This window comes from Rattus rattus, chromosome 4, assembly GCF_011064425.1.
Source record: "Rattus rattus isolate New Zealand chromosome 4, Rrattus_CSIRO_v1, whole genome shotgun sequence".
NCBI lineage: Eukaryota > Metazoa > Chordata > Mammalia > Rodentia > Muridae > Rattus > Rattus rattus.
Genome location: NC_046157.1, coordinates 102,021,558 through 102,165,736, shown reverse-complemented (window position 1 = coordinate 102,165,736; position 144,179 = coordinate 102,021,558). Strand labels below are relative to the sequence as shown.

The 144,179-nt window shown below is 41.0% G+C and overlaps 1 protein-coding gene across 1 annotated transcript; it reads right to left on the bottom strand.

Moving 5' to 3' along the window:
* Positions 1-52,688: 52,688 nt before the first annotated feature.
* On the bottom strand, positions 52,689-135,404 carry Lmbrd1 (LMBR1 domain containing 1). The gene is made up of 16 exons (XM_032900876.1): positions 135,199-135,404; positions 129,013-129,189; positions 123,004-123,064; positions 108,678-108,775; positions 107,586-107,653; positions 102,401-102,489; positions 100,015-100,088; positions 89,421-89,546; positions 86,585-86,737; positions 73,546-73,610; positions 73,148-73,250; positions 72,546-72,650; positions 70,456-70,605; positions 66,259-66,337; positions 53,988-54,079; positions 52,689-53,648 (listed from the first exon to the last, which is right to left on the bottom strand). Exons 1-16 carry the CDS (start codon positions 135,256-135,258, stop codon positions 53,535-53,537), a joined length of 1,614 nt encoding a protein of 537 aa, XP_032756767.1. The 5' UTR covers positions 135,259-135,404; the 3' UTR covers positions 52,689-53,534.
* Between the last annotated feature and the right edge of the window lie 8,775 nt (positions 135,405-144,179).

Genomic DNA, 144,179 nt, shown 5'->3' with positions numbered 1-144,179 from the left:
ATCATAATACTTTGGTGTTGTAGAAATGTAGTTCTTTGAGGCTTGAAGAATATTAAAACTCGGGTGTCAAACATCTCATTAAATCGGGACAGTTTTACTTGTTTCCAGACAACAGAATAACTTAAAATTGGAAACTGGTAGTTTTATTACCCAGCCACAGTCCTGTATTTTTAAATCAAAAGTAATAAGTGTGTTTTGTTTTATGTGTTCTGTACCGAAAAAAAATTTTTACAGTATTTCATGCACTGTAATTATATAGAATTATATGTACTTACTGTTTGCATAATTGTAAAGTTTGCAAAGAAATAAGAGTCAAATTGCAGGCTGACATTTTAAAATATGCATTAGATACAAATTGCAAGTCAAGTAACATAGACTTTTGCATTTACTGAGCTGAGAACTTTTGTATTCAGACTGGAAATATATATCTGTATCATTAAAGAGAATCCCAAGTTCATTGGCAGCTCTTTATTATCATAAATATGATATATATATTTATATTAACATTTTCTATTTCTAGTTAAGATTTCCTATTCTATTCCTCTTAAGATAAGCTTAATTCCTTGAGTAGATTAACAACCATCCTACTCCTTCAGAAACAAGGCACTTCAGCTTTTGATAGTTGCCCTCACTCATGGGTCACAAACTATCTTTGGTTTTGCTCTCTCTGACTCCATGACTGTTTTAGTTCGTTTCCTTCGTCTGACCTTCTGTTGCCAGTTCATGTGTCCACCTCAGGATAATGAGCACATGGTTGTTGGTTTTTGTTGTAGGGTGGTTTGAATGAAAATGGCCCAGGGTGGGCAGGCTCCTGTGTTTGCATGCTTAGTCCCCAGTTGATAAACTGTTGGGTGTTGTGGTTAATAATAAAAAAATGAAGCGGGCACAAATCACCATGCCACGCTACCTCCTTTTACTCTCTGTCTCCGGTGGTCTCTCTGCCTCCATGACTTGCCAGATCAGCCGCCATCCATCTGGTTCCCAAGGTGAACCACTGCCACGCCAGTCCCATACGGAGACCGCCTATCTCTCGGCTCTCTTGCTTCAGACTCTGCTCACATCCCCACCAACCTGGTAGAATCAAAACTCAATATGCTTCTAATTTATCAATCAGATTTATATCAGTAAATTCTCACCCCACAAAATGTCCACACAATAAACTCTGAACCAATTAATATTGATATAAGCTGCCCACCTAGATAAGACAAATTGTCCTATAAAAATCCATCCCTTATGAAATATTCATAACTACCTGTGGTCCCTTAAGGCCACACAGATCTGGGTCGTCCTTCTCTGCCACCATCTTGGTTCTTCTCCTCCCCTCCTCCTCTCTCTCTCTCTTCTCTCTAAAACTCTGTGCCCACCTAGCTTTTTCACTGCTCAATCACAGACCTTGCCTTATCCTGTGCCTGCCCTCACCTGCATATAGCATCAATTCACAGTTGGAAAAGATTAGGAGGTGTGTCCTTGTAGAAGTAGGTGTGTCCCTGTGGAAGAAGGTGTATCACTGGGGTGGGCTCTGAGATTTCAAAAGGTCATGTCAGGCTCAGTGTCTATGCCTCTGTCTCTCTACCCCCTCATCTCCCTTCCTCTTTCTCTCTGTGTCTCTGTCTCTGTCTCTGTCTCTGTCTCTGTCTCTGTCTCTGTCTCTCTCTCTCTCTCTCTCTCTCTCTCTCTCTCTTTCTGTCTCTCCCTGCCTGCTGCCTGAGGATCAGGATACAGAGTTCTCAGTTATTACTCTAGAGCCAAGCCTGTCGGCTTCCAACCACGACCATCATGGACTAACCCTCTGAAATTATACGCAATCCCCAATTAAATGTTTTCTTTTATAACAGTTGCCCTTTTCAGTTTCTCTACTTAAGAGCAATAGAACAATAAATAAGTCATGCTGTTCTGTCAGTAGTGAGAGACAAAGAGCCATATATATACTGTCATCTTTGGCAGCCTGAGGAGGTCCCCAAGTCTTTTGGGACTTTGACTCAAATTCAACCAGGACTCATGGCATTGATACAGAAAAAGAACAACAGACATAGCCAGTTGGATGCAAAGTTAGGGGTTTGATTAAAGATGTTGATTAAAGATACTTTCATGTAGACTTTAAGTGAGGGAATGGAGATGAAGAGGCAAGCAAACAGAAACCAGGACACACGCAAGTGAGCATTCCAAGGGAAAATAGGGGGAAAGTAGGGAATATCTAGGTGTGAGTATGGGCTCCTCCAAAGAAAGTCACTATTGATCATATTACTATTTTCCACATACACCATTTTGGGTAACTCACACATTACATTTCTAAAGGTTGCTCTGATTGCTAATCTTGGTTGTCCACTTATCTACATCAGGAATTAACTAAAATACAAAAATGGAGGGGAACGCTGGTGAGAGACTTTTGCTTAATATAAAGTAGGAGAATCCCCTTCTAATTTGGATCTCAGAGGTAAGAAGACACTCCTCTAATCCAGATCTTCTGAGGTGGGAAGACCCACCTCAAATCTGGGCCACACCTTCTGATGCAAGCCTATGTAGGAACACTGGACGTGTGAGCTTTTGCTCTCTCTGCCTTCTTGCTCCCACCTTTCTAAGAAATCCATTCCTTCTCTAGCACTAGAGCCTGCTTCTTTAGGATCCCAGTGTCTACTGAAGACCAGCTGAGACACCCAGCCTCATGGACTGAGCAACCACTGAATTCTTGGAATTTCCACTTACCACAGCCACAGCCACATAGACACACACACACACAGCCACACAGCCACACAGACACACACACACACACACACACACACACACAGACACACACGACACATAGACACACACACAGACACACACACACACACACACACAGACACACACACACACACACACAGACACACACACACACAGACACACACAGACACACACAGACACACACACACACACACACACACACACACACACAGACACACACACACACACACACACACACACACAGACACACACAGACACACAGACACGCACAGACACACACACACACACACACACACACACAGACATACACACATACAGACACACACACACACACACACACACACACACACATGCACATAGACACACACACACACACACAGACACACACACACGATGTTTCTGCAGATGCTTTGGATAGAATTATAATTTGATAAAAACCAGTAGACACAAGGTTTACATGTTCTTTCTCTGCAAATGGGATTTCTGGTGAGATTACTAAAATCTCTCAGGTTTAGAGCTGGAAGGGACATAATGGGTATTAGTTGTTCTGGAATTCTTGGCTCTATGCTGGTGAGAGGCTTCCGTTGGGTCCTGGGTGAGAGGCTCTGCCTCATTCCCTGTGTTCTCATCACGCCATCTGCTTCACATGAACATCCATCAGTTATGAAAGGGGGCTTAAGTTTGGCCAGTGGAAATATGGTAACCCTAATCCCTAAAGGCATATATAAAAACTCTTGGATTAGAAGACAGAGTAGTCCGGTGTTTGGCCAGACTCCGGGGCCAGCGGATCCCTGACCTCAGCAGCTCTCTGCTCCCAGGCTCCCTGGAGGGGAGTTCTCCCGCCTGGTCGGGCGGGCACTCCTGAGGCAGCAGAGTGGAGGAGACCACCAACGCTGCCCACCCCTGCCCACATCCCTGGCCCAGGAGGAAACTGTTAACGGCCTCTGGGTACCCGTAGAGGAGGGCCCAGGAGCAGCAGGTCCACCGCGTCTGAGACACCGCACCTGAAGGGACCGACCGGATAAACAGTTCTCTGCACCCAAATCCTGTGGGAGGGAGAGCTAAACCTTCAGAGAGGCGGACACGCCTGGGAAACCAGAAGAGACTGCACGCTGCACACAGTACTGATCCCAGAGGAAAACACCAAAAGATATCTGGAAACTTGGTGCACGGAAACTCCCGGAAGGGGCGGCGCAGATCTTCCTGGTTGCTGCTGCCGCAGAGAGCCTGTGGGCAGCACCCCGAGAGCGAACTTGAGCCTCGGGTCCACAGGTAAGACCAACTTTTCTGCTGCAAATGACTTGCCTGGTGAACTCAAGACACAGGTCCACAGGAACAGCTGAAGACCTGTAGAGAGGAAAAACTACACGCCCGAAAGCAGAACACTCTGTCCCCATAACTGGCAGAAAGAAAACAGGAAAACAGGTCTACAGCACTCCTGACACACAGGCTTATAGGACAGTTTAGCCACTGTCAGAAATAGCAGAACAAAGTAACACTAGAGATAATCTGATGGCGAGAGGCAAGCGCAGGAACCCAAGCAACAGAAACCAAGACTACCTGGCACCATCGGAGCCCAATTCTCCCATCAAAACAAACATGGAATATCCAAACACACCAGAAAAGCAAGATCTAGATTCAAAATCATATTTGACCATGATGCTGGAGGACTTCAAGAAAGACGTGAAGAACTCCCTTAGAAAACAAGTAGAAGCCTACAGAGAGGAATAGCAAAAATCACTGAAAGAATTCCAGGAAAACATAAATAAACAAGTAGAAGCCCATAGAGAGGAGACACAAAAATCCCTGAAAGAATTCCAGGAAAACACAATCAAACAGTTGAAGGAATTAAAAATGGAAATAGAAGCAATCAAGAAAGAACACATGGAAACAACCCTGGATATAGAAAACCAAAAGAAGAGACAAGGAGCTGTAGATACAAGCTTCACCAACAGAATACAAGAGATGGAAGAGAGAATCTCAGGAGCAGAAGATTCCATAGAAATCATTGACTCAACTGTCAAAGATAATGTAAAAAGCAGAAAAGCTACTGGTCCAAAACATACAGGAAATCCAGGACTCAATGAGAAGATCAAACCTAAGGATAATAGGTATAGAAGAGAGTGAAGACTCCCAGCTCAAAGGACCAGTAAATATCTTCAACAAAATCATAGAAGAAAACTTCCTAACCTAAAAAAGAGATACCCATAGGCATACAAGAAGCCTACAGAACTCCAAATAGATTGGACCAGAAAAGAAACACCTCCCGTCACATAATAGTCAAAACACCAAACGCACAAAATAAAGAAAGAATATTAAAAGCAGTAAGGAAAAAGGCCAAGTAACATATAAAGGCAGACCTATCAGAATCACACCAGACTTTTCGCCAGAAACTATGAAGGCCAGAAGATCCTGGACTGATGTCATACAGACCCTAAGAGAACACAAATGCCAGCCCAGGTTACTGTATCCTGCAAAACTCTCAATCAACATAGATGGAGAAACCAAGATATTCCATGACAAAACCAAATTTACACAATATCTTTCTACAAATCCAGCACTACAAAGGATAATAAATGGTAAAGCCCAACATAAGGAGGCAAGCTATACCCTAGAAGAAGCAAGAAACTAATCGTCTTGGCAACAAAACAAAGAGAAGAACAGCACACAAACATAACCTCACATCCAAATATGAATACAACCGGAAGCAATAATCACTATTCCTTAATATCTCTCAACATCAATGGCCTCAACTCTCCAATAAAAAGACATAGATTAACAAACTGGATACGCAACGAGGACCCTGCATTCTGCTGCCTACAGGAAACACACCTCAGAGACAAAGACAGACACTACCTCAGAGTGAAAGGCTGGAAAACAACTTTCCAAGCAAATGGTCAGGAGAAGCAAGCTGGAGTAGCCATTCTAATATCAGATAAAATCAATTTTCAACTAAAAGTCATCAAAAAAGATAAGGAAGGACACTTCATATTCATCAAAGGAAAAATCCACCAAGATGAACTCTCAATCCTAAATATCTATGCCCCAAATACAAGGGCACCTACATACGTAAAAGAAACCTTACTAAAGCTCAAAACACACATTGCACCTCACACAATAATAGTGGGAGATTTCAACACCCCACTCTCATCAATGGACAGATCATGGAAACAGAAATTAAACAGAGATGTAGACAGACTAAGAGAAGTCATGAGCCAAATGGACTTAACGGATATTTATAGAACATTCTATCCTAAAGTAAAAGGATATACCTTCTTCTCAGCTCCTCATGGCACTTTCTCCAAAATTGACCATATAATTGGTCAAAAAACGGGCCTCAACAGGTACAGAAAGATAGAAATAATCCCATGCGTGCTATCAGACCACCACGGCCTAAAACTGGTCTTCAATAACAATAGGGGAAGAATGCCCACATATACGTGGAAATTGAACAATGCTCTACTCAATGATAACCTGGTCAAGGAAGAAATAAAGAAAGAAATTAAAAACTTTTTAGAATTTAATGAAAATGAAGGTACAACATACCCAAACTTATGGGACACAATGAAAGCTGTGCTAAGAGGAAAACTCATAGCGCTGAGTGCCTGTAGAAAGAAACAGGAAAGAGCATATGTCAGCAGCTTGACAGCACACCTAAAAGCTCTAGAACAAAAAGAAGCAAATACACCCAGGAGGAGTAGAAGGCAGGAAATAATCAAACTCAGAGCCGAAATCAACCAAGTAGAAACAAAAAGGACCATAGAAAGAATCAACAGAACCAAAAGTTGGTTCTTTGAGAAAATCAACAAGATAGATAAACCCTTAGCCAGACTAACGAGAGGACACAGAGAGTGTGTCCAAATTAACAAAATCAGAAATGAAAAGGGAGACATAACTACAGATTCAGAGGAAATTCAAAAAATCATCAGATCTTACTATAAAAGCCTATATTCAACAAAACTTGAAAATCTGCAGGAAATGGACAATTTCCTAGACAGATACCAGGTACCGAAGTTAAATCAGGAACAGATAAACCAGTTAAACAACCCCATAACTCCTAAGGAAATAGAAGAAGTCATTAAAGGTCTCCCAACCAAAAAGAGCCCAGGAAAGACAGGTTTAGTGCAGAATTCTATCAGACCTTCATAGAAGACCTCATACCAATATTATCCAAACTATTCCACAAAATTGAAACAGATGGAGCACTACCAATTCCTTCTTTGAAGCCACAATTACTCTTATACCTAAACCACACAAAGACCCAACAAAGAAAGAGAACTTCAGACCAATTTCCCTTATGAATATCGATGCAAAAATACTCAATAAAATTCTGGCAAACCGAATCCAAGAACACTTCAAAACAATCATCCACCATGATCAAGTAGGCTTCATCCCAGGCATGCAGGGATGGTTTAATATACGGAAAACCATCAACGTGATCCATTATATAAACAAACTGAAAGAACAAAACCACATGATCATTTCATTAGATGCTGAGAAAGCATTTGACAAAATTCAACACCCCTTCATGATAAAAGTCCTGGAAAGAATAGGAATTCAAGGCCCATACCTAAACATAGTAAAAGCCATATACAGCAAACCAGTGGCTAACATTAAACTAAATGGAGAGAAACTTGAAGCAATCCCACTAAAATCAGGGACTAGACAAGGCTGCCCACTCTCTCCCTACTTATTCAATATAGTTCTTGAAGTTCTAGCCAGAGCAATCAGACAACAAAAAAGGAGGTCAAGGGGATACAGATCGAAAAAGAAGAAGTCAAAATATCACTATTTGCAGATGATATGATAGTATATTTAAGTGATCCCAAAAGTTCCACCAGAGAACTACTAAAGCTGATAAACAACTTCAGCAAAGTGGCTGGGTATAAAATTAACTCAAATAAATCAGTAGCCTTCCTCTACACAAAAGAGAAACAGGCCGAGAAAGAAATTAGGGAAATGACACCCTTCATAATAGATCCAAATAATATAAAGTACCTCGGTGTGACTTTAACCAAGCAAGGGAAAGATCTGTACAATAAGAACTTCAAGACTCTGAAGAAAGAAATTGAAGAAGATCTCAGAAGATGGAAAGATCTCCCATGCTCATGGATTGGCAGGATTAATATAGTAAAAATGGCCATTCTACCAAAAGTGATCTACAGATTCAATGCAATCCCCATCAAAATACCAATCCAATTCTTCAAAGAGTTAGACAGAACAATTTGCAAATTCATCTGGAATAACAAGAAACCCAGGATAGCTAAAACTATCCTCAACAATAAAAGGACTTCAGGGGGAATCACTATCCCAGAACTCAAGCAGTATTACAGAGCAATAGTGATAAAAACTGCATGGTATTGGTACAGAGACAGACAGATAGACCAATGGAACAGAATTGAAGACCCAGAAATGAACCCACACACCTATGGGCACTTGATTTTTGACAAAGGAGCCAAAACCATCCAATGGAAAAAGATAGCATTTTCAGCAAATGGTGCTGGTTCAACTGGAGGTCAACATGTAGAAGAATGCAGATCGATCCATGCTTATCACCCTGTACAAAGCTTAAGTCCAAGTGGATAAAGGACCTCCACATCAAACCAGATACACTCAAACTAATAGAAGAAAAACTAGGGAAGCATTTGGAACACATGGGCACTGGAAAAAATTTCCTGAACAAAACACCAATGGCTTATGCTCTACGATCAAGAATCGACAAATGGGATCTCATAAAACTGCAAAGCTTCTGTAAGGCAAAGGACACTGTGGTTAGGACAAAACGACAACCAACAGATTGGGAAAAGATCTTTACCAATCCTACAACAGATAGAGGGCTTATATCCAAAATATACAAAGAACTCAAGAAGTTAGACCGCAGGGAGACAAATAACCCTATTAAAAAATGGGGTTCAGAGCTAAACAAAGAATTCACAGCTGAGGAATACCGAATGGCCGAGAAACACCTAAAGAAATGTTCAACATCGTTAGTCATAAGGGAAATGCAAATCAAAACAACCCTGAGATTTCACCTCACACCAGTGAGAATGGCTAAGATCAAAAACTCAGGTGACAGCAAATGCTGGCGAGGATGTGGAGAAAGGGGAACACTCCTCCATTGTTGGTGGGGTTGCAGACTGCTACAACCATTCTGGAAATCAGTCTGGAGGTTCCTCAGAAAATTGGACATTGAACTGCCTGAGGATCCAGCTATACCTCTCCTGGGCATATACCCAAAAGATGCCCCAACATATAAAAAAGACACGTGCTCCACTATGTTCATCGCAGCCTTATTTATAATAGCCAGAAGCTGGAAAGAACCCAGATGCCCTTCAATAGAGGAATGGATACAGAAAATGTGGTACATCTACACAATGGAATATTACTCAGCTATCAAAAACAATGACTTTATGAAATTCGTAGGCAAATGGTTGGAACTGGAAAATATCATCCTGAGTGAGCTAACCCAATCACAGAAAGACATACATGGTATGTCCTCATTGATAAGTGGCTCTTAGCCCAAATGCTTGAATTACCCTAGATGCCTAGAACAAATGAAACTCAAGACGGATGATCAAAATGTGAGTGCATATTGCTCCTGAGAGACACAGCCAGAATACAGCAAATACAGAGGCGTATGCCAGCAGGAAACCACTGAACTGAGAACAGGACCCCCGTTGAAGGAATCAGAGAAAGAACTGGAAGAGCTTGAAGGAGCTTGAGACCCCATATGTACAGCAATGCCAACCAAACAGAGCTTCCAGGGACTAAGCCACTACCCAAAGACTATACATGGACTGACCCTGACCTCATAGGTAGCAATGAATATCCTAGTAAGAGCACCAGTGGAAGGGGAAGCCCTGGGTCCTGCTAAGTCTGAACCCCCAGTGAACTAGACTGTTGGGGAGAGGGAAGCAAGGGGGGAGGGTTGGGAGGGGAACACCCATAAGGAAGGGGAGGGGGGGAGGGGGATGTTTGCCCGGAAACCGGGAAAGGGAATAACACTTGAAATGTATATAAGAAATACTCAAGTTAATAATAAAAAAAAAATAAAAAAAGAAAAAAAAGAAGACAGAGTAGTCATTATAATTCATATGTAAATATTTTTGTTACCCAAATAAGCAAAAAAGATCCTTGACACATGCTGATAATAGTTCTATATAACTGATATCTAATTTATCATCCATCATTGGACTTAAATCTTCTGTTCTTTGAGGTCACTGGTTGCTGCTTCAAAGTGTACACATATCTATATTTCATCAGAAGCAATTCTCTGTAGTCACCTTTAATTGATATTCACGGGGGATTTTATTTTATAATTACATTATTGATCTCCGGAACAGCATTATACAATGTTCCTAGATCAAGAGGAAGCTAATGACTTTAGTGCTAGACCTGACTGTAGAAGGCATTAGCAAACCAGAAGTAAAGAGAAAAGGCAAAGTAACTTCCATCTGCTTGTGGGCATGGAGAGGAACATTTGGAAGGATCGTTGAGGTCCCTGCTACTTCTTAATTATCGATAAAAAAAATTTTTGAAGATGAATTTTGTAGGACTATTTATTAATAGAAGTGATACCGTTTTTCCATGTAGATTATTGTGGATAGCCTTCTGGTACTCTAAACCCACACCCCAAACACACGCCAATTCTCATTGCTTTTGAAATTGGATTAAAAAGTCATCCTAGTCAAGATGAGGCCTAGCATGAGAACTAATACTTGCTGAGGATTCAGTATCTGCCAGGTAGGTACACTGCTTAGTATTTTACACATGTGAATCTACTTTAGAACTTTAAATCCCCAGAACAAATCTTTCTGATCTCATTTCACCTGTGAAGAAATTGATACAGTGAGCTATGCAGCTGAGTATATAAAGGAATCAACATTTAACAGCTTCAGTGCCTAGGCTGTCAACCAGAACACTGTGCTTCTCTGGATTTGTCCAGAAAAACACACATACACGCACACACACGTGCATGGCACATACATATGCACACATACATACACACACACACATATACCACAAATAAATATACACCCACACTCACATACATATCACACCCATGACACACACAATCACATGCATACACCACACTCACATATACGTACATGTTACAGACATTCACATATACACACACTCACATACACACATACACAAATCACACACTTACACACACATGCCACACACATTCACATGCATACACAGATAAACGCACATGCTACACACACACACACACACACACACACACACACACACACACACACACACACACACCCCTGAAGCCAGGTTCCCACTTACGACATCCAAAGTCATCGCTCTCATCTGACAATATGAATGGGGGATACTGAACTCAATCTTCCATTAGCTCCTCCAGATCTCTTTTATCCTGCTTTATGTCTCAAGAGCCTCCTCTGCTCCCCTGGGAAAGGAAGCAGGAAGAAGAACCAGTAAGTGACTCTCCTACCTGCTTTACCAAAGGCCTCAGGTGCAGTGACTATGTTTCCTTTGTAACTTCCTACCTCACTGTAATTCCTCATGTGCTTGTTCGTCTCAAAGGCACTGTCATGGTTGCTTCTCCTCCAGACTTCTCCTGCCTTGTGATGGTTGACATGGATCTCCTACTTGACAGGATCTAAAATCGCCTAGGAGACAAACCCTAGTTACATCTGTGAGCTGGTTTTTAGATGGAGTCAACTGGGTGTCTCTCTTCAGTGAGCTGGAGTTCAGGATTGAGTAAAAGAAGACTGACCTGAGCACCAGCATTCATCTCTCTCTGCTTCCTGACTGTGGATGCAATGTGCTTAGCCACCTCACATGCCTGATGCTATGTCTTCCCTGCTATAATGGGTTGTACCCTCTAAATTGTAAGTTTGTATACTCCCACTCAGTCTTAAATTGCTTCTGGTTGAGAATTTAACTTAAGCAATGAGAAAAGTAGCTAATACAAGTCCCTTGGTTAACCACCACCACTAGTTATTCAGATAAAACATGGATGGGCAAGTTTTGGTAAAGGGACTGTTAGATGTCCTTGCCTGCTCCTCTAACCTCTTGAGTATCCCCAAGATATCAGGGTCACTAAGATATGTGAAAGTGACTTTTGTTTGCCAGCTGCCTTGTCATCTCAGCAGCTTGCTGCTGAATAAGCTCAGTCTTTCTAGTTCTTTCTGAACTCTGGCTGGCTGGTTCAATTCAGCTGCTGTGCTTCAAAACCCCTCTCCAAGCTGATTGATTCGAACTTGCTTCTCTTGGCTTCTCATTGAATTGCTCTGCTTGAAAAAAAAAAAAACTGCCTCTGAATTCCATGAACTCAATTTCACTGACAGCACTGACTGCATAGACTGAATGGAACTGAATGGAACTATAAGAACTAAACAGAACAGAATTTAACTCACCCCCACCACATTGGATGAACTCAACTAAATTGCACTCACCTGAACTCCCCTCCCCCTGACTCACTCTGTGTTCCCGCCAGTAGCCTTTCTTTCTTATCTGTTCTCCTGAGAGTTGGGTGTATCCTATCTCTGGCTCATTCTGTCAAATCTTTCTCTGATTCAGCACTTTGTCTGCTCCTCAGTTAGATGTCATTTTCTTTTCTCTTTTTTATTTTTTCATTTTTTCTTAAGATTTATTTACTTATGTATATGAATACACTGAGCTGTTGTCAGACACCAGAAGAGGGTATTGGATCCTCATTACAGATGGTTGTGAGCTACCATGTGGTTGCTGGGAATTGAACTCAGGACCTCTGGAAGAGCAGTCAGTGCTCTTAACCACTGAGCCATCTCTCCAGTCCCCTAGATGTCACTTTCAAACATGGCACCTTCTTTCTACAAACTAAGTTTACCTTCATTTTGAGGGGGGGGCAGACATTAAAGGTGTGCGCTAAGGGTGTGTCTGTATTCCAGCCAGATCACACACAGTCTTTGGATGTGATCTCTTGTTAGAGCAGCCATGTTGCTGGACTAAAATTCCTCTACACTGATATGTGTCAATATATAAGGTATAATGTGAGACATAGCAGGAAGACCCCCATTATTTTCACTTGCTTATTCTGAGCATTTATGACTAATTAGGCACCATACCATGTGCTGGAGAGACAGCCATAATTATGACAGAATAGAGCCTTACTAGCATGCAGCTTATATTTCAGTGTATGGAGCAATAAGATAAATTCAACGAACTGTATAATTTGGTAACTGCTATGAAGGAAATAATTATACTAGCAACACAGAAAGTAGTTGGAGGCTGAAGGTATGCTGTTTCCCGCATGATCGTTCCTTTGAAAGCTGTCTTCTGAGTCTCAGATAAAGGAAAGCAGCTGGTGATGTGGAGAACTGAAAATGCAGAATATTCCATGCTAAAGCAATGGCTACCAAGGCCACGAAGAACAGCAGCACTTTTGATGAAAGGAAAGAAAGTGAATGTGGTCCAAGCATGACAAGGAACGAGGCAAGAGAGGTAGATAGGGTAAAAAAAAAATCATTCTAATTCTTTAGAAACTGTCAATTCTTTGGCTCCTAGCAAAATGTAACATTCTGTACAGTACTCCTTTTAGTCAGGGTGAATATCAAGAAATCTGGGTGAACGGAGTCCAGGGTCGGGGTTTACCTTATAAAAGTGAAGGCGAGCCATCATGGGTTGAAAGGCCTGTGAGGATTGTTCACCTGAAATGATCCTTTTTCATTTGCTGACATTTTTTAGAGGTTGAGAGGACTTGTCCCAATGGTCAATGCCCATGTCTCTGAGCAGTGAGCAAATCTTCAGAGGAGTAGAGTACGTTCAGACATTTGGAGATGTTTTATTTCTCAAGGGTCCTCTCCAAATCACATAGGCAGGTAGTTCACCTGTCTCTGCAAACATCCTAGAAGCACTGATAAATGTTCTTCCAGCTCTATGATAATTCAGCATTCCTCAACTGGCTGGAACCTTCTGATAGGATGTGGGATTTCTTTAGGCTCTCTGCCATTTGCTCTACTTCAATTTCTTATTTGCACATTTTTAATTTTCTATTTTTATGTATCCCCAAACAGGGGTGCAGGGATGAACAGCGTCCAGGAGTGCTAACTAACACAGACAGACAGACAGACAGACACACACACACACACACACACACATTTATGTATGTATGTATATAATACATAATTCCTTTCCCTCTCCTCCCCTCCCCTTCCCCCTCCCCCCTCTCCCACTCTCTCTCTATATAAAATTTCCTGAAGCACAAGCTGCAAAGTTGCCAGTCCTGGAATTCTACATAAGGAAACTTCACTTCTATGGGCAAGGTAGGCTTTAGCTTCATACCAAGGTTACACTTAAATCTCCTGAGACAAATCTTGTTTCCCGTTAACTGCAAATCTAAGACCTCCTCAGTTCCATATAGGAGCCCTATCCTGATTCTGCCATTCAGACCCTGGAGCTTTTCTGAGCCTCTCCAATGCCTGTCTTTGCTGTGATGCTCATCAGTTTCTGTGAGGCCCCATGCAGTTGGGCCTCTGCCATGATCCACACGCTGAGCTCAGCTGAGGCTGAGATAGAAACAGCCTCTGGCAGACACCCTTCTTAATGAGCAATCCATCACTCCCTTCGTCCCCATTCTGAGACATGTCTCTCTTTATCTCTCAGCTCTTCCTAGCTCCTTTTCTTCTTGGCTTTTGCTTTTTCCTCATCCCATCCTTAACTGATCTACGGAGAATCCTTTTACACTCCTCACATTGCTGACATTTCTAGGTGATCTGCTTCCTACGTCTAGCAGTCCATGCTGCTTGACAGACTCGGTGAATCTATATTCTACTGTAGGAGCACATCTCCAGATAAAGGAAGAAGGAGTGTAAACTGGATCTTCCGTTTAACATTACATGAATGAAGTGTTTGAAGGCGCAAAGGTCTTGAGAAAGTTAGAATTACTTGGTTTAAAAATCGTGTCTAAATTTACTTGCTTACATCATCAGTGAATTACACCTGTCATAACTATGAACGATGAAGTTTACGGAGGTTAAGGGGATGGCTCCGTGTGTAAAAGGGTCGCTGTGTGAGCAGGAGGACCTGAGTTTGTATCCCCAGCATCCATGTAAACGTTAGGCTTGGAGGCATATGCCTGTAACCCTTGCTCTGGAAATGTAGAGTCCTCAAAGTTTGCTGTTCATCCAGTCTGGTCAAAATAGGAAGTTACAGGGTCAATGAGAGACCTTGTCTCAAAAAGTGAAAATAATAAAATGTGGCAGAGGAGCCGAGATAGCACAGTGGGGGAAAAAAGAAAAGAAAAAGAAAAAGAAAAAGAAAGAGAGAAAGAAAAGAAAAGGAAAGAAAAGAAAAGAAAAGCTAGCCAAGCAACTATGAGTTCAGATCCCTGAAACCTGTATAAAAAGCCAGACGTGGTAGTATACATCTGTAATCCCAGCACTCCCAGAGCCAAGATGGCGGACAAAGACAGGCAACTCCTCTGGAAACTAGCTGGCTAGCCTAGAGTGCCAAGCACCGTGACAGAAACAAGAGTGGCTTTCCTTCAATCAAGTAGAAGGCAAGAACTGACTCCCCTGATTAATAAACTCACACCATGGCGTGCATTCACACACAGTTGTTATAATTACTCTAAATTATTTTTAGTCGTGACAGTTTGTCAGCAGAATAAACAGGGACCAAACAAAACATAAAAACCAACTGGGTTTCAGAAGAAGAGAAATGTTTTCCTTTTCTCGTTTCTTTAGCTAAACTGAATGTTTGTATGGAAGAACTGCCCGTGCAACCTCAGAGAGGACAACAATATCATTTAATGAAATGAATGAGGTCTCGGGGTAAGCGCATACAAGTCTGGGTGTGGTGGCTTAAATAGGTATGGCCCCCATAGACATGTGTGTGTTTGAGTGCTTGACCCACAGGGAGTGGCACTATTAAGAGGTGTGGCCTTGTTGGGGGGGAAGTGTGTCCTGGTGGGAATGTGTTTTGAGGTCTCCTATGCTAACCCAGTGTGACACAGTCTCCTTCCGCTGCCTATGTATCGAGATGTAGAATTCTTAGCTCCTTCCTCAGTCTGTAGGCACCCTCCCATGCTTTCTGCCATAACGATAACGGACTGAACCTCTGAAACTGTAAGCCAGCTGTAGGGAGGGGTATGTGCCCTTTTAGTACCTTGAATGGCTGACTATCTCTAGGAGTCCGACTGATTCTATAATTGGTTAGGGCTTTGGAGACTTTCCAGGATGCTTGCTTACTCTTTCTAGCTACCTATTCTTGTTTCAGGTCAGATGACAAGGTGTCCTCGGATTGGCTGCCTGAGGCTGTTGTGGGCTGACTACAGGTTCCTCTGGTTAAATGTTTTCTTTGTGAGAATACTGTGGTTGAAATGTCTCTTCACAGTGTTAGAAACCCTAACTAAGACACTGGGTAACTTATCTGTTTTGTCTCCTTCTCTAAGCTCAACACTTCAAAAAGCAAAGTGGTTTAAACAGGCAAATGGAATATTTCTCTGATGTTACCAGACACGTCTAATAAAATAAGCCCATATCCATTTTGAAGAGATGTCAATCACTGACTATTTTTTCAAGGAGAGCAGTATTTCACTTATGGAAACTTGAGAACATTTGCTGAGAAGAAGCTGATCTTCTAAACAAGTCAACCTCCATCATTTGAAGGGGATCTGTCAGTGTTTGGTTTATAACAACAACAACAACAACAAACTCTTCGGAAATCACAGGGTGTTTGCTGTCCCATGGAGAGTGTAAGTCACTGGAGCTTGCCGGTCTGAAAATGGTGGAACAAAAAGATTGTTGCTGTCAGGATCAGTCTCCTCAAAAACATATATATTATTCAGATATTATTAGATATCAGTCACAGCAGATTTCTCAGAAGCATATTGATAAGCAAGAAACAGAAATTGTAGAGTTAAATTTTATTACCTTCTTAAATGAATTTACATGACCTTGGATAGCTGACACAAACACTGTCTTCAACAGAAACCCAAAACTCTATAGGTTAAATTCAAGGGAAGCCGAAGAAACAGAAAACAGTAATCTGGGTCATGGAAACACCTTTCTCTCACTATCGTTTTTTTTTCCCCCTACACTAAAGTAGAACAAGACTGCGGGAGCCCAGAGATAAACACTACCCCAAAAATACATTTGCTGAAAAACGATTTTAGGAAGAAAATAAAAGCTGTCCTTAAGGAGGCAGAAAAGTAGACAAGGTCACTGTTAAATAAGATAAATAAGACAAATCCAGGGTAAAATAAAAACAAAATGAAATCCATAGCAGACTAAGGGAAGTCACTGGTGGCACCTGAGAACTGGTTACACTGAAAAGATGCCCAAGAGTGCGGTGGACAGAGTCAGGCAGCCAAAGCTAAGTGGTTTTGATAGAAATTGGTTTCGTTACTTATATAGTAGTGAGAAGCATCCCACAACTGCTTGATTTCTTCATATGTTAAAGGAACTGATGAGAAGTATGGCCCTGTACCACTTTGAGGGGTCTGAGGCACAATGCGTCATAAAGTATGGTAGCATCGGCAGGTGAAGTCCTACTTTGAGAAAGGAATCTGCCATCCTGCCTATTTCTTTCTTTTTTTTTTTTTTTTTTTTTTTTTTTTTTTCTTTTTTTTTTTCCGGGCTGGGGACCGAACCCAGGGTCTGCCTTCCTAGGCAAGCGCCTACCACTGAGCTAAATCCCCAACCCCATGGTGCCTATTTCTAAGCACACAGCAAACACTTTCACACATGCTAATTATAGCTGAAACCATAAAAACTCAGGCATCCTGGCAAAACGCTGGATCTGCAGAGATGAGGAAAGTAACCACCGTGCTCTGGCTACTGAAGTATAAACATACATACTTAAAATCTCTTGAAAACATGATGATCAAGACGAGGAAGTCCAGACATTTTTAAATGGAGACTTTCCCAAAGCACACGGACAAAGCGCATGTTAGCAGCACCACGACCGCTGGTCTTGACTGTCAGCTTACAAGATATGCAGTCACCAGGAAAACGAACCCCTGTGTGTGCCTTTAGATCTAATTAATTGAGGGGCGAAGATGAACCCCAAATGTGAGCGGAGAATCCGTGAGCTGGGATCCATGACTGAATGACGGAGAAAGCGAGGTGAGCCTTGGTTTCGGTGTGACCAGCGGCCTCGTGTTGCTCTGGCTCCTGTGCCTTCCCTCCTTCGAGCACTGTATCCTGGAACTCAGAGTCCAGGCGAGGTCTCCGCTCCTTGTCAGGTATTTTGCCACTGGAATGAAACAAGCGACTCTCTCTCACTATTAACAATTTAAACTAAGAAAACGCTCCAAACATAGTGACATAACAATTAGGAATTAATTTGACCAAGAGTGAGGCCCAACTAAATTCTCCACTTCTCCACTTCTCCATCTGACCCTAACAGTGTTTTCCGCTGCAGTTTTTGAACGGAAAAATGGTATGGGAATAGATGTGTGCTCTGCCCTCTTTCTCCTTGGAGGCTGTCGGCCTGGGAGAACAAAGGAAGTGGATGTGGGGATCTGGGTTGCCAAGTACGATGGAAGTTTGCTGCAGTGAGGCAAGTCTACTTGATTCTTTCAGGGATAGGGTGTGTACGGGTGGTTTTAGGGGCACGGGTATAAAGGGCTAATTGGTCACAGCAGCCCTGCTAGAGTAGGTGTGATTTTGTTGGAGGAAGTGTATTTCTGTGGGCGTGGTCTTTAAGATGCTCATCCTAGCTCCCTGGAAACCAGTCTTCGCCTGTTTGCCTTCAGAACAAGATGTAGAACTCTCAGCTCCTTCAGCCTCACATCTGCCTGAATGCTGCCATGCTCCTGCCTTGGTGACAATGGACTGAACCGCTGAACCTGTCCGCCAGCCCCAGTTAAATGTTGTCTTTAGAAGAGTTGCCTTGGTCATGGCGTCTGTTCACAGCAGTAAAACCCTAACGAAGACACCAACTGACCCCAGAGCATCACTTAACACCACAAAGAGATGTTATCAGCCTGTGTCCGCATGCTGAGAGCAACATTTATAGGACATGTGTTTTAAGGTTGGTTTAAACAGCAAATGCTTACATTCACATACAGTATTGTGGGTCAGGGGCATGAAAGAATGCATAACTTAAGTTTCAAGCTATTCATTTAGTTATGTTCCAAAGGCTGATTGCATGGGATATCCAAAGCCTAGTAAGGTTCACTGCACTGTTTTGTTAGAGGGAGGTTAAACTTAAATAAACTGAGTAGATAGAAAGATAATCAGGCTAAGTACATAATCTTAAGTGATCCTTAAGGCATCTTACTAACTTGGCTGCAAAGTCCAGCAGACAGTCAGTCTCTTTGGGAAGAGATGGTTTCATAAAAATTTATCCCCACAATATCACAGAACATTTACATAATAACTTTTGAGATGAAAATGACATCTGCAAAAACACTCAGGAATATACATATATAATATACATATATACTATACACATATATAACATATAATTTATAGCATGTAACATATGTATCATATGATATAGTCCATATATTATATATGTTATATATTATATATTCATATATATATATATATATAAATTAAAAATAAAAAAGTTTAACTATTTGAAAGAAATATTTTAGATCCTGGACTCTGGGTGGGATTCGCAGAGAGTGAGACCATGAAAGTATCTTCTTTATGGATTAGAGTTCGGGTTACCCTTACTGTGTCCAGTAAAAACCCTGGACCTCGTCTCTTACACTAGTCCTGAATGTGCGCTGAGGTACTGCATATATAGATGGTGCAGTGTACAAATATATATATCAGAATGAGAATGCATAACCATACATAGAAATTTATTGATAGTGAACATATGGTCACTGAATGTTTCTTTTTATGTTGTCCTGCATTTTAATGACCCCCCTTTCACCCAATATAGTTCAGGGTATATCAAGTCTCTCTATTTAAAATCTTTTTATTCCCAACAATGATTCATTTAATTGATTGTAAAAATAAAAATTTCTTATTACGAGTGTTATTCCCTTTCCCGGCAAACATCCCTGCCTTCCCCTGGGTGTTCCCCTCTTTAGATCCCCATTGCCGCCCCCCCGACAGTCCTGAGTTCACTGGGGGTTCAGTCTTGCAGGACCCAGGGCGTGTTCCCCTTCCACTGGTGCTTCCCTTTAGGATATTCATTGGAACTGAGGTCAGGGAGTCCAGGGTCAGTCCATGTATATAGTCTTAGGTAGTGGCAATTTAAACCCTTCTGGTTTGCATAACAATTGTTGACATATGGGGTCTCAAGCTCCCTTCAAGCTCTTCCAGTTCTTTTTTCTGATTCCTTCAACGGGGGTCCCGTTCTCAGTTCAGTGGTTTGCTGCTGGCATTCGCCTCTGTATTTGCTGTATTCTGGCTGTGTCCTCAGGATGATCACATCCAGTCCTGTTGGTCTGCTTGATTCTCTTTTGTTTCATCCATCTTGTCTAATTGGGTGGCCCTGTATATGTATGGTCCCATGTGGGGCAGTGCTCTGAATGGGTGTTCCTTCAGTCTCTGTTTTAACTTTGCCTCTTCCCTGCCAAGCCTGTATTCTGTTCCCCTTTAAATGGAAGAAGCTGAACCTTCAGCATTTTGAAGATTGCTTAGTTTCATTTGTTCTAGCATCTAAAATTCAACAAGCATTTGGGCTAATAGCACTTACCAGTGAGTGCATACCATGTATGTCTTTCTGTGATTGGGTTAGCTCACTCAGGGATGATATTTTCCAGTTCCATCCATTTGCATATGAATTTCATAAAGTCATTGTTTTTGATAGCTGAGTAATATTCCTCTGTGGAAGGGCTTCTGCATTCTTTCCAGCTTCTGGCTATTATAAATAAGGCTGCTATGAACATAGTGGTGCATGTGTCCTTGTTATATGTTGGGGCATCTTTTGTTATGTCCCAAGAGGTATAGCTGGATCCTCAGGCAGTTCAATGTCCAATTTTCTGAGGAACTCCAGACTGATTTCCAGAATGGTTGTACCAGTCTGCAATCCCACCAACAATGGAGGAGTGTTCCTTTCTCCACATCCTCACCAGCATGCTTTGAGTTATTCTCACTGGGTGTTCAGGGTTGTTTTGATTTGCATTTCCTTATGATTAACGAGAGTTGAACATTTCTTTAGGTGTTTCTCAGCCATTCGGCATTCCTCAGCTGTGAATTCTTTGTTTAGCTCTGAACCCCATTTTTTAATAGGGTTATTTGTCTCCCTGCGGTCTAACTTTTTGAGTTCTTTGTATATTTTGGATATAAGGCCTCTATCTGTTGTGGGATTTATCTTTTCCCAATAAAGCTTTGTCCTACTGACAATGTCCTTTACAAGCATTTTGCAGTTTTATGAGATCCCATTTGTCGCATTCTTGATCTTAGAGCATAAGCCATTGGTGTTTTTGTTCAGGAAATTTTTTCCAGTGCCCATGTGTTCCAGATGCTTTTTTTTTTCCTAGTTAGAATGGCAACCGAGGGGCTATTTATTCTACTCCATTCAAGTATGAATGAAGTCAGGGTTTTTACAATCAAGTTAAAAGCAAGAATTCTTTAAAGTACGAAATGATTTATGTAAACATCATCAAAGGCTTAGAAAATATTAACACTGGGCTTTGACTTACGATGTTAAGACTTAGAAAACAAATATTTACAGGCGGTAAGTAGATTGATTCATAGTTAGAAGCACACTTGAAGAAATTATCCACTGCTCTTCAGGGACTGTGTCCTGCTTCCTTGTGTTCCTTAAGTCCCTAAGGCAATCCGAACACTCGCGGTTTCTAGTTTATAAATAATGTTTAAAAACGAATCGAAGCTGCTTTTCAAAGGAGCCCCTTTATCTAAACGTCCAATCCTATATTTCCATTTTTAGTAGGATCTGAAGTCAATATGTTTAAAAGGAAAGTATCTCTGGTTATAAAGTTAAAAGAAGCAGTGGAGAAATATGCCTTCTTTTCCAGAAAGCTGCTATGGGAAAAAAAAATCTTCTTAAAAGTTTATTTTAAGCTGTTCAGAGAGATAGATCGGAGATACACGTTAACATCAAGTTCAAGCGCTGCCAAAGCCGTGGACCTGCCAGCCTGCACGGAACTTTCAAGTCAAACTTCTTACGACTGTACTCAGTTCGGTTGATACGGTGAAGTTTGATATTTCCGTGGCATTTCTCGCTTTAAATGTCTTCAACCTTTTTAAACTTTCATACATGGAGATCTGGGCGGCGGGGGGGAGGTTTTGTTATTAAAAGCTAAAGCAAAAGAGAAGATTTTTGATAGTCTGCCTTCGGTAGCCTTGTGGCTCTCGGCATCTAGGTCTGAAACCCGCTACCTAAGGGGAAGGGGAAACGGAAGGGGAAGACTTGTTATCCAATGGGCTCTCTGAAAGGCCCAAGTTTCCGGTTTTCAGACTCCCTCCCTCCCTCTTTTAGGTTTTTTAAAAGTCTTTAGTTTTGCTCTTTTTTGGCCTGTTTTTGTTTTCCAGACTAGCAAAAATTATTCTCTTTTGTAACTGTCTTCTCTTTTAATTTGTCTATTGAATTTTTTGGTTGGTTGGTTTTTGAGACAGATTTTTTCTGTGTAGCTATGGCTGTCCCTGGAACTCACCGTGTAAACTAGGCGGTCCTTGAACTCAAAAGATCCGCCTGCCTCAACCTTCCAATTTCTGGTGGTGTTCATGGGACACCACCACCCAGATGCCTATTGAATTTTTGAGACACTGTCTCATGTAGGTCAGGCTTCTCTCAAACCAGGAATTCTGAGGACAAGTTTGAATTTTTGATTACCTCCCTGCTGAGGGCGGGGATTCGAGGCATATGCCACCACATCTGTTTTTTTTGTGGTGTTGGGGCTTGGTTCCAGGGCCCTGTGCATGGTAGGCAAGCACTCTAGCAACCGAGTTTACAAACCCAGTTTCTATCTAAATTTCAAAGTACTTATTATGCATATATAATCATTCATCCCATTTAACGCTTATTATAGTAGTCAGTTTAGTTAAACAATTACATGATAAATACATTAAAATCACTTGAATTTATTTACATTTTTAAAAGAAGGCCTATTTTGTGCCCTAAAACATTTCTGAGGTTTATTTTAATGTATTCCTGTTCCCACTTCTTTTTTTTTTTTTTTTTTTTGTTTTTTTTTTTTTCGGAGTTGGGGACCGAACCCAGGGCCTTGCTTCCTAGGTAAGCGCTCTCCCACTGAGCTAAATCCCCACCCCCCACACTTCTTTATCAAAGGGAATTCATTATTCTTCATGAGCAATTTCACCCTCCTTGCTTTTTTGAATTGGGAGTTTTGAAGCCCGAAGAGTGGGAGAGAATCTTTACCAACTCCACACTGGATAGGAGATTACTAGCCAGAATATTTAAAGAACTCAAAAACAAAACAAAACAAAACAAAACAAAAAAACACAAAAAAAACCACAAACAAACAAAAAAGCAAAGCAAAGGAGTCAAGAAAACAAGAGATCCAATTTAAAAACAGGCTCTCAGGCGCTAAACTAAAATGTGTTCAACAGCCTTAGTGGTGGGAAATGCAAACTGAAAGTACTTTGAGATCCATCCTGCCCTAGTCAGAATGCCTCAGATCAAGAAAATGTGAAGCACAATTACTGCTGGGGCTGCGGGGAAAGGGATCCGTCATTCGCTTCTGGTAAGATTGTAGACTAGTGCAGCCACTGTAGAAGCTGGAACGTAGAACACTCAAAAGACTTCTATTTTTCAAATGTTTCTTAAACCATTTTCTAGTTTTGCTGCACCTCCTCAAGCAACTGTGTTCCGAGTGTCTTGGAGTCTCTGTCACCGTCTACAGACGATCTATTCTTGCGTGCCAGGGGTGGGTGAACCAGCACGTCTGTGGGAGGGAGCGTCATAGTCATCGAACCGTGGAGAGAACTTCTCATGTTTGCTTTTTGATGGATTTTCATGTGTTCTGAATACAAGTCTTGTTAGGAGTTTTCAAAAAAAATCTCCATTCAGATCTCTGGACTTGCCATTTTATCTACAATGGTAGAACGTCTCAAATTTGATGAAACATAATTGACAAATCTGTTCCCTTATGTTTTGTGTGTTTGTATCTATTAAAGAGTTGTCCAAGTAGTTTCCCTAAATATTCTTTTAAATTTATTAGAAGTTTGAGATTTGTTGCTGTTTTACTTTGCTTGTTGTGTGGACTCTTTTCTTTTTTTCTTTTTTTCTTGCTTAGTTGAGACAGTTTCTCTCATAGCCCAGGTTGTCCTCAACCTCTTTATGTAGCTGAAGATGGTTTTGAACTCTTGATCCTTTGTCTTCCAAAGTGCTGGTGTTACAGGCATACACCACACCCTGCTCAAAGATTAAGTCCATCTATGATCTATCTCATATTAAATGTTGTGTGTGCTACTCCAGTACCATTGGACGGAAAGAACATCCTTTAACCAACACTGCATGACCACGTTGTCCACCGATGCTTGGATATGTTTCTCTTCATTTCCTTTCTTCAACACTACCGTTTTGTCTCTATGCCAATATGACGTGCATTGAGTTATCTGATCTTGAAGAAAGGTACAGTGAGTTGGAAAGGTTCTATCTCCTTATTTGTCTTGGTGGAGGGTGGAGTAGAGCCAAGGTTTTAACAGTGTTGACCCAGTGGGTCTTGAATCTGGCCCAAGCTCAAGTGATCTTTGCAGATCAGCCTTTGAGAGCTGGGACTACGGTTGAGCATCACTGTGCTCATTTCTGTGACCATTGTGAAAATAGACTAGAAGTATCATGCCTTTAGTCCCAGCACTTGGAAGGCTAAGGCAGACAGATCTCTGAGTTTGAGACTAGCCTGGTCTAGATGGCAACTTTCAGACTAGCTAGAGTCAAATGGTAAGACTCTGTCCAAAAAAGAAAAAGTACTGAGATTTTGATAAAGTTTTCTTAAATCTGCACATTAATTTGGGGGATAATTTGCATCTTAAAATGCAGAGCCTTTAAACCCATGACTGTATTTCCATTTATTCATTAGTTTTTCTCAGCAATGTTTTACAGTTTTCTAAGTCTTGTCTATATCCGTCACTCTAAATCTTAAGTACTTTTATGTTTTAATGCTAATGAAAATGATATCATTTAAATTCAGTATACAAGTATGCTACTTGTATATAAAAGTACAACTGGTGTTTCTTATTGCCCTTCAACTGTTCAACCTTATTTAATCCACTTTTTTTTTGAGAATTTTTTCATAGATTTTCCTATAAAGCCAGTTTTTCTTCTCTATTTCAATATGCATGTCTTTAATTCCTTCTGATTGTTTTTGAAGCCTTCTCTTTGAAGTGTGTTGTCCAGATCACAAATGTTTGAAAGGGAGGGAAATTTTCCCCCTACGAGTTTGGGCATTTTCCTTAAGAGAGCCCCCTCCTGTGGAACGTTTTCCTCTATTTCTAGACACTCTGGTAGCCCTAAACTCTGCCCTTTGATACCCCAGTAAGACATTCCTTGCTTGATTTTTAATGGTCATGTTCCCTGCAGGCTAAAGGGGGGCCTTTGAGAAATAGTTGTCGGAAAATGGTCTTACTCAATGTACATCTTTCCTTTCAAAGCTGCAATTCTGAAATTCCTTCAGATTTCTGCTTGCTTTTGATCATCCTCCAATGCCGTTCTTATTCTTTTCTTTAAAAAGGAAAAAAAAAGCTTTATTTAGAATTTATCATTGTCATACTCAGGAGGGGGGACGGCCAATTCTCTATGATCTTCCTAAACATTTAATGACATATTTCTTCTCAAAAAAAATCGTCACGAGAGTGTTTGAAAAGAGTCCTGAAATATACAGTTTCCTGCTCCAATGCATCGTGAACAATAAGATCTTTTATTTTGACCCCAGAGTCTCTATTTTGGTAGCATGGCAAGCTAACTTGTTATCTCAAAAGTCCGGTAAAGCTCAGACCTTCCATGATCTTGACAATGAGCTACTCTGTCTCCTGTTCTTTCACTGTTCCGACCAAAAGTCTGAACCAGTTTCATTTTTTTCTTTTTTGTACTAAATATAATATCCCGTGGTGCGATGCTATGTTAACACATTTCACACAACATTTCCATATTAATGGACATTCTGTTTGTCTTAGATTTTCCTGCTAGCTCCCTCTGCCTCTTCGAATAACATCGCAGTACATACATCGCTCGTCAAAATCCCGCTCTGTTTTGGCATGTGTACTTGTCAGCTGCTTAGATTGCCGGGAACTTGACTTCTCTTTTTATGCTGTATCTGTGTTTATTATCTCTTCACCACAAGGATATTTTAATGTTTGTGAAGTCAAATACATTTGTGCATGTTCAAAAGTCAGTATTTTTTGCCATAACAACCAAAGGGACTCTAAGTGCCACGGCTGATACGAGTCATCCTTGCCCTTCAGCTTCTTGGACATGAGGTGAAGACCAGCAGGTTCACCAAGCACTGAGCTTCAGAGCGTTTCAGAGACTTCTCTCTGCTCTCCCAGACCTGGTGATGGGTAATGGTAAAGGATGTGGTAATAGAAGTCTGCCTTACCCAATTCGGAATCTTTGGGTATCTTCAGTATTGCGTTTGCCCTTTGACCCCCCAACACCATGCAACCAACCTTCTACATCAAACGTTCTGCGGCAAGATAAATAGTATATGTCTTGCTTTCCTAAGTGGACCCTCCTATACAATTATTTAACATTTTAGAGTCCGGTGGTTGAAAAAGAATTAGGCCCCATAGGTTCATATATTTGAATGCTTAGTCTTTAGGGAGTGACACTACTTAAAAGGATTAAGAAGTGAGGGTTTGGTTTCAGGTGTCAGCTGGCTGAAGGCTAGTTCCAGGCCTGGTAGCTGAACGGCCGTGGCTCAGAATCTCTCAGCTAGCTTCAGGGAGAGGTAAAGCACGGAGCCAACTGGAGGAGCAACCGAAGAACAGAAGCGCTGCAAATCATGGACACCGCCAGAACCTGAAAAGACCTACCAGATAAACAGTTCTCTGCACGCAAATCCCGTGGGAGGGAGAGCTAAACCTTCAGAGAGGCAGACACACCTGGGAAACCAGAAGAGACTACACCCTATCCACATTACTGATTCCAGAGGAAAACACCAAGCGCCATCTGGAACTCTGGTGCACGGAAGCTCCCGGAAAGGGCACCACAGGTCCTCCTCGTTGCTGCCCTCATGGAGAGCTCATAAGCAACACCCCAAGAACAAACTTGAGCCTCGGGACCACAGGTAAAACCAACCTTCCTGCACCAAGCGACCTGCCTGGTGAACTCAGGACACAGGCCCACAGGAACAGCTGAAGACCTGTAGATAGGAAAACTACATGCCCAAAGCAGAAACACTCTGTTCCCCATAACTGGCTGAAAAAGAAACAGGAAAACAGATCTACAGCATTCCTGACACACAGGCTTATAGGACAGTCTAGCCACTGTCAGAAATAGCAGAACAAAGTAACACTAGAGATAATCTGATGGCGAGAGGCAAGCGCAGGAACCCAAGCAACAGAAACCAAGATTACATGGCATCATCGGAGCCCAATTCTCCCACCAAAGCAAACACAGAATATCCAAACACACCAGAAAAGCAAGATCTAGTTTCAAAATCATATTTGATCATGATGCTGGAGGAATTCAAGAAAGACATGAAGAACTCCCTTAGAGAAACGCAGGAAAACATAAATAAACAAGTAGAAGCCTACAGAGAGGAATCACAAAAAATCCCTGAAAGAATTCCAGGAAAACACAATCAAACAGTTGAAGGAATTAAAATGGAAATAGAAGCAATCAAGAAAGAACACATGGAAACAACCCTGGATATAGAAAACCAAAGGAAGAGACAAGGGAGTAGATACAAAGCATCACCAACAGAATACAGGAGATAGAAGAGAGAATCTCAGGAGCAGAAGATTCCATAGAAATCATCGACTCAACTGTCAAAGATAATGTAAAGCAGAAAAAGCTACTGGTCCAAAACATACAGGAAATCCAGGACTCAATGAGAAGATCAAACCTAAGGATAATAGGTATAGAAGAGAGTGAAGACTCCCAGCACAAAGGACCAGTAAATATCTTCAACAAAATCATAGAAGAAAACTTCCCTAACCTAAAGAAAGAGATACCCATAAGCATACAAGAAGCCTACAGAACTCCAAATAGATTGGACCAGAAAAGAAACTCCTCCCGTCACATAATAGTCAAAACACCAAAAGCACAAAATAAAGAAAGAATATTAAAAGCAGTAAGGGGAAAAAGGTCAAGTAACATATAAAGGCAGACCTATCAGAATCACACCAGACTTTTCTCCAGAGACTGTGAAAGCCAGAAGATCCTGGACAGATGTCATACAGACCCTAAGAGAACACAAATGCCAGCCCAGGTTACTGTATCCTGCAAAACTCTCAATTAACATAGATGGAGAAACCAAGGTATTCCATGACAAAATCAAATTTACACAATATCTTTCTACAAATCCAGCCCTACAAAGGATAATAAATGGTAAAGCCCAACATAAGGAGGCAAGCTACACCCTAGAAAAAGCAAGAAACTAATCGTCTTGGCAACAAAACAAAGAGAAGAAAAGCACACAAACATAATCTCACATCCAAATATGAATATAACAGGAAGCAACAATCACACGTCCTTAATATCTCTCAACATCAATGATCTCAACTCCCCAATAAAAAGACATAGATTAACAAACTGGATAAGCAATGAGGACCCTGCATTCTGCTGCCTACAGGAAACACACTTCAGAGACAAAGACAGACACTACCTCAGAGTGAAAGGCTGGAAAACAACTTTCCCAGCAAATGGTCGGAAGAAGCAAGCGGGAGTAGCCATTCTAATATCAAATAAAATCAATTTTCAACTAAAAGTCATCAAAAAAGATAAGGAAGGACACTTCATATTCATCAAAGGAAAAATCCACCAAGATGAACTCTCAATCCTAAATATCTATGCCCCAAATACAACGGCACCTACATACGTAAAAGAAACCTTACTTAATTTCAAAGCACACATTGCACCTCACACAATAATAGTAGGAGATTTCAACACCCCACTCTCATTAATGGACAGATCATGGAAACAGAAATTAAACAGAGACGTAGACAGACTAAGAGAAGTCATGAGCCAAATGGACTTAACGGATATTTATAGAACGTTCTACCCTAAAGCAAAAAGGATATACCTTCTTCTCAGCTCCTCATGGTACTTTCTCCAAAATTGACCATATAATTGGTCAAAAAACGGGCCTCAACAGGTACAGAAAGATAGAAATAATCCCATGCATGCTATCAGACCACCACGGCCTAAAGCTGGTCTTCAATAACAATAAGGAAAAGAACGCCCACATATCGTGGAAGTTGAACAATGCTCTACTCAACGATAACCTGGTCAAGGAAGAAATAAAGAAAGAAATTAAAGACTTCTTAGAATTTAATGAAAATGAAGGTACAACATACCCAAACTTATGGGACACAATGAAAGCTGTGCTAAGAGGAAAACTCATAGCTCTGAGTGCCTGCAGAAAGAAACAGGAGAGAGCATATGTCAGCAGCTTGACAGCACACCTAAAAGCTCTAGAACAAAAAGAAGCAAATACACCCAGGAGGAGTAGAAGGCAGGAAATAATCAAACTCAGAGCTGAAATCAACCAAGTAGAAACAAAAGGACCATAAAGAATCAACAGAACCTAAAGCTGGTTCTTTGAGAAAATCAACAAGATAGATAAACTAACGAGAGGACACAGAGAGTGTGTCCGAATTAACAAAATCAGAAAGGAAAAGGGAGGCATAACAACAGAATCAGAGGAAATTCTTGTATGCTTATGGGTATCTCTTTCTTTAGGTTAGGGAAGTTTTCTTCTATGATTTTGTTGAAGATATTTACTGGTCCTTTGTGCTGGGAGTCTTCACTCTCTTCTATACCTATTATCCTTAGTTTGATCTTCTCATTGAGTCCTGGATTTCCTGTATGTTTTGGACCAGTAGCTTTTTCCGCTTTACATTATCTTTGACAGTTGAGTCGTTGATTTCTATGGAATCTTCTGCTCCTGAGATTCTCTCTTCCATCTCTTGTATTCTGTTGGTGAAGCTCGTATCTACAGCTCTTTGTCTCTTCTTTTGGTTTTCTATATCCAGGGTTGTTTCCATGTGTTCTTTCTTGATTGCTTCTATTTCCATTTTTAATTCCTTCAACTGTTTGATTGTGTTTTCCTGGAATTCTTTCAGGGATTTTTGTGACTCCTCTCTATGGGCTTCTACTTGTTTATTTATGTTTTCCTGGAATTCTTTTAGGGATTTTTGCGATTCCTCTCTTTAGGCTTCTACTTGTTCTCTAAGGGAGTTCTTCACGTCTTTCTTGAAGTCCTCCAGCATCATGATCAAATATGATTTTGAAACTAGATCTTGCTTTTCTGGTGTGTTTGGATATTCTGTGTTTGCTTGATGCCATGTAGTCTTGGTTTCTGTTGCTTGGGTTCCTGCGCTTGCCTCTCGCCATCAGATTATCTCTAGTGTTACTTTGTTCTGCTATTTCTGACAGTGGCTAGACTGTCCTATAAGCCTGTGTGTCAGGAATGCTGTAGATCTGTTTTCCTGTTTTCTTTCAGCCAGTTATGGGAACAGAGTGTTCTGCTTTCGGGCATGTAGTTTTTCCTATCTACAGGTCTTCAGCTGTTCCTGTGGGCCTGTGTCCTGAGTTCACCAGGCAGGTCGCTTGGTGCAGGAAGGTTGGTTTTACCTGTGGTCCCGAGGCTCAAGTTTGTTCTTGGGGTGTTGCTTATGAGCTCTCCATGAGGGCAGCAACGAGGAGGACCTGTGGTGCCCTTTCCGGGAGCTTCCGTGCTCCAGGGTTCCAGATGGCGTTTGGTGTTTTCCTCTAGAATCCCCAGGGGGATGTTGGCCTGGAAACCGGGAAAGGGAATAACATTCGAAATGTAAATAAGAAATACTCAAGTTAATAAAAAAAAAATTTAAGAGAAAAAAAGAGAAGTGAGGGTTTTTTTGGGGGAAGTATGTCAGTAGGGGTGGGCTTTGAGGTTTCAGAAGCCCTATCTAGGCCCAGTGGTTCTTGGTGTCTGTGGATCCGAATGTGGAACTCTCAGCTACCTCTCTAAAACTATGTCTACCCCTCATGTCACCATTAAGTCCTCCCATGATGATAATGAGCTAAAGCTCTGAAATTGTAAGCAAGCCCCAATTAAATGCTTAAAAAAAAAAAATTGCTGTGGTCACGGTGTCTCTTCACAGCAATAGAAAACTGACTAAGACATACAGTTAAGTTTTAAAGTTAGTAATAGTTTATGTTAATAAATTCTTAGGTTTTTCTATAGTATTTAATTTTCTACACATTGGAATCTTTTTATATATCTGAAATTAAGTTAGGATCGTGGTGTAAGGGAACATTTTATTCAGAATGACTATTAATTTAGTATTTCGAGCCCTTCTTACCCAATTCAGCCGATTGTCACTGAGTCGGAAAGTTGTACTGTCAATTACCATATACTAGCATGTGTGGGATTAACTTCTGAAGCCGGAACAATTTTTTGATTTCTTCTGGTCTCCCCACCATGGGAAGACCAATAGACATAGTGTTTAACATGTTGAATAATCTTCGTATATACCAATGATAGGTTATGGCTTGTTTGGTTTTTTATAAATGTAAGGACTTAATTTGGGGGCTTGCTTACAGTTTCAGAGAGTTAGTCCATGAACATCATGGTAGGGAGCATGGCAGCAAGTAGGTAGGCCATGGTAGTGGAGAGGCAGCTGAGAACTTACATATGATCCACAGACATGATGGAGAGAGAGAGAGAAAGAGAGAGAGAGAGAGAGAGAGAGAGAGAGAGAGAGAGAGAGAATGAGAGAGTTAATTGAAAAGGACAAATGCATAATTTTAGAACTCATGTTACATTTTTCTTTATGTCTATATTATTACAATGTTGAGTTTATCATTAATAACTTTCTAATGTAACCTCTACTGAAAGCATTCAGGAGCCTGTCTTCTAACTTTTCAGAACCATACAGCACATTATCACTGTCTTTTGCCACCCACTGTTACTGTAGAAACAGTAGAACAGTTTCTCTCTTGCATCAATATGGTTCATTTTTCCTTTTATGGGACTATGGTGAACGTTTTGTTGATGTAGCACTTCATATCTTTCAGGTAAACACTCGGGAACAAGATCACTAGGTCATAGGACAATTGTACTTTTAATTTTTGAGGAAGCTGCACACTGTTTCCCACAGCAACTGGGCTGATTTTTTATTCTCCAACAGTGGACAAGGCTTCTGGTTTCACATCTTCACCAGCATGTGCTGCCTCTTACCTTGTTTCTTCCTGAACAGCTAGGACAACAGGTGTTACCCTAATGATGGCGTTGTTTGCGTCATTATGACATGGAGTAAAATCACATTTAAAGGAGGAGAAGTTTCCTTTGGTTCCCAATTCTGAAGTTTTCAGCTCCTGTTCCACTCGCTTCCCAACCCTTTGTCGAGACCAAACAGCATGGGAGGGTGCACACGGTGGGGGAAGTATCTTGTGGAGTTCAGGCAGCATCCAGGGTGTGGAGCTGAGATTCTAGTTTTCCTTTCCAGAGCCCCTCCCAAGTGAACTGCATTCCTCCCACTGCACGGTGTGGCCCTGACCCCCAGTGGGCTGAGCCTTCTTATATCAATCATTAATTAGAAAATATCACACAGATTTGCCTATTGGCTAAACTTTTTTCCTGAGAAAATAGTTTATTCAACTGTAAATCAGAATTTTTATTTTAAAAAAATTAAACATTACCTTTAGTAATATCCTAAATTACTAATTAACGATGTAAATTTGGATGGATACTTAGAAATCAAGTAATCCCCTCCTTCAGCCTTTCTCCTACATTTTCAGAATGAATTTCTTTGGTTCAGAACTTTAAACCATTGAGTACTCCCACTTTAGACTGGATCCAACACAACATGAGTAATAGAGAAGCACAATTCTTTGCCATTGTATGGTGAGTTCCACAGAGTGCTAAAGCATTCTAGATCTGCAGCATCTGGACTTGGGGTGCCCAGCCTACATCATTAGCATCTAGAAATTCTGTAGTGGGTTTTATTTATGCTGTCCACTCAGTCAAGAGTTGATGACTATAAGGTTACTTCTCATGGAAGAGGGCCTTAGTTTATTGATTTCGTTTGAATTTCCAGTTTCAATAAATTTTATTTAGAGTAATGTATATGTCTACTTTATAGAATTCTCTAGTACTCTTCTTTACGATCCAATTAACATATGATAAATTGTCTTCCACATGTACGTGGACAAAAGACATATTCCCTATTATTCGGATGTGAAGTTCTAAAATAAAGTTCATATATATATATATATGTGTGTGTGTGTGTATGTATATACATCATATATATGTATATGTATGTATGTATGTATGTATGTGTGTGTGTTTGTGTGTGTGTGTGTGTGTGTTTGTGTGTGTGTGTGTGCCCAGAAATCTGTCTTTTCCTCTAGATGATCAAATTTTCCAGCCTAAAACTATGGTGAATTTCCAAAGAGCCTGTGTATTTCTCTGATATGTCAATGGTACCTCTCCCTTTGAATACATATTTCCTTGAGTCTTGCCTCCTTTTCTTAGTCTATTGGTTTGTCTATGTAATGTGTTTATAGAGGCCACTCTTTGTCTCCCTGATGCTTGTGTTTTGTGCTATGTGGCCATTTGTTTCTCTGCTCATGTTTTCTTTTCCTATTCTGATTCTCTAAGCCACAGAGGCAAGTCCTTTACTGAGGATCCCCATGTCTTTTTGGATGTAGACACTGAATCCTATAAACTTGCCTCTAAGTACTGCACATATTGTACCTTGCAGGATTTGGTAAGTCATGTCTCCACTTTGATTTCTTTCAAGAAAAAAAAAATTAATTTACTACTTCAAAGCCAAGCATAGGGGTATAGGCCTGTAATCCTTGCTCTAGGGCACTGAAGGCAGACATATTGCTTGAGGCACATGGGATACAAGGTAAGTTCAAGGCCAGTTTATATAGTGAGGCTGTCTCAGAGGACAAAAAATAAAATAAAATAAAAATAAAAAATTAAAACACAGAAATTTACTTCGTGATCCCCCCCCAACCATTCTTGTAAAGTGGGTTATACAGAGATGGAAAGGTGGCTCGGTGAATAACATGCTTGCTGAATGTGAAATCCTCAGAGCCTACACAAAGCTGGGCATGACAGCGTGTTTCTGTAATCCTAGGGCTCCTATAGTAAAATGAAAAGTGGAGAGAAGAGAATCCTACCAACTTCCGGCTGGCCTGACTGACCTGTGGAGTTGTAAACAACAAAGATGCACAGTCTCAAACAGCGTGGAAGGTGAGGGCCACCGACTCGCCAAAATGCTTGCATGCACACACACTTATCACGAACAAACACTGTACATGCGTACACGCAAACTTGCATGCATTTGTATGTGTTTCAGTCAGTGTTCCATCGCTGTGAAGAGACACCATGACCAAGGTAAATGCTTACAAAGAAAAGCATTTAACGGGCTGACTTACAGTTCAGAGATTCAGTCCGTTGTCATCCTGGCAGGGAGCAGGGCAGAGGGCAGGGCAGAGTGTGGTGCCGAGAAGTAGCTGAGAGTTCTCCATCGGGATCTGCAGGTGTCAGGAGAAGAGAGACTGGCTTGGGCTTCTGAAACCTTAAAGACCACCCTCAGGGGCACACTTCCTCTAGCAAGGTCACTTCTGCCCCATCCTTCTGAGCAGTGCCCCTTCCTGATGACTAAGCATTCAAATACATGAGCCTATGGGGGACATTCTTATTCGTGCCACCCCAGCATTTTTTTTCCTTGTAACTGATTTCTAGTTTTATTGTAGTGCAGCCAGAAAACAAAGAATATTCTCATGATTTCAGTTTCTAAAAATGTTTTCAGAACTGTATTTCAGTCATGTGATGTATGGGGGGGGAAGTAGGATGTAGGAATAAGAGAGCTGGTATTTGGAGAGAATGATACAAAGATTCCAGGTTCTTTATTTTTCTGTCTTTTTAAAAAATAAAATAAAATATTTATTATATATGAGTGCACTGTAGCTGTCTTCAGACACACCAGAAGAGGGCATCAGATTTCATTACAGATGGCTGTGAGCCACCATGTGGTGGCTGGGATTTGAACTCAGGACCTCTGGAGGAGCAGTCCGCGCTCTTAACCACTGAGCCATCTCTCCAGCCCTTTTTTTCTATCTTTTAATTTATTCTTCTCTCATATAATACATCCCGACTTCAGCCTCCCCTCCCTCCACTCCTCCTAGTGCCCCCAACTTCCTCCCTCCCCAGAATCCACTGCTCCTCCATTTCCCTTCAGAAAAGAGATCTCCCAAAGTTATCAACCAGACACGGTATAACAAGATGTGAAGAAATCAGGCACAAACCCTCATATTAAAGCTAGAGGAAGCAGCACAGTAGAAGGAAAAGGGCCCCATGTTCAGGCAGAAGAATCCGAGACGCCACCACCACCACTGCCGCCCTGCCACGCCCGGTTGCCCGCGCCGCCGCCCGGCCGCCGCCGCCCGCCCGCCGCCGCCGCCCGCCGCCACCACCACCACCACACTCCTGTGAGGAGTTTTAACAGTGAACACCGAGCTAATCACCCATAACATCTACGCAGAGGACCAGCACTCGCACGCATGTAGCTTCCTTCCTTCTTGCTGCTTCAGTCTCTGTGAACCCTTAAGAACCCTGCTTAGTTGATTCTGTGGTTTGTGTTCTCTTGGTGTCCACAACTGTATGGTTCCTACAATCCTTCCTTTTCTTTTGAGGGGTTCCCCAAGCTCCACCTAATGTTTAGGTGTGGGTCTCTGCATCTGTTTCCATCAGCTGATGGGGGCAGCTTCTCGGATGATAATTGGGCTAGACATCAGAGATAACATTTTTTTTAATAGTTTTTGTTTGTTTTGTTTTTGTTTTTGTTGTGTTGTAAGACCCCATAGCGGCCTTACCTCAGGAGTGCAACCCACTGAGCACAGATTGACAAAGTGACCACTGCAATAGCATGAGGGTATAAGGTTTTAATCCACCTACGTGGGGTTGCTCATCCATGCAGGGAGAGACAACCCCTAACCAAAAAAGCACACAAGTTTTATTGTTACAGAGGGCAGACTTCAGCAACAGGGTTAGCTGGCCCATTCTCATTGGTGGTACACAGGACAAAGGATCTTGTCAGGTATTGGCTGGCCTGCCCAAGGGGCTGTTCTTGGCTCAGTTAGATACTTTCCTCATCCAGCCCTACACCTGGCCTTGGAGAATCACTGGGAAAGGGCTAGGTTGGCATGTCCCTTAGAGGGGGAGGAACTGGGTGGTCAGGCAGGGTCAGGATGACATCTAACGGTTGTTCTCGGGATTTACCACAGGGTAGGGGGTCTTTCTGAGAACAGTTGTTGTTGTTTTGTCTTAATTAGCTTAATCAGAATCTTGATCACCAAAACGTATTTCATATCACTTGGACATCCTGACGTCAGATGTATCTCTCAGAAAGGTCACACGTTTGTCATAGGCATCCCGACCACCAGATGTATTTCTCAAAACCCTGTTTTTACAGCTGTGTTTTTCACATCTATGAAACTTTGTTTCTTCAGTTGTTGTTTAGAGACAAGAGTTTCTCTGTGTAGCCCTGGCTGTTCTGGATTTACTAGAACTCACTTTGTAGACCAGGTTGTCCTTGAACTCAGAAATCTGCCTGACTTTGCCTCTTCAATGCTGGGACCAAAGGCACATGACACCACACCATGTCTGGCCTTTTTAAATTTTTATTTTTATTCTATGTGCATTAATGTTGTGTCTGCTTGCATGTCTGTGTAAGGGTGTCTGAGTATAGAAGGACATCCAAGTCAGCTAGCTTTTGTCTTCAATAAACAATAATATCATAAGTATAGCAAATAATTGTTTAAGCTTATGACTTACTATCAGTAAATGTTTGACTTGTAGACCTCTTTTGTATACATATACCTTGAGTCCCAGGATAGGGGGTAGGTAGAAAGGAAAAATATTAAGAAACCTCTTCTAGAATACCTGAAGACAGTTGAAGACACCGTCGTGGTTCAAGTGGGTGACTGTCAATCAGATCCAGAATTTCTTTGGAGCAAAGGTTGTAAATTGTATGCAACCATCATAATAAAGGCTTTTGCACATAATGTCCAACTACAACTACCAACGACAGCTGGGGAGGAGGCTTGACCATGAGGACTGTGGTATTATGAATGACTCTGCCATTCATTCATCAAATCTGGACTCTTCCAAGACCCCATGAGTGACTTCCTCCAAGCTGAGACTTTGTCTTTCAGCTTTTTTGTCTTGGGATGTCAGCATCATCCAGATTCTATCCTAGAGAAAACTTTATGCTAGGTTTTAATAATCTAATAGATTCCTGGGAATCTTGGGCTTGTTGGTTTGTTGGTTTGTTTTTCCCCTCTGATGGTTGTGAAAGTCCCCAGATATTTAAATACTGTACATAATACTCTTATCAGTACCAGAAAGACAGTCTGTATTGAAGGACTTTGGAAGGAGGAAGATCAACTCCCATCTCTTTTGGGGTTGCTGTTCTCAAGCAAGTGTCACAAGAATCCTGCCGCAATTGAAGATTTATCTGGACTCACCGTCAGTATCTGAACATTGAAGATTGGATAAAACATCTTCTAGTCAGTATCTTTCGAAAATTGTGCAACTCGCAGGCATATATCAGCAATTGCGTGTGGAGACAGTAGGATCCTAGGTTTCTCGGCCAGCCTAAGATTACAGAAACACCCTTATCTAAACGAAAAAGCAAGCAAGCAATCAAAAATATTATGACTCTCAGAAGAGTTAAGTTTCCTTTCACAGAAAGTATCTGCTGTGCCTAAATATTTCCCATAAAGGTAACTTTAATCAAGGCATAAGTACAGTTGTGTATGTTTGGGGGGAATGGTGAAGGAAATCAAAGAACAAGCCATTGTTTCATTTATTAACCGTGGGGTGGTTGAGTAAAAGTTACTTTGTGAGCAGGAATGCCAATGGGTTGGGTAAAAGTTACTTTGTGACCAGTGGGTGAGAAAACAGGTACTAAATGCCTACTAAACTCAGAGCATCACCCTAGGTGCTTTACCCGGATCACCCTCAGAGTGAACATGGCGGATGCAGGCTCGCAATGGAGAGAGACAACAGCACCAAGCTCTGCCAGACTGCAGTTACCCAGGGTGAGTTGACTTCTTCAGGGTGGAACTGTAGACCAAGGTCCCTGAGCTGCAGTCAACACAAAAAGGTTGGCTCTTTTGAGGGAAGAAAACAGAGAACTAGATACTGAGGTGAAGAGCTAAGTAGGTTTACTTAGTCCAGGTTTTAATAATCTAATACATGCCAGGCAGTCTTGGGTTTGTTGGTTTGTTTGTTGGTTGATTTGTTTTTCCCCTCTGATGGTTGTGAAAGTCCCCAGATAAACAAATACTGTACATAATATTTTCATCAGTTCCAGAAAGACAGTCTGCATAGAAGGTGCAACTTTGAAGTTGCTATAACTTTTATATAGAGAGAGCAAAAGTGTGGTTTTTTTTTTTTTTTTTTTTTTAGTTCAATTGCTTTATTTGACAATTATGAAAGAGGGCAAATTCACATATCTGTTTAAATATGGTGAATAAGATCCATTTGTCAACATTATTTTGATGAATACCAGAAAGTACACAGAACAAGCTGGGTCAAGGAAAAACTCTGCACCACTCCCAAAGGAACCCATGAAAGTGAGACAACTGAGCTTTAGTCAACGTGAGAAATTGAGAATCATGCTGGGGACTGTGGGGCTTCCCTGTACAGAAGTTTTCTTTTTTTTTTCTGTTAAACCAAAGGGAATTGATAGTTTTGAAAGGGGCGAAATTCCCCTGGAGAAATTACTTCAACTAAATAGAGAAAGATTGAAAAACAGGCAGCCACCATATGAAGGCCGTCCATCTTTGATATGCATGAAACCGTATCTTTCTCACAGAAAACGTACACTCAGAGTAGCAGAGATGGAACATCAGAGGTTTGGCTTTTAAAGCGTCAGGAGGAAGAGTAAAAGGATTGTGACTGAGAAGAGCTAAAGACAGAAATAAAGTTAGGCAGGGTGGCCTTTTGTGGTCTCAACTCTGCAGGAGGTTGAGGCAGTGGCCTGTTGTAGCTCAGTAATCCGGGGCCTAGTTGGGAAACCTGGCAAGACCTGTACCTCTAGCAAAACAAACCGAGAAGATGAAATCTGGAATCCCCAAAGACAAAAACTCAATTCATCATATATTGGTATTCTTATGCCTTTAAATTTTCTTGTACGTCTGTTCTGGCCACAAAATGTAATTTTAAAAATTAATTTGTTCACAGCTTTATGGAGGCATAATTAGCAAAAAAAATTTACATATTTTAAAAGTGTACAATGCAATGTTTTGATATACCGAAACATTGAGAAATGATTACCAAAGTCAAAATAATTAACATATTTCTCACTTCAGCTAGTGTTGTGAAAATGGTGCTGTTCTACCCTTTGCAAGTTTGAGTATACATTATTAATTAAAATCGCTAGGTCTATAGAAATTATTCATACTATAGTTGAATACTAATATACTTTATCTCTAGCTACACCAGGACTACTGCTCGCCGGTCACCATCTTTCTACTTTAATTTTTATAAATTTTAGACTTTTAATTCCAAATTTTAGAAAAAAAAATCACTGAATAGTAAATATCTTTTGATCACCGTCTTTCTATGCCTTAGTTAACTTTGTAGCCATTTTCTTCTGGTCAGTTAGTCCACAGGAAATATTCAATGAATGGGATGAGGGGATATATGCATTTGGCTTTGTGTTATTTCAGTACGAGCGCTGGGTTTGAGAGTTTGAGAGTTTACTCTCTTTACATAGACATCTATTTGAACTCTAGCGATAGAACCTGTGGTCCAGTGCTCCGTCCAATAGGCTTCTTCGAGCATGTATCAATGTGTGCCGCTGTGAGTGGGAAGTGTGGAATTGAATATATCTTATCCCCCTGTGGTTGAAAACGTGTTTTCCTAAGGCTATACATCCGCAGCGGGAATGTCAGCTGACAGACTAACGTGTTCTGAATCCTGTGATTTTTTTTTTTAATAATTTGCTGAGTGTTTTACCAAAGAAAATTATAGGAATAAAAAATTGCTCCCTTAAAACCACCCAGTTACTAAGCATCTCGGGTTAGATTTTGACCCAAGGTCTGTCTTTTCTTTCTACTTCTGCCACACTGTTAGCAGCGGCAAACTTACAGGGCGTGAGAAAACCGAAGTCAAGTTACTGAACATAAATTGTAGCCTGCAAAGCGACACCGAATGTTTTATTCAAATTTACTTTGTTTTTGTAACTCTGTAGTAGTGATGAAATATGTAGAACTTTTTTTTTTTCTTTATCCTGACAGGGGAAAAAGCTTTACAAATGCTAGTTTTCTGACTCAATATGCTCTGTGAATTGCTGAAGAGAAATCCTTCACTCCCTACGTTAAAGGAAGCAGACAGAGCTTGGGGGACAAAGACTACAGTGTTGACATTGCTAATCAACCTGAGAGGAATGGGAGGAAGGGGTACAGCGGGCCCTGCTTCCAAATTAAGCACAAAATGCTCTGACTGCTTCTGTGCGTTGAGTAACTGTCACGTTTTAGTCTTGCATTTCATTATATGAAGTTTTGGAAGTCGGCTTGAAGAAAATCAAATCACTAAACAGTAAAAAAAAAAATGGTTATATTAATATTGAATTCTTATGTTACTAAGTTTTGTAGGTTTTGTTTTGCTTTAATTTTTAATAATGGCTAAGGTATTTAGGAGTTGGCTTAATACCATGCCAGTTTAGCAGAATGATAAGAGTACGTTCTCCTCTAGAAAGTAGGACCACTTTAAACACATCTTCTTAATCCCAATAATATTGCCAACTATGGGTGCCATTGTGGAGTTAGATGCTTGTCTTAGTCAGGGTTTGTATTCCTTCACAAACATCACAACCAAGAAGCAAGTTGGGGAGGAAAGCGTTTATTAAGCTTACATTTTCCACATTACTGTTCATCACCAAAGGAAGTCAAGGACAGGAAATCAAGCAAGAGCTGATGCAGAGGCCATGGAGGGATGTTTCTTACTGGCTTGCTTCCCCTGTCTTGCTAAACTTGCTTTCTCATAGAACCCAAGACCACCAGTCCAGGGATGGCACCACCCAAAATGGGCTGATCACTAATGAGGAAATGCCTTACAGCTGGGTCTTATGGAGGCATTTCCTCAACTGAGGCTCCTTTCTCTGTGATAACTCCAGTTTGTGTTGTTGGCACACAAAACCAGCCGGTACAATGCTTTTTTTTTTTTTTAAGAGTAGTTGGTTACTCTCATGACATTTTACCATTATTGCACCAGTGGGCATGTCCTGGCAAGCTGACTATTATTGTAGTTTTCAGGATTACACAGCTAAATAATACTGACAATTACTTTTTTCCTCTGGTAGTGTTCATAGAAATTTCTTTCCTTTTTGGTTATTTTATTTACTTACATTTCAAATGTTGTCCCCTTTCCCAGTTTCCCCTCTGCAAGCCTCCCATCCCATCCCTTCTCCCCTTTGCCTCTAAGAGGGTGCTTCTTTACCCACCCACTCCTGCCTTAACACCCTAGCATTCCCCTACTCTGGAGCATTGAGCCTCCACAGGACCAAGGGCCTCCCCTACCAATGATGCCAGATAAGGCAATTCTCTGCTATATAGGTATCAGGAACCATGGACAAACCCATGTAAACTCCCTGGGAAATCTGAGGGTGGGGTGGGGCGGGGTCCGGTTAGTTGATATTGCTCTTTCTATGGGGTTTCAAGCATTATGAAAGCTAGCCAGGAGTGATGAAGCTATCAGGTCAGTATCAACTTGGCTTCTCCAAGTGTTGTGACTCAAGTGTATGGTTTCTTCAGCCGTAGGTTCTCGCCATGAAGTTCTGGAGCGTAACTAAGAGCACTGGCAACAGGCTGTGCTGTTTGGACATCTATGGCAACTCACTGGTTAACAAATACCAAAGAGGTAACCCGTTCCTAGCATTGGGCTTTCTGCTATCCTGTGATGTCTAGTGGGGCATTGCTACCCTGTGATAATATAACTTGATTTAAACTCTCTGTCTCTCATATTTGTGTTATAATATCTATACCTGGTTGTCAACTTGACTATATCTAGAATAAATTACAATCCAGAATTGGAGGGCTCACTTGTGATCCGGACCTTGAGGCTGGAAAACACAGACTTCTGACCAGGATCTTGGCATGAAATTCTTTTTCATAGAAAAAAGCATAGAAAATTCATTCTTGAAAAGCTTAGATCCAGGTAAGGTAGTGCATGCCTTTATTTCCTGGAGACTGAGGCAAGGATATCTCTGGGGTCAAGGTCAGCCTGAGACAAAGGCAAGTCCAGATCCAGGTGTGGTGGTACAAGCCTTTAATCTGGACCACACCTTCTGCTGGAGGACATTGGAAGAAGGAAGATTCATCCTTTTTCACCTGCTTTCATTTATTTGCCAGCACATCTGTTGGAACCTACTTCTATAGAAGACCAGCTGAAACCACTAGCCTCCTGTGAATATTTTATATACGCACATATATGCATATGCACATGCATGTATATATATACATATGTATATATAATTTAATGAAGCATGTATGGTGGTAGCTTCTTTGTGGCTTCTTCAAAAGGTCTTCGATATTACTTTTTTTTTAATATTTATTTATTTATTACGTATACATCATACAGCTTTCTGCCTGCAGGCCAGAAGAGGGCGCTAGATCTGATAATAGATGGTTGTGAGCCACCATGTGGTTGCTGTGACTTGAACTCAGGACCTCTGGAAGAGCAGTCAGTGCTCTTAACCTCTGAGCCATCTCTCCAGCCTGTCTTTGATATTATGTAGATGTCTCCTTGTCCCTCCTCATAGATTAATGCATCTCTCAACCCTCATCACAGACACTTTTTGTAATAAATGGCAATTAAAACAGAGACCCACAACTGGTCAACATGCAGACAGTAAGAGACTTTGAAATGCTTAATCCTAACAGGCACATCCATCCTACACCCGTTCCTCCTAAAGCTCGAACATCATCATGGAAGAGGAAGCAGAAAGACTTTGAGAGCCAGAGACAGTGGCGACCACAATGTCTTCTGGACTCAGTAGGGCAGTTACGCATATGAATTCATAGGGCTCATGACATCACACACAAGACCTGCACAAGCTCCACCCAGACACCATCTTAGCATGGAGAGGGGAAGGAAGCGTCAGGTATCAGCCCCAGGTAAGGAGCTATTGGGAACCGAGAAGGAAGGAGGGATAAGGAGTCAGTTAAGTTTAGCCATTACAAAACTACGAAAGAAGCACATCAGCTACCTTTATAAAACGTCCTATATTTAGATCCGTAATCCTCCTTTTAATTTTATACTTAGGTGTATACTTAAGTGTTTCTTTGCTCAAACTGGTGTGTGTGTAAACTAGTTTTTCTCCCCAGTGTGGGTCCTTTTTGCCTCTTAGCACTGTGGAACCAGTACCATGCAGGAGACATTTACTTTGGCCAAGAATGAAGGCGAGATAAAGCAACCGAGCAGGAGGAACTCACATCTATTTCTGGGACTAGACAATAGTTTCCAGGAATTCCTGCTACTGCCTCGTTGGATTGCATTTGTGGTTCTTTCCAGCCCTTGACATGGCAATAGGTAACTGTCTTGGATGGAATTGTAATCACGTTAGAGTTTGCCTGGGCAACTGAAGTCATCCTAGATCAGATTGGTGAACCAACTTGTCCTACAAACATCCTGTCCTCAAATGTGAACAGGTTTACAGCAGGGGAGAAATCTTGCTAGGCCCTCTAGACCGTATGCATGGAAACAAACCTCCTTCAAGCAATGCAATTAACGGAAAAGTATAGTTTGGTGTGTTATATAATAAGCATAACATCAAATTAGATTTTTTTTTATTTTTGAAAAGGGTTGTAAAAGAGCAGAAATGAAAACAGAATAAGTGACAAAAAAAAAAAATCCTATGTAGCCTACCAAACATAAAAATCCTAACTTCTTGGGGTTGGGGATTTAGCTCAGTGGTAGAGCGCTTGCCTAGGAAGCACAAGGCCCTGGGTTCGGTCCTCAGCTCCGAAAAAAAGAACCAAAAAAAAAAAAAAAATCCTAACTTCTCTTTGCCCTTTCCAGGAAGAATATTAATGCCTAGAATAAAAGGACATTCTCAAATAATAGGTACAGAGCAGTTCTGCTTTCCCACTGTAAATGTAAAATCTTTTCCTCTGCTTCCCTAGCAGAGTAACTAACTTAGCAAACTACTAAACCCAAGTGTACTCAAGAGGATTGGTGCAGCCTGGGCGTAGACAGACATTATTTTCTGAATTTTGGCATGAGAAAGGTTTTGTATTGTTACTCTGGTTCTTAACACACTTGAGCTGAAGATTAGTGTTTACCAATTTCTGGTCCCCATTTTCTCCTCAGGTCTAATTTGAGGTTGAAGGGGACCATATGTTGGTACCACTTGGACAAGCCCTTCTGGTCTGTGTTACCCATCTCTCTTAAACAGATTCTCCCATTTCCCATGCACACAGCACCATCATTGTCTTTGCCTCTCTTACAGACTCTGCAAAAGATACCTCTTTCCTTCCACTAGGACAGATGATTGTTTAGAAGTGGGTTGGCATTTGTTATCTCAAGTCTTAGCTCTTCTCTAAGTTCAAGAAGTCATCAGATGACATAATATCCCGTTGATGACATTTGTGATGCCAAACTGTCTAGCTTTAAGTGTGGTCTCTCAAATTCTGACACCTTGAAAGAAGACACTATTTTGTTTCTGTGTCTCTAGTGTATAACTGTTTTGGATACACATTAGGCATCCAAACATAAGTTTGAGCAAATGCACTGGGAAATCCATTAACAAAGGCTTTCAGGCTTGATTATACTGATGAGCTCTTGTATACACAAGAGACATACTTATATTTCTCATAAATTGCTCTTATTAGGGAAGGTTGTATAAATACACACACACACACACATGAGGTTTTAAATAGTTTTAGGTGACTATTGTGAAAATGCTATCAAGATTAATTACACTTGCTACTTTTCTCATATCTGCAACAATATCCCCACAAACACAATAAATAAAGAAATGAGGCTACATTTTGGTTTACGGTTTGAGGACACAGTCCATCATAGCAGGGAAAGCATGTTGGTGGGGCCTTGAGTCAGCTAATCACACTGCAGCTCTAGTTGGGTAGCAGAGAAAAATGAATGCTGGTGGTCAGTTCTCTTTCTCCTTTCATTTGAGCTTGGGATCCCGGTGCATGGCATGGTGCCATTCACATTCGAAGCAGGTCTTTTCCACTCTGTCAAACCGTTCTAATTGCAACCACAGAGACACCCAGAGGCATGTTTCCACAGTGATTCAATGTTCTATTTCATTCGCAATGAAGATTAACTATCCCAAGTCCACCTGTAGTAGACCCCACAGTACCACTCACGTTCAGGATGGATCTTGCCTGCTCTAAATCTTTCTGAAAGCACTCTCACAGACACACGCAGAAGTGTTTCAAGATCCTAAATCCTATCGAGTTGGCTATGAAGATCACATTGTTCTTGCCATCAAACATTAGCATAAACCATATGACACAGCCCAAAATAGTATATTATAGATGTAAGTCGCATAGTCATCAAATGAACTTTGGTTTCAATAAAAAAAAATTTAGACATAAAATTAGTCCAGTTCCATGGATCACCCTTGGCTTTGTGCATGCTAGATGTGAACTATACTTCTGAGCTACATGGTTGGGTAAGGCCCTTGTGCTGAACGTGGGAAGGAATGTGTTCTCCATGTCTCCTAATCTCTCCAAGTGGTAACCTGGTCACCTGATTATCTACTAGCAGAAATCTATGTCATTTGTGGACAACAGGTGCTACTGCTTCATTCCTATGTGTTGTAGCACTCAACCTTGACCCCATTCCTGTTCAGTAGCTTTAGTATTGACCTGGGGCAGAAATAAATGCATAGTGAACCATGTGGAAAACATAAATCGAGTCATCTTAGCTTGGGCCTCTACTAAAATGCTATCCATACACTACAGCTTAATACTTATTTATTGGCTTTAATACGTTTCATATTCCTTGTCCAATCATCATTGAAAATTATAAGTGGTTGTAGAGGTGCCTCACGAGAACTTCCCAACGAGTGGAATAAGATGTTTCTCAATAAAAATGTGTGTGAGGAGAGGAAATTCCCTAAAAACAGTGTAGCTTAATCTCTATGTATAAAATATTGAAAATACATAGTCTGGGATTTACTTAACTAGTCACTGCTCATTGGCCCATGGCAGCACAGCTAAGTTTAGTAAATGAGAAATTTGTTCATCTTGAAAGTAGATATTCCTGAAGAAGAGAGAATGCGATAGCTGATCCTTGACTGTTAAATAGCTCACAAGATATATGGGGGACTAAATAACTAAAGCATACTTTTAGGTGTCTATGAAGGCACTGCCAGAGAGTACTACCATATAGGGACAGCAAGAGAAAAGCCCCACACTTAACGTTGGAATGTTGGAGCACCATAAAATAGGCTGAGTCTAAGGACAGAACCAAAGTGGAAGGAAAATGAAAGTCATGCAGCATGGGCGTGCTTCACTCTCCTGATTATATACACATACATGACATCATCATATCAGTGCCACTCAGGGACCTTCCAGGTTTTCAGCCGCAGACCACAACCACTGGTTTTCCTTATGTTGAAGCTTGAAGTCTCTCACGCTAAGCAGCTACCATGTTCTACCCCTCCATCATGCATGGTCAGTGTTGGGTGATCTATCCTCGTCTACACAAATCGCAATACATTCTTTTCCTCTAGAAAACTTTGAATAATGTAGAGGTAATTTAGTCAAGGCTAAAACGATCCTCCCAACTGCATATCTCACATATCTTTAATCCCACAGTCATCAAAAACTTGATTATGGTATCAGAAAATGATAGGTTGGGTTTCAAAGACATAAGCATTTCTGATACTGTAATAATTTTTATTGTAATTCAACTTTGATGAAGGGACTTTTCTATATGAATTCAAGATACGGGGCACAGAGAATTTTAGTATATTATCAGTGAGCCCATTGACTGCAAAACACTATGCATTCCCAGACCAGGTTCTGAAAGGATTGGGACCGTCATCTTGGTTCCTAGAAATTTCTGTGGCCACCATCATATGGAGTATGCAGGGCCACAAATGTTTACGGAGTAAAATAGAGGAAGTGTCATAAACCCAATATGTGTTGAGAACTCTTGACAGCACCCAGACTTTCCTCAAAGAGCCAATATTCTGCATCCTCACATATACTTTTCTGTTCAAGCTTTAGTCATCATTTGCTCATTAGTCAATGTTTATGTTAGGATTCCTATTGTATTTTCAATGCCACTAGGAAGAACAGAGATAGGAAAGTATTTGCAGGGAACTGAGCACTGCTATCTCTTAAGTGTAAAAACCTCATCTATCATCCTTTAGTCCTGGCTGTCTGGAAATTCCAAGACTGATTTACATATAATTGCAATGGACAATTTATCTTCTAATGAAATTTCCCCATAAATAGCATGACTTTTATCTTTAATATATGTTACAAACTTTAAAGCATTGTTCCTAAGTTTATATATTTTAAGTGTCACCTACTGAGCTGCTAAGATAAAAGCCGTTAGCTTGTTTGAGACAGTCTGCCTCACCTCCACCTTAAGATCTTCCTTTCTCCCTCCTCCTCCCCCCATCTGCTGCCATTGCTGTATCATCGTCAGATGCTCGGTTGCTTACATTTACTTTCACAATTCTAATACGCCTCAGGGAGAGAACAGAATCTTTTCTCTATCTACTTTAGATTTCCAGCTGGGGCTCAGCCACAGAAGAGAAGATTAATAGGAGAAAATCATACATGCCCACTTAAATTTTGCACAACACAGAACCCATAAGAAAACAAAGACTCAAAGAGTAAATATACTTGAATGCTTCCATGCTGGAAAAAGACTAGTAAGTCATGAAAATGGAACTAGATATTAGAAAACTAGTCTCTAGAAGATGGCCTTGGTAATTGATGGTGGATAAGTAGCTAGGAAGATAAGGGTCAGTGGAAAACTTTGTACAGAATGTACGTTTAAGGGGTATGGGGTGAGAGGGATGTTACTTTTCTTCAAGTATGGGGCAGACAGCTTCTATACAGGGGCTCATCTCCTGCTTTTAGAAAGAAAAGATGATTAGACAAAATTGGGCGTGTTCAGGGTGGTATGGCCATAGACAATAAGGCTACAATCAGGGCTGGAGAGATGGCTCAGTGGTTAAGACCACTGATTGCTCTTTCAGAGGTCCTGAGTTCAAATCCCAGCAACCACATGGTGGCCCACGACCATCTATAATGAGATCTGATGCTTTCTTCTGGTGTGTCTGAAGACAGCTACAGTGTACTTAAATATAATAAATAAATAAATCTTTAAAAATAATGCTACAATCCACACACCCAGAAAGGGATGACTCTAAGGGGGACACATGGATCTATCTCCCTGGAAAGGGGAAATAGAATAAATTATGCGTGTGGACTGGAGACAGATGGGAATGGGAACAGGAGGGATCCGGTGTGGGGAGGATGGAGGGAGGTAAGGAGAGCAGCAACTGGAATTAAAAGGCATCTGGGGGATGATGTGGAAACATAGTACAGTAGAAACTCCCAGGATTCTATCAGGGACCCTAGTGAAGGCTCCTAGTAACGAAGGATATGGAGCCTGAACCAGCCATCTTTTGTAACCAAGCAACTTCCAGTGTTGAGACTGAAACACCAGTCCAGCACCAAAATCTTCAACCTACAACCTGTCCTGCCACATATGCTGGGGCAGTGGCGGCATGGAACTTGTGGGAATCCTTACAAGTCCTCGGGCCTTATTATTACCTGTGTTGATTTAAGTTCATTTACTTGATTTTTCAAGTATTCTCTCATTCAGTAAATACATTTGCCAGAGATGTTTAAATACTCAGGACAGTATCATTTGAAAAACACCCTGAATATTTATTATATGTGTGAGTATGCAATATAGATACAGGAAAACGTAAGAGGAATTTGTTAATCAGAGCTCATTGACATTTACCTTCACATTAGAAGAAAAGGACAATCAAACTGAGGAGAAAGGCAAAACAAAGGGCAGAATGATGGAAATCAACTCCAATCATGCCATGGAGTATAAGCTATTGTGTCTGATAAACTTTGTATTCTGTCTTTCACGGCTTCACAAAATCCACTTCCATTAGGTTGGTTTCACTCATCATTACATGTTGTGTAGCAAATTATTCATTTATAATTATTATTTTGTGCACTAAACATTTTAGAACAGAAAAGAGGATTTGGCACAAAGCAATTATTAAGTTTTACACTTAATCTATAAGGTCATACTTAATAGATTTTTATTTTTAATGTGGGTTAATTTACCATTCAATTTCCTTAACCATTTTTGCATGTTATTAGCATTTCTCTTTTTTTATTGGTCTCTCACAGAGTACATCCCGACCAAGTTTCTTCTCCCTCCACTCCTCCCAACCCCACCTCCCCTCTCCCTCAGACCCACTGCTCCTTCATTTTCTTTCAAAACAAGAGTAGGTCTCTGAAGAATATCCAGACATGGCATAACAATGTACAATAAGATTAAGCACAAACCTTTATATCAAGGCTGAGCAAGGCAACCCAGTAGAAGAAAAGGAGTCCCAAAAACAAGCGAAAGAGTTAGAGACACCCCCACTCCCAGCCTAAGGTTCTAAACACTTCTACAACTTTCAGAAAAATACAAGATCAGGTCTGTCACGGCGATATTGTACTCTCTCTTCTAGTTTGGTTTCCATAGTTGAAATAAACACCATGATCAAAAGTGTCTTAGGGAAAAGTGGTTTATTTCACTTACAATTCCTTGCAACAGTCCATCACCGAAGGAAGTCAGGGCATGAAATGAAACAGGGACCTAGGGGTAGGAGCTGAAGCAGAACTATGAAGGAGTGCTATTTACTGGCCTGCATGGACTCAGCTTGTTTTCTTTCACAACTCAGGACCCCTGGCCCAGGGGTGGCATCACTCACATTGTGGGGCCAGGCCCTTCCACATTGATCATTAATCAAGACAATGTCTTACAGACTTGTTTACTGGCCAATCTGATGGAGGCAATTTTCTCAGTTGAGGTTCCCTCTTCCCAGCTGTCAAGTTGACAAAAAAAATTTAACCAGCATACCCTGTAATAGGAAGATGTTAACATCGTTTCCTCTAAGGTCTTCCCTTTCCCTCTCTTTTCATTTTTACCAACTATCATCTTACTTGCTTGTTACGGCTCGGATCTTAAGTATCCTCTCAAGTTTCAGTTGCTAGCCCGTAGCCCTGTTAAGTGATGGTGAAATCCGCAGATGAGACCTAGCAGAGGGAGTTCTGTTCTTGTAGTGTGCGATGGAACAGAACACTGGAACCCCAGCCCTACGCCCTCACTGCTACTGGAGCACAAGTCTGATCCCCACCATGCAGTTTGGTCTTGCCAAAAGGTTGTGGGGCCAGCAGAACACGGACTGAAACATTTGCAATTGGGAACCAAAGTAAGTCCTCCTTTTAATAGGGTTTTACTATTAGGGTCGTTGCTTTGTCACGGCAACAGAACAATGACAAAGTGACCAAGACCTATACATACTTTCAGTGCTATGGCCAACACCGAGTGTGCATTACTCTAAATATGTAACTGTCATAAGGCCTTGGTAGTATACTAGAAAACACCATGTGTTTAAGCTACATGTGTGGGAGTGCAGGTCAGGGGACAAGTTTCGGGAGCCTGTTCTGTCTAGGTCACCTTGGAAGCCTGGGATGGTACTCAGGTGGGAAGGTCTGTGTGCTACCTGCTGATCCATCTTGTAGGCTCATGAAAACATTGCTACATTATTTTTTCTCCCTGGAGCTCCTAACTGGGTCTCTTTATGCAGTAAGATTTCTGTTTTAACTTCTTTTGCTACAGCAGCTCTGTGCTAACTAGAAGTTGGTTCCAGGTTTCTCCTTCCCCTGCTACATCGCTACATAAATGAGTCACTTTGAAGTCTGCACGGGACATGAGGGCCCTCAGTCTTTTGGAAAGTCAATGCTCTGGATGGTCTCTAATTTAGGCATTTCCGTGAAGACTTCAAAGGAGAAAAGCTGTTCGTTAGTGAAAGTCGTGACACTCAGAAGTCAGCTTTATGAAAATAGAAAGTCCAATGCATTCCATCACACCAAGAGAGGGACAAAATAGCATTTGAATAAAGTAGGCCTCTAAACACATAGGAAACGAGAGGAGCAAAATAGATACTTAAATTTTCCTGTTTAAACAATAAAACGAGTACCATGGTAAGCTAAGAAGTTGGACTAACAAAAAAATAAATCCTATGGTAAGTATGTAGAATAATTAGGATGTTTCTAGACTTATTAGGCAGCAAAAAAAAAAAAAAATCTCAAAAGATGTACATGCCTCCTGATATTTTAATAAAAGTATAGTTTACGTAGGGCTTATTCAGCGTACATATGTTTACAGCTTCAAATTAGCAAATTCACCTATCAGTACTCTCTACATCTATGGAGTTATTCTGGGTCCCAAGAACAAAGTCAGAAAGGCTTTGCAATGTGGAGGTGCACATGGAGGCAGTTAGTCACCACAGGCTGCCCTGCAAGGTCCTCACGAACAGCCAAGAGCCAGCATCTTCCCTCCTTGGGCGGGCCTTAGAGGAGCAACAAATACCAAGCCCAAGGGAATTTCTTTTTTTTTTTCCGGAGCTGGGGACCGAACCCAGGGCCTTGCACTTGCTAGGCAAGCACTCTACCACTGAGCCAAATCCCCAACCCCCCAAGGGAATTTCTTTAGGAGACAAAGGAAAGACAGCCTGGGCACTGCAAGCAGAAGAAACCATTCGAGTGTGGCTAGGAGGAATCACTCATGTAAATGCAAAGGAAATGGCCAAGAGCTCTGCAAGCAAATAAAAGCAGCAGACCAGCCTTAAATACCGCGCAGGAGCTTACGGGGTTTCGTTTTAAAATAAGTGAAAGCCTTTCACAGTGAAGCAATGAATTAATTCCATTTCTGTTTTAAATGTCAAGAAAAGGCTGAGAGGAGTCAGGGCTTGGCAGAACAGCCAGTGAGGAAGTTTAGGAGCCAGGGTGTGTTAGTGCGCCTTGGCTGAAGGACAAACACCACAGACTCAATGGATTGTAAAGTGAGAAAGTATTATCTGACAGCTATGGAAGCCAGATGTTGATGGGCAAGGTGCTGGCAGGGCCAGCTTCTTGAGGTCTTTCTTTGGCTTATAGATGGCCTTTTTGTGTGTCCTTCCATGGCTTCTTTCCCACGCTGCCTGCACAGCCCAGATGTCTCTAAGAGGGATCCACTCAACTGCCTAATTTTACCTAGATTACCTTTCTTAATGGCCTCTAATCATATTCTAAGGAAGTGGATCGGGGACTTCAACATGTGATTTTGGAAGGATACATTCTAACATGGTAAGTGGCACCAAGAGAGAAGGGTGACAGAGTAAAGGAAGGCTGGGAGAAAAAACAACACAACTGCATGACGGGCCTTTATATAAGACTGCCTTGATTTTTAGTTGGCACAGTCAGGGCGCCTAATACTGACAGACAAGGCCCTTTGCTATAAACAAACGAACAACAGAGAGAGGCTTAGGGAGCCAATGATGGGGTTCAATTCAACCTGTTGCAATCGAAGCAGTAACGGAGCTCACAGACAAGCAGAGTACAGGGTGAGGGGAAGAGGAACAGATGGAGGCCAAAGACAGAAACTAGGAGCAGAAGGGACTGGGATCGGGTGAGTCATGTACATGTGGGAACAGAAGCCAAGTCCACAAGAAGGCTCTAGAAGCTTATCAGGTGAGGCAGAGGATCAATCAGTACAGCAGCTGGGGCAGAAGATTCAGCTGCAGACAGGGGTTAACTCAGGTTTTCTCCAGAAGCATACAGATATTTTACTTCAAGCATGCCGGTAAATACTTTTGAATGAGTCCTAGTTGACATTAGCGTATTAAGACTTTATTTTCATCGCCCAGAACACAGTCAGAAGTCACACAACTTTCATTTTCTTTTACAGGTTTCCAAATACTTTCAATGAAAAGCAGCTGAGTATGACGTCATATAACTTACAACGCTCCATAAACTCATCCTAGTATTCATTATTCTTGATATTTCCACTCACGATAATCCAAGTTTCAAAGTCTTGTATAAAACAAATCATATCTACATGGACGGATATATTCCTGGTATATTCCTGTAGAGACAGCAACACTCTGTGGATTAAGATTTGAACAATAAAACCTGGACCACATCTTAGAAGACCATGGTCTTAAGCAGCTTAATAATTTTCATGAACTCTACTTGAGTCAGACTCATAATTTTATGGAAAAAATTGAAAGCAAGCTGCCATGAGAGTTCCGCTTATCCACAAGCAATATGCGGCACTGTTTAGTCAATCAGGAAGATACTTAAAAGTTTCACATTACTCCAGAGACCCTAAGGCACAAGACAAGTGACTTCTTACGTTTTTAAAAAGCAACAAAGGGAATGTACATTCTGTAAGATTTTAATAAATTTAACACCATTATACAATAAAGAAAATTTCCACAGACATTCCCTCACAAACCTGGAAACTTTGTATTTACACAGCATTATAGCAATTTTAAATGTTAATCTATGATACAATAATGTTACTTCAGGAAACATAAAAAATATAGTTCTTTTTAATGGCCATGCTCTCATTTTTGATGAAAGCTAGACAGTTCATTTTAATGTTACTTTAAGCCTTTGAAAATGCATAACAGATATTCGACCAACTTCATTAAGCCCTAGGACAGACAGAAGGCTGTTCACGCGGAGTAGGCAGACGGTTCGTCATCGCTTAAGTCTGAATCTTCATCCACTCCTTCTATGACTGACTTCTTCCCTTTACAGCAGGATACAATCAATCCGATCAAGAACACCTATAAATTCAAATAAGCAGTGTTACCAAAATCTAGACATTAAGCAACGCAGTGCCCACGCAGCAGCTGGAGTGAAGGGCGTGGCGCAGGCACTAGGACTTGCCTCACTTGGGGCAGCTAGCGACCTCCCATAACATCAGCTCCTGGGCCCTGATCCCCTTCTGGGCTCCACGTGCGCCTGCGCACATGGGCTCCACTCACACACATGTCAAAGGCACCTTTCACAACCTTTCAATGCCAGTGCAGGGGTAAGACTGAGGCAGAACCCTGAGACACACACAAGCTTATACACTTAATTGTATAAAGGAGAACCAAGTCATGCTTGGCTAATACACTTACCGCCAGAAAGGCCCAGTTACCAAAGTAGTATGCGGCGCTGAAGAACCAGAACTTGTGGAGGAATACGTATGTTCGGGTGACAGTACACTGATCTAGAAAAAAGCACATGAACGATTATGTTAAAGTTGTTTCTTTCATGAACCAATGACTCTTTTTGAATCTACAGGGCTGTTAACCAAAACTATCAGCTAAAAACATAGACAGTGAATGTTAGAGATAGGTCTGGGTCTTTTCCCATGACTGCTGTCACTCATAGCCAGCATTAAACTATCAACAATTATCACATTAGGTAGTAAAATGAGTGTCAATATTATAATTTTGATACCAAAAATAAAAGTTTTATTTATTGGCTAACTTATTTGAAATAGAAAAATAAGTACAATATAGAGTCCCAGACAGATAAACAAGACAGAAAACAAGGCTTTCCCATGAAGAAAAGCAGGAAGAGTGATCAGATATGTTTAATAGATAATGGCGCTTTGTAAGGAAACTGATTCTCAGGACAGCTCACCCTGGAGACGATTTTGTGAGCTCGCCAGCATCTCAGAGCATTCTACTGAAAAAGTAGCTATTACTTCTAAGGAAATACCATTATCATTGTTTACAGAATTGGCAAAATTTACGCAGCATTATAGCTTTAATCAAAAGCAATTTATATTTTTCCTTCAAATAAGATATTACTTGAAGAGAGAGAGGATGGTTACTGGATAGCTGAGGTGGATCTTACACTCACATTTACACCCATTATTCCCGTGAAGTTATAAGACACAGATGCGCATGTCTGAAGTCTGAGGAAATATTTCAAGCTATTCAGAAAGGCCTCTGCAGCACAGCAGGACACAACTTTGGGAAGCACTGTGCTTGCTGCTCTTCACAGGGTTTAACAACCTTCCGCACATCGGGGGGCCTTTATTCTCCACAACAAAACCAACTTACAATGCAACTTCTTTTCCATCTATTAAGAAAGACAGTATGACTTCTGCATTCTTACATCTGAAATGGGCAAGGGCCAAGCAAGCTATATGCAGTTAGGAGACACATCTTGCTGCTGATTAAGAAAATATACCTTTAGTTTATTCTATAAACTGTCTTTCTTTAGTAATGGTAAGTGCCACTATTTTCTTGAAACAAAATTAAGCAGTGAAATTCTGTTGTCCAGTTTATTATTATATAAGGAATCTAAACTACTTTTCTCAATTTTATGGCTGACATGCAGTTTTCTGAAAAAGTAGAAATTAGGTTATATTTTACGAGAATGCAAGACCGGTCTAGATATTTAAACAAATATTTAAATAACTTAAGTCTTTACTCTGACCATTTCCACTGCATTTCAGCGCATACTTCTGAACTGCCAGTACCAATCTCTGGCAGGGAAATACCCAGTAGAGGTGCAGCCTCCTGCACCCCCACCCCAGGGCTAACAGTGACTCCCCAGGCTCTGCTGCACCCCTCACCAACTGCCCAGGCTCCCTCCTACCTCCCACTTCTGTGGGAATTGTGTCTGTTTGGTTTTCAGGCAGGGCCTTCCCATGTAGTCCAGGCTGATCCCATGATCCCCCCACCTCAGACTCCCGGATGCTGAGACACCTGGCTCTAACGTCTCTGCCCTCCTACCTGTGGCTTTAAGACCATGGTTTTAGGTGCTGGGAGTCAGTGTACCAGAGACTCCTAGACTGAAAGTTACAGAAGTTTCCTCTGCTCCTGCCACAGCTTACTCTCACTTCAGTTACAGAATCACTCCATAGAAAGGCGCAGTAATGTGATCAACCAGTTTGCTACTGTGTTCTAAAGTACCCACAGGACACTACCTGCCGCCATATTCAATACGATGAAATAAGATGACACTTAGGATGGGGCTGGCCTTACTACACTTCAGAGTACTGAACAGAACATTTTCTCATTTTCTTAAATTAAGATCTGACAACAGTCAAAGGATGCTAAGACAATACCCATGAGTACATCTTCAGAGTGAAGGATAAACAGCAGACTGGTGTTGCACATGAGAGGCTGGGCATCATGGCCTGAGACTTATATAAGTGTCTATCACTTGGCCCCTTCGCTATGTAAACTATGGAGCCCGTATAGTGTACAAGATGGTCGTCATCCTTTCTTCCCAGGATCACCACACAGACTAAAGGCTAAAGTATATGGAAAACCCTGGGCTAAGCGACAGTTACTGTTTCCTTATTTTTTGGCTAAGTAAAATGAAATTCATGATTAAAGGAGCTGCGATATGGTTGTGAGGCAACAACTACTCAACACTCTTTGTGGATGCCCCGCAGTAGGAGGGAGGACTCCTCTGGCAGGCCTAGTTGGTGCATCTGCACTATTTTTCTCTACATAGGGTTGAAACACAACAGGCTAGGCAAAACTCAGATGTGACCATTTCAGCAACAAGACAAACTGCTAAGAACTCCCTTTTAAAATAGGAAGTTGAATGCTTATACAGGGAGAGAGCTATAAGCTGCAACTTAGAAAAACTTGTTTAAAATTGTGATTTGAAGTCTCCCAGGAGAGCATCTCTGGATGTGTGTGTGTGAGATTTGTTTCCACAGAGACAGAAGGAGGGCTAATTGGATGTGGGCGTCATCATCCCCTAGGCTGGTCCCAGACTGAATAAGAAGGAAACAGGAGCCAGCAAGCTGGGCACGGCCTTTATCTGTTTCCTGACTCCAGACACAATGGCCAGCAACCATACCGTTCCACTTTGATGGAATGCGTCTCTTCTTAAACTTAAGCCCAAATAAACCCTTCTCCCCTTTGTCACAGTAACAAAAAACACAACTAATATAAAATTATTTAAAAGCAGAACAGTATCTTCCCTGACTAAGTATCTCATGAGCCATATGTGCAAGTATAAAACTCTCTGGGAAATGTCACTCAGAAGTCTCACCGTGAACGGGCAGAGTAAACAGAGAAGCAGACGTTCTATTCATTTTAACACTGGAAGACACTTTGACTGAATTAGAATCTCAGGGCCAGAAGAGGGATTAGAGGACAGCAGCTGAGCCGCAGAAGCAAGCACAAGTGAAATCCAATCATTCTTCCCCAGAGGCCTAATAATCCACTCAGTGACATTTGAAACTGGCTTAGCCCGGATTACTTGGACCACCACCAAAACTGTATCTTAAATATTTTTTTCCCAACCACACTGTTTACATGTTTTCCATGTTTTAAAGGTTTGCCTTTGATGCAAGCTTTCTAAAATTAAGGTGAAAATATTGTTAGTGTTTGGCTTTGTTGTTAAAATCGAAGCTACCCTAAAAATCCATGCACAAGCGTACAGCAGCATTTGTTATCATTATATGCCTGCTATATAGGGTTTATTTACATACACTCAGATAATAATGCTTGCAAACGAGCTCTGTGCTGGTGCTTCATGCCCACGAGATAATTCCCCACTGAACAAAGGGAGAGGTCCTTGTTCACCATCTGCCAATGTCCAGCTGCTCACCTGAATCGCCAGCATCTAGCTTACCGCTGGCTCTTTAAGGTATCTGGGAAAATGACAGCAAAACAATTTAACTTTTCTTTAACCTTCAACGTCAACTTAAGGATGGAGAGATGGCTCAGTGGGCAAAGTGCATGCTGTGCAGTGTGAAGACCTGAGTTTGGAGCCCTGTAATCGGTGTAAGCAGGCCACAGGAACGAGCATCCATAACTTCAGCTCTCTTTGGGGGAGACTGTGCTGATGAGAATCCTGAGCTCCCATAGCCTGACTAGCATGAGTCATGCAGCTGTGAACGAGAGACGCTGCCTCGACTCTCACACAAGGTGGAAAGTGAAGGGCAGCACCAAAAGTTGTCCTGACATACACACATACACACACACACACACACACACACACACACTCTCACACACACACACACACACACACACACACACACACACACACACACACACACACACACACACACACACACACACACACACACACAGAGACAGACAGACACTGAATTGGCAGATGACCCAGTGTAGGGTTGTGTTTTAAAATTAGAAGCACTCAGGAGTCTGTGGCTGTTGTCATGGAAAATGGCAATGTTCTCACTACACTAAAGACTGAATGTTTAGCATGAAAACTTAAAGCTTGCTTTTCTTTCAGAGTTTACAAGTTAAGAGCTGAGCAGGGGCACCATGGGCACCCGAGTGAAAGGGAAAGACTTAAGTCTCAAGTTCGCTCCCTTACTCCACTGCTTCTCACATGCATCAGAGAAAAACAGATGTAACAAAACATTGTGTCAGAGCAAGCATTATTTTAGCTGATAATTTGAATATTTATTATACATTTGCTCCTTTTCATACCACTAGCTAAGGCACTTTTTAATGTATGTTGACTTCCACTAAAATAGCACTGATTAATAACTATAATAACAACACTTTTTATTTTAAGTGCACTTTTAATAAGCAGCATCAGTGTTCTGCACAGCTAAAAGCATTTCCAGGGTTTCTGGGTAAAAGCAGGTATAATCACAATTGAGCCATCACATTAAATTGTGACTAAAAACTAAGTTATAAATATTTAGACTCTGCATTTGTAATAATTTATCAAGAGATTTTATAAAAAATGCAATTAATTATTAGATGGTTTAAACAAAGAACATACCACAAGAGAAGAAAGCCTGGCCAGAGGAGGGGAGAAAGGACGGCTAAGGTAGGAGGTGCGCATGTGTGAAACTCAGGTATCTTTATCAAACACATGGAGTGCACACATCTGAAGGGATCTGACAAATGGTATGAATCCAGGAATGTGAGGAGGAAAAAAAGGAAAATATGTAGCAAAAAGCAAAGTTGAACTGATTAAGTTAAATTTGAACAAACGCCATACAGCTGAATCAACATTTCGTTGACTCTTATGGAAGATCTGGGTAAAGGGAAAAGAGACGATGAACATCAAAGATGACAGCACCCTAAAGAAAACAGTTTTATTACATTTTAAGAATATATGAACTATACTAGGCTAACAAAAAGAATCTGTCGGATGTTTTATGCTGATGAGTAAGTTTTACAATGACCAGTTTTTAAATTTTTTATTTATTTTCATTTTATGTGTATTGATGTTTTGCCTCTGTGAGGGTTTCAGATCTTGGGATTTATAGAAGTGAGCTGCCATGTGGGTGCTGGGAATTGAATTCGTGTCCTCTGACAGGAAAGCCATCTGTCCAGCCCCTGCAGCTGACTCTGTAGAAGGTTAAAGCACGTGGTCACATTTGTATTCCCAGCACTAGGATGTGGGGCCGGAGGGCCTGTGGCACAAAGTGGAGGGCAGCTATGCTACTCTGAATCACCTCAAAGGGCGGGGCGGCAGACGTTCATTTATGAGGTGCTAAAACATATGTCTTGCTCCTTTAAGAAAGAACGTTTCTGTACTGGCTGGTTTTCTGTGTCAACTTGACCTGAGCGGGAGCTATCACAGAGAAAGGAGCTTCAGTTGAGGAAATGCCTCCATGAGACCCAGCTGTAAGGCATTTTCTCAATTAGTGATCAAGGCGGGAGGGCCCAGCCCATTGTGGGTGGTGCTGTCCCTCGGCTGGTGATCTTGGGTTCTATTCTGGCAAGCTGAGCAAGGCAGTAAGTAGCATCCCTCCATGGCCTCTGCATCAGCTCCTGCTTCCTGACCTGCTTGAGATCCAGTCCTGACTTCCTTTGGTGATGAACAGCAATGTGGACGTGTAAACTGAAGTTCTTCCCCTTGCTTCTTGGTCATGATGTTTGTGCAGGAATAGAACTGACTAAGACAGTTCCCAATTTTATTTATATCATCAATTGGCCATATAAAACTTGGCATATTACATTCACATAAACCCAGGGTCGCATTAGCCTGCTCACAGGCTAATATCTTCCTTTAGCTTTCTTCTTCATCTACAAGGTAATACCATACCATACCATACCATACCATACCATACCATACCATACCATACCGACGACAGACAGACAGACAGACAGACAGACACACACACACACACACACACACACACACACACACACCACAGTGGTTACTCTGACAACCTCTGTGTTCTAAAGGCTGGAGCAGGATGACTGTGAGTTTGAGACTAGCCTAGAGTCACACAGGGTATTCTGAGGCCAACCACCAAATCAGTAACAATGAAACCAAATTTAAATATGTGTGTAACATCTCTGTTAATCTCTCATTTGTTATCTTCCATAGCCATTGGCAAATCCTATTGCCTCTACATTTAAAATAGACCCATGCTCTGCCCACTTTTGACAATTAGGACCATACGTGCTTCCTTTGATTACTGCAAGCCACCTGTCAACCTGTCTGTGCCCCCGCTCATCCCAGTTGGTACAGGGGCCAGCAGACCACGGCACACAGGGCACGTGAGGGTCTCCACCTGTTTCTGTGTTTAGGGAATCAGCTATAGACATCTATGCCAGGGTCGCTCTCATGATACAAAGGCAAAGCTGACTAGTGAGAACGGAGTGTGGTCCACAAAACTTTAAAGATCCTTAATAAACAGTCTGCGGGGTTCTGCTCTATCTGAAACACTGCAGTCAGAGTGGTCCCTTAGGAATTTAAGTCATATTATTCCATTCTTCTGCTCACAATCTCCCACCAAATATTTCCCTCTGAATAGAAAAGCTGAAGACCTTGGAACTGTTGGCTGTTACGATCCCTAGCATGCTTGACCCCAGATTATTGCTCACCTCAAGGGTTTTCAAATGTCATCATACTGGCAACAATGCCTTCCCATCACACCCAACATCCTGCTCCATCCCTCCTCTGCGGAGGGCCAGCACTGGTCTCTATGGTTCTCACAACCTATATACTCAGACTTGTGCCTGCCCTGTACTTAGGGGATACTGGGCAGGACTCTGTTCACTATGATACCCAACACTGGCAACACTGGCCCATGCCATCAACATGTATCTAGGAAACAAAAGAGCCAAGGAATAACCAGAACCACGTGATCACGAGACGCTCAAAAGTAAAGCATTTAGGCTGTGGGTCTGCTCTGCATTACTGGAGATGTACGTTATCTCAAACACACTTAAGTGGCACCACACATACTATTTAATGATGCAGCCTTCAAGTAAATTAGCACAATTCTGTCGGAGTTGATGGTTTCCATCTTACAGACTAAATCTTATAAAATTTTATTTAATATTTAAAAATCCCAAGCCCCACCTCTAAATGTGTAAATTGTTGGACAAAAGGACCATATCTCAAAAAATAGCAATGCCTCACGTCCTCGGGTCCAAGGGACTAGGTAATTTCTATTCTTCTAAAGAGAGTCATCTTGCAATAAAAGCTCAAGGAGCTAAGAGTATCTTTGCTTAAGTGCAAGGGAAGGGAACCTCCCTGAGTATGAAGGTAAGACCCTTTGCTGGAAGCATCACACTTCAGACACAGGGCTTGGAGAACTGAACTGGAGTTGACCTGGAAGCCTCTTGGGGAGGGCTAGATCTCAAAGTATCAGAAAGGGAAGCAGCAAGCATGGTCCTGTCGATAAACAGCAGCAGTAAACAGTGACTGGACTGGCGATATATCCTTACAGTGCACTAGTAAGGGGCAGCCAACAGCTACCTGATTGGGCTTCAGGCCTGCTCACTAGGAGGACATAATCCTGGTTTCATAAACCTAATAACTACCTGCAGCTGGAGAGGTCACAGACAGTGAAGGGACACCTATTCCTGCCACTTCTCCTAAGCCAGGATAACCTCCAATGCATTCTAAACACTTATCCTTACACTAACAGGTAACTGTAGCTCTCCCTATACACTGTGAAAGTTCAGAGAGTAAGTGTCCTGGGGTTAGCCAGCTCTAACCAGAGCATCTATAACCCCTTACACCTAAGGGGAAACTCAGGGGGAGGAGCTGCAAAGACAAATGCCAGCTGCCCCAGATGCCTGCTGCTAGACAGGGTCTTGTAGACATGGCAGGGGAGCTGCATGTGTGGAATGTCGACTAAGGCTGTCCGAGTAAGACCTGCATCATAACTTGGACTGACATGGCAGCATGGTTGCGGGAATTCACCCCTAAATGGAGAGCTTTGGGCGAGCGATCAGTAGCTGCTCAGAGAGGGAGGGAGAATGAGTTTTCTCCAGGGATGAGCCCTGACAGGTTATGCAATCCCAGGTAGTCAGCCCTAAAGACATGTACACACAAGACACATTAAATCAACGCAGTAGATTACATACGTTCATGTGTTTACATGTTAGTGTATATACATATGTACATGTACATATAAATACATACATATGTAGCAGTAATTAAAGAAGAAATGATGCATTTGAGAGACAGTGTAGGGGACACAAAAGGGTTGGAAGGAAAAATGAAGGAGTAAAGACAATATAGAGTTACTAGGTATGAAATTCTCAATTAACTAAATAAAAAATTTATACCAGAAATAATAGAGAACAATAGGACAAATTATTTCACTGAAGATTCAGAATTAAAAGCAAACGAGAAAGATTTAGCTTCTTTTCACAAGGAGTTTATCCTTTTAGCTAAACTGGCCCAGGCGCCGTCAGGTCGTCTTGCACTGGACAGCACGTATGCTCGCACTAAATCCTGTCATTGTGTGGGACAACACAGTGTGCTAAACCACTGGGCACACCACTGAAACATACAGAATTTAAGGAAGATACTATGTCTGCACCAAAACATTAAGATTTATATAATATGAAATTTGATTAAAAGTTACCCAGTGGTTAAAACACAAAATGATACCCAGAGATATCACCGCTTGCAGTCTCCAATCTCAGTCTGCACTTGGTGTGTCCCTCAAGGCAGCAGCGCTTGAGGGGTGCAGACTGGCTCTTCCTGCTTTCCTCAATTATGGACCACGAGGCGCGACTGCCTACGACTGCCTAACAGTTCAGCACTTTTGTTGTGGTTCTTTATTTTGTATTTGTGTTTCCAAGACAGGGTCTGACTACGAAGTTCTAGCTGTCCTGGTTGGCACTCTTAGACCAGACCGGTCTCAACTCCTAGAGACCACGTGCCTCTGCCTGCAGAGCGCTGGGTTAAGGTGTGAGTCAGTATAGCGGCTCCATTTCAGCTCCTTTAAGGCAGGATATTCTCCATGTAACTCAGTACAGGGACAGACCCTAGAACTGGATATTGATAGGACACACTTGATCCTGTGTACTTTCCACCTGCACCCTATCTCACTTCTACCTTTCAGGACCCTCACCTGCACTCTAGGGTCCACATCTGAGCATGTCGCCTTTATGTTCTCACTCTGCGACGTTCTCTCCCTTTGCCTGTTAAGACACGGGCGTTCTGAAGTGCCGAGGCTAATTACCGCCTGTACTGCACTGTGTGACTCTGGGTCACACTACCCACTGCCGTCGGCTATTGTTTCATGAGGCGCACAGCCCATTTGCGGCTCAGCCCTGCTGATTCTGCTCTCCTGACGCAGACTCTGTCCGATTCCTCTGAGTTTCAGCTACAATTTTCTTCTTCCTTACAACTTACTCAATGTCGCCTTCATCTGAGTCACTTTCAGTCACCCCAGTTATAATTATTTCAAATTAGAGTCATTTATAAACCTGCTAGGCGTTTACTTACTTGTTTTTAGCCTGTTGTTATCTACTGGGTATGTTATTCTTTCCCTCCTGTTAGACACGCTGCTCTGTGTTGATAATCCCAACGTTACTCTGGGCAAGCCTTTAGCCATAGTCACTTTCTGGCAACATCTCCTTTCCAGTGCTCCTACCCTGTGTCAAGTCCACAGTGAAAACTAAGTAGCACACACACAGAATTAAGAAGACATCCATTTGTGCAAAAAGACTCAATAAGAACTGGTAAATGGCAAGCCCCTAAGTGTCTCTTAGTATGAGTCTGCATTAAGAATTAGATTTACATACGATTATTAAGGCTACTTCAAAGCTCCATTAAGATAGGGAATTTCCTTCATTTTACAATTCCTTTCTGTAATTCTCTAGTACTGCAGTTTATTCTGTTCTATTAGAACAGCACTCGCGAAGGCTTAAGGTTTTCTAATTATCAGGTACTTCTGTTTCAAGCAGCTACACCACTGACCAGTGCATGCGGCATTTTCTTGGGTACTAAAATGCTAGTCTTCTGGTCCCTCTCTCGTTTGGGTCTTCTCTAACGACCTAGGTTTACCCTGTGTCAGTCCCTTTATGCTATCTCCGACTTCCATTACCTCTCTGCTTGGAATGAACAGTCACTGTATTTAGAAAGCAGCACCAGCTTTGCTTTTCAATTTTCAAGGACAGATGATGTAATACTGTTAGACTGCTTCTCTCTTAAAGGAAAACACAAAAACACTAAACACAGAGGGAAAACCTAGAAGATTTGGAATCTGGCCCCAATTTCTGAGTCCCTTCTCTCAGAATCCAGTCTGCATCTGCCCCAAGAAGGAGGTGACTCTTCAGGTGACATCCCTAGATGATTTCTTTGTAATAGTATGGTTTATAATGCAGGAGTAGATTAAGCTCTTTAACCCTAACCTGTAGGATAGCTTAGGTAAATGGCCTTGGGCCCACAGGTTTGCTTGTACCTGCTGGAAGAGAGCAAACAACGTCATGACTGTTGGAGTCAATCACATCAGCTCTGTTGACGTCAGACAGGCACAGATTAGTAACTCGTCTCATTCCCTGTATCTACTCATCTCTATCATGAGCTGATTTTCAGATCAACATTTTATCTGTGCAGCCTGGGTTCTGAGTCATCCTGGATGATGCGCTCACTTAGTGCAGAGAGCAGAGGTCAGCCCTTTCTGCGTAAGATGCTGACGCACCGCTGCTCTCCTCACGGCCTTCAACACTAGCATTAGTCACAGGAGCATTTCTGACCTCTCCTTTCCTGTCTCCGACACATGTCTTCTTCAGCTTATAATTTTGTTACTTGACTATTTAATAATTAGTGTAGTTGGGATGGCATGTCAACTTACAGGTTAGTATTTGAGTGTATAACCTACAGACATTTGATTCCTCCTCAGGCTCTACTCTATCGCGAGTAAATACACTTCAACAGAATGAGTGCGCAAGACTCAGGTTTCCTCTACCTGAGAAAATGAGAGGGGCACATTTTCAGCTACGCTAATGTCCAAATAAGAAAATATGTACTTGGAGAACGTTGAAAATGACCAAGTGTGACAACAGAACGAGACTTTGCTGCTGAGGACTTCCTAATGTTAACATTTAGGCACATACTGCTCTCTGGACGTGCACCTTGCTTTTCATCTTAAATGTAGCCCTCAAGGTCACATGCTCCCCAAACAATGTCATGACTGGGAATCAATCATATCAGTTCTGTTGACTTAAGACAAGCACAGATTGATAATGCGCCTCATTCCCTGTATCTACTCATCTCTATCATGAGCCGCTTCTCAGATGAACTCTTCTGGTCCCATCTATGCGCTATCAGAAACCACTGCCACTTCCTTCTATTGCTAACTTCATGGCCCAACAAATCCTGGCAGATGCTTTGGACTTTTACTTTATGGAGAACTGAGATAATCGGGTATTAATAGTACTTCTTGCCAACCCTCAGATCTCGGTACCGTGCTAATCTGAAACCCCTTTTGTGTATAACCACTGAATTCAACTTTTATAATAATAAGCCACAAGATAACTATGTCCTTGCTTCAAGCTTTTCATGGATCTGTTGCCACTTTCAGAACTTTGATGATGATGTTCCACTGGTTCTTGTCTGAAGGTCACAACCCTTTGAGGGGGAACATCTCTTTCCCGGTATCTCCTATCAGATATTTACATCATGATTTCCAATAGTAGCAATATTACAGTTATGAAGTAGCAATGAATATGGTTTTATGGTTGGGGTCAACACAACATGAGGAACCGTATTATAGGGTCACAGAGTTAGGATGGTTGAAAGTCACTGATCTTATTTCTAATTTGCTATTTCGTTCTGATATCATTATAACCCTCATGCCCATAATCTAAAAGATGAAATGTCAGAGCAGTCATAATATAAATGTTTTCTGATCATCTTAGGCAACCCCTGTGAAAGGGTCATTTGACCCCAAAGAGGTCACAACCCACAGGCTGAGAACCACTGTGTTACAGTAAGGAAGTTTAAAACTCTCTTGAGCATACAACTGTGCATGCTCTTTAGCAGGGGACAGCTTAGACTCAATGCACAAGTTAAATACCTTCTTCTTGAAACTCTGATCCGAGAGTTCCCTTTGCCTATCTACCGTTCGACCAGGCTCCACTATGCAGAGTTAACCACACCTTCCCGTGGATGATGGATGACCTCACTAAGTTCTTACAAACTATAAATCCCAGGAGAGTTTGGCCACGGCTACTTTACCTTTTGGGGCATCTGCATCACATCTCTTTGGCACAGCAAGCGTTGAGTTGCCTTTATGGGCATCAGAAGTTATATTGCTCTGAAAGACAAGAATGTGATTAGAATATAAACATTGCAGTCATGAATGTAATTCGATTAAAGTAGTCACGTTGCCAACTTCATGTTCTACTTTCTGCTAGTGATATAGAGTAGTCATTAATATTAGACTAATATTAATTTAGAATAAGAGTCTAAAAGGTTAATTTAATATAAATTGTAAGACAAGAAGTGATGGTACATTAATATTAAGGTGCTTTTGCAATAATGATTTAGGTCATTTTCTAAACAGCAGAACTTCTTTTCAGAAGGAGGTGACATAAAAAGGAAAAGGCCAGGCCTTAGAGCTTGGGTTCCATTTGAAATCTCAGCAGTCTGAAGTCTGAAGCAAGACTATGAGAAAAAAACAAAAACTGTTTTCAAAAAGCACTCTTTGCCACTATGTAATAGAAACAGAGATGTGGATAGGGCGGGGCAGGGGCAAAAAAGGAAGGAAAGGAGAAACATGGGAAGGAAGGAAGAAATAGGAAAACTATCTGTTCTCAATACAAAAGAACAGTCTTCACTCCCAGAAGATATTTACAGGTATCAGCTAGGAAAGCAGGTCTGTGCTGAGGCGGGAGAGCAACAGATCATGTGATCTAATGATCCAGTGAGGTGTCCCCAGACTCCTGTACCACTCCTCTGACTTAAGTGACTAGTACTTTGCAAAACAAGTGATGTTATTGAGAAAATTCCGTTTTACTTTTTTTTAAAATTTTATGTAAAAATAAACAAAGATTAGAGAAAGTACAGGAGAAGAGAGATCTGGGAAGGCAGATGAATAACTGAATAGTGGAGGCTCCATTTAAGCAGCAGCAGGTGGGACGGGGTGAATATCACAGGGTAAACTGTTAGGACGCACTTTATGAAAAGTTAGTGAGCATAATGTGTTTTGAATGAGACCAACCCCCCTCCCCCATCTTGAGTATTTAAATATTTAGCCTTCAGTTGATGGTGTGGTGGTTTGGGAGGTTAGAAGGTGTGGCCTTGCTCGAGGAAGGAGGAAGGCAGGAATGGGCTTTGAGAGTAGGAAGGCTTCCCGTCCCCCTCTCCGCTTGTGGCTGGAGTTCAGATGTAGCTGTCACTTCCTCCTTGCTTCCTTTTCCTTCAGATCCACAGGTCATCTCCATCTCTCACTAAATAACAAGCACCTTGCCACTGTCCCACTCCACACCCCTGGAACCATAGGCCAAAATAAACCCATCCCTTTTATACACTGCCTGCCACAGTGTCTTATCACAACAGCAGACAAGCAACGGATATACTAGAAAAACACTGAATCCCATTTAGCCAAAATCAATCCACACTTGCTAGTCAATTAAACCTAAAAAGCATACTTGTTTTGTATTAGTCAGTGATATCAAGAAAACAGAAAACATATCAAGGAATCCATCATGCTTAAAAGACTCCCAATTATTCCCAAATAAAGCTATCCAGGAAGTCTTTCTCACGAGCTACAGCAGTGATGCACAAACATTACTGAAACTTTGGTAACACATTATTAAAATTACTTATACTGCTATTTTTGTAGAAGCATTAAGAGTCGTAGTCAATTGCAATAGAACTGAAGACCCAGAAATGAACCCACACACCTATGGTCACTTGACTTTTGACAAAGGAGCCAAAACCATCCAATGGAAAAAAGATAGCATTTTCAGCAAATGGTGCTGGTTCAACTGGAGGTCAACATGTAGAAGAATGCAAATCGATCCATTCTTATCACCCTGTACAAAGTTTAAGTCCAAGTGGATCAAGGACCTCCACATCAAACCAGATACACTCAAACTAACAGAAGAAAAAGTGGGGAAGAATCTCCAACACATGGGCATTGGAGAAAATTTCTTGAATAAAACACCAATGGCTTATGCTCTAAGATCAAGAATCGACAAATGGGATCTCATAAAACTACAAGGCTTCTGTAAGGCAAAGGACACTGTTGTTAGGACAAAACGGCAACCAACAGATTGGGAAAAGATCTTTACCAATCCTACAACTGATAGAGGCCTTATATCCAAAATATACAAAGAACTCAAGAAGTTAGACTGCAGGGAGACAAATAACCCTATTAAAAAATGGGGTTCAGAGCTAAACAAAGAATTCACAGCTGAGGAATGTCGAATGGCTGAGAAACACCTAAAGAAATGTGCAACATCTTTAGTCATAAGGGAAATGCAAATCAAAACAACCCTGAGATTTCACCTCACACCAGTCAGAATGGCTAAGATCAAAAACTCCGGCGACAGCAGATGTTGGCGATGATGTGGAGAAAGAAGAACACTCCTCCATTGTTGGTGGGATTGCAGACTGGTACAACCATTCTGGAAATCAGTCTGGAGATTCCTCAGAAAATTGGACATTGCCCTACCTGAGGACCCAGCTATTCCTCTCTTGGGCATATACCCAAAAGATGCTCCAACATATAATAAAGACACATGTTCCACTATGTTCACAGTAGCCTTATTTATAATAGCCAGAAGCTGGAAAGAACACAGATGCCCTTCAACAGAGGAATGGATACAGAAAATGTGGTACATCTACACAATGGAATATTATTCAGCTATCAAAAACAATGACTTTATGAAATTCATAGGCAAATGGTTGGAACTGGAAAATATCATCCTGAGTGAGGTAACCCAATCACAGAAAACCACACATGGTATGCACTCATTGATAAGTGGATATTAGACCAAATGCTCGAATTACCCTAGATGCACAGAACACATGAAACTCAAGAAGGATGATGAAAATGCGGATGCTTCATTCCTTCTTTAAAAGGGGAACAAGAATACCCTTAGGAGGGGATAGGGAGGCAAAGTTTAGAACAGAGGCTAAAGGAACGCCCACAGCCTAGTAAGTGCACCAGGGGAAGAGGAAGCCCTTGGTCCTGCCAAGGCTGGACCCCCAGTGAATGGGATTCTTCGGGGAAGGGTGGTAATGGGGGGAAGATGGGGAGGGGACACCCATATAGAAAGGGAGGGGGATGTTAGCCTGGAAACCGGGAAAGGGAATAACATTTGAAATGTAAATAAGAAATACCCAAGTTAATAAAGATGGGGAAAAAAAAGAGTCGTCGTCAATACGAGGAAAAGCACAGAGCCTGCCCCACATGTGGCCCATACATATACAGCTACCAAACTAGATAAGAGGGATGAAGCAAAGAAGTGCAGGCTGACAGGAACTGGATGTAGATCTCTCCTGAGAGACACAGCCAGAATATGGCAAATACATAGACGAATGCCAGCAGCAAACCACTGGAATGGGATCCCCGTTGAAGGAATCAGAGAAAGGACTGGAAGAGCTTGAAGGGGCTCGAGACCCCATATGAACAACAATGCCAACCAACCAGAGCTTCCAGGGACTGAGCCACTACCCAAAGACTATACATGGACTGACCCTGGGCTCCAACTGCATAGGTAGCAGTGAATAGCCTAGTAAGAGCACCAGTGGAAGGGGAAGCCCTTGGTCCTGCCAAGGCTGGACCCCCAGTGAATGGGATTCTTCGGGGAAGGGTGGTCATCGGGGGAGGATGGGGAGGGGAGACCCATATAGAGAGGGAGGGGGAGGGGTTAGGGGGATGTTGGCCTGGAACCCGGGAAAGGGAATAACATTTGAAATGTAAATAAGAAATACCCAAGTTAATAAAGATGGGGAAAAAAAAGAGTCATAGTCAATACGAGGAAAAGCACAGCAGCTTAGTGTCACGGGATCCACTTAATAAATATTCATAATGAAATTATATTATTTTAAAAAGTATGAAACAGGGCTAGAGAGATGGCTCAGTGGTTAAGAGCACCCGACTGCTCTTCCAGAGGTCCTGAGTTCAATTCCCAGCAACCACATGGTGGCTCACCACCATCTGTAAAGAGATCCAATGCCCTCTTCTGGTGTATCTGAAGACAGCTACAGTGTACTTGTATATAATAAATGAATAAATCTTTAAAAAAAAAAGTATGAAATAAACATAAAATGTTCGCAAATATTGAAAAACTAGTTTGTCAATAATAAATTTGATAATTAGAAAATAAAATTTGTTTTTAAGTATTTCTAAAGTTCTTTTTAAGTTTATTTTTATTTTTTTAATCACTATTTCTGAAACGAAGTAGCAGAATTTCACATTACCTCTATTAAGTAATTCTGGCTTCCGTACATCACGTACTGAGGAGCAAGACTATAGATCATGTAGCTGGTGTGGAGAACAATCAGCAGAAGGATCATGCAGAGAAATAAGAGCGCCTGAGGCCTGGTTCGTCCTCTTCTGATTTTATATAGCTAGGGGGAAAATAATGACAGAGGTTTACCAACATTACTGTGAAGCTTCCAGTCCTCACATGGAGACAGTGATACAGTTCCACTGCTACAAAATAAACACCAGACACTGGAGAACAAAAGAAGGAAAGGGCCATTTTGTTTCTTGTACCATTTTTAGCATTAACTGCACTGGATTTGAAATTACTGTCAGAAATTTGCACCCCTGTCCAAAGGATCCTATTAAAATTATTTCAGAATAAAGCAAAATAAACACAACTCACTAGTGATCATCAGCCTGTACAACCCTGGCCTTACTTCCTGTGATCTCTTTCAAATGGTTATAGAACCAAGAATTGTGAAGGCAAACTATAAGTATTCAGAATGGTACAGTTCTGGTTTTACTACATTAACCTATAAGCACAGATATGACAAATTTGTTAAGTATTAATTTCTATAAAATAGTCACGATACACTTGTACTAAATTCTGCTTTAAAAATCAGTTTTGAAAATTTATGATAATATGATTGTACATAGATGTGACATTTTTCTCCGTGCAGAAGAGGAATTAACTATGATTTAGAAATGATGTTAACTATGATTTAGAAATGATGTTAACTATGATTTAGAAATGATGTTCCTTGCTCCATCTTAATGACGAACCCCACTCTCACTCTAGCAACTGAAGCATCATCTTCCAGCCACTCTGCCAGATAACAGCACAGGACAGGCTAACAGAATTCCTGTTCTGGAGGAGAGGATAACACCATCACCTAGAAATGTACACTTCCCATACTCCCTTATGCCCAGGAGTGGTCACATAATAAATTATTCCCAGTAAGAGAAACAGAAAGGATCCCTGCACCATCAGACCTCATACTTTTAACTACTAGAGCATTTCCCCTCATAGCAAGAAAATTTTCTTTAGTTCAAATACATATTTACTAGGTTTTTCTTTGATTGATATCTAGAAGCAATGTCTGCCTAATTCAGCATTGATTTAGAATTCATAATTATTTCAGGATAAATATAAAAAATAAGCACTATTCACAGCTGTCTTTGGTATTGAGAGGGAGGTTCCAGAGTCCACTATGACAGCAAAATCTGCATATACTAACTCCCTTGTGCGAAAGGCTGTAAGGTTTCCATATAGCCAATGCAGGCTCTTTTGAATACTCTAATTCATGCCTAGGTTACTTATAATTGACAAGGGTGGGTTCCATAATTATGTTACATTGTTCAAGGAAAAAGGAAAGGGGACAGGTCTGGCCTATATAGTCATTTGGTTGGTTACCTGTACAGATGGGGAGCCACAGATAGCGAGGGCTAACAGTCGCCTTCTCCAAGTCCTAGCTGGGTAGGAAGTCTCTGAATGTCACTGAGCCCACTGTGGTGGCTGTATGTCCAATGCAATCAAACACTAAGCCCAACAACACACTTTGTACCACGGCTCCTCCACTTCTGCTGTGCTGGCATTTCCGGTTTGATTAGTCTCTGCTCTGTGTGCTACATCATGTCTAATTAGCAGCGTCACTGATCCCTAGCCACTGGATTTCCACAGCAGTCCCTAGCAATTATAACTAAAAAATGTTTCCAAACAGTGCTAAATATCTGTGTGTGCATGTGTGCACGTGCTCGCTCTCTCTCACACCCACACTAACTCCTATTTAATACCTCCTGCTCGAGAAAGAAAGCTCCTCTGTCTTAACATGAAGCAAATGTTTCGTATTTCTATCACTTTTATTGCCAATCTACATGCAGTATACTCTAAAGACGACAGCTGGCTGTTGGTGTGCACACTCTCCTCCTAGCAGAAGAATGGGAAGGTAGGAAGATCGCAGACTTGAGTCAGTCTGGACTACACAGGCTCTTTCCCAAAAAAACAACAAAGAGAATAAACTGCTACAAGAGAAATAATGTACGAGGTAATGAGAACAAAATCCAGAAAATAACATGTACTTACTCTAATCCAAAAGAACCAAATGCCAATATTTCGAATTCCTGCCATCGAAGTAAAAATGAAGTACATAATAATAATTGTTATAAGAATATAATCAAGAGGGAACACCTGAAAAAAGATGAAGATCACATTTAATAATCAAGCCATGAAAGCTCTAGAAATTAAACAAAATAGCCAGAAACAATTATTTACATTTGATAATTAAAATATTAATTCCCTTTTAGATTAGGCTAACATAAGAATATTTAAAAAGAAAACATATTTTCATCAAACCCTAACTACTATGTTTTCATCCTAGAGGGGGAAAAAATCCTAAAATAAATTATATTATACTTTTGCTTTGAAATAAAGTACTTAATTAACCCAAATACTATTTGGAAGAGTTCTCCTTTGGTAATATTGTACATCCCATATCAACAGTGTGCCAATACACAGATATAATCATCTATAAACCAACATCCACGCAGAAAGCATCTGCAAATATAAAATTAGCACAGAGCTTCAACGGATGTCTGACTTTTGTTAAGTTTGCAGAATAACAATTTTAATGGGACAGGATAACACGGTGCTTTGATGTAATGTAAAATGACCGACATGTTACTTACGGTTTGTAACAAAGGCAAAAGCATGTTCAATGGATTGCTCAGGTTAGTTCCAAAGACGATGAAACCCGAATCTATTCCCGCTGAGTGAAGAGCTTTATCTAAACTAAAACAGAGTTGTGAAGAATGGATTTATGTTACACCATCCCATTTCCAGCCCAGCTAGAAAGAACATCGCTTTAACCTAAGTATGCTACTTCTGTTGAGCCATGGGAAACAAATTAAACTTGCCTTAAGTATTTTACAGAGATTATTAATAAGTAAAAAGGAAACACTGCCCATTACAAGACCTTTTAGAGAGTCTTTGGGTTCATGTTGTACAATACTTCAGGTGCTAATGCAATTCAGCACCAAAATGTATGTTATCAAAGATTTCATCTAAGTGCTTTAGATGTACTTACTTTGACAGGAAGAGAGAAATTACAAACAGCAATGCAACCAGGATGAAAAATATTCCCCAAATAATCTAAAATGAAAAATACATTCATTAGAACACAACTCTCAATGTTGATACTGAAAGCATAAAATCTTTAAGCTGACAGAATTGGCTACCACATAGTAATGACCTAATGCAAGGTAAAATTTAGCTTAGTATCTAGTCTTAGTATTTGTACTAGGACTCAATAATGAGACCGGTTGCTCAGTAATGCATATGCAAAGAGGCAAAACATTTAAAAAGCCTTGACTAACAAGTAAACAAAGAAAACTTTGACTTGGTCAAAAATATTCTGTTCTATTACCAAAGACAACATTAAAGAGAAAAGAAACTCCCTCTCTCTCTCTCTCTCTCTCTCTCTCTCTCTCTCTCTCTCTCTCTCTCTCACACACACACACACACACACACACACACACACACACACAGTGTTAAACAGGCCAGAAAAATCCATGTAAACAAAATCCCTCCCAGCTAGAGCTGTCACAGAAAATGTTTCTGTGGCAAATACATCAAGTGTTGAAACTTTCACCCCTTACAATATCAACTTTGTTTTAGAAATGGACATAAAGGGAGGAAACAAAATAACAAAATATTGGAACTGACTTCCAAAATAACTGTTTCAAAATGAAACAGAAATGGATTCTATGGCAGCAAAATCTTCAGTTCTGTTGTTGTTGTTGTGTTTTTTTGTTTTTGTTTTGTTTTGTTTTGTTTTGCTGCTTTTGTTCAAGTTCAAGGAACAGCTAAGCCAGGTAAAAAGCCTGCAGGGCCACAGGCAAAGGGGCTTTGTTCTGAGAACAGGCTAGTTCTGCTTGGCTTGTCCTTTGGAACCCATGGAAGAGAGAAATGTGAAATTTCATTTGACATCATACTGAAGTACCTTTCAGAAGGCCGGGGGATAAAAGAAGTGAATACTAACATATGATTGCACCCACCCTAACCAGATGAGCTTCTGAAATCACATTTGAACAGGCTTGCCTTTTGTGTCTCCAGTTCAAACATTGTGTCCTTGGGGCTTGATGAGGAAGGAAGGAAGGAAGGACAGCAGGAGAGGGTCAAGAGGATCTTTGTGAGCAACACTACAGACCTATCTCATGCCAGGGCTTCTCTGAAAATTCATTATTGGAAAAGGGTTTCCCTGGCAAGGTAGTCTTCTAATAAGTAGCACTGAAACATGACAGAAATTGCAGACCTTGAAGAGGCAAAGATTCCCTTCTGTTACATTTTGACAAAAAAAAAAAAAAGTTAAGTATAAAATGCTTATTTATCTTACCGGTGTGTACACACGCGCACACACACACACACACACACACACACACACACACACACACACACACACACAAGTATTTAGCTACTTAAGATCATAGAACTTGATGATGTTCCCCACCCTTCATGTATACAGGAACTAAAATGAGGAATTAAAGCATCTATGACAACAGTGGTGAGAATATCGAGTTAGTTGATTTAGAAGCCATAAAGCCATTGATTATACTTTCACCAAGATGCCAATTTCTATAAGAAAATGAAGCTGCAGATTGTGGCACCAGTACAAGTCCTGGAGTAAGAACTTTGATAGCATTTATTCCCACAAAGGCTTAAAGGAGCCAGCACAATTGACTGAACTAACTTTTTCAGTTTTGTGAAGACGAACCGAAAGCAGACAGCAATGTGGGGCCACTAATTCAAGAAAATGTGGATGAACCGGGATAGCCACACAGTGAACTTCAACATGCCGCAGCTCCAAGTCCCACACTAACGCTGTGGGCATCCTGAAAACAGTCAGAGGCCAGCAGTCTGGAGATAACAGCACACAAGTGGGCTGAAGCTCTTTAAAGCATCATTCCCAGAAAAATGCCATCACTTGACCTGACTGGTGGTTCTCGAGAAAACTACTTATAAAGTGGCCTGTACTTGACCTGGATGGGTGCTCACACAGTGCTAAAAGCTTTTGTGACGGCTGCAAACAGTGGCAAGCAATCTATGAACTGCATGGCCTCAAGGGTCAGCGAACTGTGCACAAAAATATACGAACTGAACCTCTTTAGAGGAAGGTCTAGGAACTGAGAGACTGTGGAGAGTCTCAGGTTCTCAATTCCCAGCAACCTAAAAGGAGCTGCACATGCTCAGGGCTACGCGCGTGCTCAGAACAGAGGCGAGAAGGCCTAAACTCCCGCTTGAGACTGCACGGGAAGGAAGTTCAGCTGAGACGGAGCTGAGATCCGGCTTGGGGCTGCACTGCACCCGTACACAGAGATGCTCAGGCAGAGGCTGAGGCTCAAGGGCTGTAAGAGGTTAAGAAAATTTAGTTATTAATCAACATACTAACTGATAGGAGTTAGAGTGAACACAGATCAAAGAATAAAGGCCTTTTTAATTCATAATAACCCAAGGATATGACAAAGACAGGAAGAGGGAGGGAGGGCAGGAAGAAAGAAAGGAGTGAGGAGAATCATGAATAAAATCAAACCAAGAAAATATGTTAAACACAAAGGAGATAAAAGAATTATTAAGCACTTATGGGTGCCCAGACTTTGGAAATAATAGACAAAAACTTTATATTTATTTAAAAACTTTAAAAAAAGTAAAATCAATACATAAAGATGTTTCAGCAAATAAACAATATCAATGTTGGGGAATGATCTGGTGCTGTGCCTTCAAATGCTAAATTCTGTACCCCAAGACCTGGTTGCCCCAGGATGAGCGAATTTCCATGTACACCAGCTACTGTTGTACAAACCTTGCTCCCTAAGTTAACTGTTCAATAAAAAGCTAAAGTCTGTGATTGGGCAGCAGATAGAGGTAGGCAGGTTCTTAGCTACCTGGCTGGTGGTCCCAGGTAGAGAGAAGAAAAAGGAGAGAGAAGAAGGAAGTTGCCATGGGGTAGGTTGATCGTGAGCACATGGCCATGAGGCTGGCCTGATGGAGCAGAAGGGGCCCAGGTGGGGACACAGCAAGTGATAGCTTGGAGCTCCCACAGAAAAGCAGACACAACTGCATAGAGGGTTGATATCTGCCCGGCTCCAGTGCTTTTAAGAGTACTATAAATCTAAAGGTTCCTGAGTCTTTATCTGTGAACAACAGAGTCTGAAGTTGGGCAGGAACCCTAAAAGATATTTTAAGACAACAAGCCCCAGAATAATAATTACCACAACAAAGATACAAAAGCTATTTATTAAAAAGTGAACTAAAATGTTGAAGTTAAAAAATAGAATAGCGGAAATAAAAAGTTCATTAGAAGGGCTCATCAGAAGCAAAGAAGTGCAGGCCGACAGGAACCGGATGTAGATCTCTCCTGAGAGACACAGCCAGAACACAGCAAATACATAGGTGAATGCCAACAACAAACCACTGAACTGAGAATGGGACCCCCGTTGAAGGAAACAGAGAAAGGACTGAAAGAGCTTGAAGGGGCTTGAGACCCCCATATGAACAACAATGTCAACCAACCAGAGCTTCCAGGGACTAAGCCACTACCCAAAGATTATCCATGGACTGCCCCTGGACTCTGACCTCATAGGTAGCAATGAATAGCCTAGTAAGAGCACCAGTGGAAGGGGAAGTCCTTGGTCCTGCCAAGATGGGAGGATGGGGAGGGGAACACCCATAGAGAAGGGGAGGGGGAGGGGTTGGGGGGATGTTGTCGGGGAAACCGGGAAAGGGAATAACATTTGAAATGTAAATAAATACTCAAGTTAATAAAGATAGGGGAAAAAAAGAAGGGCTCATCAGCAGACTTGAGCAGGCAGAGCGTTACAGAGAGAGTAAGTAAACAGTGTTCAACCAAACCAAGGAACGCAAAGAAGAAAAAAGGAGGAGGGGTGGACCGTTTTAAAAGCATATGGGGAGATCGTAAAGTAAGCTAAGAAAAACAGTTGGAGAATGTTTGAAGAAATAATAGCCCAAAACTGAAAATATTAATCTATGTCCTCAAGAAACTTCAAATTGAATGAGTCAAAGATACCATACCCCCCATACACTGGAAATGACTCTGTGTGTGTGTGTGTGTGTGTGTGTGTGTGTGGCCGGAAGAGGGAGTGTAAGTGAGCAAGCCACCCCCCAAAGGGAGCTCCTGAGATAAAAGACAAGGCAAGAGAAGAATTCCTTCAGGTTCCATGTATTAAAAAGCGTGAAGACAAATTAGATAAAGTCAAGAGAACTAAGGAGTGGTACTGAATGTGACAGGCATGCAGAAGACCCCTGTTTAATATCCAAAACTTCTAACCAAAACACTATAAAAGTTTACACATTCTGGGGCTGCAGAGATGGATCCACAGTTAAAAGCTCTGGATGCTCTTCCAGAAGAGCAGGGTTTGAGTCCAGCACTGACATACTGGCTCAGAGCCACCTGCACCTCTAGGTCTAGGGGACCTGATGTTTTCTTATGGCCCTCATGGATCATGTATGCTAATGGTGTGCAGACATACATGCAGGCAAAACATCTATGTAATAAAAATGTAAAGAATCATAGAAATCCACTCACTATGAAGAATAAATCAAAAGAGAAATGAAACAGGTAAAGGACTCGTGTGTGTGTGTGTGTGTATGTGTGTGTGTGTGTGAGTGTGTGTGTGTGTGAGTGTGTGTACACGTGCGCACTGGAACGTGCACCTACTCAGTACAAATGAAACTCTCTAAGCTTTATAATGCATCTCACTAAGGATTTAGGCTATCTAGATGCAGATGCTATTCTGCTGTAATGTAAATGCACTCCCTTCTTCTGGACTTGTGTGTTGAAGTCCTTACTCCAAGTGACAGAGTGGAGCTTTTAGGACAGTGGTTCTCAACCTTCCTATGCTTCGACCCTCTAGTACAGACCCTCCTGTTGTGGTGACCCCTGGTCCACTGCACACATATGGTCACAGTTTTAGGGAAAAGGTTGTGGTGTGTAGGCAGCGTGGGTGGAGCAAGTGGTGCTACTGACGACCCTAATGCACACGCCAGCCAGATTCTCCACGGGCTGCATCTTTCCTTGCTTTAGTATATATATATACTGAATGGCTTGCAAATTAGTGATACATAAAAAGCTTCTTGGTACCTGTGTCTAAACAGCAACAATGTTTAAACAAAACCACAATTCCATGACAAAATCAGGAAATTAATATCAATAGGACGTTAGCCAAATCGGAACTGAGTTGTTCATGTCAATTACAGAAAAGCAATCTTTTCTAGTCTAAATGTAACCCAGGATCACACAGTGCTCATGTGATTTTAGTAATCTTCAGTTTGGATCAAATCCTAATTATCACCACCCCCCACCACACACACACACATACACACATATAACCTCGACATTTTGAGACCAGAGCAATTATTTTATAGAATGCCCTTTAAGTTAAATGGTCTATTTCTCATAAGCATATTTATTATTATTATTATTATTATTATTATTTATTATTGTTATTTTGGCTGAAATGACAGAGAGAGTCTGGTGAATGTATCATATCAGGAGGCACAATATGGTCTATTTATCCTACAATTAATGAAGTTTCTCCACTGTAAAAGTGTCATTTCCCCTTCTATAACTAATACGTTTTGTGGTATATTTGAGAATAGGTAAAATTTAATTCTCAGCACATTTTTGCCTTTAATTTTAAGTAGCTATTATTGTCTCTTCCCAGAACAGGTATGTGTTACCTGCTAAATGCTGCTTTCTAACTGCTGGGTTTTTCTAAAATTCTTTGTTTAAAGAGCTTTGTTTTATTCAACTTATTTACTCACATTAATAGAGTCATAAATTGATATATATATTTTTAAAGATTTATTTTATTTATATGAATACACTGTAGCTGTCGTCTCTCTTAAGACACACAGGAATCCATTACAGATGGTTGTGAGCCACCATGTCGTTACCGGGAATTGAACTCAGGACCTCTGGAAGAGTGATCAGTGCTCTTAACCGCTGAGCTGTCTCAGAGACTGATATTTTGTTCACTGAGCTATCGTCATCACTGCCACTGTGTACACTGTGAATACCATCATTCTATAGCTAAATGGTCCTCACTTAGGCAGTGGCTCCTCTCAGCAGTGTTCTGAGCACTGCTCCTTGCTGTCTGAAGGAGAAGCCGTCTTCCATTATCATTTGCTCTCCTAGGCACAGTCCTAGGAACGGGCAGCTGCCTGCGTGGTCCTGCTTCCTCTCCACAGAAGCAGCCAGGGGGTCTACTATAGATTGAGTACTCTGGAGAGGAGCCCATCTGTCTCTTCCCTGGATCATCATCACCTCGCACTCATCTTCATTCCCTTAAGTGTGCTATTTTGTTAGCTTTTTGTAGCTGGAGATTTGACTGTGGAGTTAATCCTTTTTCACTTCCATTTTTACTGATGGGTGTGTTCTGGGCTATAGATTTCTCAGAGCAGCAAGTTACATGTATCTTCTAGTATAGACAAAGACATGAAGCATCAGCCCTACAACCTCAGGAAACAACATTATGAGCTCAAGAATCAGAATGAACGGAAGTGCTACCTGCCCTCCTGTAGTGGCCAGAAGGACTCGGTCCTGTAGATAACATTTCTCCTCCAGACTTGAGAATTCCTTATCAAATGTGTATGGCCAGAAGTGTTTCTGATTTTAGAGTCTTTCAGGCTTTGACACAGTTGTAAAAACTACCACTGCGCATCCTTAATCCAAAGGTAGAAAAATGGGAAGCCTATAAAATCTGAGACTGTCTGAGTTCCACAGAGTGCTAAAGCATTCTAGATCTGCAGCATCTGGACTGGGGTTGCCCCGCCTACATCATTAGCATCTAGAAATTCTGTAGTGGGTTTTATTTCTGCTGTCCACTAGGTGGACAGTTGGTGGTTGACAGTTACAACCTTTTCATGTAAGAGGGCCTTAGTTTATTGATTTCGTTTGAATTTCCAGTTTCAATAAATTTTATTCAGAGTAATGTATATATCTATTTTTATAGAATGCATTGCTACTCTTTTTTAATGACTCAATTAACATATGATACATTGTTCTATCATTCAATGTAAAGTTCTAAGATATATACTATATTATATCTATGCATCATGTGCATGAAGTACCGGAGAGGGCCAGAAGAGGGCGTCAGCTTTCCTGGGCTTCTCCAGTCACAGTTAGGTTGACTATGAACTGTCATGTGGTTGCTGGAAGAGTAGCCAGTGCTTGAACCATGAGCCAGCTCTCCAGCCCCTCCCCCACATTCTATTCAATGGTGTTTACATGAAATATCTTACCTTGCACACGGTAGCTACTCCTTAACTACCTTTTAACGTGTTTCAGTCTGTTTCTTGCAATCTTCTATGATTTTTGCTTTGTAAAACACAATAGACTGCTTTCTACAACAAATATTCATAACCGCTCCACTTTTATTATAAACTAGAACTTTTCAGATTAAAAATGTGTTTATTTCCTATGTAAGCCACAGTACATTTTTTTTTCCTAATCTTCTGAAAAAAAACCAATACCCACTTTCCTTCCCTTCCCCTGTTAGCTGCTATAGGTGGAGCACCTAGACAGAATGGCTCTTCTCGGCCTCATGCCTTAAAGATCTCAAAGGCCCAAAGCCAGCTGTCAACAGAGCCACAGCCCTCTCAGGAGACTATGGCAGGGAAACACACCACCCTCCTCCTCTGAGGTAAGAGGGCTGACTCGGTCATCATCTCTTTGACACCTCAGTCACTCCTCCAACTAATGACACCACAGCAAGTCACCCCTACATGTGCTGGCCTCTCTGCTACTGTATAATGTTCCTGTGTCTTGTCACAAATGTTCTGCTTCTAAGGTTGAGGTTGTTATACTGGGACCACGCCCCCAATCCCACACCATCTCTGTATTTTGAGGTTTATAATTTCAATTACACCTCTAAAGTCACTTTTGCTACTTAAGGTAAGAAGATATTTGCAGTCCCAGGAAGGATGCCACCAAAAGCATCATCTTGCCCACTGAAAAACATCTCTTGTTTTCTGGCATTTAATACTTTTTATTGAATCTGACTTTGTCAAACATCAGGATCACTTTGTATTTTCCCAAGGTTTCTGCTTGTTTATCTCTGAGGACCTCCTTATTTTCAGTCATCCTGAGCTGCTGATTTAAGTGTGTCTCTTATAAATAACATACAGTTGGATCATGCGTTGTGGTAAAAATTTAAAAATTATTCCAATAGTGGGTTGGGTCTATTCACATTTGTTGATATTACTGATATAGTAAGCATTAATGATGTCTTATTGATGGACAGTTGTATATATAACACATTTCTTATACTTTTAGCTTTATGTACTTGAATAGGTAAAGTCTAAGAGAAAGAAGAATTAGAATAGCAGTCATGAAGAAATGGAACTACATTAATGGGCAGATGGTTTGGGGCAGTAAGATGGGGAACGAGTAGAGGTGACACTGTGCAGAACGATGGATTGCTTAATGGCTGGACACACACTTAAGATAGCAAGCTTTATAGCACAGAAAGCAGGCACAAGTGAGCATTAAAATGCATGAGGTCACCAGCAACACTGTACAGAAATACCAAGAAACCTCAAATAATTTTTTTTTCTTTTTCTTTTTTTTTCGGAGTTGGGGACCGAACCCAGGGCCTTGCATTTGCTAGGCAAGCGCTCTACCACTGAGCTAAATCCCCAACCCCTCAAATAATTTTTAAACAAAGGGAGCAAGGCTACTCAGGCCAGTGAATTTGTTAGAGCTTTAAGAGTGGTCCCTGCTCCTCTAGAAAAGTGTTTTTCCAAGTATTGATAAACAATGGAAAGTTAGAAAACTGTTGTTTACTATACATCGATTCTGGCTAAAGGAGCCTCTAACTTATTGGAAATAAGTGCTTACTTTTTAAATTTGTCTCAACATAGCAGTCGTCTGGTTCACTGCTGTATTTCAGCAGTTGAAAAGCTTGTATCTACAAACAAAAGCATCAGAAACAATGGGGCACAGCATAAATCACTTCATTTAATTCTCATAGCAAACTAAGTGTGTGACGTCATTTTAAAGAGAAAGAAACAGGTTGAGGATGAGGAAGGAACAAGCTGTCGCATAGCTCATAGGAAGCAGAGCAAGGACAGAATCCAGCGCTAACTGACTGCGGCCTGTGCTCCGGGTCATCACACTTTAAATGGGGTTCACACATCCAGGGAGAGGGTGGGTATGCAAAATCACAAGGTCAACAGGCTTCTTCATGGGACAAAAGGCGATGTTTGGCGGGGAGGGGAGGGGAGGACAGAAAATGCCTCTGCATTACCGATGGGTGACTCAACCTATACAGCCTTCATCAAGGCTAACGTTGATGCTTAATGCTTAAGAAAACTAAGCAAAAGGCAGTTTTCTACTTCCGAATTACATCAACTACAGACAAAACACCAAAGGGATAATTAATGACTTTCACATCTCATTTAAAGAAAAAAGGAAGTATCTCTTTCCTTGCATTTATATTAAATTATTTAAAAATCAGTCTATCCCTCAGGGATTTCCTTCAGGCAAGCCTTTCTTACTTCTAGGTAACGAGCAGAATATCGGTAAGAATTCCGATTACTATTCAGGAATGATGCATTTATATAACAAATAGGAATAAATGTCAAGTCAACTGTAAAGAGGTCTCGGGCAGGAAACCTGAAACAGGGAAAAGCTAATGACTGGCAATCCTTTGGTCACCACCACTTCAGTCTATTGTTGATCATCATAACACAATACTTGGAGTGATCAGCTCTTAAGACAGAATGGCTTACTTTGACTTAGTTTTACTCAGACTCTTGGTTCACGGTCAGCTGGCCTTGTGCTTTGGAGTAGCAAGGCAATGTATCACAGGCACGCAATGAAATAAGCGGCTCACCTCATAGCAGGTAGGGAGTCCACACTGCTGGGTCCTAAGCTCCCCCATGAGGCACACTCCTGACGGCAAGACTGCTTCTCATTTTGAAAGGTATCCTAATCTCCCAGAAGTCCCAGAGTCGGACACTAAGCCTTTAATAATAATCTACGGGGGACACTTGTCCAAACCACAGTCCTCACAGTAGAAGGCGATAAGGAAAGCTGGTTTTTAGTAACTAATACAACCAATAAGAAAAATTTTCTAAGTAATCGACAATAAAGCTATAAGAACTGACAGGCCAGCCAGGTTGTAAGAAGAAGGTAAATTCTTACATTTTACAGATGAGTAATAAACATTGAAAATTGAAATCCATAATATAATTTTCATCAGAATATAAAAGGATGTGGAAGCAATTTTTCAAGATGTTTTTAAGCTAGTATAGTGACTATAACAAACACTGACAGAAATATAAGATTAGATAAACAGTTCCCAAACTAGAAAACTCAATAATATTAAAACAAGAGTTCCCCCCAAATTACTTATAGACCTTTTAAATCCAGACTAACCCTAGTAGACATTTCAACAGGTGTTTAACAGAATTATGAACTGATTCTGAACTCTAGATGGGAATGATCTGTCACAATGAAGATAACACTGAACAAGGGCGAGAAAGTTGAAAGGACTTCTGCCTGACTTCATGACTGACTGCAGCGCTCATGCAATGAAGCTTCAGCACAGGGGCACACAGGCCCGTGGGCCGAGGGGCTGAGCTGGGAAACACTGGGCAGGTATTCCATGACAGCCAGGGAGCTGTCCAGGTTCAAGGAGGAAGGACAAAGCGTGCTGGAGCAGATGGGTACCAAGATAAAAATAAACTTAAGTCACAAAATTAACTCAACACAGACCACAATCCTGAACGTGAGGTAAACCAAAACTCCTGAGAATATAGGAGACAACTACCTTAGGAAAGACAAAGATTTCTAGAAACATAGCATGAATAGGAAATAAATAAATTGGACTTCACAAAAATATAAGCAGCATTTGTTTGAATAATAATGTTAAAATAAAAAAGCACAAATTGCAATGTGATATTAGCAATGAATATATTTGACAAAGCTCTTGATACAGAACGCTTAGCTAATGTATTAGAAAAATCCCAGTTGATGATTAGACACTGTAATATGTACTAAGACATCTCCTGCCATAATACAATATATCAAACACCTATTTAAGGAGAAAACTCTGATTTGGATGATGATCCAAAGATTTCTATGCGCAGTTTGTAGAAGACCTACAGACAGCAGCCATATAAAATACTATCATAACCCAGCAGATGAATGGGACGAAACTAAATGTGAGCAGTTACCATCGCTTAGCAGAGCAGTTCTCAGAAATACTACGTAAGAGGGGCAGGGACAGGAACAACTGATATCTCACTATTAAATGAATAAAACCAGTGTAGCCATTGTAAAAGGAAAAAAAAAAAGAAAAGCCTTGGGCAGCTTCTCACAAAGCTGGGCACTAAACATTAGACCAAACATCTCTAATGCACGAAATTAAGAAAAAAAATGAATGAAAGCTCCTACTTGCACAAAGACTTAGTCTCACAATGGAAATAACCACAGTACGCAAATTGTGATTTACAAACATCAGAATACTACTTAGCAGTAAGGCAGGATAAAGCACACAAAATGAAGCAACATGGAGGGATATAAAAACCCTGCTGGGGGCTGGAAAGGTGGATCACAGCACCGGTAATCCCCACTCCAGTAGATACACGAGCCTCCTCCGGTCTCTAGGAGCGCTTCTACAACCGTGGGCATACGTTCATATGAAACAGGCGAACATAAATAAAAATATCTTTAAAGAAAAACATGTAACACTGTGCTGTGGCAAGGTAGGCATGTTTCTATTTCATGAAATTCTTGAAAGTTTAAACCAAAGTATGATCTGGGCTACTGGGAGCAGGGGACAAAGTGCATTTAGAGACATTTGTGGATGTTCTACATATCCACATAGTTGTATGGCAAAATCAATCTGTACACTTAACCAAATTGATTTACAAATTCTTTTAAGCATATGTTCAGGGAAATAACACATGCTTAAACAAAAGCAGCTGATGACAGATTGAGTTCTTATAAGTATTCATTAGATATGACAAGAATTTAGCAGTAAAGTTAAGATTTTTGGTATGATGCAATCAGTCACCTTGGGGAAAAGGACCAGACAGTTCATTCTGAGAGATGCTTATAAAGCTCACCACTTAGAAAAATTAACTGATCTAATGGACAATATACTCTTATCTTTTAAATGTCAAAATATGCTAATGTAGTAGATAGAGTAATAACAAGACTCCACCTGTCCAACCCATCTTTTTTTTTTTTTTTTTTTTTGTTCTTTTTTTTTTTCGGAGCTGGGGGCCGAACCCAGGGCCTTGCGCTTCCTAGCCAACCCATCTTTTATGCCATTCTCTGAAGCGTCATTCTACTTTGTGTTTGAGACAGGGCATATGTCACGTGACACAATCTGAATCATTTATCTTGAGGCTTAGTCCAACCTGTTTGCTACCTGACTAACCCCTTCCAGTCAACCTATGCAATGTGCAGCCTCAATCACAGCCTGAACGTCACTGTCTACTGACGGCTGACATCTGAAAGCTCCCCAGATGCAGGACAGATAAAGCTGGTTCTGTAGCGAATGCTGTCCGTTACTTTTCAGTCGGAGTTGCCATCACGGACCTTGGTACTGAAATTCTGGTACCAAATTCAAGTGCCAACACAGCAAGCCTAGAAGGCTGGCAAACAACAGACTGTAAAGTGGAGAAAGTATTGGTTTCCAGTTCATAAACAAAGCGGTATGTTCTTCTACACTCTCATCTCACAAGCCAAGCGGCCACTTGGGGGCAGGGTTTCTGAGTCCTGACATACGACCACGGTCTCCCGTGTACAGCAGGAGCACAGACCTGCAGGGTATGTTCTGAGTGTCTTGGGTTACTTTCCCTTCCCTTGCATGTCCTAAGGCCACACCATACAGGAAGGAGTGAGTGGCTCTCTGATGGTTACATGCTTTGCTCAAACTACCAATCACGAGCTGGGACTCAGCCGCGGTCATTTCAGCTCCAAAGCCCATGCCTTTGAGTGCTGAATGCTGCCCTGGGAAACTCACCTCTCCGAGAGGGGCTACAGAAGGGCTTGCAAAAGATTTGACAGAACCATTTTATAAAACTCCATTTACCTTCAGGGGGCGCAGGGCACCACAGAATTTTGTCCACCAGCTGTTTTCAATGAATTCTAAGTGCCGTTCTCTTTTCCTAAGTGTTCTTAATCTTTCTTCACATTGCTTTAAGGTACGTCTATCCCTCGCGGACAAGGGTCGGCCATCTTTGCTCTACAAATAACAGAACAAAATCAAGATTTTCCTTTTCTCCTTTCAAATCATTAAAGTCCTAACAGACTACTCATAGATTTAGCAGATTCAGCAGCCTTTGTAAGGCTGGACACTCACAGGCGAATGCACATTGCAAACAACAGATGCTACCATTTAACAGACAGCCTGGCGAGGTCTGTGTTGAAATGGACCTGCCTGAGGTCTGCTTCTGCGGTATTCCTAATACGTGGTAAAGATATGTGAGCACAATGGCTCATAAAAGCATCCCATAAAACAAACCCGGAGAAGATGAAGAATGCACCTGCTTTTAGCAAAAGAACAAATATTTACTATTTGAAAAATGCAAAACCACTAAGGACAGGAATATGTCCGCACTGTTCCTATTACAGTACAAAACACACAATCTCCAGCACATGCCACTGTAGCCTCAATTTGAAAGAACAAAATGAAGATAATAGCCAGAAAACCTCTCAGAGGAGCCTCTCACAGTTATAAATGTGTCTTCATGGTGGCACCAGGCCCCCTGAAACCAACCACCTTTTTCATAGCTTATCTTGATGGGCCACTGAAGATGGGAGTTCAGAAGGCCACAGTGTTAGACAGCAGCGGCAGGGTTCCAGGGGCTTCAGAGAAAGCAGTGACTCTGACAGGAACCTGGCAGGGCCCACTCATGTCCCAGCAGGCAGCATATCCTTCAAGCTGTGGCCAGGCTACTGCTCAAGCCTAGGCGCTATATGCTGAGCATATGGAACAGAAAGGTGAGAACGTTGAAGAGTTTGGGGAGCAGAGGAGCACACGGAGCTCCAAGCTGTGAGCAAGATGGAGGATTTTCTGCGACTGGAACCGCTGCAGAGAAGCCCTGGACTCTCACTGAGTGGAGAAAAGGGGCTGGAAGGCCAGCCTCGACCTGCTGAGGTTTTCAGGAAGTGATCTTTCAAATCCACCTGGAAAGAGAGTGCTTGAAAGGAGAGTTCCCTGGGGCCTTAGCAGTGGCCACCAAAGAAAGTGATTTTTTTAGGTTGTCACAAAACTACACAGAGCCACTGTATACGTGTTTAAGGGCCTGTGCCATCTCTTGAGCTGGCATCGAAAGGAGATATTGTATTATGGTGGTTCTGAGAATATTTATGATGCATCAGTGAATAGGTTATGAGACGTACAGCGTGGTTCAGAAAGTCCCAGAGCCAGGTGACATGTGGCAGGGCTGATGTCTCTGCAAAGAGCTTCTGAGCAGGCCGTTCATGAAGCTGGGAGGAGAAAGCCTAAATTGGAATGGAAACCTCAGGATACACAGGGTGCCAGAAACTCGAGACATCTGCTGGGGAAAGCTGTAGACACTGAGTGAAACAGAACCAAAGGAGCCCACATGTTCCACCAGTGTCAGAGCCAGAAAAGCAGAGCCATCCCAAGCTCTTGTCATAGATGATGCCACCAGGAGCCCTAGATGCCAAACATGGAACTTCAGGTTTGGTGCTTGTATCTCCATGTTCTTCCTTTTTATAATGGGAACGCTTGCTCTATGCCACTGTATGGTGAAACTGCTAACTTTATTACTTTACAGGGTGTCATAGTGAAGAGACTCTACCCCTTCTCCAAGATTTCCACACTGGAACTGTCCAAATGCCAGCGACTTTTAAAGATGGACTGGCTGCAGTTTTCAGTAAGCCACGGGGGTAGAATGTCATGGGTTACAGTGATCTCTTCGGGCATCTGTTTATCAAGGCTAGACTCTTGATGAATAATTTCATCGTGAATTTACTGCACTAGGAAAGCGTGCTTAGCCTTGATGAGACACACTTTGGGGAATGTCTACGAGGACTGCTCCAGAATTAACTGAGGAAAATCAGACTACCCTCGAACCGCTCCATGGGCTGGGGTCCTTGGACTTAATGAAGAAGGGTAAGGGAGAAAGCCCTTTTCTCTGTGTTGACCCACCCAGGAAACAAGGAGTCTTCCACTCTGAATCAAGAACTGCCCTTTCCATTGTTTAAATTCTGGGCAACAAATACTTTGAGAATTGTGTTAATTTTTTATTTTCTAAGAATGCATAGGACACTGGCAGTTTGAGACTTTCTGTGGGTATTTTTACAGCTAAAAATAACCCTCTGCTTGCTTATGACCAAGACTTCTGCTGTTCTCAGTCACCCTGAATTTATGTGTAATGTGTTTCATTGCCTCTGTTAGAGTCAAATTTTGGGTATATTTTGAGCAGTTTAAGGTTACATTTAATCATGTGTGAGGTAAATGTATTTCTAAAAACATGATAAAATTTTTTCTTCTCATGTCTTCAAATAAGACAGACACACATTTTTTGTTTGTTTGTCTGTTTGTTTAACAACCAGAAGGACTTTTAATATCAGGTAGGCACACTCTGCTGGCTGAGTAACTCCTGTGTTTTCTTTTCATCTGTGTATCTGGGCTGGGGCGGTGGGGCGTGGGTTGGCACATGCTGTAACACACGTGTAGGAGGAGAAGACAACTTATGGGAGTCAGGTATCCTGTTTCACCACGTGAGTTTTGGGGACTGACATCAAGTCATCAGGCTTGACAGCAAGTGCCCTTACTCACTGAACCAACCACTTCACAATGTAAAGGGCTCCAGGCTTCCGATGGCAGAGGAGCACCACGAAGGACCACAGAAGCAAGGTGATGTCACACTGCCAGGGGCGAGGCAGACGCCTACCTTTGCTCGAATCGTCTGGATGTGCTGCTCCACCTCCTCGATGTCCTCCGTGTTCTCCAGGCGTTCATAGGCAGTGCTCCTGGTGCCCTTTATCAGGTTTAAAGGTAATGCCGACATGCCGTACGCCTGGAAGGGATGGCATTAAATGTTTTAATTGAGCTACTCGAACATCTCATTCACAGTTTTCAGGTTCAGACTGCCATCCCTTCAGAGTAATGACTGGAACGTGAGCGTCGGTGAGCAGCCCTCAGGGAGCTCTCAATCGCCTCGGAATCCTTCTCCTTCCTCCGGTTACATGTGCACAGTTATGGTTTAAAACAAATCATTCAGACTCCATCAAAGTGATAAGTTACAACTACACACTGAGCAAGTTAATACAGTATAAGTCAGTACAAAAACTGGCAAAATTGTTTTCTGTAACTTTCTCAAATTACATAGAACAAATCTCTAGAATATACCCCTGATATCTGATGACTAATTTGGAGACTAATTATATATATATAATTCATTTAATATTCTTTGCACAAATAATCAAACTTTCTATTAATCTTCAAATACATTTCAACAATTAATTTCCAACATTGGAAATAAACAGACTGAGTGAGTGTGCAGAAGTTCCCAGACTGGGCCTTGTGCGGACATCTGAAGACCAGGAGTTCCCAGGCAGATGCCACAGACAGAGCGCTGTTATCACTCCTGTCTGTGTGTCCCAGATCTGTCTGAAATACCTGATCGTGTGCAACAGCTGGGGAAGACTTGAAGGCCCTGACATCCCAGCTGGCCAGCCTCAAGACAACCAAATTTATTGAAAGGGCCCTGTGCCCACCTAGATGGGCCTAACGGACCAAAATGGACCCTGGAGATGGGTGGACAGGACCAACTTTCACACATGATTCAAGAATTGGAAGCCACGGCAGCTGGATGACTGGCATGGACGAGGGGGTGAGCACTGTGCCCACTTCTCTTAGGATAATGGTCATGGGAATGATGATGTCTGCCAGAGGCTTTGCCACTGGATCTGTGGAACAGAGCTGGGCAAAGGCAGCTGAGTCACCATTCCATAAGCTTCAGATACCTGGTGTCTTGGTATCTTCACCATCTGGGGTGATTGGAACCTTGACACTACATACATTATACAGCTTATAATAATAGTTAATTTTTAAAGTTTTATGTACACACACACACACACACACACACGAAAATAGACCATTCAGTTCTAAACTCCATTCCCAAATATTTTTTACTATACTCATCAACATAAGACTCAATGACATTTGCTACATAGCTACTATTCAAAGACACATTACATTAACCTAAGTACTTAAGAAATGCTGACAACTAGTGATTGCAACAGACTAGATGCAAGCCTGTCGTCTAAAATCTTTTTTTGTATTTCTTCTGATTACACAACCACAGCACCTTACTCAATCTCCCCTGGCAGTGCTAGGAAGGGGCATGAGATTGGCTTCCCCATTCTGCACAGGAAAGCTGTGAATTCTTTAACATGTTAACTCCAGTACTGCTCCCCTGGGAATCTACTGCTTTAGTATCTGTGACATATTTTGGACTCAGTCCGCTGTCCAAGCCCAGGGTATGCTCATTTTCCTGACTTTTCTGCTGTCTGACTTAGTCCAAATCCATCTTCAAGGCTGCTTCAAAGCATTCAAAGCACTGAAAATCTTGTCCAATGCCCACACCAGACTACTATCTTCTAATTAATAAGCTTTCGGATTCTCCACGAGTCATGAGGATATCATTCAGAATCCTCTCACAGGACAGGAGGCAGGGAAAGTACTTCTAGGATTAATGCAAGAGATAGGGAGAAAAATGGTACACAGTACCCACACCTGCTGTAGCCAGAGTGGTTCCACTCATCCATCCGAGTGTGTGTGTGTGTGTGTGTGTGTGTGTGTGCAAATAAAAAATATATATGTTTGTATGCACATGTCTTCTGAGAACCTCACTTAAGACTGAGTTCAAACGAAGTCTGACTAACTGTTTACTGTGGGCCAGGCTGACTGACTGAATGTTCCTATAGCCATCTTGCATGCCCATCATCTTGTTAACCTCACCTCTCCTCCAGTTGCTCACCACTTTTTAAAACTCTCTAGTGAGCCACTTCAAGCTGTGGTGGTTCACTCTTTAATACATGCAGTGCCCTCCCCAGAACGCCACCGACTGCCTGCCTCATTAGAAAATTTCAACGCACTTCACGTCTCCGCTTAATCACACCGTGTCTGAGAAGCTTCCCTGGATTTGCAAATGTGCCTTGCTTATAATAAATAACACTGTGTTGTTAACATTATTGGCCTGCCAGCCTTGGCTAATCAGGCTTCTAGGCTATGTGGAGTCACAAGAGCGGAGACTGTTTGATGTGTTCAGATCAGGGCCCAATTCTTTTCTTTCTGTCCTTATTCTATGGACATTTCCTAAGCTGATGATTTGCCTGTGAAGAGAGTACTTGATTAAAAACCTTTAGGACTATACTATCAACATTGTGTTTAGAAAATTCTTTTCTGGGCTAACAAGTTTAAGCCTATTTCTTATTCTCCCCTCTGTTAGATTCTGGATAAAAGTTGTTTAATATAACTTTTTTAAAGCAGAATTTGTGCAATTTAAAGATATGCATCTAGTTTCAGGTTTCTACCAATAGTTATGCAGATTGATCAATGCCATTCATTAAAGATGTTTGCATCAGTGTGCATTTTTGGTTTCCTTTTAACGTCCCTGGTGTCTGTAGCTGTGTGGAATTATGTCAACATTAAGTTTTTATTTACTGATTAATATATCTGTATTTATGCTAAAATCTTATTTTTATTTCTCCAGTGCTACAGTGCAATTGGATATCTGAAATAGTGATTCCACTATCTCATATTTTATTGTTCAGATTATTTTATCTATTCACAGATATTTTTGTATATTCATATAAAATTTGTAAATCATTTTTGTTGATTTGTTTTAAAAATTGTATCGACTTTTGATGGTTATTACAATATATCTGTAGACTGCTTTGGATATGATGATCATTTTCACATTATTAATTCCATAATCAAGGGAGATCTTTGGATCTTTTAACATCCTCAGTTTCCCTTTCCAATGTTTTAAATGCTTTTTTTTTCTTTTGTGTTTTAATTCTTATTTGCCTATTGCTTAGCTGGAGTTTTTCCGAGAGTATTAGTCTATTGTGGAAAATTATTTTCCTTGACTATTTTATCAGTATTCTTGTCCATTCCATATAGAAAGACTACTAGCTTTTGTAAGTTAGTTAATTATACATATTCTGCTACTTTACCGAAAGAGATTAGAACAAGAACACTTTCTTAGAGCACTTATAAGTGTCCTGGTAGACTCTTTGGAATCTGATATACAAAATTTTATTCTCATCAAATAAGGGTAATGTGGCATGACCATTTCCTTTTGGAACATAAGTAGTCATTTTAAGAACTATTACTGCTCTATTCACTATAGCAAGGAAATGGAAACAACCAAAATGCCTCTCAACTGATGGATGGATAATGAAAATGTGGTACATATGCAAAATGGAGTATTTACCATTCATCTATAAAATAATGAAATCATGAACATTGAAAGTAAATGGATGGAACTAGAAAAGATCATACTGAGTGAGGTAGCTAAGAGCAAGAATGAGAAATATCATTTTTTCATGCTCATCTGAGGCTGCTACCTACAAATCTTCAGGTATGAGTACATATCATAGAGTAACTGCAGAAACTAGAGGAGTAAAAATGAAACAGAACCAGGTTAAGGGTGTGAGGGAGCAAAAAAGAGGGAAAGGGCAAGGTAAAAATTTTCTGAAGGGGAGCCTTGGAAAATAGGCAAGTCTCTAATCAGGGATGGGAACAGAAGTCTAACAACAAAGGATGGAGAGGAATGAAATAAGTCAGGCTATAAGAAATCATATTATTAATTATCAATATACCTAGAGTATATATGTGTCAGTTTCCAAATATACATACGTACTTTAAATTTAATTTTCCAATCTGAGATGACAGTGTTCATTCCCAGAGTAATGCTTCAGCTAATAAGTATGAGAAGCTCACTTTTACGCTGCTTCTTTGAGTTTTACTAGAGGCTCCTAAAATATTATATGCTATCATTAATGTGCGTGTTTACCTTCTGAGGTCTCAGTCAGATGCAGGGTAGAGCTTCTCAGAGGATAGTTATGCTATCCTACATTTTTGCAAGCAAAAGAGAGTATCCTTAATAGTGTTAGAAATTGGTGTTTACCCATGGGATAGGGTCCCAAGCTGGTTATTGGTTGGCCATTCCTTCAGTCTCTGTTCCATGTTTGTCCCTGAATTTCTTATAAACAGGACAGGTTTTAGGCCAAAAAGTTTTGTGAGTAGGTTTGCTGTCCCATGGTCTTTTCAGTGTCCTGCCTGGGAACAGAATGTGGCCCCTTCATGTTTTATGTCCCCACTGTTAGACATCTTGGTTAAGATCACCCACTTTGACTCCTGGGAACCTCCCCCTTCTCAGGTCTCTGTAACTTCCTAAAGAATCCTCCTACTGTTACCCCACTGCAGATCAGCTTTCTCCATATTCTCCAAGCCCCCTGGGTCTCTATCCTGTATCTCCATACTGCTGATACTGCCTCCTCATTCCCCTCCTTTTTATTTCTTTCTTTAAGTATAGGGTTAATATTAAACTCACTGATAAAGAATATGACCACTGCCACAATTTTGAGTGAAATTTGAAGCAAGCCTTAATTAACTAGTGTCCAGGAAGATGGACTCTGGCTAAATCCATTCTGAAGTTCCTAGAAAATGAGGAGTCACATTTTTCAAAGGCTCATGTAGGCAAGTCTCTGTGGTAATGCATCTTCTACCAGATGCAGTCATGGCTAAGCATATCCTAATTTATTTCCTGCCTCTGTACCTTCTGCCTACATGTGATGAACCTCACCAGGTGCAGTTGTGACAAACAAAATTGTTTAGGAGACTGAATGTGCCTTGTTATCTCAAAAGAACCCTAGCTCCTAACATTTCACAAAGGTGTCTTTCGGTGAGCAAGTGAGGCTTACTGGTTAACTTTGGCCCTTACAATAGAATTAAGGTGTGTGTGTGTGTGTGTGTGTGTGTGTGTGTGTGTGTGTGTGTGTGTGTACTTATTTTATATTAATTTTGTATCCTGTGTTTATTATGTGGGAATATTGAAGTAAATTCTCTAGAGTCCTTTAAAAATAAAATTATCTCATTTACCATTAAAAATAGTCATAGTCATAATTCTATCATTCCTTTTTAAGTCATTTTAGTCATTTTTCTTTTCTAATTGTTATAATTAATGCTTCTAACACTATATTGCATGAAAAAGGGGAGAGTGGGAAACATTATCTCATTCCTTTTCTTAGAGAAAATATTCTATTTAATTATTTTACATAATGTTGCCTATAGGTTCAATGTATATACTGTTTCTTATCTTGCCTATGCTCTATCTATATCTAATGACATTAGAATTTTTACTGTGAAAATATGTTACACTTCTCAAATGTTTATTAAATAGCAATAATATAAAAAAAAAAACCTTTAGGACAAGAGAGCTCTTCATTTACATGGGAGTTATTTTCTTACATACACTGAGGTACTTGTTAGAAGAGCTCAAGTGAACTAACTACTCAGTAGCTTCATGTAAAGTCTGTTAGAAAACAAAAATAGTCCTGTGGTAACAACCTGTTTTAGGAGGATACAGGATACTCCACGTCTTGGAAATCTCCCTGAGGATGGTGAGTACAGGACAATAACCACTGGCTTGCTTAGCTGACTTCGGTTTGCTTCTAAATTGCACGTTTACGTTTCAATGGTTATCAAGAAAATTAACTATAATGTTTAGGTTTTAATAAGCTTGAAACAAACATTTTAAAGTATTAAGGTTTCTAAATAATCTTTTGAATTTAACTTGATACTTTAGGGAGGGGAAAAATGTATAAAACGGCTTTTATTGCTTACTACTGCCCTCCAGTGGATTTCTAGGAAACCGGCAGCTCTAACGAGTAAGTTTTAAACGCTTCTAGGTTAGCCCTAATTGCCTACAATTTTTGTTGCTGTTTTGTTTTGCTTCCAAGAACAAATCTCCAACCAAAATGTTTCAAAACATTATGTATAAAGTTCAAACGTTTTTCCATCTTACTTCACTGACGATTTTACAATGGAAACTTTTCTGTGTTACTCCCTTACTTAGAATGATGTTTCCAACTCAAAAATCTTTGGTTTTCGCTAAGGCTCAACAGCAAGCACTGGAGATTGAACAAACATTCCCCGTGCGTTTGTAAACCTCTAATTCACGGACACACACACTGTTACAACCAGTGAATCAATTCCCTGCACAAGCACTCCAGCCTTCCTCATAAGGACAAACATTTTCTCATATTTGACATCAAGGGAAGTCGGACCATCCTGACGCTGACGACGACAGAGCAGACGACAGAGCAGAGGTCAGGACACAGAAGCACTGCAAAATCACAAACACAGTTTCTGAGCTGTCACCTCCATGGAGGTACACGCATTGCAGGTATAAAATACTGATCGTACCTGCCATGCGCATATCTAAGATAGACTTAGGGCACGGAACAGAGACAAACAATCAGCATGGACCACAGAGGAGAACAGAGAAGCACAAAGAGTAAGGCAAACATTCACCAGGACGATAAACAAAACTGGGCAGCTGTTTGCAGAGCAACAGTAGAGGCTTCTGTGTTCCTACAAGGGAGAGCCTCACTTAGAAGCTGTTCCACAATTTCTACCTAGGTGTATGGAGGTGTACACTTTTCTCCTTAAGTATTGCCTTTCAAGTGGGAAGACAAAGAGCAACAAAGCAATGAAAATTCACACAATGGTGTTGTCAGCAGCTTCAAAGCAGGTTCCAGACATGGTACATTATTCATTCTCAATGGCATAAAAGAAAGTATTATACTACATTTATTGCTACACATATAATAACTAATATATAATGACTAAGGGCACTAAAAACTAATCTATAGCAAATGTACACAGAGCAGGGGAATAAATACTTATAATTTATGAGACCCTTATAGGACATTTTGTTGTTTCCCCAATAAGTGTATCACTAAGCATACCACTGGCTGTATTTTATATGGAAAGATCTTCATTCAACATTTCCCCCACTTGGTGGCACCAAGAAAATTTACAATATTTACATAGCTATGTATCCCCAGAGGTTTCATTTGTAAACTCTGAAAGGCAGCAGATTCCCTTCAACTTAGACTTAAAATAATAGGCAGATTCAAATAGTCTGTCATTCTTCTAAAACTAACTGTGAGATTCCATAGCTAATACTTAAGACAGTACAATGTCAAAAGGCTAGTGAAATTTAAATGATCAACTAGTTTCTAAACTAAATAATATATATTATATATAAGAAACACACTTGATTGGTACAGAAATGGCTGTAATTTTAATATAAAAATTAGCTATAAATTCTAGGACAAGACATAATTTCCATTTATAGTTGGGTCAAAGTCCTCTATATCTTAATTTTCCACTTTATAACTTTTACTTCTACATTCATGAGTACGCTCCATGCTTTCTTTCATACTATACGTCACGATTCTCGACCCTTTCTATAATGAGGCTAGAAAAACTTTATAGCTCAATTGTAAACAATACAATAATTAGTGATATCAATTACCTATCAGCACTAACAGTAGCCATCTACACGCGGTTGCTTTTTGATTAATTTTCAAAGGACCTGTGTAGCTTTCTGATTAGACTTTAATAAAGTTAAGAAATAACTGGCCCATTTCCCTTAGGGAAGCACATGACAGAAATAACCAGACCAGATAGATAGATAGATAGATAGATAGATAGATAGATAGATAGATAGATAGACAGATAGACAGACAGACAGATAGAATGAGGGTATACAGACACACTCACTCAGGCACCTAGTTCAGCTGCATATGCTCCCCTCCTTCCCCGTGTCAATATCAGTAATAAAAGGAGACAAACCCTGGGTTAGCTATGAAATATTATCACACTGCGCTTCAAGCATATTTTCAGTGCTATTTAAATGATATTTATTCTCTTTCCACCTCCTCCCGATTCCAACTACCCATCAATTATGAATACATGTCTGCCTTGCACGTCTTTGAATAATTCATTTCCTCACTCCTCATGATATAATTGCCTTGTGCACGTTTTTACTTTCACAGAGAGAAGAAAGCAGAAGAAACTGCAGTTTGGTTTATATAAAACTAAATATTTAACAACAACTATTTCACAAGTAGTCAGCACATTCTAAGACTTACTACATTGTTTAGTTAAACCATCACAGCGGATTTCTGAAGAAATTCCATAGAGACACTGAGACGGTAAAGTAGGTTAGGAGAGTCTTGAATCTGAGCTCCACAGTAAGCCTTTCCCCTTTACTGTATGTTCAGCTTAAAGAAAAGCCGTCACTCCTAGGAGTTTAAACCCATACTACTTAGCTTTCTCCCTTGGACTTGGGACTTTGGCGTCCTTTTCTTCTATTCAGCAGCGCCTCTGTGTGACCTTTGGCTCCCGATCTTGGTGTAAGCTCCTCTCATTATTTTATCGGTATCTTTAAGGCGTCTGCGTCTGAGAAAAACTGCTTTAAGAATATCTCAACTCAACTTGATCATTTGGTTTAAATGATTAAATGAAGAAGTTCACGGTTGAACAACATGAAACACTAGTTAAAAGTACTTCTCCATGGGCTGGAGAGACGGCTCAGCAGGAGAGAGCACTGGCTGCTCTTGCAGAGGACCCGTGTCCGACTCCCAGCACCCACACAGCAGCTCACAGTCATCTACAACTCCACTGCCAGGGTATCTGGCTCCCTCTTCTGGCCTCTGCAGGCACCGGCACACAAGTGCATATTCACGCAAGCAAAGCACAAGATGAAATAAGAGTAATTAATTAATTACAATATTCTCTTCACAGTAACACTGTTCATTGAGGAAGTGTCTTTCAAATGGTCTTGGTGACTTCACTCAATTTTCTCCTTCCTTACAAACTGGAAGCCAGGTTCGTACCTGACCCCTCGCCTACCTCACTCCCAGTAGTACCTTCTTAAGGACAGCAAATAGCCTAGGCGGATCAGGATCTTCCTTAGGGACAAAAGGCAGCTATGTCTGTTGTCCATGTAAATGATTCAGCTTCCTTGAGTCAGAATTCCTTTTCTGTGGCACACCTCACTGTGTGAATGCTTCCTGGATTCTACTCACAATTGCACATGGAAACTAAACAAGAAACCTGAACAGGACAGGACAACATCAAGATTATGGAGTGCTGCTGCTGTGATTAGCCAAGGCTTCTGTCTGACTCAGAGAAGTCTGGCATCTTAAGACTCCAATCAGGGTGAGTCCTCAGCCTTTCATTGTTCTCGCATGTGCACTGCAAGTTGGTTTTCTGTCCTGTCTATTTGTTTCTCCTGACTCACCTTTAGTCTACTGCTTACTTCAGCTCCCTGTAATTACCACAGCACTTCTATACACAAGAGACGCACCTGTGAAACCTTTTGTTCACCTAGAGGATACAGGCTAAGAAACAAACTCAAAATCAGCACGCTGTCCAGTCAGACAACAGCGACTGGAGCCCCGGATTGACTTCTTTTTCAAGGACAATAATTAATATGTTGTAAACATATTCTGTGAGACAGACAGATAGCCCTCCCTCAACTTATAGCACATGGCAAACTTCTTATGTAATCATACATTAAAATGCAGACAACTAAAGATGAATAACAACACTAATACCTAAATAAACACCTCAAGATATTAAAATGTGTGTGTGTGTGTGTGTGTGTGTGTGTGTGTGTGTGTGTGTGTGTGTTTGTGTGTGTGTGTGTGTTTGGTGGGTTGGACATGCATACCAACTAGTGGTAGTTGGTTCTCTCACCAACCCAAGGTCTTTTCATTATGTATGTAGTAACATATGAATGAGCATGGAACATAACTTGATTCTGTTATCATAGCAGCCCATTTCTTCTATGCCTAAAGAAAGCCATGCAGAAATGTTTCCAAAAGAACAGTATTTTTCATCTCTACACGAATCAAGAATCTCAAAGGCTTCCAGATATTTATACAGCTGGGGGTGGGGGGCGTTAAGAAAGAGCACTGATTGTGGTTTTAACTTCACCAAACCACAAAGCAGTCTGTATATATAGCAGTCATTAATCCTTGCCACTCCCAGGAATATGAACAAAGTCAGAAAGTTAGAAAATACAGCATAGCAGTCTATGCACCATACACCATATACTATACAGTCTGTAGTCTACATGCTACAGAGGAGCACCCGTGTCTGACTGCACAAGTACACAGCAGACAGAACAAATCGATGAACTAGTAACAACCAGTGCAGGGCTCTGGCGTGTATACAGTACTAACTCCACATCTGTACAGGATATAATTACCTGCAATTCACAGATTCATCTCCCAGTCTTAATTCTGCAAACAGGCAAGATGACCAAGTCATCAAGTAACGGAAACAAGAATAAGAAGTTGAGGAGGGAAGGATAGCGCGCAGATGCCTGAGGTACAAGGTTGCTGCCCAGGGTGACGTTCTAACTCCAGCTCAGACACTCCCATGGCACTTACTGTGTATGTTATGGCCGCCAGCATCCCAATCAAGGTCAGAGAGCTGATGGAGAAGGACAGTGCGGCCAGACCTTCTGTGAGAATGAAAGACATTGTCAGTGTGAGCTTCTCCGAGTCTGCTGTTTCTTTTCATTAGAGCACGTAGAATACAGAAGTCAGTCTCCTTCAGGCACAGGAAGGGATGAAACAAATATATATCACTGTCTCCGTCAAGTGCTGATTCTACTCAAGAGGGCAGATTTTAAAGAGCTCTTTATAAACTGATCTTCACATAATCCTTTGGATCAGGTAAGATTTCCTTCCCTTCTCCTTTTAAAATTAGAAAGAAAAATCAGTTTAATTAGTGGCGTATATGTACACATGTGAGCATGTGTATGAAGGGGGGGTGAGAGGTCAACACTGTGTGGCTTCCTGTTGCTCTCTACTTTTTTCTGCCTGCCTTCCTTCCTTCCTTCCTTCCTTCCTTCCTTCCTTCCTTCCTTCCTTCCTTCCTTCTGTCTTTCCTGCCTTCCATCTGTCTTTCCTTCCTTCCTTTCTATTTTTTTTTTTCCTTTGAGATAGGGTCTTTCAATGATCCGGGAAGTTGACAAATTCATCTAGACCCAGAAGCTAACAAACTTGGGGATCCTCCACCTGCCCCAGCCATTTGTGAGGAGGTTACAAATCTTTTATGTTGGTGATGTTTAAACAGTCATGTGTTCATGGAGGTTACTAAGTGATGCATCTTTGAATGTATCTCAAGTTTTATTTAACACATAGAAAGAACATATTAACACATTCATGAGTCAGACCGGGCCACTCCTTCAGCTTTTGTTTTGTACAACTACACTTCAGGATTAGAAGAGAGTGCGGTGGCTAAGAGCATCCTTGCTGCTCTGCCCAAGGACTGAGTTAGGTTCCCGCCACTCACATCAAGTGGCCCACATGTGCCTGAAACTCCAGCTCCAAGGGAGCTATGTGATCTCCACAGGTACCTACGCATGCATGGCACTGGCACACATGTGGCATCACTACATAACACACACACACACACACACACACGCACACACGCACACGCACAAATACTAACTTTAAAAGACAACCACCCCTAACTGACTAAAGGGTGACTAAGCTGGCTGAAGATGCTGGTTTTATTCCTCCACAGACGTCTATGATCTGCGCATGCACACAAACAGATCCTGTTGACAGAGAAGTTGTATCGTATTTGTAGAGTCAATTACTTTGCTACAAGAAAAAAACCTGTTTACACAAATTATTTTAAAGCATTGTTCAGTGAAAGAAGCCAGATACATATGAAAATCATAACATATTGATATACTTTTAAAGAGATAAACTAATATATAGTGTGATAAATCATCATATGGAAGGTTATACTAACTGAATAGTACACTAAACAGATTTTTATAGTGATGGACATGTTCTACACCTTGATGTATTCAAATATGTACAGTCATTTATGTAAGATGAATTACACACTATGACTGTTTTAGGACACATTTAGTAACATTTTGGAGCAGATATATATACTAGATACCTTACACATCTAGGAAGTAGATGAGGGAACTGAGACTAGAATTCAGGAACACTTGGGCTAGGACTGGAGGAAGGGCTTATCAATTAAGAGCAAAAAGTGCTCTTACAAAAGACCCAGGTTCAAGTCCCAGAACCCATACAATGGCAGCTAATAGCACTTACAACTCTTGCAGAGGACGGAGTTCAGCTCCTAGCAACCATGTTGGAGAACTCACAGACAACTATAACAGCAGCTCCTGGGCATCCAAGGCCTCTGTTCACCACAAGTACTTGTAGTATTCTCATGGGCACCTACGTACACCCTCCCCGCTGTGTGTGTGTGTGTGTGTGTGTGTGTGTGTGTGTAATTAAAAAATTTTAAAGAAATTTTTATTAACTTAATTATGATTGAGGTTTTATTTTGTTAGAATTTCAAGAAAAGCAATGCTGACACATTACCATAAATCTTCAGTAAAACATTAGTAAATTCCTATGAAACATGTAATTTACTTTCTCAATAAAATATGACTTCACCTTTAGTAGCATGATAGAGCACTCTCCTATTAAAAATTTAAAATAAAAATCTATGCCCAGAACACTTCTTTAACATTTGTTATTCTACATTATCATAAGAAATTAAAGCACATTAAAATAACAAGCCCATTAAAATGCTTTGTACATTAAAGCTGCTTTATAGCAGGTTCCTTTTGTAGAGGTGGAAAGCTGCCTATGTAATAGCTGGAAAGTAAACGTAGACCTCCTCACTGAAGTACAGAATGGTAGAGTTCTTAGAAGAGTAAAAACTGGCTAATCTTCATCAATTTCCAAAGAACACAAACTAGGAAATCCTAGAAAAAATGATTTTAACACTTACGGCCAGTTCCGAGATCTTCAAACAGGAGCTTCACCTTTTCCCACTCCGTAGAATTGTTGTTGTTGGGCAGATTCAGCGGCACAAAGGCACTACAAAGGAGAAAATAACTCTGTCTGAAGGCCGTGAAAATAAGTTAAATAAATTTAAAAAAAGGGTTGAAACACAACCGACGATAGGTTTTTAAAAGAAAGATCAATTCTTCTTCCAAATCCTAAATCTGAGCCAGACACATGGTTACGAGGAATTTCTCACCAACAGACTTACATTTGTTTTGAACCATGATATTAGACAAATTCTATGTTAACTTAGCAGAAAAATGCATACTATCATTTCCATACATTTACATGTAAAACAGAAACAACATGCATCACAGTCAGCAGTGAGGCCAGAGAGACCTCTGCTTCCTCCTTTGTCTTTCAAGATCCTGCACCTACAGGACAGAGGAGCACACTAAACACAGCCACAAGAGCTTACACTAAGAAATAACGGAAAAAGAATGCAGATGCAGATGGTTTATTTTCCAGACCAGAATAATAAACAAAGGCATCAAGACATTGAGATTAAAAAGCAGGGTGTCCTCAAGATAACATATGGGAAAATCATTCTAAAGGGTAAAACATAATAGTCACACCTCCTTCCTAAACTCATTGAATTTAAGGAAAGCAATAGGATGTATCAATATTTTACAGAAGAAATTATGAATATATATTGAATTAAATACATATAAATGAATATATGTCGATATAGTATGGTATCTATGCTGAAAATATTTTCTAAAGAAAGCTATTATTTTGAAACTTTAGCTTTAAACCTTTTACTTCAGTGCCTATAAAAAGAAGAATGGAATGAATATGTCAGGTTATTTAATTCCTAATCAGTGAGCTGTAGACGAAGGCCTGTGGTAGTGTTTCTGCAGGTTTGCTTGCATGCCGAGATCCCGAGCTCAACCGGCGGCTTAGGGAAGGCAATTCTAAGCACTCGCATCGCCTTGAGTCCTCCTAGTCTTGGAGATGAACTCATCACTTTAAAAAGTGAGTCCCCAAAAGCATGAGCATAAATCTAAAACATCCGTTCACTGTCCAGCAGAGAATCAGGCAGCAGCAGAATAAAGTTTTAAAATAACTTCTGTATATTATATATCAATAGTATTAACCATCAATTTAACCACTGAGATTTAATTAACAGAAAAATAAGCAAGGACTATTTATATAATAACCTAGTTTCATTTAAGCATAGTTTTTCTTGACAGCCTACAAAGTATATTTAAAATTTTTTAGTTTAGAACTCGAATCTAGAAAAACTTCTTTTATAAAAAAATCATCTAAAATATTATTTAAATATATTTAAATGTATACTTAAAAGTAGTATTCATAAAGTAAAAATTTTACTTTTAGGTAATCGAAGGTTCTGTGCTTTGGCAGAGTGGACTTGGAGGAATGCCTGATGATCAACTTCTGAGGCTGGCTGTCTAACAATTCAGAAGTAACAGAGTAACACAAGAGGAAATGTCAGATGACCCAAATTTTTTAACTAAACTTTTAAAAAAATGATATAAATGTTGAGTTGACCTGATTTCAGAGAATTAATTATTTTGATGAAATCCATCAGAGACTTCGCACTCATTAGCTCAGGCAGAAATCACAGCAGAGACTCAAAAGCATCTCCCCAACCACATCACCATAGGGATTTAATCATTAATAAACAGAATTAGAATGATTTGACATAAAGAGAAACATCAATAGGCAGAATGAAGAATAATTCTGTAACTATACTCTGTCCTAAGCAACAGTACACAAATACTGAACGCAATGCAAGGGGTCATGGTCGCCGTGTACCAGTGCAAGCTGAGCTCTTTACATGGGGCTAAGGTAGAGAGAAGACTGGGGAAGCAGATCATGGCAAGCACTGCCTCCTGGAGACGAGGGGAGCACTGCACTCATGACCTCACTGAAGCTGGGGTGGATGCCGAGGCCCTCATGAGAAGAGGTCAGCCAAAATCCAGGCACGGTTAGGCTGGAGCTCACGAGTGCACTCATCTGAGACCTAACAGACAGCTGTGGCCTTGGACAGACGGACAGTCAGTCTTCTTTAAAGTGGAGGCTCCTGGTAGGCTGACCATGCTCAAGTAGATGAGACCATATGCAGAAGCATATGAAAGGCACAGATTGGAATCCATAGCTTTTTACATCTTTTAATGAGGGAAATAGGGAGTTGGGGGGTGTGAGGATAGAGCTGAGAAAGGGAAGAGTGTGGGATAAATTTAATCAAAATCTATTGGGTAAAATTCTCAAAACATAATAAAACTTGTTTTAAAAAGGCAACTGAAATCAAATAATGATTGATAAATAACTCTTGAAGAGGTTAAAATAAGTTAATAAGATTATCAGGCACTTGTAAATGGTGATGATTTATGGCAAACAAGAATTGTAGTTTAAAATCACATCAATATATCCTTAATTTGCTCTACTCAAAGACAGTGACTAGAGAGAACCCCAGTTTCTTCAGCCACAGTAGCAAACAGAACGGGAACACAGTAAGATTAGAATCCTCCCTCTCACTGAAAATTAGAAAGCTGAAAAGTTGTTCAGTGAAAACATTCTGAAGTCCGCCTGAATCACCGAGTCAGCTTATTCAGTGTATCTTTGGGAAGAGGCAAAGAAGAGACTAATTAATGACTTTCAGGAGACAGGGAATTGGAAGGATGAATTCAGCATCCTCTCAACCAAGCAAGATTCTCACCTCCTACCTTACCACATCACATCCTCTCTCTTCTCCCTGGCTCAGCTGTCTCCTCCTGCTCTCTGAGAAACCTTTTCTGACCCTAGCCTCTCACCTGAATTATGAGAGGTTTACCCAGCTGATCTTGCTGCCTTTAGTACATCACCTCCCAACATCCGAGAACCCCATCCACACAACCTTTATAGTGCTGTAACTTTGAAAGCAGGATCGTATATATTAACGTCCCTTGAGTCATGATCACACATCCCTGCCTCCCTATTGCTAATCAGGATAAAACTTACTATTTCTTAAACGTTGCGTGCTAAACTTGGAGTCTACATACCTGTCTAATATCGTGTGCCAAGGGTCTCACGTGATCACTTGAAACATCACACTGTGCTTTGTAGATTGATGGCTTGTTGGTTTAGGGAAAAGACAGGTTTAAAGTCACATACTTTTTACATCACTCTTCAGCTGCGTAGAGCCCTTCTGCCATGACACTGGTATGTTTGAAAGGAAACAGCAAACAGTTCCCTCCATACTGCACAGAGAAGGACACAGCAAGAGGCGGCTCTCTGCCAACCAGGCAGCACTCTCACCACAGGCCAAACTTGCCGACATCCTGATCACAGGCCTTTTGCTTCTACAGCTGTGAAAACTCAATGTCTACCGTTTGAGCTTTCTGGCCTGTGTCCTTTGTTAAGGCAACTCCAGCAATTTTCTTTGCTGACCCCAAGATCTAGCCCTGACACAAACCATAAGTGCTCCAAAGACCGCTGAGCCCTACAAATATCAAACCTAGACCACACCCTGCCTATACAAATTACCTACAGATTTATCAGCAAGAAAATCTTTTAAAAGAAACTAGGGTATTCTGCCTTAAAGATGTCCTCAAGCAATTCAGTAAATCTGCCTGATTAAAATATTTGCATATGGTAATGAGAAGAGCCCAGATAACTGAAACAAGCTAGTCTTTAACCCCTTATTCTCTTACACTGGCCTGTGCACAGATAGTTGCATTTATTAATACTTCTCCGTCTACTCTACATTGGGATCCGCTGCATGCCGAGTGCCCGTATTTATGAAAATCCAGTAGTTTTACTGTTACTTTAGCTTTGGATGTCTATGATTACTTCAGAGCTAGCTACAAGGAAACACCTGCTAGCTACAAGCAAAATGCACTACAACCCTAAGTATTTGCTTCCTCTCTGCTCTTTACTCTTGCTGACCCTGTTGTAAGTAGTAGGCTAACAGATATGACTTAAATGTCATCAAGGGAAAATTAGCATAAACGCCTCTCTGGCCTTCTTTATTAGGAAAGGAGGCTTGTAAAAGCATATTCTACAGCTAAAACAAATAACAAAACCCTAAACTTGGAGCCTTTTATGGCCCGGGAAGACAGGCAAAAGAAACAGGAACATAACTAGAACAAGAACCATACAGTCCGTGATCCTCAGCCTCCATTCCCATCACAAATTGCATCTAATGAATGTTTAAAGTATCGGAAATTATTTACTAAGATGTAAAACACCAAGTTATGGGCTGGGAAGACGGCTGGTGGTTAAAGTGCACTTCCGGGGACCCAATGGCCTCTGCAGGCATAAGGCACACAGGTAACACAGATATACACGAAGGCAAAAGAACCTTACACATAGAATTCAATTTGAAAATTTGTTTAAAAGCTACCAAATTCATTGTAATAATTAAAAAGCAAATGACTACCTAATGTATGTCTTCAAGGGAAGGTAGACAGAGGGGCTTGGAGGGATGAAAGGGAATGGGGAAATGACATGATTGTATTATAATATTAAAATAATCTTAATTTAAAAAACTTAGGAAGCTTGACATTGAAAATAAGGATCATTTTATCACCTTTTCTGCTATAAAAAATTTAAAAGGATCAAATTTATTTTAACAAAGACAAGAGTCTCCAGTAAACAAGGACAGATGTCAGACTTAGGAACCAATGAACAAAGCTTCACTTCCATTAAAATACACAGAGCTCTACAGACACAGATCGGGCTTTTAACATACGGACATCATGCACACACGTCCATGGAGGAGGCCCTGAGCTCACTCACGGCAACTGCTGTCCTCTAAGAAGGCCCTGCCCCCCTCAGCAGAGAACTCCATACTCCCAGTCCGGGGAAGACTCCCAGAACATTACAGCAAGTGTTAGAATCGGGACATCACCAAGAATTGGACAAAAGACCATATACAAAATCCTAATGTACTCGTGTAAAAGCAGTAACAACACGGAGGGTACACGCAGGCGTGAGAAATGTAGGTGGCTAGGAGGCCAGCGCTCACTGTGGCTCCACACCGTGGTGGCATAAAAAGCCACTTGTTTGGTTTTTTCCCCCTTTTTGTTTTGTTTTCCTTGTCTAGAGTTTTCTGAATGAACCCTCTGTTACCCTTACTCAAATAACTCTTGTTTCCATTGGCACAATGAAACGTCAAGACTCACCCAACAAGGAGCAGCAGCGCGCAGATCACGACAAATCCCAGCGTGTACTTGAGCGCCGTTTTAACTTGCTAGAGACCGGGGAGAAAATGTATCTCTTAGCAAGCCTTTACATAAAGAGGTATTATGACAGCATAATAATATTCTTATATAAAAATATACATTTCAAGTCAAGAGTACAGAGTTTCAACTGTTGGAGAGAAAAGCCTTAAAATTTAACGAAAAGTATAATCAGTATTCCACATCCTAAGTGCCTTTCGAGTGTCTGGAATGGTCAGAACCCTTGAAAAGCACCGCACTGAATACATAAGTAGCCAGTGGGTGGAATGGTCAAAATAGAAAAATATTCCCCCAAACAAGCACCTATGGTACCCCTAACCCAAACACAAAAAGCAGTCGTAAGAGTAAGAAATACTCTTTTTGTTTATATTTTTCAAGACAGGGTTTCTTGGAATAGCCTTGGCTGTCCTGAAATCACTCTGTACACCAGGTTGGCCTTGAACTCAGATCTGTCTGCTTCTGTCTTTGAGTACTGGGATTAAAGGTGATTGTGACTATGCCTGGCTAAGAATAAGAAATGTTCTCATGCATATACTTACATGTTTATGTCCATAAAATGTAAACACATAACAACTATAGTAATACTTGTATGTTCACATTTTGCTACATATGTAAACATAAGTAAATACACATAAAAGTTGCTACGTAGCCTGACTGGCATTTAATTGGCAATCACCCTCCCTCTGTCTCCCACGTGCTGGGATTACAGGTATGCACCAGCCCACCAAGCTTGTGTGCATGTTTTAAATATATGTTCATTTCTCATGCCAGGCAGCACCCTGCTAACATTTTACATATGTTAATTCACCCGATTCTCACAACAAGTGCAAGGCAGGTGCTCTAACTTCTATTTCAGAGACAGGGAGCTGAGGCCCAGAGAGGTTAAGTAGTTTTTCCTAAGCCGGCTACGTCCTCGGGTCTACAGAAGGGCGGGAATAAAGTAAAGAAGCGTCATGGCACTCGTGGAAAACCGAGGATGAGAACTGAGGATGGAGTCGTGTGAGCTGGGAGGAGCCCTATCTTAAGGCAACTCACGGTGCACTTGCTGGTGTCATCGTCGTCCTTCTCCTCATAGTAGAAGTAGACAAAGGGGATCCAGAAGAACACACAGAACAGGATGACGGAGTACAGAGCTGTGGAGAAGAACAACGGAAGATCAAACTTACTACTCGGATGCCCTGCATTCCTAACTTCATAGATGTGGTACTCAACAGCCTTTGCCTTTTCCATTCCAAGAAATGAACAGGATCAGAATGACACACTCACCCCAGTTAAGCTGCACACCATGTGTAACAAAGGTAAGGACGGCACCTGAGGAAGCTGACACCCGGCTCTCCCCGTGTACCCAGTATACAGGCCTCTACCCTCTCAGTCAGTTAACTCTGCACTCACTCCAGCTCAACACTCACAGCCACTCTGGCAAGTTAAACAGCCAGCTAAAGAGATACAGTAATTTTATAGAAATAAATTCCCTCTGCTAAATATAAAACACAAAGAGTCAGCACACTGGGCTTAAATCAAACAAGGGGAAGAAAAGCTAAAAACAGCAGAAGTCCATAAAATGAGATTCAACGTTATTTGACAGGAATTAATTTTCCACTTTAAGATAATGTTAGATTTGAGATATTTTTAGATAGTGAAACATCTAATTCAATACAAAGCTTAACCTAGGAGCAAAGATCCAATACACTCATGAATTAAAGAAAACAGTGAAAGAAACTTTGAGAGACTTCAAAAACCCAGGAAACGGTTTTTAAAAATCCGTGTTAAGCATTTTCTTGCATATATGTAATCTGGAAACAGGACAGCAAATATATATATATACACATACACACACATACACACATATGTATCATCATCGTCATAATCCAGGAGCAGCTATCATATTCCTCCATATAAGAGAGCAGTGCGGGCTGGAGAGATGGCTCAGTGGTTAAGAGCACTGACTGCTCTTCCAGAGGTCCTGAGTTCAATTCCCAGCAACCACATAGTGGCTCACAACCATCTGTAATGAGATCTGATGCCCTCCTCTGGTGTGTCTGAAGACAGCTACAGTGCACTCATATATAATAAATATATCTTGAGAGAGAGAGAGAGAGAGAGAGAGAGAGAGAACAGTGCGACCATCTCACACAGGCCAGAGTGACTACTGTGCAGGAGAAAATAACAGGTTGGCAAGGACACAGAAACCTCTGTGCACTCCTGTAGGAATGTGATAAGTTGTAGGACTGTTTCTCAACCTCTGAAAGATCCGACTACTGTATACCTGATGATTATGCTTCTGCATATGCATCCAGAAGAATTAAAAATGGTGTCTGAGTTAATTCTATACTTCCCATTTTCAAAGCTGCATTATGTATAACAGCAAAAATACAGATAAAACCAGGGTCCAATGGCAAACAGCGAATATAGCATATATGCAAAGTGGACTATTATTCAAACATAAGAGTGAAATTCTGGCATACACTATAATATGGATGAATTCTGAAATCACTGTACTCAGTGACACATGCCAGTCATGAAGGGATAAAAACTACATAGTTAAACTTATAGGGATAATTAAGGAAAACACATAAAGACAAAGGGTAGAAGATGGCTGTCAAAACCCCAATATTCAGGAAGTAGTTGAGTGCACATGAGTTACAGATCATTTAAACATGGTCCTAATCCTGGCAACACATGATCTCATTTGTAAAACAACGGCTAACACTGCTGTAGGCTGCTGTCATACTCATTACTGGAACAGGGCATAAAGCAAACTCCGCAGTTCTAAGAGAAGACAAGTCATGCTGTCCCACTGGAGCTGCTGCCCTGAAATCTGTTTCTCTGGCTTCATGCTATACTATGAAGCATCTTGTGTATCAATAAATACATCTTCATTCAAATTGGGCATGCCACTTTCAAAAGTTAAAATCAGAGCAGAACCTTGAACAGATGATACTCTGCTATAGAACATATACAGTGACCAAAAGCACATTGAGAGATGCCCATTATGGTAATCATCAGGGAAATGTAAAGGAACCCAACAATGAGCTCCGACAGAGCAAGCTAAGTTACCTGCAATGCTTAAAAACAACCGAAAAGACCAACTGTCTACCGGAAGCTGAATAAGCAGACTGAGTGTTCACTCACACGAAAGACGTGCAACAAAAAGACAGGCGAGACATAAACAAAGATCCCAGATGTTACACTGAAGGAAACAAGCCCTGGACAAGAGAGTACACGCTCTATGAGTGAATGCAAAGAAACTCTCCCAACTAACCAAACTAGTCTCATAGAAGGCCAGAACCTGTCTAGGGTTGTGACTAAGAAAAACTTAACAAAAGAGACTTCCAACAGTGAACACTTCCCCAAGGCGGCAAGAAACAGAGACTGTGGGGACTCAGCACACCACATGCCCTCCCGAAACGTCAGCGTCCTGACCCAGCTGAGCTATCTTCTCCCTCTGGTTCCTTGGTGCCCATCAAGGTGTCTGCCTTTGGCCCATGAATGCTGAGCTATAAAGTAGAACTAAATTAACGTTTATGACTGGGTTATTTCTATCACCCAGTTATCCTTCTATATTCATAAACAGAAACTCAAATATTGCTTTCTTCTACTGTCGAGAAACAGAAGAACTGTCTCTCTTAAAGATGTGTTCCAGAGTCATACTTGTCATCAGAGGAAGCCCTCCTTAACCCCCAGTCAGAACACTGTGAATCCTGTCATCTTGTACTTCCTTGTGTTTCCACTGTAGACTGCCATTAGCAAGCTACAGTCAGCAGGCTTTAGGTAGGCAGGCCTACTGAGATCCAGGATCACATCAAGGAAAGGTCTCATATGCACAGAAATTGACACAGATCAGACTCATAAACTCCTGATTTCTTTTTAGAAATTTAAATACATTTGTATTCCATATGCATGTAACACACACACACACACACACATATGTGAATGAACGAGTGAACAGAGAGCTACTGTTGAAGAACACATGCGAACTCCCCACATTGTTTTTTGTAGTAAAAAAAGCAATTTATCTTCTAAGTGCTTCGTGTTCCTGAAGCATAATGCATGTGAAATGAACTTAAATACTCTAGGCTTCTGAAATAATAAGATCCAAGAGCATTTTCCTGTTTATTATTAACCTTTAACCCAAAGCACTACAATATCAGAGAAGAGATAGGTTTCTGTGGCATAGACCTGTAATCCTAGCTAATGGAGGCTAAAATACCAAGATCATAAATTAAAGCACCCCTTGGGTTATAACAACAAGTTCAAGGCCACCTTAGACAATTCACAGGTAGCCTGTCTCAAACTCAAAATAAAAAGGGGACAGGGATTTAGCTCAGTGGTATGGTGTTTGCCTGGGCCTGCTAAGGTCAGTCCTTAATGCTGAGAATAATTAGTCATTACAAAAATTTTAGTTTCAGAGGGTCAAAGTATAAAGATACTGTACTTTGGGAATAAAAAAGTTTTCCAATTTCTTTTATCTAGCTGGAGAAACCCGGGGTCAACACTGAGAGCCACACGCCCAACACCCATCTTTCTTTCAACTTCTCCTTTATTTCCACCTTCCCCTTTGACCTGCTTCCTGTTTGAAACTGATACACGATACCTTAAAAAAACCCAGCACCATTCTGGACTTGTTATGATCGCAAGGGACTAAGTGTCCAGGATGAAGAGCAGAAAGCAATGAACTTCAAACCCTTACAACACAGCACAGCGGCCCAGGCCAGCCTTCCATTCCAGCTACTGTGACAGATGTTTCTTATGGGGAAAATGCCCGGGGAGGAATCGCACTTTCTGAGTGAGTGGGAGCATTCTTCCCCTCGGCAGCAGCCACTCCCAACAGCTTCCAAGACAACACCCCTCACACAGTTGTTAAGAAAAACCTTCATGATGAACTACTTGAAAGCTCACTGCCCAGAGCCGACTACTGTTCCCTCAGTAATTAGTATCCTTGGTAATTAGGATGTAGAAGGGAAAAGCCATGCCGAGCTCTGTGGCCTGTGCCATTCTTTAAAGGAGACTTCTCAATTCATTTAATGAAGCTACCTGAGTCTTTGTATTTAAGCCTGACAAAAATCAAATAAAGGGAAGGTCACAGGCCTGTACTAATGCAAGTTGATTGAAGAATTCTAAACGAGAGAAGAGCAAAGCAAATCCAGCAAAGTTCTGTTTAAAAAGACACCATTTTTACCTATTCTGTAAGACATATGTCTAATAATAATTAACCTACATCGTGTGTATTATTTTTAAGAGAGTTACAACCTCCCTTAAGGGCATGGTCCTCTTTAAACACAGAGAAGGCTCCAGAGACGATGTGTTCAGTTATAAGCACCTTGGATATACTTCAGCCTTCACAAGGGGAGGATATACACCTAAATCAAAACGCAGAACCCTAGTCTCATGAGGTTAGACGGGAATAAAGAAAAGATACAATATCTCCACTCTCATACTAGTCATGTTATAAGGAGCACATCCCCAAAGAATAGAAAGTCACTCTGAGATTACAGAAAGACTGTCTTCTGTCTTGACCGCATCATCCCTCTTTCTCTGAGACTCCAGTTTCCGTGCTGTATTACAGCCTGCAGTTTTGTTGTACAATACTCAGGGGGATGGTCAACAAGCAGGGGAGAGCAGGGTTGGGGCTGGGGGTAGCTAATGCTTCCCTAGGAGAGCCTCAAGAAGACTCCAGAACCAACAGACAACTTCCTTGCAGTTTCCCCTGCAGGGGAAGCCCAGCTGAGAAGCATCTAGATTCCTGATGCAGAGAAACTACGCAGAAAGTGTGGTTTCACACTGCTAATTTCCCCATACTTTGTTAATAACTGAGACAGATTCTGAGAGCAAAGTGAAGCCATTCAAGCATTCTCCTGCATATGCACTGAGAATACATGTCGGGATGTAGGCCAGTTAGTTGGGTTAAGTTTGGAGTAGCCAGGAGACTGCCCAATCAAAAGGCCTAAGCTTTAAACTCTACCAAATGTCTCTGTGTCATTATTTATACACTGGTGGGTCTGAGGAAGTCTCACAGTAGAAACTACTGGGTCACCTCACAGATGAACCTTTCTGAAAAAAATTAGACTGTTTTCCAAAGCAATATAGCATTTTACTTTCTCAGTGTAAAAGCATCTGAAGACTTTTTACTTGGCAATATATGTACTATAACCTGCAATATATGTATTATAACCTGCAATGCACTTGGACAACTAGTGCTCACCACATCAAAATGGGTTTTGATGAGTAGTTCTAAACCAAGAACATAATCAGACACCCAGCAGAAACATCTTCGAGTTGAAGTGAAGGGGATGGAGGTGGGATGATGGTAAGGTAGTCGGACAACTCATCAGCATCTACAGGGTGTCTGCTGAGAAAGTGTGGGGGCCTCTAAGACAAGAGAATACTGACCCATAGGCCAGTCAGAGGTCAGCAAGGCTGCATCCAAGAGTTCAAGTGCACGGGAGGGAGCACTACCCAAGTATCTGTGTTAGAATCCACGTGCATCTGTCCAAAGTCCTCTCAGCAGGGCTGGAGAAATGTAACCACCATCCAAGTGCATCTGCAGGGAGGACCACTCTCCAGTGGTCCACACGCCATCAAGCCAAGAGCTCCCCAGTGGTCCACACACCATCAAGCCAAGAGCTCCCCAGCGGTCCACACACCATCAAGCCAAGAGCTCCCCAGCGGTCCACACGCCATCAAGCCAAGAGCAGCAGCAACTCTGAAGCCCCAAGAGCCAGTGGTGTTTGATATCCTGCCCGTACTCTAACTCCTCTTCCTCTGGCCTTCTTCCTTTCAGAATAAGAATATCTATCCTATCCTCTTCCTTTCAGAGAATATCTGTCCTATCCTTGTGGCCAATATTAAATGTGTTTGGACAATCAGATTGTCTACCTGCTTTCACGGTTCAGAGAATTTTGCCTCAAGATGAGTTATACTTAAAAGTTCATCCTTATCTAATTTATGTGATACTGAAATGAGTCTTTGGACATTGATCATTAGAGTCTGTGACCTTGAGGGATTATAGGGCAGAATTAATATGCATTTTCTGAGAACAATATGGGGCAAATAAAAGTTGAAGCCCTGCAAGTGTTTCAAGGTGGGGCATTTGGAAGTAAGCAGGTTTGCATAACGGCATAAAGTGGGGTACATGATGAGATTGGTGTCCTGACCCCTCTCATAGCCAAAAAAAAGCAAGAAGAAACAGTACACAAACTCTGTAAAAAGGAACAGTGAGAATTTGCTGTCTGAGAGTTAGGGTGAAGGCCCTCGTGAGAAACCTGCTTATGTAAGGCACCAAGTCAGCTGTATTTCAGTAGACGGCCTCGGCAAAGCAGCCACTCCAGCTGAGGCGGTAGATCAGTCTTGAAATATAATCTATATTTCTCTAGTGATTAATAATGCTGGCATTTTTATGTATTTATTAGCCCCTCATATATCTGCACTGGCAAGAATGCCTATTTAAATACTTTTCTGATTTCTAGTTCATCAGTTTGTGTTATTAATGATTAATAAAAGCTGTAAGACCAATGTACACTCCCTATCATATGATATACAACTCCGCTCTTCCTGTCTGGCGATTATCTTTTCTCTGTTACCGGAGCTTCTCTATGCAGTCCAAACTAGTGTCTTAAACTCACAGGGTCAAGTGACCCAGCTACCTAAGAGTCCCAAACCAACTGGATTAAAAGTGCACACCCTACAACCAGCCAGTCAATTACTGTCTGTCTCCTGTCTGCTGAAGACAATTAATATTCATGAGTTTCAATGTACTAAAGGGTTTTCCCCTATGAATCAAATCCAAGTACATTTTGTCTAAGCAAAGCTTGTCGGGAGTCTATCTTTCATTTATTTTAAACATTTGACACTTTTATAGGTTAGGGAATATTATATAATTACAGTCTGAACATTAATAATATATTAATAATAAATACTATTATATCTTTTAGTATACTAGCCTTTAACCACTACTAATACATTTATCCAAACTTATAATTACTATTTATATAGCATCTTTTTCCAATCTTTGGGAATCCATTTTCCAAACTATTATTTGTGCCACTGAACAGAAGACGCACCCCATCACAAAGTAAATTAATTAGAAGGGACTCTTTTTATAACTCCTCTATGCCAATTCTACAGTGCATGTTGATAGAGTAGTTACATCATTTACATTGAATACAATCTTCAATAAAACTGTATTTAGGTTGACAGCACGTCATCAAGAGCATGACTCCGATTAAAGAATAAAACCAGGATTTGGGAATAATTAAATCTATACAGTCACTGACACAAGTTCAGCACACATAAAGGTCTTCAAAATAGTGGCGATGTTAACCAATATGTTTCAATGCACAGTATTGAATACAAGACTCTATTTCAGTGGGTAAATATTAGTTACATGAATATAAAATACTGGCAAAATCATGATAGGTAATAGTGCCATTCATAGAATAACTAGACCAGTGAATTTTAATGAAATGTTAAATTAAAAGGTAGTGAAGGTATAAATTCGCATCAGAAATTTTTAGGTAATTAGCACTCCTTAACATTTTCACTGAGGAAGACAAATGAAACTACTTTAAAGAGGGCTTTAAGAATTTAAGTCATTTTGCCCATTTCTTCCACAGGAAATAAACTCAGACCCAACCTATCCCCTAAACTGGAATCTACATGAAACCTGATGAGCCCAGGAAAAAGCCCATAATAGCAGCTCTTTGAAATCAAACATGTTAACAAACTAAATTCTCACTAGTTAAGCATTTGAGCATATATTAATCTTATAGTCTAGGAAAAATGGCTGCCGAATGATTTGCAAGTAGATTGTTTCTGTGCTGAGAGCACACACTCCAAGACAGGTAAGACATCTCAGTGGCTCATTAAGGTCTGTAGTCTCAAAGTTCTCCCCACATATGCAGCTGAGAGGGCATATGAAAAGGTACCCACACACACTGTGCTCCTCGATCTCAGTGCTAAAACCAGACAGAACCATTACTTGGTAATAGATTACCAAGCTGTCTATCAGACTCGCTAACTCAGAATATCTCTGGAACAGTTTTGAGTTATTTAAAAGTCCCAGATGATCCTGACATTGCCCTAGAGTTTTAATACTACTAATTATTCCCATAGGTCCTGCTCCCAGAACCACTGACTAGAAAGCGGTTAGCTCCCTTTACAGTCAACAGCCCAGCTATGGTTGGATGAGCTTCCGTTGGCCATTACCATGCCCTACCAGGATGACTGTTAACACCAACATCCTCATCTGCAGCACAGCACATCAGTACTGTGAGAAGTGGGAGAGCCCACAATGCCTAGAGAGATTAATAATAAAAGTGTTTATACACCAGAAGGGCTAACAGGAGTTCTGAATAAAAACAGTGCCCTGGCCCCTGCAAAGACAAACAGATCTTTCAGGTGTATGTGCAGAGGCAGAAAAGCACAGGAGCTCACAGGTTATCACACTGCAGCTGGCTACACGTTCCCACACAGCATGCCCCTCTCCCACAACCAGGAGAGTAACTCCCTTTCAAGAAGATAACACTGCTCTTGGCAGACTTTCACCAAATGCTACTGTGTATTGGGAAGACCTTGTGGAACAAGGGTAATGTTGATAGTTGGAATCCTGTTCTCCTATTTCCCTACCTAAGACACCACATGGCACTAAACAATTCCACAGGTGGATGTTTATAAACTTCCTGGATTATGGTGGTAGTTGATGTGCTATTAACAACAAAAAAAGATTAAAAACAATCTACAATGTCTATTAATACTATTTAGTATTAATAAAACAGTATTAAGACTAAGCATACTGTTAATTTAATTAATATTTTAAAATAATAAAATATTAACTAAGACTAAGCACATTATGAAAAAAATGAAGTAAAAACAGTGCCTTGGATGTTTTCAATTTTAAGATCCAGAAGAAAACCTTAGACAACTTGACGAATCTGACATTGCAGGAGAACAGCCAGCCTTTGAGACAGTTAACTATTTTAGAAGCTGCACAGTCTTGTCAGGGAGGTAGCAAGAGCCATAATGAGTCAAGGCTGGACAAAAGACGACAAGAATCAAAGAATCACTTCTGATTTCCATCTGTGCATGGAGCTGACCCTGGACCACAGCAATCTGTACCCAGATCCCGCCAGGAAAGAGATGGTCTCCCAGGAGTGCTGACACATCCGGGAGCACAGGTAAGACCACAACTTCTGCTCTGAGGGACCCACTGGGAGCCCTCAGGTCACAGGAAGGGAGCAACCTGGAACAGGATCCTTCTGGTTTCCATCTGCACTACAGAGCTGACCATAGGCCACAGATCTCCACACCCAAATCCCTTCCAGAGACAGCAGGTTTCCCAAGAGTGCTGACACACCTAAGAACACAAGTGAGACCCCCACTTCTGCTCAAATACCTGGCCAGAGCCCTCAGGACACAGAAACCAAGGAGCAGCCTGGGACAGGATCCTTCTGGTTTCCATCTGTGCCCCTGAGCTGACTCTATGCCACAGCTCTACATGCCCAAATTCTGCCTGAAGAGCTAGAATCCCAGGAGTGTTGACACACAGGTTTACAGGAGTGACAAGCCACGGTTAGAAACAGCAAGACCAGCTAACAACAGAAATAACCAGATAGCAAGAGGCAAATGCAAGAATATAAGCAACAGAAACAAAGTCTACTTGGCATCATGAGAACCCAGTTCTCCCACCACAGCAAGCCCTGGATATCCCAACACATCTGTAAAAGCAAGACTTGGATTTAAAATCACATGTCATGATGATGATAGAGGACGTTAATTAGGATATAAATAATTCCCTTAAAGAAAAAGAGGACAACACAGATAAACAGGTAGAAACCCTTAAAAAAAACCCTTAAAAAATTATAGGAACACACAACCAAACAAGTGAAGGAATTGAACAAAACCATTCAAGATCTAAAAATAGAATAGAAACAATAAAGAAATCATAAAGGTAGAAAACCTTGGAGATGGAAAACTTAGGAAAGAGATCAAGAGCCACAGATACAAGCATCACCAACAGAATCCAAGAGATAAAAGAAAGAATCTCAGAGGCAGAAGATATCATAGAAACACTGGCACAATAGTCAAAGAAAAAGTAAAAGGCAAAAAGCTCCTAACCCAAAACAACCAGGAAATCCAGGGCACAACGAGAAGACCAAACTTAAGGATAATAGGTATGGAAGAGAGTGAAGAGTCCTACCTTAAAGGGCTAGTAAATATCTTCAACAAAATAATAGAAGAAAATGTCCCTAACCTAAAGAAAGAGATGCCCATAAACATACAAGAAGCCTACAGAACTCCAAATAGATTGGATCAGAAAAGAAACTCCTCTGTCACATAATAGTCAAAACACCAAATACACTAAACAAAGAAAGAATATTAAAAGCAGTAAGGAGGGGTTGGGGATTTAAGCTCAGTGGTAGAGCGCTTGCCTAGGAAGCTTAAGGCCCTGGGTTCGGGTCCCCAGCTCCGAAAAAAAAAAAGAACAAAAAAAAAAAAAAAAAAAAAAAAAAGCAGTAAGGGAAAAAGATCAAGTAACATATGAAGGCAAACCTATAAGAATTATACCAAACTATTTTCCAAGCAAATGATCTCAAGAAACAAGCTAGAGTAGTCATTCTAATACCCAATAAAATTGACTTTCAGCCAAAAGTTATCAAAATAGATAAGGAAGGACACTTCATACTCATCAAAGGAAAAGTCTACCAAGACGAACTCTCAATTCTGAACATCTATGCTCCAAATGCAAGGGCACCCACATTCATAAAAGAAACTTTACTAAAGCTCAAAGCACACATTGCACCTCACACAATAATAGTGGGAGACTTCAACACAGGACTCTCAGCAATAGATCATGGAAACAAAAACTAAACAGAGACACAATGAAACTAGCAGAAGTTATGAACCAAAAGGATTTAACAGATAGTTATAGAGCACTTCATCCTAAAAAGAATATACCTTCTTCTCAGCACCTCATGGTACCTTCTCCAAAACTGACCATATAATCAGTAACAAAACAGGACTCAATAGGTACAAGAAGAATGAAATAGTCCATTGCATCCTATCTGATCACTATGGACTAAGGCTGGTTCTCAATAACAACAAAAACAACAGAAGGCTCACATACAAAATGGAAACTGAACAACACTCTACTCAATGATAACTTGGTCAGGGAAGAAATAAAGAAAGGAATTAAAGACTTTTTATAATTTAATGAAAATGAAGGCACAGCATACCCAAACTTATAGGACACAAGTAAAGCAGTGCTAAGAGGAAAACTCATAGCTCTGAGTGTCTCCCAAAAGAAACTGGAGAGAGCATAAACTAGCAGCTTGATAGCACACCTGAAAGCTCTAGAACAAAAAGAAGTAAACACACCCAAGAAGAGTAGAAGGCAGGAAATAATCAAACTCAGGGCTGAAATCAACCAAGCAGAAACAGAAAAAAACTATACAAAGAATCAATAAAACCAGGAGCTGGTTCTTTGAGAAAAATCAACAAGATAGATAAACCCCTAGCCAGATTAACCAGAGAGCACAGAGACAGTATCCAAATTAACAAAATCAAACATGAAAAGAGAGACATAACAACTGAAACTGAGGAAATTCAAAAAATCAACAGATCCAACTATAAAAGACTATAAAACTGGAAAATCTGGATGAAAAGGACAATTTTCTTGACTGATACCAGGTACAAAAGTTAAATCAGGATCAGATAAACCATCTAAACAGTCCCATAACCCTTAAAGAAATAGAAGCAGTCATTAAAAGTCTTCCAACCGAAAAAACCCCAGATGTGTTTAGTGCAGAATTCTATCGGCCTTCAAAGAAGACCTAATACCAATACTCTTCAAACTATTCCACAAAATAGAAACAGAAGGCACACTACCCAATTCATTCTATGAAGCCACAGTTACACTGATATCAAAACCACACAAAGAGCCAACTTTGATAGAGAACTTCAGACCAATTTCCTATACGAATATTAATGCAAAAATATTCAATAAAATTCTCATAAACCTAATCCATGAATACATCAAAACTATCATCCATCATGATCAAGTAGGCTTCATCCCAGAGATGTAGGGATGGTTCAATATATGGAAATCCATCAATTTAATACACAATATAAACAAACTCAAAGACAAAAAACACATGATCATTAAATGCTGAGAAAGCATTTGACAAAATTCAACACCCCTTCAGGATAAAAGGCTTGGAAAGATCAGAAATTCAAGGCCCACACCTAAACATAATAAAAGCAATATACAGCAAATCAGTAGCCAACATCAAACTAAATGGAGAGAAACTTGAAGCGATCCAACTAAAATTAGGGACTACACAAGGCTGCACCATGACCAAGAAGCAAGCTGGGGAGGAAAAGCTTTGGAAATGCTGTTCATTACCAAAGGAAGTCAGGAGTGGAACTCAAGCAGGTCAGGAAGCAGGAGCTAATGTAGAGGCCATGTAGAGATGTTTCTTACTGGCTTGCTTCCCCTGGCTTGCTCAGCTTGCTCTCTTATAGAACCAAGACTACCAGCCCAGGGACGGCACCACCCACAGTGGTCTGGGTCCTCCCCCCTTGACCACTAGTTGAGAAAATGCCTTATACCTGGGTCTCATGTTTGTGCAAGTATAGGACCCTGACTAAGAAAGCACCCCACTACTACTAATGACAAACTTACCTCCTTTGTATTTCAAATGAGACCAGACACTTTATATTTAAGACAGAGAATATCTTTGGGAAGATTCATAAAAATAAACTAAAATCCTTCTCTATATTGATGGAATAAAATTAAAAAGTCTGTCTGAAGTAATAAACTGGTTTATAAGTGTCTTGTGATCTTGGCAGGAATAGGTCATTGCAGGAGCCTCTTAGTTCATAGATAAGATAAGGTTCCTGGTCTCAGGCTTCACTAGCAAGTTTGGTTATCTTGTCACATGATCCACAGGCTGGTGACTACACTGTAACAGGTGAGAGGCCAGTCCCTCAAAAGAACTGTTCAAAGAGGTCATTGTATCATTTCACATAATTTGTAAAAGGTAGAATTGACTTAACACAAAACCATTTGGCATGCCTTTTTCTTTCTCTGTTCCTGTAGCTTCTAGGACTTTCCCCTAACCTGTACTATGTATTCCTTTTAAACTCTAATAAAATGTGTCTCAAGCTTCGAAAAATAACAATAAAAATAAATTCTACAACAATAGTAAAAAAAAAAAATCTTCTAAAACCTAATTAAACCAAAAGAATTTCATGGGTCTTATGGATCAGGAGAAAAAATATAGGTTAGAACTAAAATGGTTAAATTAAAGTTCAGTAAGTTTCTTTAAAAATGTGATTCATTTCCTTGGTGATGGAGAGAAGGCTTGATGGTTAAAAGCACTGTCAGGTCTTCCAGGGGTCCTGAGTTCAATTCCCAGCAACTACATGGTGGCTCACAAGTATCTGTAATGGGATCTGATGCCCTCTTCTGGTGTGCAGGTGTATTATAGATAGAGCTATCATATACATGAAATAAATAAAATGAGAAATACTAAATCATTCCTTAAAGGCCAGCAAGACTTGGCCCCAACTGTCGGCCAGAGATCAATATCATAAGGAGGAGAACAAACCAACTCCCACACGTTGCCTCTGACCTGATAGGAACACTGCAACACTCACATGCCCCAAGACACAAGCAAGCACACACACACATACAAAGGCAGAAAAAAATTTAAATGATTCCATCATTAAAATGTCCTATGTATTTTTCACTTTCCAATATAATGTACTACTAAACTCTAGGTCAACATCTTGATTTACTGATTTTTTAAAAAATGACATCTCTTTCCTAAATATATATTTCTACCTTTTATGAAGCCTCACTCCAGGGGCAAATCAAATGAAGGGAAGCATGCAGGGGTCCCTATCAGTCTTTCCGAATCTACTAGTGGATTGGGAGGAGGAAGTGACGGAAAGAAAGCGAGCCACCATGACCCATGGGCTAGCAAAGCTCTGCAGCTCTGTGAGGCAGAAGGAAGCTTGTGGTGGAGACTCCTTGGGTGCAGTCCTGTCAATGTTCATTAGCAATTAGCACAGGAATGCATGAAACACAAGTGTCTAATACATGGCACCAGTGTGAGAACATGCTGACTTACACAACACACAGACTTCCAGGAACGCTAAACGCCCTCAAGAAGTGTTACAAGGGAAATGAAGGCAAAGTCGGTTTAAAATGTCTTAGAATATGAAGAACATATGCATATTATTTATTCTTGGTGTGCAAACTATAATTTCATACTTGATATCAATTAAAGAGTGTGCATGTAGTTTTACTTTACACTTGATTGGTAACCAGAATAGAAAAATGAAGCTGACCGATACTTACTATAGTAGCCATACAGAACTGTGTTCTCAATCTGTACAGTGACATTGGCATTAGCCCAGTCCTAGGAGAAAAAGGAGACAGTAACTATCTTAGCTTTAGCAATAATTTGCATCACACGCAGAGTTAAGATTTGGTACGACTGAATATAATCTGTGGGGCGAATCAAGTATGGTTTCTACAAGTCGTGACAGGAACTCCAGGCATGAGTTCAGCCCAGCGGAGACCATGGAAGAACCGTATTTTCTAGCTTGCTCTCCATAGCTTACTCAGCCTATTTTCTTATATACCTTGGGACCACCTGGTCGGGGGTGGCACCACCCACGGAGGGCTGGGCCCTCCCACACCAAACATTAAAAAATGCTCTATGGATTTGCTTACGGACAACCTGATGCAGTCAACTTCCCAGTTGAGAGTTTCTCTTCCCAGATGACTCTGTGTCGAGTTGACAGGAACTGATCAGCACAGTGACTGCCACAAGTGTACTGTACCTTTGTTAAAATCACCTGAAAGCTGCCTGAAACGCCTCTGCATTCCCACCTGTTACTTAAATTGCTAAACTCAAAATACAATTCAAATTCATCGTTTGCATGGAATAAAATCTGTACACTGCTGAGACAGAACCTAGGGTATAATGGCAAATAGACATTCTAATAAAAGTTATTTGACAACAGACAAATGTCAAGAAAAAAAAAAGGGAGATTTCCAAATTACAACAGCGATAAAGTACCACAATGTTATTATGGGATCCTTCCACCTACCCAGGTCCCACAACTTAACATGCTGTAATAGCCACTGTAGCCGTAAACTGTAGCAGAAAAAAAAATTCCCATATCAAGCACAAGATAAGCACATTCTGTGTTAAATCTAACATAAGGTAATCTGACTAGACCAATAACAGTATTTAATATATTTAAAGTGCCACCCAATGAATGACTGAAGGACTTTAGGACTCTTACTAAGTTCTCTGGCAACTGAAAAGCTTAGCTTCCTTTTCCCATGATGAAGCAGCTAGGTAGGAAGGAAACCAGCTTAGGGTGTTCAGCAGTCAGAATAGTCTATCACCCCAAGAAGCGCTTATAATTGCTCAGCTCAAAATCTCTGATACCTAGTTTATCTGGGAAGATTATTCTGTCTGCCCCAGAGCAAGACAGAAACTGAGGTATAGGTGAGCTTACATCCCAGTGAACTCCAGAATGCACCTTTGATTTTAATTAAGAAGGGCTCTTTATACCAAAATACATTCAGTATGGTTGTTTAAAATAAAAAAGCAACAACACTAACAACAAAAATCTAGAGGCAATCACTGCTCAGAGGAAAGACGAGAAAACATATCGTCATAAATTCTTAATAAAAATACCATGAAAATACTAAGAACTAAGGTCTTTATAAGACCTTTAAACATGACAGAGTACTGAAGAGGACAGGAGACAGAAAATGTAGCAACCAACAGCTTAAGAATACTTCCCTTCTATCTTTAAAACCAATGACAGGAAAACATCCAAACACAGAGAGAAGCTGAAACTGTGAATAGGGCCTGACGCCTACTATGGCGAAGCATGGAAGAGGAGAGAACGCTGTCCTGCTGTCCTAAGTACCCACTGCTGGACGTACCCACTCCCCGATGCTGGGAGCACCCACTGTTGGAGCACCCAAGTGACGAATGGACAAAATTGTACATGTTGGCTCCTCTGAACTGGGCTCACTAGAGATTTCTTACACAAGATACAAGATTAAAAAAATGTAATTAAGATGACCAAATCAGTGAAGTAGAGGATGTATTTGTATTTGTTATACATCATACAAAGCCTCAGCGTTTTCCAGACAGCCCCTGGGAGTAGTGTTGTCCTCAGTGAAAATAACTTAAAAGTTAGAACTTGGAAATTCCACAAAAGCACAATTTCAAAATATAAACTAAGAATAGAAAATATAAAAGTAATTTAAGGTCAAATACTCATTGAAATGTAACATCTTTTAATTTAGTGGGTTCTGTCTGACCAATTTTTAAGACAATAGGCCAAGTTGTTATTTTTTAACTACAAATTTGTATAAAATAGATAATAGAGCTCAGGACTATTCGTGCATTTGCCTTTATGTATTTCCATGCCCCCGAGTATCTGATGTACTGTGGGAAAGACTTACTTTAGAAAATCTTCCTTCTATGCCTTTATTATGTTTTATAAACCCTGGCCTCCCAAAGCAGAAATTAATGGGAACTTTGCTTATTTAAACTGCAGGGGAATGGGGAACAATCACCAAGTAGGACTAGAGACTAATAAATTGGAATAGTTCAGAAAGGCTATGAATTCCACAGATAGAAGACAAAGATGGTCCCCGCATCACACACATTCCCTGTGCTGTTCTTCACGAAGACTTGGAACCTCTCTATCTGATCGGAAAAAAAACTCAACTCTCCCACTCTCAACCCCACCTCAGGAAAGGGATTCTAAGTCAGGAGAAATTCCTCTCTCTATGGGCATCTGGCAATGTCCTGGGACATTAGAAGCTGGGGTAGAGCAAGGGAGTGATGGGGTACAGTACTACAGGTACCTGGCATAGAAGAATCAGAACAATGATTATCCAGGGCAAAGAGTCATTTACAGTTAGGTCTCACAGTCTGAATCTAAAATATCTATGAAGACACAAAATTAATATATTTAAAACTGACCTTTATCTGTATTTAAATTTAGGCCTGTCTTCTTTCAAAGTATCCACACTACTTTACCCTCAACTCTTTTGTTAGAGTAGCAATAAAAGCCCACTAAGGAAAAACTCCTGGTCAAGAGAAGAGAGTCTGGGTGGAGACCTAACATCCTAGTTAGATAGGGGACTGTCCCTAAGACAGTGGACACCTTAAGCAGACAGAATTACTACTTCTTTGTTGAGATACTTATGATGGTTTGCATATACTCTGCCCAGGGAATGGTACTATGGAAGGTGTGGCCTTGTTGGAGTAGGTGTATCACTGTAGGCGTGGGTTTTAAGACTCTCATCCTAGCTGCCTGGAAGTCAGTCTTCCACTAGCAGCCTTTAGATGAAGATGTAGAACTCTCAGCTCCTCCTGCCCCATGCCTGCCTGGATGCTGCCATGCTCCCACCTTGATAATAATGGATTGAACCTCTGAACCTGCAAGCCAGCCCCAGTTAAATGTTGTCCTTAGAAGAATTGCCTTTCTTGGTCGTGGGGTCTGGTCACAGCAGTAAAACTCTAAGACAGAAGTTGGTACCAAGTACTGTGGTATTGATGTGACAGAACTAACTATGCTTTTGTTTGGATGTGGATTTTGGGACTTTGGATTTGGAAAGCCATGGAATGTTTTAAGTGGGACTTATGAGCCATCCCAGTAGGAATATGGAAGACTGTTGCTGAGAGTAATTCGAACTGTGCAGACCTGGCCCAAGAGGTTTCCATGGAGAAGAATTTCAGTATGTGGCCTACTGACTGTTTTTGTGGTATTTTGCTGAACAATGTGGCTGCTTTTTACCCTTGTCCGAAGAGTCTGCCTGAGAATAAAGCTAAAGAGATTTAGATCAATTGCTTTGAAAAAGGAAGTCTCAAGACAGCCTAGTGTAAATTCGGTTGTGTGGTTACTAAAGTTCACTTATGAAGAATGCTTTAATGAAAAGGAGCAAGTTGAGAAAGGAAAAATACAAAATATACATTCAAGTATTAAAGGCACACCAGGAAGTAGAATGGAGCTGAATCCTGTGTTCTAGGAGAGAGCAGATTAAGGGAGTGGATCTTTGGGGCAAGATCCTCACCCAGCTAACTTTAGTTCCAGGCACGGTGGTACACACCTTTAATTCTAGGAGACAAAGTCAAGCAGATTTCTGAATTCAAGGCTGGCCTGGGACAAAGCAGGTTCTAGGTGAAGAAAAGCTTAAGTGCAGACACTAAGGAAAGCAAACTAGAACTTTAACCCAGAGTTCTGCCACTGACCCACAGTCCAGTCAGTAGGAAAAGACTTCAACTCTTGCTCAGGAATATAATGAAATCTCCCAAATTAAACTAACACAAAAGGGATAGAGCTGACTGGTAATTGGTGAGTTCAATTCCTAACACTGAAAACAAACAAAACCCAGAGACAATGGCTCCAGACTAAATTTTTTTTTTCCCCCGGAGCTGAGGACCGAACCCAGGGCCTTGCACTTGCTAGGCAAGCGCTCTACCACTGAACTAAATCCCCAACCCTCTCCAGACTGAATTTTTAAAAAGAAAAATAATTATGATCCAGAAAAAGATGAGTAATTTAGGCATGGGTAAAAAAAAAAATCAGCAGTATATAAGTTCATAAGCTCATAAAAACATTTATTTTAGAAATTTGCAGATGAAAACATTCCCCTATAATATATAAAACTCTACATGAAAACCTAAAATCCAATCTCAGTTCAAACAATAATTACACAAGAGATAATTACATTGCTTATACTGTATTAGAATACTTGTGTGCATATATATATATATATATATATATATATATATATTAATTTCACAGGTTGCAGAGAGAAAAACATCCTGGAGTTTGTAATTACGTACTTCCTAGATTTCATTATACTACTTCTAAATAAAACACCCTAGCATCCTCATAACGTCAGAGTCATTTATCTAAGAAACAGCTGTATACCGAGACCCAATCAGTGAAAAACACAAAATACAAATTAAACCAAAACCAATGAAGAGAGCTGCAGACCAGTGGCTAAAGTGCTGAAATGTGTGTTTCTGGAAGGTTCATCTTCCCCCACAACAACAAAAAAGAAAAAGACCTCTGGAGGCAGAGAGCAGAGCTTCAATCTCTTTTATATTTTCAGACTGAGCCTGTTTTTTGGTTTTTGTTTTGATTTGTTTTTACCCATAAAGCCATGGATAGTCTACCTCATAGGCTGCTTGTGAGTCAAAGGAAGGCAATGTGCGTAAACACTTAACATACAGTGCAGTACAGACACCAACCACCTCTACAACAGTACACCGTCTGGTACACACTAAGACTCCATTCCTACTAAGTGAGAGTTTGCTCTACAGGAAAAAAAGAAATTTTAGTTTCTGCACCTGTCAGAATACATCCAAATATAGCCACAAAAATGTTATCAATTGTTGGTGTCATTTAGCCCACAGTCAGAAGATTATTAAAGAAGTACACATTACTGAAATTCAAAAATGACTACTTCATTCAAGTATCATGTGCCAGACATGACATTCAGTACCTACTTTACAGAGGCTTAATTAAGCTTATAAGGAACAAGAAATTTGTAAAATTGAAAGAGAACATCTTCCAATCTATGCCTTTCCTTTTTAAAATGAGGAAGCCAGAGTACAGAAAAGATAAGTAACTTGGCCAAAATTACTCAGCTCAGCCTAGCAACCTTCTACACCAGAAGACTATGAAGTAAATTCTGTTGGCCATTAACAAAAGCCTTCCTAAATCATTTATTTGTGGTATTAGTGGGAATAAAATCAAATATGCTGCAAAGGACTTATAAGAAGCACAAAAATAGACCTCTTAATGAAATATTTTCACATTAACAAAATGGCTTCTGATACTGGCTGGGTTGTTGGACTGATGACTCTTATACAAGGTAGTTGTCTCCATCTTGTCTACCACTGTGTGTATTCATTTCTCTATTTATTTATTCCCAGACCAGAGAACACAGGCCTGGAGGGACTGCTCGGTGGGTACACATGCTAGGTAGTTGTGAAAGTGGCGAAAGCTGAGTTTAAGTTCTTGGCAGCTGCAGGCAGGCCAAGCATGGCCACCCATGCCTACATCCTCAGCACTGAGCAGGTGGGGGTGGAAACCGATCCTGGCTGGAGGTCTCTGCCACCCACCAGCCCAACCTAAAGAGAGGAAGATGCCCGGTGTCCTCCTCTCGAACCTCAGGCCTATGCACAGGTGCACTCGCACTACAGAAGAGACAAAGAGTTAGGAGAAGACACTAACACTCACTGGTCTGTTACGTGAGACGCCTGCCCAGTACCCACAGGGAAGAATAATCACACAGCACGACACTACTTACCTTGAATGTGCCATTTTGATTTTTCATGTAAGAAACCAAAAATATATCCACCGGCAGGAGCGCTGATGTGATAAGCGCGACAGCCAGTGAAAAAATGGCTGTCACAGTGGAGACGACCTCACTTTCCCGTTGGCTCTGGTATTTACGAACGTATACCCAGCAAAAGGCCAAAATAGCCTGAAACACAGCAAAAAGAAATACCTCATTACCTTATCCATTCTTGAACACTAACATCAATGTGTATTGGAGTTTATTTGGGCAAAGGATCTTTTTAACACATGCTAAGGAAAACCTTTATTAATTTGCACAAGGTAGGATGTTAAAGCCTACTTATGAGCACAATACAACTTTACCTCAGTGCACACACCTTATGAATCAGTGCACGACTGAAATACCCTCACCAAACGTCATTAATAGTTACACACAATGTCATCCCCCAATGTATCTCTCCATTCTAAAGGAAATATACCTGATGTTCTTTTCCAATCTTATGGCAAAGCATCACAGAACAGAACATGGATGGAAAGTGATTTCTGCTCTGACAACCCCCAGATGCCATCCACCTGAAGGGTCACTGCTAATTACCACACAGAATCTGTAATCCAAATGTTAAGGGCATTGAAGAAAAGTCAACAATGAAAATGGAGTCATGCATTTAAATTTTCTAGTGAAAACCATGCCCAGAAGTAGAGGAGTTGACATCTGTAGTTAAGTGGCACTATTGGGACCTCTCTAGGTACTAACAAAGATCAGAGGTCATGCATGATTCTGCATTGTCAGGCAGCACTGGAAGCATACAGGAGGGCCTGCTGAGGCCGGTCTCCCAGAGCTTCAGAACGGGAGGCCCAGGTGGGCTTTGAACATCTTCGTAATGGATAAGATCATGCGGTATTGGTCAGGTACTGTATTTTGAATTCCTATGCTCTATTCAATGGTAGAAGTTGCAGACACATACAAGTGCTCTCAGCGCTGAGCGCTGACTGTGAGGCAGACTTATCTTTAAATACCTTTAAGCATCTCAACTCTGTATCAAGCCATCAGTTTGTAAGAACCCTCCAAGCACCACAACTAGATGTTAGAGAAGTCTAATGTGAACGGCAAAGACCAGTGCTCTAAACAAGATCTGTTAGAGTGCTGAGGAAAACAAAACAAAACAAAACAAAAGTTTGTACCGTCTGCCTAGTTCCAAATCCTACCACAATTAAGATACCAAGAATGGTTCCATTACAATTGAACATTTTGATTTGTCCTACAGTAGATGACCCCACTCTACATCCACAGCCATTAACCACCACCACCTGGGGTCTGTAACTATCACCAACCATCTATAACCATCAGCACCTGGGGTCTGTAACCACCATCACCTGGGGTCTGTAACCACCACCACCTGGGGTCTGTAACCACCAGCACCTGGGGTCTGTAACCACCACCACCTGGGGTCTGTAACCATCATCACCTGGGGGTCTGTAACCACCAGCACCTGTGGTCTGTAACCAGCACCACCTGGGGTCTGTAACCAGCACCACCTGGGATCTGTAACCAGCACCACCTGGGATCTGTAACCAGCACCACCTGGGGTCTGTAACCAGCACCACCTGGGGTCTGTAACCAGCACCACCTGGGGTCTGTAACCAGCACCACCTGGGGTCTGTAACCATCATCACCTGGGGTCTGTAACCAGCACCACCTGGGGTCTGTAACCAGCACCACCTGGGATCCGTCCGTCCCTACAGTTTCTGTCATTTCTAGTGTCACTGTGTATGCATGCTACATCTCAGCTTTTGAGTTTGGCTTCTTTCACTTGGCTCAATGCATCTGAAATCCATCAAAGTTAAACACCTATCCCACACAGTGCTGCCATTTCAACACTGTCATTTACAGAAAGAAAAAAATTAAGTTTAAAGAAGCTAGATGTTAGGTCAATAAATAAAACCACAACAAAAACAAGGGGTAAGCTCGAACTCTGGTTTAAATGTTCAATATTTTTTTGTTGTTTTAAGAAACTTCTTTCTCATAAAATGTTATATTAACATGCAATGAGTGTTTAAAAGTGAATTCAAAATTCTTGTAAGCATTCCTCAAGTTTGTTTTGAACTCATCGGAAGCTGAGTCTTGTCTATCTGTATTTAGCAGCACTTACAGCAAAGTTCAGCACATTCTACACAGACTTAAAGGAAGAGATATTAGCATTTTTACCAAGCTGGAGGTGATAGGTATCACAGAGGAAGCATGCATTAACCTCAGAGAGACAAGTTACAAGAGAAGCCAGGCAGAATCAACAAGCAAGAGGTTTAATCTTTTTCCTTTAGGTTATACTTCAGATGACAACAGTAACTATATCATCAAGACAAGAATAGAGGACAATAAAGGACTTTCCTAATGGGTTTTCAAGATTAGCCAGGGGGTTGTGTAGTACATGGCTTAGGGGACACTAACTGCTTCACAAACAGCATTGTTAAATTAGCCATTAAGAAATAGTTAATAGCTACAGAGTAACACCTCAGAGCATTTCATTTTCTTTTAAAAAGCTATTATTAAAAATCAAGGAAAGATTTTAAAGTAGCTCCCCGACTCTTTCCAATTTGGACTTAATTGTTCTGGGCATTTGGAATGTTAATACCTCCCTAGGTAGTTTTAATAAGTGGCCAAGGTTAGGAACCAATGGGGCATAGGAAAGAATCCTAAAGAGTTTTGTCAAACTAAGCTGCAGAGATGTTTCCAGGGAGCTTGCTAAATGGCAGACTACTTGGGTGGGATGGAGAGAGGCCATAGACTGTGGAGTTCTACCAGATCCATAAGCAATGCCCACAAAGAACACGAGTAAATCTGCTTTCCAGATATGGAGTAGCCTCTGTAGTAATGAAAAGGGCAACTGAAAGGTGGCTTGAGGCAAATTACTAAGGATCTGGGAAACTCAGTAAGGTGCCTACATTTAGCATAGCAAACAGATTAAGAGAGAGCATAAGGCACCAACTGCAATTATTCTGTAAGTGGCACAGGAAACTAAAGTCCGTATTGTTTGTCCAAGATTATAAACCAATAGAGGGAACAAGTATTTCTTAATCTTTTCATACACTACTGGCATTAGTTCTCAAAGTATGAAGTCCCCAGACACTCTGTTTCTAGGACAATTTTTGGGTAGTCAAAAGTTGAAAACTATTCTCATAATAACGTATCATTTGCCATTGTGCTGGCTAACCTTATGTCAACTTGACACACAAATGATGCCTCCATCAGATCCAGCTCTAAGGCATTTTCTTAATTAGTGATGGATGTGGGAAGGTCCAGCCCATCATGGGTGGGGCCATCCTTGGGCTAGTGGTCCTTAGTTCCATAAGGAAGCAGGCTAAGCAAGGCGAGAGGAACAAGCCATGAGGAGCAAGCCAGAAAGCAGCATCCCTCCATGGCCTCTGCATCAGCCCCTGTCTCCAGATTCCTTCTCTGCTTGAGTTCCTGTCCTGACTTCTTTCTATGAAGAATAGTGCTGTGGAAAGGTAAGGTAAATAAACCCTTTCCTCCTCAAGTTGCCTTTCAGTCATGGTATTTCATCACAGCAATAGAAACCCTAACGATTTGACAGAGCAGTTCTGACATTTGGGCACATGATTTATAGGGCACTTCATGGGGGGCAGGTCAGGTGACACATGGGGACTGCTGGTATAGATTATCATGAAACAAGACCCTAACTCCCCTGGCGTTTGCATTCTTCACCACCACACACAATTCTAACAGCAGCAGCAGCAGAACTACTTACTACTCTGTTTGATGAAACAATAATTCATTTTATTAAATTTCAACTGTAAGTTTTGAACTCTGTTCAGTAAGATAAAAAAAGTATGCATAATGGCTCTATACCAAAGTGTGATGGTGGTTACCAGACAAAGCCCCTTAGAACTCTTAGAGCTGAAAGCCAATCTTCCTGACAAAACAGCCGTCTTTATATTTGAAAAACAACTGACACTGAAGTGACTTAGAACTTTGGTTTTTAGTGGAGCTTCTCAAATGAGCTACAATGAAATATCACTTAAAACCTACAGAGGGTTTCACCAGCATAGGTGTTGTAGCCAAAGCTGAGCTTGCTCCTCAGACCCGTAAGTGGAAGGAAGTGGTCCTCGGGCCTCCACCCACACCTTATGCTGCACTCTCCCATGCGTGAACACGAGCACACGCACCTGCACTGACCCCACCCCTGCCCCCAGACCAGCACACACACAAACCATACAAATGAATAAGTAGAGGGTAACTTCAAACCTCAAGCTTTCAAGTGACAACTAGAAATTTCAATATTTAGAAATTCCCAGGGCATTTCTGATGAGATCTGTGTTGATTTAATAAGGGTAACATGTGATACTGCACAACTCAATGTATCCATGTTTAGGAGATGAACCTCACTAGTTACTACTAGCTCCCGAGGAGCAGACAGAGTTCAGGTTGGACTAATTAATGGCCTTAATGTAATTAATGTCCAGTGTTTTTAGATTGCACACAGCCACAGGACCTGAAGAAACTGGTACTTGCTGGCTTTTGGTGCAATCACAAACAACAAAACCAGCTATCAAAACAGTCCTCTACTTCTGACTAGATTTAGTACACAGACTTCAACCAAAATAAATTTCTTCAAAACTGAATGAAAAGCAGACACGAATACAGCTCCTTTCTAATAAGCCAAGCACTAGACAGAAAGACAGTAATTTAATTTTTAATAAATCATGTTTTCGCACCTCGCAAACGTACTTCTGTACTCTTGGGTTGCTCCTGATGCAACGTCACACGCTATCCATAGGCTACTTTTCCACTGGCACTTTCAAAAGTAGCCTCTCCCAAGTCTTATTTCACTTACAAAATCATTATTTTCTCTTCCAATGCTTAGACTCTATGTTCCCCACTTACAATCAGGCTCCTTTTAAAAAGCCATGTATGTTTGGTTTGCATCCTCCTAGGTAAAACTACTGTGTCTACAATAAAACTACTATATCCAAGGTGAAACTACTGTGCTTCAAATGCTTTTCCATTAATCAAGATAGTCCAACTATACTTTCCTGCTGGTTACATGCTTATTTTTCTCTAATCAAATGGGCTGGAAAAGCCAGTGAGTTCTCCTAGTATAGGGCTGGACAGCTTTGGAGAGGCCACCGATAACCTCTGGGATTTCCCACTCCCTCCAGGACACAAGTTAAGCATGGCCCAGGGCAATGGGATTTGAGAAAGTGAAAGGAGCATGCCAATAGGGAAGACTGAGTTTAGGATCCCTGAACATGCTAAGCAAGTGACGTGTGTGTGTGTGTGTGTGTGTGTGTGTGTGTGTGTGTGTGTGTGTCTGTGTGTGTCTGTGTGTGTGTGTGTCTGTGTGTGTGTGTGTCTGTGTGTGTGTGTGTGTGTCCCTGTTAAAAAAAATGAAAAACTTGACTAGTTGAACATACTACGCAAGTGTCAGTCCAGGGAATCTGAAAAACCACATCTGTCAAATGACTTTCAAAATGCAAACACTAAGTAACCATAGGGTTAAAGTCTTCGTAGAATTGGGAAGGATTTGACAATATGAAATGTCTTAAGAGAAGCAAACTAAACTATGTCAGAAAGTAATAACCAGGCCACGTTGGGTGATGACAGTTAGATTTTGTGCAGTTAATGATCAGAGAAGTCTGGAAATGCGAGCACCTCAGTTCAGACAGGTAATAACCTCCTGCCTGGGGAAGGTGCTCCACACCGTTCTAAGTGGAATGTAATACCTAGAACGTGACACGTCATCAAAGCAGAATCGCACAATGGGCGCGGGGAAACCCGAGGACTTACTACTCCAAAGGCTGGAGCACAAGGAGGAAAGGAGGCATTTAGAAAAATAAACAAGACTATGTCAGCGCTCAGGAGACTGGCTCAGAGGCGGCGAGCACTCCAATCATAGCCGTCGTCACGCCTTTCTCCACCCTCACGAGGGTCGCTCGTCCCCAAACCCACCCGCCAGCCACATTCTCTGACAAGAGACCGAAGCTGGCTGAAGTTAGGAAGGAGACCTCGGAGGATCAGCGCCTCCCCACCTTCCTCAGGGGACCCTCGCGGACCCAGCAGAGAGCAGGGCGGGCGAGGAGGGTCCCCGGACTCGAGGGGCCAGCGCTGACCCGCCCTCCTCCTCCTCCTCCTCCTCCTCCCACCCCCTCACCCTAGGAGAACTCGGAGCGCCTCCCCTACCAGGAGCAAGAGGCCGAAGATGCACCAGCCGATCACCAGATCGGCAGCCGCCGCCGCCATCTTCGCTTTCGGTCCCGATAAACCCAAAGGGGAGGGGAGGGAAGGGACGGGACAGGACCAAGAGGGACCCGGAACTGCGCAGCCTAAAGGTTAAAGGGGCGGAGGGGCGGAGCGGAGGGTTGCCAAGGAGACCCGGCCCGCGAGCGTCCCCTGGCGACCAGCCGAGCCGGGGCGAGACGCACCAGACGCACCGTGACGTCACCACGCTGCCCGCCCACGCATGGGCTGCGTGCCGCCTGACCTCGCTGGCACGCTAAGAGCTTTACCTAGGCAGGACCCTGTCTGTGCCTCTGAATGTCGAGTGAAATGTATGGGTTTTCATTGCTTCCACAAACAAGGTTTTGATCCCATAATGCAATCGGAAGTCATCAGGGTGTAGGAATGACTCAGAATAAAAGAATGTCATCTGCCCAGATGACTTTATAATTTGCTGGTGACCAGGTCGCGTCATTGCTTGGCTGGGCACTGCATTACCACGTGATGTTTTGTTTTGTTTCTTTCCATCCTGTGAATTTCCATGACGGTTTCATTCAATTAAGATATCCGAGTCTATGAACTGTAGGTGCTAATCGTCTAAATCTTATGTGAGGCTGAGGGAAAACCCGGCGTGCTTGCCTGGGTCCTGTGGTGTATTTGTGCATATTTAAAGTGAATAAACTAACCCTGGCCTGATGTTTAGTTTTGATTGTGAACTTTTGACTGTGGGCTTAGTACATGTAGAACCAACTGGGAAGAGTCTCTAGGATGAATTGTCTAGACCAGATTGGTCTTTCTGCTTGTGAGGGATTTTTTTTTTTTTTAAATTGGGTTAACTGGGGTGAGACGCCCCACCCTGAATGTGGGTGGTATCATTTCACATCCCTGGACCTCAGCGCATGCAGAACTCATTGTTGTCTGTGCTTGACTGTGGATGTGAGTAGCCATTTCAAGTTTCTGCTGCATTTAGCATTGTCACAACAATGGACTGAAACCTTGAATTGTGAACCCAATAAACCCTTCCACCTTTAGGAAACTAAGACACTTAGGATGCAGTCAAAACATCCTATCATGAACCCTGTCATCGATACAATTTATTCCATGATGATATTATTACTCACCTTGGTCTTATTTCTGGCTAGAAGTCTGCAGTAGTTAAGGGTTGGGTAGAAGAGTAGAAATGCGAAGAAAGTGGGAAAAGAATGACTTTATATGAACATCACAAACTCTCTGGTGGAACTATGCGCACATCCCTGAGATCTCTCATAAGTCCCTTAAACCGAGCAAAAACCACTTAGAATTCCTCCATCACCTTCAAGTCACAGTCATGCTTGTGCATTGCTTCTTCAGATCAATGTCTTTCAACCCTTCTCTAGTAGCTTTCCTGGTTAGAAGAGATATCTAAGAGACCAGTCATCCCCATTTGTCCTCAGTGGCCCATATCCTCGTTTGAAAACAATCATATAAACGATAACGTTGTGAGCACAAGCTGTTCCTCTGTGAAGTTGCATTTTCTTAGTTCTGCCATGGAAGAGTGGGTAGTTTGATCAGGCCTGAGTCAGAAACCTTTCTGTATACTTTAGCATTATATCCATTTTCAAATTCTCTAAAGATTTATTTATTTATCATATATAAATATATAGACACTGTAGCTGTCTTCAGGCACACCAGAAGAGGGCATCAGATCTCATTACAGATGGCTGTGAGCCACCAAGTGGTTGCTGGGATTTGAACTCAGGACCTCTGGAAGAGCCCTTCAGATTCTCTAAATAGATTCCTTGAGACCTTTTGCATTAGCCAGTTTTCCATCACTAGGTAAAAGTGCTGGAGATAATTAACTTATAAGTCTTATTATGGTTTACGGTTTCAGGAGTTACAACCCACAGTTATCCAATGCTATTGCTTTGTCTCATGGTGGCTTATGTGGTATATTATATAAGACTGTGTAGTAAAGGAAAACTTTACCTCATGGAGACTGAAAAAAAAATAGACGGAGTCCACTTGTGGCAGTTTTGTAGTTCTGAAGGACTCTAGAAGCTTTCCCCAGCCTTACATCCACCCGCCTCGGGGCAAGGCTAGGCCAGGTTCCAACTTCCCACCTCAGGTTGAGGCTAGGTCAAATTCTATTCTCCACCCATGGGAACATTCTTGAGTCGAACATTCTCAGAATGTATTGAATGATGTTTGCTAGCCAATAGATTTAAAGGTCAACATGCTTAGCCAATAAGTCTAAACTGTAACCTTGCTGATGTAACCTGTACTCCTAAAAAGTATAAAAACTGCTTGTCACAGCCACTGGGGTCACCTTCTAGTCACTCGCCACGAGAAGCTGATAGAGGGTCGACCCTGACGCACCAGGGAAATAAACCTCTTTTGTTTGCATCGAACTCCATTCTCGTGTCTCACTTAGGGATCTCCCAGTAGTTAAGGCTCACTTCGAGTCTTACAATTCCAAGTCTTCCATTTCCTCCCTGAAGTATTCAGGCAACAATGCACACCAGGCTTGAAGGATGAACCAGAACCAGGACTCCAGTCAGGCTGAGAGCAAGTGTTAGGGAAAGAAGGCCTTCTCCAAGGATTTTAAAGAACAGCTCTCTTAGACCATCTTAGCTTGTGTGCAGGGAAGAGAAGGGTTATATATGAACTGAGAGGGAGAGAGAGAGGAAGAGGGAGAGGGGGAGGGGAGAGAGGGAGGGAGGAGGGAGAGGGGAGAGGGGAGAGGAGAGAAGGGAGAGGGAGAGGAAGGGAGAAGGGAGAAGGGAAAGGTAGGGAGGAGGAGAAGGAGGGGAGAGGGGAGAGGAGTTTTCAGTGATTGTAAAACCATTTACTAGAGTTTATAGCCCTGGGAATATCTCCTTTGCATAGAGAGGTATTCTACAGGAATCCCAGAAAAGAGGAAGTTGGACTTGTAGGTCAGTCAAGGACTACTCAACCTTCCCCAGAAGGTATGGGGGATTGGACTCCTAAGCCAAGGTCAAAGAGAGGGAAGCCTTGCTGGTAAAGGGAGCTTCCATTTTCTGCAGAGCTCAGAGGAGCTATCCAGACACAGTAGACTGTGACCTTAATTAGCAGGCTTTCCCCACAGGTTTGAAGAATTATGGCCCCAATAAATTCAAGTGTTTTGAATGCTTGGCTCATAGGGAGTGACATTATTCGGAGGTGTGACCTTGTTGGATAGGTATGGCCCTTGTTGGAGGAAGTGTTATCCTGTGTGGGGGAGGGGCTTTGAGGTCTCCTATGCTCTAGCTTCACCCACTGTGGCACCCCGTCTCCTTTTGCTGCCTACAGATCAGGATGTAGAACTCTCAGCTCCTCCAGCACTATGTCTGCCTGCACACTGCCATGCTTCCCATAATGATGATAATGGACTGAACCTCTGAAAATGAAAGCCCAGCCCCAATTAAATGTTTGCCATGATCATTGTGTCTCTTCACAGCTATGAAGCTCTTAACTAAGACATCCCTCAAAGGTCATGCCTTGGTGGCCTTAATTTTCATAAGGACCCACTCTCTACATGTTTTTCTACCTTCCAAAAGCACTGCATTCTGGGGGATTTCATCCCCTTCATTACTCATGTGTTTGTCTCATGTTCCAGGCCAAAATATGGATATCTACTGTACGAGGTTGCTTCCGACCTGTTGGTTGTCTTTCAGTGAAGGATTACTACAACACACAAACAGGCATGCATCTCTCTCAGTCTGCAGCATAGAAGAGTACATAATTTAAAAGCAAAGCTCTGCATTAGGTTATAAAGCTGACCGCATGAGAAATCCCAGGCAAGTAAGGCTGGCTCGCAGCTTGTTGTTCTCTTAAAGGCAGGTTAAACTTACAGAATGATTCTGCAGTAGGAGTAGGATAGCAGGTTAGGTCTTAAATGGTGTATAATAAGCTTGGCTGGAAGGTCTATTCTCCCTAAGTTTAATTTCTTTCCATGTAAGAGATATTTTCAAAGAAATCTATGGCTATGGTTAGCCAAACTGAGAGGTTCTTTGCAGCTCAAGACAAGTGGGTGAGGGGCCTGGAAGGAGGAAAAGTGATATAATTCTGTTTAAATTAAATATAGACAGTTAGGGAATCAGAAAGAGTGCTCAGCAGTTGAGAGCACCAACTGCTCTTCCAGAGGTCCTGTGTTCAATTCCCAGCAACCACGTGGTGGCTCACAACCATCTGTAATGGGATCTGACGCCCTCTTCTGGTGTGTCTGAAGACAGCAACAGTGTACTCATATACATTAAATAACTAATAAATATTTTTAAAACCATTAAAAATAGATAAATAGATTTGTTTGTGTGTGTTTATGCGAGACTGTCTCTCAGGTGATCATAATTATATTGACACAAAGTGTCGAAGGAATATAAGTTCTGCTGAAACTTACTGTGAATTCTCTTGGTCTAAACAGGAAGACAAGAGCAAAAGATATTTGTTTTTGCCTCCAAATATTCAAACTATGCAATAGAAAGTGTGTAAGGGACCCAGGAGATATGAGTGTGTGCCCATAATCCCTTTACAAAGGATTGGAAACAAACTTAGATTCTGATTAAATGACATAAACTGGAAGAGAAAATTAAATATATATTATATATTATATATATTTCATAAATATACAAAATATATAAATATATATAGGAGTTAGTAGAAAGAATAAAAGGCATTGAATGTATTAATAAAGAGGAAAGATGAACAAGGAGGAGAAAAAGTTACATCATTTGGATACAAAGTAGATAATAGAAGAAGGACAGACTTGGTGTCTTCAAAAGCTAAGACATGAAACAGAGAGGTTTCTCTGGGCCTACAGCTGGAAAGTTGAAGTAGGCTGGCCCAAGCCCACTGGAGAGGGATCTCCAATACAAAGGATCACAGAACTGAGCAGGGGCTTAGCCCTACCCTCAGTCAAGCTAACTGGGTAAAGGGAACTGAAACCTGGATACAATTTCTACCTGAAATTACAGTTAAGCCACAGTGAAGTTCAGCTATGTGTCTAAATTAACTGTATATAATTATGTCCAAATTAACTATTTACCATGTATCTGGATGCTGACATTTTCATATTTTTTTTTTAAATAACTAAGCATTGTTAGGTCAAATTCGTGAGATGCCTTACTTTCCTGGGAACTGAAAACACTGCACCAAGTCGAAATAAACTTTAAGATTTGTCTTTCTGGCTGTCATTTCGTCTCAGAGATAATCCTATTTTTGAATGACAAATTCTTTCCTTAGCTATTCTAATTCCATCAGCTAGGTTACACTGACGTTTTGCCGTCTGCTGACTTTGCACATGTCGGTCTTGATTCACACCGTGTTTATATAGTATTTAGTTCTCTGCGCTCCAGATTTTCCTTATACTTAATCTTCTGTCCAAAGGATTTAGGAGTGATCTAGGGTGCAGATTGATGTGGGACCAAGGGACTATAGCACACCAGCCATTTCTTTCCAATATTATATTAACTCTTTCCCCTCACAGCTATTGCCAGCCCCCTAAGTTTCTTATCACAGCCCTAGGACGTTTCTTCTTTTCTTTGAGAAAGGGGCTCAGTTGTGTCCATGAGGTCCTCTGCACATATGGCTGTGAAACCCACTTCGTTCTAGAAGCACATTTGCTCATTTATATAGAACCCAGTTAGGAGCCAAAGGATTTTGCACTGGAGCCAACGTATGAAAAATTGCACTTATGTCTACATTTTCCTTTCGAGATCAAGATTTCTTTTCACACCAATGGATAAGGTACATTTCAAACATAGCACATCTATTTCACTGGAGGCAAAAAGTGGCAAGGAGAAAATGCCACTAAAATGTTAATACCTGGGTGTTTTTTTTTTTTAATTTAAAAATACACAGGCAACTTTCCAACTTATTGTCCTAAAATTAGATTGTGCACAGTATGGTTATGCGGACTGTGCCATTCACACTTTTACATTTCTGCAGTGATGAGCTCTTAGTGGACGCTGTTCATAGACTCCTAGTGGAACAAGTGTTTCCACAGGAACTGGCATTGCATGGTAGTCTCCTTAAGAGTTTTCTTCTGGCTAAAAGTGAAATGATTTATTCATAGTTCAGACATGTTAAAAATTATTTAATGCCTCCAAGTGTTTTTCATTATCAAGTCTCAAACTTGCTACTTGTGTGTGTGTGTGTGTATGTATGTATATATATATATATATCTTTGTATGTACAGTTCAAAACATGTCAAAGTCAGCTTATAAGTAGACCTCATGATTTTTAAAAAACAGAGTTTAGCTCATGATATTTAAAATTATCCACAGTGTACTCAATGATTTTAACAGGAGATGCTTTTGATTTATTTATACATTTGGTAGCATATGTTGCTCTTTTTTCTAACAATAGGGTTCCTCTCCTGATGGGAACATCTGTCCTTTTCACAATGCACTTTTGTTTGCTTCATTGTTGCAGAATTTGTTACCTTAAAATTGAATTCAAATTGGACTCTTCTGTATTCAATTTCCACATGTTAATAATTTATAGATTATATAGTTTTATAAAAAACCTTGTCAGAATTTATGGAGCTAAAGCAGTGGTTCTCAACATGTGGATATTGACCCCCCTTGGGGTTTGAGTGGCCCTTTCACAGGGGCTGCCTAATACCACCAGAAAAATGCAGATTTTTACATTATGATTGATATCCGTAGCAAATTTACAGTTGTAAAGAAGCAACAAAAATAATTTTATGGATGGGGTCACCATAACACGAGGAACTGTAGTAAAGCATCCAGCAACGGGAAGGTTGAGAAGCACTCAGTGAACATATCTCACGTCTAACCATACTCGTGACTTATGAAGCAGTTCAAATATTAATAGACAAATTATAGACATTTTCATCCCTATATTTTTTGAATATCAAATATTGTTAAACTTTCTAATTATGGAAAAAGCTGTGGGTTTCAACTTTTGACTCTTATCTTAATATGTCTAAATTCAAAATGTGAAACATTAATATTGGGGTTAGGAAGGACTTTTAGGTGTAGGTAACATTGTGAAATGTTTTAAAGGTCGCAAAAAACAGTTTAGCAGACTTACCAGAGAGTAAGTAAACATTTCACCAAAGGAGTACTATGCACAACAATACAACACCATGAAATACCATGTTTGGTACTGGGCAAAGTCAGCATGACTTTAGTCAATAAGAATTTGCCGTTTCTAGATTAGACTGCAAATGGATTGATGTATACGACTGGTAAACTCAGCCTTCATGTTGGAAAGGGTGGCTTAAGAGTTTAAGGACTATTCACAAAGGAGTGAGCAGGATAGAGCTAAACTGGACTAGGGGTTAGTAGGGCTAGCAAGAATACTAATTCCTAAGAGGATATTCTGTCTTCCTTAATAGGAAACAGCTTTAATGGACAGAATACATAAATTTAGAATAGAGCTACCTAACAGCCATAGAAGGTATCAGTATATACACACTCTCTGCCATTTTATCTTGGGTCAGAACCACCCCTTTACATGAACTTAACAGGAAGACAAAGGGCACGGGGATGTATTTGGTGCAAAGCCTTATTATGTTCAACCTCCTGGGGTTCCCAACAGGTAAAGGTGGAAGGTACACCTGGGCAACAAGCACAAGACACTCAGAAGAAGGGTTAAGACTTCTTAGAGTCATAGAGGACATGCAGAGTCCTGGTGAGGGCAAAGGGTGCATTTCATTTCTCACAGATTCTAGGATGCGCAATAGTGGAAAAAGATTTTACTGTATTTTAGGCAGAGTTAATAAGAAACTGGTATTTCTAAATAAGGAAAGTCCTCCAATGAAAAAAAAGTTGTTCATTTTTTTTATTGTGTCTAGTGAAAGCAGACAATGTTACCTATGGTTTAGAAAGGGCTCTAGCTTTCTGCAGCATAACTAATAATTAACATAAAGCCTCATCTTTATATTAAAAACCAGATTTATTATGGACAATACTCTTTCTTTCAAAATGTACAAACAAGTCAGTGTTGTTGGGAGTTTTTAAAAAAATCAAAACACTAAGATTTAGGTTTGGATCTAAAAATAAAAAGGAACAATTTAAAACTTCATGTTCTTAGGTTGTCAGTGTGTCAACTTTATTAATATTTTTAAATTTTTCAAATTGTGTGTGTGTGTGTGTGTGTGTGTGTGTGTGTGTGTGTGTGTGTGTGTCTTTGCCTGGGTCTGTGCACATGTGGGCACAGTGTCTAAGGGGCCCACTGGACTTACAGAAGACTGGCAGATAACAAGAGCAGTACACATTGTTACTACTGAGCAATCAGCCTCCTCAACTTAATTTTAATCTTAAAGTTTTATGTACTTAAATTGTTACACTCTTTACTCCCTGATCTAATCAAGTCTCGATAGCTCAAATGTCTTCAGCAATGTTTTTCCACCTTCCTTTTGTGTTAAGCTCAATTTTAATAACTTTTAGCTTAGAGACAACTTAAGGGTTTTTAACATTATTCATAGGAATGAGACCTTAGTGGGGAAAGACCCATAACAAATTGACTATCAAATATTGATTTTTAAAATTATTACATAAATTTATTAATACACAAACTTGTGTACCTGATGAGTGTCATTTTAGAGAAGCATGTTCGCAATCAAAGTGCAAAGTAGCTTTGATAGATATGATAAAACACCCTGAAGAAATTCCCTTTTATTCCTTCAGGTCATTTTTTTCTTCCGACTTATTAAGCCACCACACCAGTTAATATTTTCCCAGTACTGGTACGTACCAATCATTGAAGGAAAAATGGAATTTTATACAAGTTAGAAAATTACTCAACTTATGATCACAAGTCATTTTCCCTTTGGGCCACATTTATTCTATGATGACTGTATGCAAATGAATATTTTCTGTGGATTTTGGAATACCACTCAGTCTTTCATATACACCCAGATCAAGCCTACATTTACTAGGCTCTAATTGCCTTGTTACCTGTGTGATTCTGGGACGCCTCACTTAATCTAGTCTCGTGGA

Excerpts from the sequence above, each read along its gene's own strand:
- Lmbrd1 (XM_032900876.1), bottom strand. The coding sequence starts at position 135,258 with ATGGCGGCGGCGGCTGCCGATCTGGTGATCGGCTGGTGCATCTTCGGC. Across the intron at positions 107,654-108,677 it reads ATGACACCAGCAAGTGCACC|CAAGTTAAAACGGCGCTCAA; the intron begins GTGAGTTGCCTT and ends CCCGGTCTCTAG. Across the intron at positions 72,651-73,147 it reads TTTTGCCTTTGTTACAAACC|GTGTTCCCTCTTGATTATAT; the intron begins GTAAGTAACATG and ends ATCTTTTTTCAG.